This window comes from Capricornis sumatraensis, chromosome 9 (assembly GCF_032405125.1).
Source record: "Capricornis sumatraensis isolate serow.1 chromosome 9, serow.2, whole genome shotgun sequence".
NCBI classification, from domain to species: domain Eukaryota; kingdom Metazoa; phylum Chordata; class Mammalia; order Artiodactyla; family Bovidae; genus Capricornis; species Capricornis sumatraensis.
Genome location: NC_091077.1, coordinates 88541066 through 88685244, shown reverse-complemented (window position 1 = coordinate 88685244; position 144179 = coordinate 88541066).

Here is a 144179-nt window from a genome sequence, read left to right as displayed (position 1 = left end):
CATGGGATTCTCCAGGCAAGAATACTGGAGTGGGTTGCCATGTCCTTCTCCAGGGGATCTTCCCAACCCAGGATTTTTCTTAGATATTCAGGATTGAACCTTCATCACCTGCATTGGCAGCTGGATTCTTTCCCACTGAGCCACCAGGGAAGCCCAAAAATAAAAAAATAACACTTATAATAAACAAATGGAGAGAGATAGGATGAAGAATACCAAAAACTAAAATAGGAAATTTTAAAAAAAGGGAAAAGTCAGGGTCAGATTCAATAGCATGTGATCTCAAATTATTTAATGAAAGGTTCAAATTACGATTATGTGGTCACCTATGTCTTTGAATTGCATCAGACAAACAGTTAACATACTCTCTCTTATGAAGACAACTGAATTTGTGTATGAGAATTTATTCTATGTAATAGGTTACAAAATAACACAAAACAAAAAGCAAAATTGTAGGATAGTGAAGAGGACAGTAGAAGGAAGGGCTTATGCAGTTTGTAAGGAAAATGAACATTTCAGGGAGAGCTGTGTTTGCGATGGGGTTTAAGTAGGAGAGGGATCTCTGGTTGTGGGGGAAGCAGGAAATAAGGATGAAACTCATCAAACTGGAGAAAAAGGCACATATTGGTAGGCCATGGAAAATAAAAGAATATAGGTAGGACCAGTTTATTGAGGATTATAGATTTTAATATAATAAGTACCAGATTTTAATATAATAGGTACTAGAAGTTATTATAAGTTCTGGAAATGCATGAATGAAAAGATTTTCAAGAAGACTAGTTTGGTAAATAGGGATAAGAAAAATCAGAGGGGGAGGAGTTTGGTGGTAATAAGATCAGTTATAGATAGATCGTATGTATGAATTGATTAAAGTCTATTAAAATGAAGCTGGAAAGATGGTGTAATGAAATGTTTGAGAATTTGTGATATTATTTCTATTTTATATTTATTAAATAATGTTAGAGAGAAAATGTGATGTCATTAACTAAAATGGTGAATGTAATTTGAGATGGAGATTTTGGTGCAAAGAGTTTAAAGAGAAATTTTAACTCTTAAAGGCAGTTAATATCAACATATTTGCAGGGTTACTTCTTATACCTCCTCCCTCCCCCGACTCTCCCACACACTCCTCTGGATTGCTAAAGATACCTGATCAATCACTTTATTTGATTGATAAAACTGTTTCTGCATGTTTAGTGGAAACAACTCTATAGATAGATTATGGGATATTACATAAGTTTTTCAGTGTAAAGAGCTACAAAAGGCAAAGTTAAGAAAATTATCATAATTATCCAGAAAATTCATACCCATTTCCAAGCAAGTGGTTGTTAAAATATTCACACAGTTATAGCGCTTTTCAAAAAATGCTAGTTGCCCAGATAATGATTTTATTACGTTGGTACAAAAGTAATTGTGGTTTTAGACCATGAATTTTAAATCATTATAACTAGGCTCAAACACATTTTTATTAATCAAAATAAGAAACATTACAATCAACACATTTTTGCTGAGAAATAAGGTGATATGTTCCTGTAGCGTAAAAATCTGTGCTTTGGAATTTGACAAACTCTTGGAAAGCATTTTCTGCATCCTACTGGTTATGGAAGTGTTTTCCCTGCAAAAAGTTGTTGAGATGCTTGAAGTAGTTGGTTATTGAGAGATCAGATGACTACGGCAGATGAGGTAAAACTTTGCAATTTGTTCAACTTTTTGAAGCAGGGGTTGTATAAAGTGTGCTCAGGTATTCTTGTGGGGATGAATTGGGCCCTTTCTGTTGACTAATGCCGGCTGCAGGCGCTGCCGTTTTCAATGCATCTCATTGACTTGCTGAGCTTACCTCTCACAATGTAAAGGTTTTCCTGGGATTCAGAAACCTCTAGTGGATCAGACGGGGAAGGCAATGGCACCCCACCCCAGTACTCTTGCCTGGAAAATCCAATGGACGGAGGAGCCTGGTGGGCTGCAGTCCATGGGGTCGCTAAGACTCGGACACAACTGAGCGACTTCACTTTCACTTTTCACTTTCATGCATTGGAGAAGGAAATGGCAACCCACTCCAGTGTTCTTGCCTGGAGAATTCCAGGGATGGGGGAGCCTGGTGGGCTGCCGTCTATGGGGTCGCACAGAGTCGGACACGATTGAAGCGACTTAGCAGCAGCAGCAGCAGCAGTGGATCAGACTGGCAGCAGACCACCAAACAGTGACCTTGACCTTTTATGTTGCAAGTTTGGCTTTGGGAAGTGCTTTGGAGTTTCTTCTCAGTCCAGCAACTGAGCTGATCATCACCAGCTGTCACATTAAATCTACTTTTTATTGCACATCATAGTCTGATCGAGAAATAGTTTGTTGTTTTTTTTCATAGAATAAGGCAACACTTCAAAATGATTTTTTTTTAATTTGTGGTTGCTCATGAGGCAACCACTTATTGAGCTTTTTCATCTTTCTAATTTGCTTCAAATGCCAAAAAACCATAGAATATTTGACATTGCGTTCTTCAGCAACTTCTCATGTATTTGTAAGAGGATCAGCTTCAATGATTGCTCTCAGTTGGCCATTGTCAACTTCCAATGGCCAATCACTATACTCCTTATCTTCAAGGTTCTAGTCTTCTGTGCAAAACTTCTTGAAACACCACTGCCCTGTATGTTTATTTGCAGTTCCTGAGCCAAATGCATCATTGATGTTGCAAGTTATCTCTGCTACTTTATGACCCATTTTGAAGCAAGTAATGTCATCAGCAAAAACAGTCAAGAAATGTGCATTAAAATGACATATAACATAACTATAGTTATTAAGAATGTATTCTAATATCAAATGGCAAATTTTAACAATGCAAAAACCACCATTATGTTTGCACCAACCTAATAGTTTTGTGAAACTCCATACTTTACCTGATGTGGAGAGCTGATTCATTCGAAAAGACTGTGATGCTGGGAAAGATTGAGGGCAGGAGGAGAAGGGAAAAACAGAGGATGAGATGGTTGGATGGCATCACCGACACAATGGACATGGGTTTGGGTGGACTCTGGGAATTGGAGATGGATGGGGAGGCCTGATGTGCTGCGGTTCACAGGGTCGCAAAGAGTCGGACACGACTGAGCGACTGACCTGAACTGAACTGAACTGAATAGTTTTCATGTCTGTTTATCTGTTAAGGGCATGGTCAATTTTTCAGTTGGTTGATGTTTGTGAATAGATGACTTTTTTTTCAGTCTTATTTAATATCTATGACTTTACTGGTGTAATGAAACCTATACAAAGAAAAGCATTAAAATAATTTTGATGCCTATCATTAAGCTGATTCCCCCCACTTTTCTGCTGTTGTTCAAAAATATTTAAACCATGAGGTCTTTATCTAAAAACCATGGTCTTTAAATGATAAGGAGCCAGGTCTAGAGGTTAATTAAGCAGCCAGTAACTTAAATCATGTTACTGTAAGTGAGGTTAGTGGCAAACCTGTAACTAAAATTATGCTTAAGATTTTAAATATTTATATTGTGACCAATAAACATAAATACTGTTCGCATTGTGTTACCCGTGCAGGATGAAGGGAGAGGCAGAGTGAAGGTGATATGGGATGAAGGAGAGCCAGGGAGGGAAAGCCACCCCTCTACCCAGCATCTGGGTATTTTATACACTACCAGGATAGGGAGGTTTGTGTGTGTGTGTGTGTGTGTGTGTGTGTGTGTGTGTGTGTGTGTGTTTTAATATTTGGCTGGGAGGTATGAAAATTTAACTTACAACATTGTGTTTTCCTTTATTTGGACAGTTTGACTAAATTTGGTTTATTCACTATCACCCTAGATTATTTCTTCTCTTTTAACTAGATGAAATAATTATAGCTTTTTCCCCCCTTGAACAATAACAAATCAAGCAGACCTGAAAGACATGGTTTTCTATTTATTTCTTTTGTGCATTTCTGAAAAGTATGAAACCAACGGCTGCTCTCCTCTGGTGGGAGCAAATATTCATAATTTTATCAAAAGAGTTACTGAAGTTTGACTTGTTTTCCATTTCACGGTAGTTTGAAGAAGGAATATGCCTGAAGTTTGCTGTGTGTGGCTGTTGCGGAAATTTGTAATCCTACTCATTGTGGCAAATGATGGGATGAGCTTATTTCTCATGTGTATGTATGCACATGTCCTACGAAAGCAGCACTTCTCTCTGGATATATACTGAGGTCATTTCCAACTTAACTTACCTAAATCTGACTCACCATGGCCTGTCAACCCATTTTATTTCTGTTGATTTTGCCTCTGCCCTCCTAGATACTGAAACTTAAAACTTGTGTCTTACTGAAATCCTTAACCTTTTGTGAAATGGCAACCCAGTCCAGTGTTCTTGCCTGGAAAAATCCCATGGACCAGAAAAGCCTGGTGGGCTATAGTCCACAGGGTCTCAAAGAGTCAGACACAACTAAATAACAACTCCTAGATTCTGAAACTTAAAACTTGTGTTTTACTGAAATCTTCAACCTTTTGTGCTTTTTGTGGACTTAATAGCCTTCCAATATGACACACTATCCTCCATTTAGAGCATCCACCCCTCTACTAAATTAATAAAAAGCCTTACCTTGGCATTAAATCCCTTATCCTACATTCCTAACCTTTCTTCTCCAATTCTCTAGAATATTTTTTTCCTTTGGGAGCATAGTCAAAACCTTCTCTATGCATAGTTAGAATTTCATATTAATGTGACTGCTCAATTCATCTGTATCTCCTTGAGGAAGCTCTAACTAATCAATTAAAATCTTACATTTTTCTAGTGGAAACACCACTTCTCTATGAAACCCTCTGTGATCAGCAACAAATGACTTCAATCCTTTGAGCTTATACATCTAAATTAGCTACATTCATGTATCCTTGTACTGTTCATACTCATGAGTTAGTAGATATCCTCTAAACACAATAGTGGAGCATATAATCGACCCTCAATGCTGATTTCCTTCTACCTGAAGATTCTAATGCTGTTAATATCTAATATCTCCCATGTTCTCTATAGTGCTCATGCTAAGAGCTCAGTAAATTTGTGCAGATGAACAGATGAAATCACTATTTGCAACCTATTTAATTTGGTGTAAAAAGTGGGCCTGTTCTATAAGATAAAATCTTCCCATGAAATGTGTACTGTATTTCTACATTAACCTCTGAAACCCCCAAAGTCACAGCATGTGAACATAACCCTTTGCCTAAAGATAGTATTTTGGGGTAAGAATGCTGGTGATTTCATGAGATCTAAGAGGGCTTTCTGAAGAGCATTCCATGAAGCCCCTGCAAAAGTTATCCTAGCAAAATTTCCCACATCAATTAAATAAGCCAAAGATGGCTGACATGGAGATTAACCTCTGGGTTTAAGAGTAAATTGACTTCCTTCTTTTATTTAAAATAAATTACTTCTCACTGGACTGGAAAGCCAAATAGAGGTTAAAAAAAAAAAAAGAATGAATTCACTAGAGAGTGTGTATAAAGTAAGGTATGTGGGAGCAGCATCTATTCTCTAAAGGCTTAAATTTGACCCAATGATAGAGCCTCTTTTAAAAAAAAGATGGAATGAGTGTTTGGAAGAGAAATAAAGGGCAGGAGTAAATTCTCAGCATGGAGAATAATTAATGATGATTCTTATGACAGATGTTTATCTTATTTAATATTTATATTTCATTACTGATTGTATTTAAATATTCTGTTTTTAAAATACTTTTTATCCAGAAAGTATTCAGTGCTGAAGGAAAGAAGGTGTTTTCTAGCAATTACTTTGTTAGTTATCAATCAGTTGGAAGCTTTTTATGATTTTCTGTACTTGGTGAAAATGATTTCTCTGGAGAAGGCTGATTCTGTAGACACAGTTCAGGGAAGTGATGTTTTGGGGGAATATCTCTGAGGCTGGAGTTCTGTGTAGAATTCCTTAGAACCCATTCTACTCTACTGTTGCTTCAACAGCCCCACCAGGGTAGAAATTCAGGGAGAGATGTTAACAAATGATCCAAGTTTAAAGTCTTCCTGCTTTAAGGGGCCTGTAGACAATAATCTTATCTATAATGCGATAGAATTTGGCAGTTTTAATAACATTTCTTCTTTTGAAAAATCTTATCTACCCTGGATTTCTGATAATTCCATATCTCTAGATCTTCAACCTGAGAGACTCTCTCTCCTTAGTGCTCGTTTCTCTTCATTCCCAGGAAACCTTTACTGTCTTCTCCTGTCTTTTGGAAAATCTCACACTCTCTCATGATTCCTCACAGTGTACATTTAACTTTGATCCCATTCCTAGGAAGCCGCACTTCTGGTAACTGGTGAAACTGGGATGTGAACCCATGCTTGCAGATACTAAAGCTTAAGCTCTTAATCATGTCTTTATACAACACTAACTTTGCAACTTCAGTATGATTATCATTGCTGATGTTTATTTAATGCCTGATATGTGACAGGCACTGAGGTTGGGGTCTTTATATCTGTTATGCTACATTTCAAGCTAGCTATTCCATTTCACTGATGAAATTTTAAGCCTTGGGAATGGCCCAAAGAGGAACATTAGGATTGGTTGTTTGCATTTTTGCATAGAGGGTGTTACCTTTACTCTGACTTTAGTTCAGTAAGATCTCAAAGATAGGCATAATTCTGGAGTGGGTTTGTATACTGCTGTCTTCCTTTTAAACTTTCTTTAAAATAGAATTCACCAACTCAAATTCTACATTGCTAGAGCTGATAACCTAAATGAGTAAATCAGACTTCAAGATGAAAAGGACTAATGAGATTTGTGGAACATCAATACTTTATACTTCATATGAAGTTATTCAGGTTTATTTTGAAATGATGGACTTCCCAGTAGTACCCATGGTAAAGAATCTGTCTGTAATGCTGGAGACCTGGCTTCGATCCCTGAAATTTCCGGGGAGAAAGGAATGGCAACCCACTCCAGTATTCTTGTCTGGAGAATCCTATGAACAAGGGAGCCTGGTGGGCTACAGTCATGGGGTCCCAAAGAGTTGGACATGACTGAATGACTACGACTATTACTAATTTGAAATGACATTGTACAGGTAAGTGTGCATGCACACACACATGCAGACACACACACTCAGGTTAACATTTTGCAGCCTTTTGAATGATCCCTTTTCTCTTAAGCGAAAGTTATATAGACTAGATAGATACAGAAATGTATAATTCCATTTTGGGGGTGAATGGGAAGTCATTAATTGCATGCATTCATATTTATACCTTTAAGAATAATCTGGTGAATGCCTGGCAATCACTTTAAAGGAGTTACTACTTTGAATTGTTTCACTTAGGTGTTAATGATACATATATGCCTTAGTACTTTTTTTCGAGAAGACACATCATGACTTCCTTTCTTCTTTTATCAGCTGATTATAATTTATAGCCTGAGAACACAAGGGTTGCCTCTCTATGGGAGGACCACCCAAGCATGCAGCCTGGTGCTCCCTCCTGTGTGGACAGTCAGTAGGCCGGGCTCTGGCCCTCACTGGGGAAAGCCTGGGCAACTCCTTCACCACCTGGGTTTTCAAAGCCGGCAGATGGGACTGCATTGTTTCAAAGTTTCAATCTGGAGAATTCAGACATTAAGGGTTAATCTACATTTTAAAATAGCTGTCTTTGGAGGAAATTATGCTATAAATGAGAAACCTGTGTGGAGTTCTGGGTTCTCTCTTTATGTTAGCTTTGGCAGGGCCAGGAGTCTGTTTTGATGATAAAGCCAGCATTTGAAACCTGGATTTTATATCACAGGAAAACTAAGCAAATTTAAAACACTCCACATTTGCCTTTTGACACCCCATAACCAATAGATGAACTTTAATTTCTGGGAGGCCTCCCAGTGATTAATGCCTTTCCATTTATGACGTGAGAAGAATGAGCCGTATGTTACAGTTGGTCTTCTGTCCGTTTCTGAAGAGCACCCGTGCCAGGATTTTGATGTGCACTCGCATTCTGGCACCAGGTTTCACACTTCTCACCCAGCACAGAGCCAGCTCACAGATCCTGTTCGGTACAGCGACTCCAGACACACAGCCTGAATTTGAAGGCGGCCTCCTAAAATGTGGCAGGCACCGTCTCTCTCTTCCTATTTGGAGCCCGTCGCGTGGGGCTAGGACCTCTCTCAGCCTGCCTGCAGAGCAGCCTTGGGAAAGTGGTGTTTGTTAGCTGCTCAGGGAATCAGTCTCTGTGAAGGTGAGGGCTTGGTGCTACATGGCTGCTTCATAAAACTTTTCTGTGGCCTATACTTATTCTTAAGAGGAAATTGGTATACATTCACATTTCCATTAGAAATCACGTACTCTACTCTCTTGGAAGGGGAGCTATAGAGTAAATCCACTAGGGACTTCCTTCATTCCAACATCCTCCATAGGAGAGAAATGACACGCACTAAGCCATGGCAATAAGCTGTTAATTGTGAGCATTGTTCAGCCTCTAGGTCATGTCGACTCTTTGTGACCCCACGGACTGCAGCTCACCAGGCTGCTCTATCCTTCACTATCTAGTTGAGTTTGCTTAAATTCATGCCCATTGAGTCGGTGATGTTATCTAATCACTTCATTCTCTGCCTCTCCCTTCTCCTTTTGCCTTCAATCTTTCCTAGCATCCAGGCTCTCCAAGTATTTTTGGTTCTCCTCCCTTTAAGAGACATGGTAGAATAGTATTTCCTTCTTCTGCAGCCATGTATTTTGCTTTGCTCCATAAAATTTGAGCAGAAGAGACATGTGTTACTCTGCACTGTGGATGTTTAAAGCCAGCGTGTGATTCCCCACTTGCTTCTCTTGCTGCTGCAATGACTGAAGAAGCCCAGGTTGAGAGGAGGTCTCAATCAGCCCAATTCCCTAGTCACTGGGATGAAGAGAGAGCCCCCAGCTCACTAGTGTTAGCCTTGTAGCATAAGCAGGAACATGCTGGTGTGTTAACTACTGATTTGGGGATTTCTTACTACTGCAGAGTGACTCATACTCACCTAGAGGCCTTGTTAATGGGACAGTAGAACCACAGCCTTGAAGCTTGAACAGTGCAGTGCCATTTCCATTGCTTTCTCATCTCACTTTCTCTTTTAGGCCTCAGTAAAACAAGTGAGTTTCCTTCATTTGGCAAAGAGACAGAGTCTGTTTCCACAGGTCCACTCTCTTTTAACTTTTCTCCCTGCAACAGGTTAGAGATACCAAAGTCTAAATTCAGAAAGGAGACAGGAGAACCTACATTCTCCAACTAGCTTCACCATTAATAATTGTACGATATTTTGATCTCATTTAGTTCTTACATTTCTTCTCATATGAGTTTGGAAACAAACATGATAAGAAGTGATGATGGCTATTGTCCCAATTGCCGATACCTACAAAACCTTAGTTGTTTGTATAGAATATCACTTTGCCACATCTGTAGATGAAAGATGTAGACATAATATTTTTGTTGTTGATTAAAAGTTCTGAAATGGTGGCAGCCTAGTGGTTTATAGATATGGTAGGCAGGAGTCTATCATGGACCCTAAACGTCTAAGTCCCTGATGTATATGCCTTGGATCCCGTTCCCTTTGGAGTTTAAATGCAAATGCCATTTATGTGTAAATGAAATACCCCTCCCATGGCTGTTAGGTTACATTTTATGGCAAAGGTTGGAAAGAATTTGCCAATGCAATTAAGATTCCTAATCGGTTGAGTTTTAAGTGAATAAAAAGGGGATTATTCTAGTTAAGCCTAACTTAATTAGGTGAGATTTTTAAAGAGAGTTTATAGTTTACAGATAAAAGGACTCAAGAGTCATTTTCCTCCAGCACTGAAGGAGCAAATAGCCATGTTGTGAACAGCCCATGGAGGAGGCCACATGTTAAGGACCTGACGTCAGCTGCTGGTTGCTCAGGGTAGTTCCTGCTGACATCTAACAAGAAAATAGGGACCTCAATCAGAGACAAATTCTGCCAACAACCTGAGGGAACTTGGAAGCCGATCTTTCCCTAATTGATTCTCCAGATGAGGACAAAGGCAGCCAGCACCTTGATTGGAGCCTTGTGAGACTATGAGTAAAGGGTTTAGGGGAAAATGTGCTAGACTCCTCATCTACAGAAACCGTCAGGTAATCCATTTATTGTTAGTTTAATCTAACAATAAACTTGAATTTACTGTTAGATTGTTTTATTCATTTATTAACGAATGTGTGACAATTCATTCTGCAACATCAGAAAACTAGTACAGAGGGAACCTGACCTGACAGTTTTTTTTCTTGAAATATCTGCAGTGTTGTTTTAACAGCACATCTTCTAGGCTTGTCCTGCTATCTCCTTTTTAACTCCCACGTGGAATGATGAGATCGGAAGAGGCCCTCACTGTGGTTGAATGGGGCCCTTGATGGCTTCACTAGGCCTCCAGTCAGACCCCTGCAAGCAGCCTTGAGAGAGCTTTCTGGTCTCCAGTACTTCTGGATGCATAGTGTCTACCTTCGCCACATTGAAAGTGCTCTTGTCTTTACACTGGCATCATCCAGTAAGAGTCATGAGAAGCTGGGGAAGCACCTCGATGATTGTGGGATACCAGAGAGTATGCAGCATGTCTCAAAAACCAAATGACAGGCCCCTTTTGATTCTGGAAGGAAACTATAATGATAAAGAAACATCCATTTGACTCATTGGAAAGTACTTGTTCTTTTAAGGTAGGTTTCAACGTTAGAATGTGTACTTTCATAATATGCAGCACAACCAGATGGAAATGAGCCTCAGTGCAAAGAGGAGAAAGACTTTTGTTTGTTTTGCTCATTTTGGCAGTGTATTTTTGAAGTTGATAATCCGAGAGGAAAGAACCAGTTTCATAAAGCACTGTTTGAAGTAAGTAACTTCTTTATAAATGTCAGTGGTTTGGCTTGATACATTTTGTGTAAAGCTATTTTAATGAAAAGAGATAGAAGCAAACAGAAAGGCAATATATGATTAATAAGGATTTTTATGTCGATTATATAGAAGAATGGAAAGGCACCAAGAGATTTGGTTTTCAGGAAAAACTACAGATATGCCAAAGCTGGGAGAGACAGTTTTGAGGAAAAAGAGAGAAAAGAAGGAAACCCAGATGTGGGGAATGGGTTACATCCTTTTAACTGGGAACAAAGAGCCGCATGACCACGTAGCCTTGAATGTTCGGTTAGAGCTGTAAAGAGCTCTCCTCCAGGTGAATTTATCAACAGGATCCCACTTTAAGGTAATAATATTTATGAGGAGAAAATTCAGAGTAAAGGAATTCAAAGGCCTTTAAAGCAGTGGTTTCCTCCACAGAGTTTGTGAAGGCTTTTGCTCAGAACACTGATGACATACAGTGGACAAATAGGACTTACATGTAACATTGTTTGAATTTATGGCGTGAGGGTTTCCAGGAATGCTGAGTTGTCACTTCCCCATGGATTGATTAGATAAATGTAAACTAAGAAATATTACATGATTGCTTATCCACATTGTTTCCCCAGTGTTACAGCTGGTCGCTTCTCAGATGAAGCCCCAGGTAGTGCTAGGAAATGGCCATTACTGGCTTTCTTCATGCCAGATAGTCATCCTAAGATTTATAGGCAGCCTGTTTTTTGTATCATTTATTCTGCCTTTATCATTGGCTTCCCTGGTGGCTCAGATGATAAAGAATCTACCTGCAATGCAGGAGAGAGAGCTGGGTTTGATCCCTGGTTCAGGAAGATCCCCTGGAGAAGGAAATGGCAACCCACTCAAGTATGCTTGCCTGGAGAATTCCCTGGACAGAGAAACCTAGCAGGCTACAGTCCATGGGGTTGCAAACAGTCAGACATGACTAAGTGACTAACACACAATCATATCATTGGCCAGGGAAGGGGCATCAGCCCGGCAGGGAAACTGACTTGATACTCCAAAAACAGTGGTCTTTAATGCATCTTACTCTGGGTGGTGACTGTTGGTTCCCACCAGCTTATATAAGTTTACTTATTGATTTTCTTTGGTTATTGGCCATCTTTTTAAAAAATTTTACTTATAAACTGTTATTAAGGATGGCATCTAGTGATAACTAAAAATTTCAAAGAGATGATTATCTGTAATGAAAAAAACCTTTTTTTAAAAAATCTCTCTCTCTCTATTTTATCTGTATTGATAGTAGAAAATCTCTGAAGATGATTTTTAGGGATATGGGAGAGGTGAGCTGAAAGCTAAGATCATTAGGACAATATGAAAAGATATAAGGCTGATGGTCTTGTTTTGATCCCCTTTTGTTCCCCCATCCTATGAAGATTCATTCCCTGATTTATAGTAACATTATGCTGGCCATTTACTGTTTTAAAAAGTGTTGCTTTTGGTACTTAAATTTGCCAACCCAGTAAGTTTTAATTAGATGGATACAAATCCAATTATTTAACTAAAGTATGAAAGCAGGATCATGTCGTGAAGGATCCATGCACTTATTCCTTCAAGGTATAATTAAAGTTTAAAGACAGTGTTCATTAAACAAATCTCTGCTTGAGCAGTACAGCTGGACTTTTGAGCCTGAGATCTATGTATACTTCTTTTCTTGTCACATTTGCCATTTTTGTATCTTTTCCCCATTAAGAACAGGGGTCTGTAATGGAAAACTCTACCCCTGAAAGGCTGCCAACCATCTGCAGTAAATAAAAAATACTTTCTCACAAAGACATATAGTTCCCATTGGGGTTTATACCACTTTGTCCTCTATCTGAGCTCTAAACCAAATGAGAGGTACACGAAAGAGTCAGACAACTGGAAATAAAATGACCAGTTTTAATACTAATAATACTGTTAGAAATCAAGATTCAGATGACTAATATATGCCTCAGAATTTGGCATATCCATTCACCTAGTCAGAGACATCCGGGAAAACCACAGCTTTGCCCACGAGAACAATTTATTTACTGTTAAGGTTCCTACAAGTGGAGAATTGGCCCAACCATATGCTCTCCCAACACAGGTTGATCCCAAAGAGAGGAGGAGAGGGAAAGAGTTGAACTACTTACATATGGTTCTTTCTAACAAACTGACCAGTTTTTACAGCTTCACTTCCACAACTGGCTATATAATTTGTTGGGCCCAGCACAAAATGAAAATGCAGGATCCCTTCTTTAAAATGTTTTAACAATTTCAAAATGACAATAGAGCATTGACGGAAACATGAATCTTTCTAAATGTGAAGCCCTGCGTAAATCTACAGATCACCCATCCTTGAAGCCAGTCTTGTTCACATCTTATCAGGAAGGACTGAGTAAGGAAATAGATGGAAAAAAAAAAAAGTATTATGAATTCGTATCTAACTGCACACAAAATTCAAGTATAAAGGAGGTTCCCTCAAGCAGTGACATTTCCAAGCCTCTGTTCACTTATCCCTTAGGCTTAACTGCCATGCCTATGGTGCACTAGAATGTTTCTATCAGGCTAGGAGAATAGCAATGTCCTCAGGGAGTTCTTGCTGTTATAGACATGGGTGTGCTATTCTAGGACCAACCACTATTGTTTTATTGATCCTTTTGATATACAATGAAACAATTACTTAAGGAAGCTTTGAAATGAGTCAGAATCATACAACATAAAATAAGGCTACTTTGTACTCAGGCCTAAAATTTTTCCCCTTTGTATGTATCCCAAATTTTATGAAGCCACGTTCTTCAACAAAATTATAACAAATTAGATGGTAAAATCAAACTTCCTCTTAAAAATATTTCAATAATAAAATCCTCATACTACAATAACCTGTATTATCTATAAACCCCTCCTGTTACTGGTTCCCAGGGAAAAATTAATGTTCAAACAGTTGAATCCCAGATAAATTAAATTCTAAGACTAATGTAAAAATAATCAAAGTCTGAAATAAAAAACTATGATTCTTGTTAATTAATTAAGACCAAAGAAATTAAAACCCATATGAATCTTTACCAATACCTTATTTTTTTTTCAGTCTTGACTAGAGCGGTTCTCCAAGGAAAATAAAATGAACTTACCAGTTTTGTAATTCAGAGAAAAAAATTTATTTCACATTTTAGGAAAGAAAACATAGCTTGAGAACAGCATTCCAGAGGTAATTTTAAATTTAGTTCAGTCACTCAGTTGTGTCCAACTCTTTGCGACCCCATAGAGTGCAGCATGCCAGGCTTCCCTGTCCATCACCAACTCCCAGAGCTTGCTCAAACTCATGTCCGTCAAGTTGGTGATGCCATCCAACCATCTCATCCTCTGTTGTCCCCTCCTCCTCCTGTCTTTAATCTTTCCTAATATTAGGGTCTTTCCAATGAGTCAGTTCTTCACATCAGGTGGCCAAAATATTGGAGTTTCAGCTTAAGTATCAGTCCTTCCAATGAATATTCCAGCCTGATTTCCTTTAGGATTGACTGGTTTGGTCTCTTGCAGTCCAAGAGACTCTCAAGTCTTCTCCAACACCATAGTTCAAAAGCATGAGTCCTTCAGTGCTCAGCTTTCTTTATAGTCCAACTCTCCCAACTATACATGACTACTGGAAAATCCGTAGCTTTGACTAGACGGACCTTTGTTGTCAAAGTAATGTCTCTGCTTTTTAATATGCTGTTTATATTGGCCATAGCTTTTCTTCCAAGGAACAAATGTCTTTTAATTTCATGGCTGCAGTCACCAACTGCAGTGATTTTGGAGCTCCCCAAAATAAATTCTGTCACTGTTTCCATTGTTTCTCCATCTATTTGCAATGAAGTGATGGGACTGGATGACATGATCTTAGTTTTCTGAATGTTGAGTTTTAAGCCAAGTTTTTACTCTCCTCTTTCACTTTTATCAAGAGGCTCTTCAGTTCGTTTTTGCTTTCTGCCAGAAGGGTGGTGTCATCTGTGTATCTGAGGTTATTGATATTTCTCCTGGAAATCCTGATTCCAGCTTCATGCAGTCCAGCATTTCACATGATATACTCTGTATATAAGTTAAATAACCAGGGTGACAATATGCAACCTTGACGTAGTCCTTTCCCTAAGTGGAACCTGTCTGTTGTTCCATGTCTGGTTCTAACTGTTGCTTCTTGACCTGCATACAAATTTCTCAGGAGGCAGGTAAGGTGATCTGGTGTTCCCATCTCATTAAGAATTTTCCACAGTTTGTTGTGATACACACAGTCAAATGTTTTGGCATAGTCAGTAAAGCAGCTGCTGCTCCTCCTAAGTCACTTCAGTTGTGTCTGACTCTGTGCAACCCCATAGACAGCAGCCCACTAGGCTCCCCCATCCCTGGGATTCTGCAGGCAAGAATACTGGAGTGGGTTGCCATTTCCTTCTACAAAGCGTGAAAGTGAAGTCTCTCAGTCATGTCCGACTCTTTGCGACCCCATGGACTGCAGCCTACCAGGCTCCTCTGTCCACGGGATTTTCCAGGCAAGAGTACTGGAGTGGGTTGCCATTGCCTTCTCCCCATAAAGCAGAAGTAGACTTTTTTCTGGAACTCTCTTGCCTTTTCAACGATCCAACAGATGTTGGCAATTTGATCTCTGGTTTCTCTGCCTTTTCTAAATCCATCTTGAACATCTAGAAGTTCACAGTTCACGTACTACTGAAGCCTGGCTTGGAGAATTTTGAGCATTACTTTCCTAGTGTGTGAGATGAGTGCAATTGTACAGTAGTTTGAGCATTCTTTGGCATTGCCTTTCTTTGAGATTGGAATGAAAACTGACCTTTTCCAGTCCTGTTGAATTTTAAGTAAAATATGCTGTAAGTATTTCACAGAGAAAACTGAATAACATTGGACTTTGAAAAGTGTCAAAATCACATTTTCTTACGTGTCACGTAGGATTGCCATTTTGACCACGTGACAGAAGACTGTGAGTACTCCCTCACCCTGCCATCATCAGGGAGTAAACAGAAGGAAACCTGATTCAAGGAAGGAGAGTCTTCTCATTAGGAACGAGTCAGAGGGGCCCTGGGGAGGCCATGAGTCCCTCTGAAGCAGAGGGCAATCTCTTCTTAGTGAGCTAGTGGTGACACCGGGCTTCCGTGTCCCTCCCTCCCTGAGCAGTGTGGAGCAGGGATGAGACACAGTGTCGCCTCTGTGACAGCGGAAGAGTGGCAGGACCAGATGCTCCTTTTGAGATATGACAGTCTTGTCCTTCAGCTCCAGTGCTGGCTGTGGGAGAAAATGGAGTTCTCACCAACGATGGTTGAATTTCAGTGATGGTCAAAGGTGGCAGAAACACGTGTCTCCAACATATCAGTTGGAAAATCTTCCTTCTTGAAGGTGGAGAAATCTGAATTCTACCGTTGGTAGTATGGCAGGAACAATTACAGTGGATTACGTAGACCAAAGTAAGAGCTGTTTGTTATTTTTAAAAAATTCTTGCTGAGAGATCTCTGGGAGTGAATGTTATTCTTCTGATAGAAAAAATGTGAACTAAATTTTATTTTTAAACAATTATTAAATAATATGTCTATTAGTTACAATTAAAATGCATTTGTATTGTCTAATAATGAAAGCATTTTCCATCGGTTCATGCTTATTCACTTCAGAGTTTTCTTCATTCTGACAGCGTGTTGTCAGTTGCGTCTCAGGCATTTCTGTCCTTGCCCCTTATCTGCATTTTTGCTGTGGGGAAGAGAATGATGTTTGTTTCCTCTCACCTTCTATTGCATCCTCCTGCATTTTTCTTGTGGCAGGCCTGAATCCCAAAGAACATGGGTCATAAAGGGATAGTCACGGCTGCAATGATTCCTTGTGTCTGGGGCTCTGTCCTAGAGGCAGGAGAAGTGTGTTCAGCTGGGAGAGTGAATCAATTCATGATGAATTCAGCAGCCTCTGCCCTTTGACCCTTTTCAGCATTATCAGGGGCAGTCTTAGAATGCCTAATGGTGATAGTGGTGAAGGGGTGAATGAGAATAACGCCTGTCCTCTGAGTCTTCAAAAGGACATACAATGTAGCTGATAATGACCTTTATTATTCTCAAAAATAATTTTTGCTCTAAGATAGAAGAATATCAATATGAGGGAAATGCTACTACTCATGAACTGTTAAGGTCTTTCTGCTCTTGTATATTCAAATCACTTGATATCTGCTGCTTTATTGATAAATCCTTACAGGTTTTATAGCACTAGAGATAATCATATACAGTTGACCTTTGAACACAATGGACTTGAACTGCATGGGTTCCCTTAAATATGACTTTTTGCATAATTTGTAGTTGGTTGAATTCATGATGTTGAACCACAGATATGGAGGTTCTGACTATAAAGTTACATACAGATTTTCAACTGTGCAGAGGGGCGATATCCCAATCTCCATGTTTTCATATCAGCTGTACATTCTGAATCAAATCCATGTGGTTTGAAGCAGATTTAATGTGTGGCCATTCAACAAATACAGTCCTTGCAAATTTTCAGATATCAAGTTCCCCATAAAAGATTGTAGAATTCAAAACTTTCCTTCTTTGCACTCTCTTCTTCATGTTTTCTCATTTTATGTAGAAAGATATAACCAAAAAAATGCCGGAAAATGGAAATGTCAGAACAGCTAGATAAGCTCAAAAAATTGGCTGTGTATTTATGTCATTGCAGTATCCAAACAAGCAAAATCATCACCAAACCACGTTTAAGTACAAAGTTCCTAATGCAAGAATTTGAAAATGTTCACCTTTCATTGCTCCCCTTTCTTGGCATCTGCCTTTCATGTATAGATGGTCGTTAAGCCCAACAATTCCTCTGGCATCTCTTGTCTCTTTTTCATTTCCCTCCTACAATTCAAGGCTAAGGCCTTATAACCTTATATGCACCCTCATATTAGTCTCCTAACAATGCTTGCAACTTACAAGTGTCTTGGCCCAGGACTCCAGTTTAGACTGGTGACACACAATCCTTTGCATTGTAGTGGACTCTGGGGTCCCTGGTCCAGGCATTCCATCATATTTCCTTTTCCCTGGCAGTCATCAATATATAATATGTCATACGATTTCTTCTCCTCCAAACCTTGCTGTTCAGTAGCTCCTTTTTGGAAGCCCCTGTACCATAAGCATATTGGACATTTTGATGTTGGCTGTGTGGTCATGGATAGGCACAAAGATAGGAAGTATGAACATAAAAACAAGAAAATTATAAGAAATAAGAAAATTATAAAGAATTGATATGAATGCCATATCTGTTTCTGAATGCCATCTGAAATGTTAACTGCAAATACATATTTGACTCTATTCCTTGGCATTTATTTCAGAAGCTCAGGTTCACCCATTCTACCTAGGTTTTCAGATTTCACCTTAGTAAAGCCTCGTTTAGAGTTGAAAGAAAGTGAAGTCGCTCAATTGTGTCTAACTCTGCAACCCCGTGGACTGTAGCCTACCAGACTCCTCCATCCATGGGATTTTCCAGGCGGGAGTATTGGAGTGGGTTGCCATTAGCCCCATATTTAGGAAGAATCATGGGGCTTTACTGAGTCATTATGTCTCTTGGAACATGCAAGCAAAGTGAGACTCAAATCCCTTTGTAATTGTCCCAGATAATTCCACTCAGGATTTTCTCACCTCTTGCTTTATATTTTAGTCTGATCTCCTACTCTTCCTCTAAATCAACGGATTTCAAGCCATGCTCCTTACAGCACTGTGGGATGTCTTACTCCATGTGGATACAGCAGTGAAGGAGAAAGTAAAGTGGTTCCAAACCAGGCATAAATGTTATGTAGTTGTCTCACTGACCCTTAAACCAAAGTAACTGTGTTTTTGTTCCATTGAATTTTCTTCCATTTTTGTATATTTGATTTGAACAAAGAAATCTGGATCCTGCCATTCCCTCAATAATCATTCCAAACTTTCTTTAGACATCAACATTTCTTGGGAAAAGGTGTATATACTCTGAATAAACTTGTCTCTTTGAAGGTCAGAAATGCCATTTGCTTTTCCAGTTAGCTTTTGTTTTTATCTTTTACAACCACCTTTGACACCACTCGCCATTCTCTTCTCAGTCATGACTCTCCCTCTCACCATTTCCAGGATATAGGATGTAGCCCTATGTCTATGAGAATCTGTGCTCCAATTGTTTACATGCCCCTCCCACCACATACACCCCAAACTCCTGCCCCCTGCTCACCACCACCATATCATCAGTCTTGGGCCATATCTTCTAGAAACAGAGTCTGAGATGGGAACTATTAGTCAAGAGATTTACTCTAATTACTCTCTGGACTTAAGGAAATAGAATAGGGCCGAGAGAAAATGCTAAGCAAAAACATGGCTTCAGCTGGAGACCAACTTCAGTTTGATCCTATGAAATGCTCTGTGGCACAAACTGAACCATTCTGGTTTCTCTTTGAGGCAAATGACTCCACTTTTATACCCAAGCTTTTTGCCAACAACTACAGTCATAGGTAGGTAGGTTTAGTTTTCAATCGTTTCTGGCTCTTGTGACCCCATGGACTATAGCCTACCAGGCTCTTCTGTCCATAGGATTCTCCAGACAAGAACACTAGGGTGGGTTGCCCTTTCCTTCTCCAAATCACAGTCATAGGGAGATGGATACTCCAGTCAGTAAAGGGGATCTGCACAGGACTTCATCAGCCTCTGCTGTATCACCTTTAGCTGTGTTCTCTTTCCTCTTGATTTATCTCCCTTAAGGTGATATACTGAACATTCTATGAACACATGTAATATCTGCTATGTGTATGTCACTAACATCTCCTCCCAACTGTAAGTCTTCATTTCTTAATTCATTGCACATTAGATGTCCTACAAAGTTCACATTTTCAGAACCCAAATTAGTTATCATTATTTTATCTTCCTGAACTGAATTTGCTATATTTTTAAATGATATTGCTACTCTTTATGGTGGAGATCAAAATATTTTAAACTATCTGTTAAGTTTTCTTCCTAGAACATCAAATTCCATTATAGGAATTTGACAGAAATTTGTCATAGGAACTTCTTTCTTCTTGTTTACTTCCCACTTTTAATTCCTTGCAAACTACCAGTAATTCCACTACCTTGACACTTTTAGCATTTGTTCATTTTCTTCAAAGCTTTAAAGGCTTTTCTACACATTTGCACTTGGAAGAATTAATGAAGAAATGAGGGAATGAATAATGCTGAGCTTCTTTTCTCTATTCCTCTCACTTTTACCTCCCTTTCCTTAATCTTTGAACATACTTTTGCTGAGTTAACTTTTCCAAGTGAAGCTTCTTTAACCTCTTTCCTCAGATCACTTCTTTGTACTTTTCCAAATATGGGCTGCCCTGGTAGCTCAGCTAGTAAAGTAAACGCAGCTAGTCTGCGTTCAATGCAGGAGACCCTGGTTCAATTCTTGGGTTGGGAAGATCTCCTGGAAAAGGGATAGGTTACCCATTCCAGTTTTCTTTGGCTTCACTGGTGCTTAGCCAGTAAAGAATCTGCCTGCAATGCAGGAGACCCAGGGTTTGATCCCTGGGTTGGAGAGAATCCCTGGAGGAGGGCATGGCAACCTACTCCAGTATTCTCACCTGGAGAATCCTAATGGACAGAGGAGCCTGGCGGGCTACAGTCCATGAGGTTGCAAAGAGTCGGACATGACTGAGTGACTAAGCATGTACTAGGCATAGCATGTACAACTCTTTGCAACCCCATGGACTGCAGAATGCCAGGCTTCTCTTCCCTCCACTGTCTCCTGGAGTTTCTCAATTTATGTCCATTGATTAGGTGATGCTATTCAAATATCTCATCCTCTGCTGCCCCCTTCTCCTTTTGCCTGCAGTCTTTCCCAGCATCAAGGTCTTTTCCAGTGCGTTGACTCCTTGTATCAAGTGGCCAAAATATTGGAGCTTCAGCTTCAGCATCAGTCCTTCCAGTGTTATTCAGGGTTAATTTCCTTTAGAGTTGACTGATTTGATCTCCTTGTAGTTCAAGGGAGTCTCAACAGTATTCTCCAGCACCATAATTAAAAAAACATCAGTTCTTCAGCTCTCAGCCTTCTTTATGGTTCAACACTCACTTAAGTACACAACTATGGAAAGAAAACATAGTTTGACTCTCTGTACCTTTGTCAGCAAAGAGATGGCTTTGCTTTTTAGTATGCTCTCTAGGTTTGCCATAGCTTTCCTTGCAAGAAGCAAGCCTTCTTTAATTTCATGGCTGCAGTTTGGAGCCCAGGAAAATAAAATCTGTTACTGTTCCCACTGTTTCCTCATCTGTTTGCCATGAAGTGATGGGACCAGTGCCATGATCTTAGTTTTTTTGAATATTGAGTTTCAGACCAGCTTTTTTCACTTTCCTCTTTCACTTTCATCAAGAGGTTCTTTATTTCCTCTTCATTTTCTGCCATTAGAGTGGTATCTTCTGCTTCTGTCAGGTTGTTGATATTTCTCCCAGCAATCTTGATTCCAGCTTGTGATTCATCCAGCCCAGCATTTCACATGATGTACTCTGCATATTAATTAAATAAACAGGGTGACAATATACAGCCTTGATGTACTCCTTTGCCAATTTTGAACTAGTCAGTTGTTCTATGTTCAGTTCTAACTGTTGCTTCTTGACCCACCTACAGGTTTCCTCTTAAAATGAAGACAACTCTGTATTCTTTAATGATTCTAACATTATATATTTACTTAAAATCAAAGAGTATATTGTGGTTTGATGCTCAGGATATTCTGTCAGGTTTCTTTTCCCTAAAGCCCCTCCCACTGATCAGCTCTGCCCTATATAGGGAAATTTGATTAATTCAGTATAATACTAATACATCTCCCAGCTGAAATAGAGGATTAGGATTTAGAAATGAATGTTTGGTTACTTCTAAAATTGACAAAGCACAACTTCTGAATGAAATGACAGTGGACAAGTTTAGGAATTACTCTCAAATGGCCAACAGGTAGATGACAAATACTCAACATCACTAATCATTGGGAAACAAAACCAAAACCACACTGGCTGCTGCTGCTGCTAAGTCACTTCAGTTGTGTCTGACTCTGTGTGACCCGATAGACGGCAGCCCACCAGCCTCCCCCGTCCCAGGGATTCTCCAGGCAAGAACACTGGAGTGGGTTGCCATTGCCTTCTCCGAAAAACACAATGAGGTATCACCTAATACCTATTATAAGGCTAACCTAAAAAAGACAAGAGATAACAGGTGTTAGCCAGGATGTATAGAAAAGGTAACACTTACGCACTGTTGGTAGAAATATAAATGGTTCAGTGACTGTAGAAACAATATGGAGGTTCTCAAAAAATTAAATTAAAACTATGTTCCAGCAATCCCACTTCTGAGTATATATTCCAAAGGCAAAAATCAACAATGCAAAAACTGCAATTACTTTTGCACCAACCTACTAACATGGAGAATTTCACTTCCAAAAATTACAAACTAGTTGACCCAAGCCAGTCTTTTATCTGTCAGAAAAAAAAAAAGAAGAAGAAGAAGAATCTGGACAGAGCGTTTAAGACATCTTTTTGAAAGTATTAAAGAGCTCATAAAATAATGAGGAAAAGTCAGGTCAAGATTTTAGAGAACTCAGAATAGTGACTGAAAATTGTCTTTGGTTTGGGGATATTTTCCCAACCTGAGAGAGGCAGCTGCAAGCTAAGTGGTGATCTTTTGGTGATCTCCTGGATCTTGGAGGACAGCAATCAAAGCTGGAATCCTGCTAAGGATGGAGACTCTGGCCTCAATTAAAATGAGATTGATAAAGAGCTATGACCTCAAAGAAGTGTGAATGAGAAGTAAATCTGATAATAATAAGGGCTTTCTGCCAGAATTTTATCATTTAGGGTGAAGGAGACCCTCTAACAGTTCCAAGAAGCTATCACAGATAATCCCTGGAAGAAATTATCATTATCTTAGATATCAAAGCCTTCTACCAAACAATTTATTACATACAACTTTTATCATACAACTGAAGATAGTAAAGCAAGTTCTAAACATCAGAAATAACGTATAGTAGTACCAAACCCACAAAGACATGGGAATTTGGAATTATTGGACATGGATAACAAAACACATCTTACTGTGGTTTTTAAAAAAATGTAAGATGGAATAATTTGCGAGAAAACTAGAAACTAAAAAATGACATAGGAGATATTAGTACACATCTAAAATGGCCAAAATCCAAAGCACTGGCAACACCAAATGGTGACGAAGATATGGAGCAACAGGAGTGTCATTCTCTGCTGGTGGGAATGTAAAATGGTATACAGCCACTTTGGAAGACAGTTTGCCAATTTCTCACAAAACTAACCATACTCCTAATATAAAATCTAGCAATCTCACTCCTTGGCATTTACACAAAGGAGTTGAAAACTCATGTCCACACAAAAATCTGCATGCAAATGTTTATGGCAGCTTTATTCACAACTGTCAAAACTTGGAAGCAACCAATGCCCTTCAGTTAGTGAATGGATGATATACTGTGGTATGTCCAGACATAGAAGAACTATACAAAAAATATCTTAATGACCCAGATAACAATGAAGGTGTGATCACTCACCTAGAGCCAGACATCTTAGAGTGTGAAGTCAAATGGGCCTTAGGAAGCATCACTATGAACAAAGCTAGTGGAGGTGATGGAATTCCACCTGAGCTATTTCAAATTCTAAAAGATGATGCTGTGAAAGTCCTGTGCTTAATATGCCAGCAAATTTGAAAAACTCAGCAGTGGCCACAGGACTGGAAAAGGTCAATTTTCATTCCAATCTCAAAGAAAGGCAATGCCAAAAAATGTTGACTCCTGCACAATTGCACTCATTTCACATGCTCAAAAAGTAATGCTCAAAATTCTCCAAGCTAGGCTCCAACAACACATGAACCAAGAGCTTCCAGACATTCAAGGTGGATTTAGAAAAGGCAGAGGAACAAGAAATCAAATTGCCAACATCTGGTGGATCATAGAAAAAGCAAGAAAATTTCCAGAAAAGCAGCTACCTCTGCCTCATTCTCTACTCTAAAGCCTTTAAGTATGTGGATCAGAACAGATTGTGGAAAATTCATCAAGAGACGGGAATACCAGACCACCTTACATGCCTCCTGAGAAAGCAACAGTTAGAACCAGACATGGAACAACTGACTGGTTCCAAATTGGAAAAGGAGTATGTCAAGGCTGTATATTGCCACCCTGCTTATGTAACTTATATGCAGAGTACATCATGCAAAAATGCTGGGCTGGATGACGCACAAGCTGGAATCAAGACTGTGGGGAGAAATATTAATAACCTCAGATATGCTGATGACACCACCCTTATGGCAGAAAGTGAAGACGAAGTAAAGGAACTATACACCCTTTCACCTCTTGATGAAGGTAAAACAGGAGAGCAAAATAGCTGGTTTAAAACTCAACATTTAAGAAACTAAGATCATGGCATCTGGTCCCACCACTTCAGGGCAAATAGATGGGGAAACAGTAGAAACAGTGACAGACTTTATTTTCTTGGGCTCCAAAATCACAGCAGATGGTGACTGCAGCCATGAAATTAAAAGATGCTTGCCCTTGGAAGAAAAGCTGTGACCAACCTAGACAGCATATTAAAAAGTGGAGGCATTGCTTTGCCGATAAAGTCAAAGCAATGGTTTCCGGTAGTCATATATGGATGTGAGCATTGGACCATAAAGAAAGCTGAGTGCCAAAAATTGATGCTTCTGAACTGTGGTGTTGGAGAAGGCTCTTGAGAGTCCCTTGGATGGCAAGGGTATCAAACCAATCAATCCTAAAGGAAATCAGTCCTGAATATTCATTGGAAGGACTAATGCTAAAGCTGAAGCTCCAATAATTTGGCCACCTGATACATAGAGCCAATTCATTAGAAAAGATCCTGATGCTGGGAAAGATTGAAGGCAGGAAGAGAAGGGCATGATGAGGACAAAATGGTTGGATAGCATCACCAACTCAATGGATCTGAGTTTGAGCCAACTCTGGGCTATGGTGAAGGACAGGAAATCCTGTCGTGCTGGAGTCCATGGGGGTGGGGGGCATTGCAAAGAGTCAGACATAACTGAGAAGCTGAACAACAACAAAAAGAAACAAGTTATTAAGCCATTAAATGACATTGAGAGCCTTAATTATGTAATACTAAATGAAAGAAGCCAATCTAAAAAGGCTACATACTGTAGGATTCCAAGTATGCAACATTCTGGTCAATGCAAAGCTATGGAGAGAATACAAAGACCAGTGGGGACTGTGGACTGAACGGTAGGGGAGTGTGGAATAGGCAGAGCACAGAGGACTTTTAGAACAGAGAAGATGCTATGTATGATGCTATGGTGAGGGATATAAGTCATTATACATTTGTCCAAACTCATAGAATGTACTGCAACAAGAGTGAACCCTAATGTAATCTATGGACTTTTGATAACTATGTTTCAGTTTAGGTTAATCAGTTGTAACAAATATACCACACCAGTGGAGGATGTTGATAATGAAGAAGGCTATGCATGTATAAGGGTAGAGGGTATATTGGAATCTCTGTACCTTCCCCTCAATTTTGCTGTGAACCTAAAACTTCTCTAAAAAATGAAATCTTAAAAAAAAGATGACATAAAACAAATAAACATTATATAATAAAAACTATGATAAAATAATAATTTGGTTTATAGATTTAAGAGAAATTAAATACATATGAAGAGGTGTTAGTTAACTGGAAATAGATCAGAAGAAACTATTCAAAAAGTAGTATAGAATAATATGAAGATGGAAAATACAGATGAGGAAAAAACAACTTAGAAGATTCACAGAGACAATCTAATATCCATTTCATTTGTGTCTCAGAAAGGAGAAAAGGAAGTAGAAATAGTTGGTGAAAAAATAGTTGAAAATGCTATGGAACATATTAAAGCCACCTAGTCTCATATTTTAGAAACCCAGTGAACCACAAGTGGGAAAATTTGGTTTGCTTTCTCTTAGACACATAGTGACATCCCAGAAAACCAGAGACAAATTTAAAACAGTTACAGGACATTATCAGTAAAGAAAAATATGGTTACATTGAGAACTCACTTCTTGAGTCCAACAATAGAAACCAAAAGATAAAGGAATGATGTTTATAATGTACTTGAAAAAATGACAATTTCAAAACTACAATTTTATACCAAATAGTATAAGCATCCCTCAAAAATGAATGCACAATGACATTTTTAAGAGAGCAAAACCACTACAAAAGAATTAGTCACTATCGAGTTGCACTAAGGAAAATTATAAATGGTATATTTTAGGCAGAAGGAAGATAGTCTCAAATGAGAGGCCAGAGTTGTGGGAAAATGCTAATTATAAGGATAAGACTAATGAGTACTGGCTAGTTAAAAGGAGGCAAAGGAGGTGACAGAGGATGAGCTGTTGGTTGGTGTCGCTGATTTAGTGGCATACATGCGTCTGAGCGATCTCTGGGAGATAGTGAAGGACAGGGAAGCCTGGGGTGCTTCAGTTGATGGGGTCGCAAAGAATCGGACATAGCTTAGCAACTGAACAACCAAACAACAATAATGGGTGCCTGTGCTCAATCCCTGCGTTGGGAAGATCTCCTGGAGAAGGAAATGGCACCCCACTCCAGTATTCTTGCCTGGAAAATCCCACAGATGGAGGAGCCTATTAGGCTACAGTCCATGGGGTTGCAAAGAGTCGGACATGACTGAGCGACTTCACTTTCACTATATGGGTTTAATACATTTAATATTAAAATACTTGACAGGAATAGCCTATAAATTAAGAGTTGGATAAATGGTTTTAGAATGTTCCAAAGTCCTGGAGAAGAGTTACTGCTGCTGCTGCTAAGTTGCTTCAGTCGTGTCCAACCCTGTGCGACCCCAGAGACGGCAGCCCACCAGGCTCCCCCGTCCCTGGGATTCTCCAGGCAAGAACACTGGAGTGGGTTGCCATTTCCTTCTCCAAGGCATGAAAGAGAAAAATGAAAGTGAAGTCACTCAGTCGTGTACGACTCTTAGCGACCCCATGGACTGCAGCCTACCAGGCTTCTCCATCCATCCAGGCAAGAGTACTGGAACGGGGTGCCGTTGCCTTCTCCAGGAGAAGAGTTAAGGTATTGAAAAATATATACTTTGGTAATGTAAGACTGCTGTCCAGAATGCTTGCTGACAACTTAATATCACAAATGCCTGTATCTCTCTTCCTCTCCTCCTGAAGGAATTCTGCGGCTCTCTGAAGCTGATTCTACTGCAACAGATACAATATATTTTATGCAGAAAAGCCAGCCACTCCAGGGATACAATCTGGTGAAAAATGCCGCAGCTACTCAGTCTTTCTGTAGGATGATCCTGTGTTTGTTTCACAGGTTTTCAGAGAATTTACCAGAGGATCAACCTCCAGTTGTCCATACCAGTGTCTCACTCATTTATACACCCTTTATTGACTTTTCTCTCTTCTGCATCTCATATCCCCCACCGTCCCAGTTCTCCCTGGGATTTCTCCCAAGTAAACTTCTGGCACGTAAGTTCTTATCTGGGGCTCTGATTTTAGGGAAGCCCTATCTAAGACAGGTCACCCAACTTGGCTCTAGAAAGCATCCTTTTGGGACATCATTCTAGTGTTGGCCTACTTGTGTGTTAAGTTGTGTCTGAGTGGCTCCTCTGTCCATGGAATTCTCCAGGCAAGAATGCTGGAGTGGGTTGCCAATTCTTCTTCAGGGAATCTTCCTGACCCAGGAATCGAACCTTCATTTCTTAGGTCTTTTGCATTGACGGGTAGGTGTTTTTCTGTTTGTTCGTTTTTTTTACTACCAGCACCATCTGGGAAACCTGCTATCAGATGACAGTATCAACGCTGATGAAAGCAAATTGTGAAGAATATTTTGCATGATGTATTATCACAATTCACTGCACTGTGGTGAATCACTAGAGTGGAGGACTGGGATGATGTATAAGTTGGCAGAGGGAGGGTGCTGACTTTTGATATAACTCTAGCACCTGACAATAAAGGGACAATAACTATAATAAAAAAAATGTAGAGATAGCTGTTTTTTCTACTGACCCAGGGGTTTCGAAGAGGGATACTGTTAGACTTAGATCAGCTGTGATATCCAGAAGGCTTCACAGAGTATTTAAAGAAATCCTTATGTCCTGCATTCTGAGAACTGAATATACTATAAATCAGGCCCTCAAATTGTGATAAGGATGTTACAAGGCATGAAAAGCTAAATACACTCCTAGCAGGGATCTTATACTAAAGTCTGGATCTTCACAGGGAAGGGACACAGCTTATAATCTGACAGGGAGGAAGTGAGGTATATACTCGAAAACCTTAAACCCCACAATGTCCCTGAATCCTCCAGGCCAACAGAAGCTGTTCTTCCCTTTGCTAAAGGACAGCACTCTCACCTTGTACCTATCAGAGACAAGATGGATGTAATTACTATCTGAGCAACAAGGCTGAAACAACTTTAATCCACACATATCAGTAGAATTCCCAGACGCTAAACGTATAGGCAGCCCACAAAAGTGTTTCCTAATTCAAATCATCATGAGCAGTTGAGTGGAAGGCTAATGTTAGCTACCACAGTGGAAGCCTTTTAACCAGCCCATTGAAACTGCAACCTCTTCTTCCTATGAAAATAGACCATCTTGCCACTCCATTCCCCGTACCTGGTTCTGTGATCTACCTTCACACTTAGCACTTTCTGACATTCCTGTTTTGTCTACTTACGTGCTTCATTTTAATTATTTACTTTTCCCATCAGAATATAAATGTCACAAGGATATCTTTGGGGGTTTATTTTGTGCACTGATGTATCCTGAGCATCGGAACAACAGCTGCCACATAGCAAGGACTCAACGATCTTCACTTGATGAATAAACGGGCTTTCTTTACTACCACAGAGATACTTTTTTTCAGAGTTGTACCATAGGTGCAGTTCAATTGGTTAGTATCAAGGGGTGATTTATTAAAAAAAAACAAAAACAAAAAAAAAGAACTTGTGGCACCATAAAGATGTTTTCCATTCCTTTGTATGAAGTGAAAGTATTCTCAAGAGGCATACCTCATAGATTCAGTGTACGAAGATAAATACTTTAGGTAATTGGTTTATACTTGTCCTGTGGACTGGCACTTGAATTTTGTTATTTTGAAGCATTTTTTAAGTCTTTATTGTCATCCTCTGGGATATGACTCATTCTATTCCATTTTATTTGTCATTGCAATATCCAAAAATCCTTTAAGGAAAAAAAATGGCATATATTTATAGTGAAGTGAAGTCACTCAGTCGTGTCCGACTCTTTGCAACCCCATGGACTGTAGCCTACTACGCCCCTCTGTCTATGAGATTTTCCAGGCAAGAGTACTGGAGTGGGGTGCCATTTCCTTCTCCAGAGGATCTTCCTGACTCAGGGATCGAACCCAGGTCTCCCGCACTGTAGGCAGACGCTTTACCATCTGAGCCACCAATTGTCATGGCATGTGTTTATAAATAGTATTAATTGTCTTTTGAAAAGAACAGTTCAATGGACCTAGAGTTTGGAAGGGGTTAATGCACTATCCAGCATGCTTAGCCTCCTCTGAGAGAGGGATATGTGTACTCCAAAGACCTGAGTAATGATGCCATTAACCTTTCCTAGCCTAGCTCTATAAGGCACTTCACCATTGGTTCAAGTGACTCTTTTTCTTTTCATTGCAACTAGGTGGAATTTTTATTAAGTGTCATTAATCAAAGGTGAAAAATTCTCTGAGCAGGAAAATTGTCAGTGAAACTGGCTGCTGTATGTGGAAAAAAATAAATAAAAGGGTTGGATAATTATATATTAACTCAAGCAGTAATAGGCTTTTCAAATCATCACAGGTTGCAGCTCCTCTTTGATTTTAGGGGTCTAATTTGGGGGAAGACCTATTAATCTTTTTTCCATTTCTTTGCCTTTCTTATTCAGTAATTGAACTGTTCAGGTGTTATTGATTAATGTAGCTTTCTTAAATGACAGGTTGGTATGGCAGCCAAAGTTATTCTCTGTGCTTTTCTTCTGAAATGACTCATGAGATATTCTGGAATGTGGGGAAAGAATAAAGATTTTAAGTTTTCTTCTAAAGATGGATAGACTTCAGCACCACTAAACTGGGGGCAAGGGGACCAGTTTTTCTTTGGATCACTGGTGTTGAGGCTAATTGGAATGAAATTTAATTTGCATCCAGAGAAAGAGTTACCTTTTCATAAATATATAATATTTGGGGGAATGAGGAGGGGGTGGGACTTAGAAATATCTAAGCTTTTCACTGAAGTAACTGCGGGAAGAAATTCTATTCCAGATGTAGCAGATTGAAGTTTATGCTGCAACAAGTGGTGAGTGAGGCTTGTCATGTTTTTAATAGGCTCACATCACAGAGGAAAAACAGAACACAATCATGAGAACCAGGGAAAAACAAGATCAGTAGAAAGTAGGTATTTAGAAATGTAGACCCTATGGAATTATATCATAGCCCAAAACTGCCAATATCATTTATTCTGTGGAACAAACATCTGTGCTTTGCAATATAATTGGGGGATACAAGTTCTGTTTAGTTTGCAACTCTGGCTGTTTCTTCCCCCACACTGTTTGTGTTAATTGCCCCTTGTGGATGGGCTGCATAATCTCTAATCCTCATAGTGTGCAAGTGAATTTGTGCTGTGCTTCTCTCAAACACACCTGCAAGAAATTTTAATAGCTTTAAAAGCTGAAGATTTTCCCCTAACTCCCTATTGCATAACAGTCCTGACTACCTGAGGTATCATCACAAAAGATAATTTAATAATAGCAGCAATGATGTAGGCACCTGAAATTCCATCTGGTAGTATACACTTTAGCATGTATATATTAGAGAGAGAGAGGTTTCTATAAACTTGGCTAATGTAAGTCCGACAGAATACATATAGGCTGCATATTCTTTTGCTTGGATGTGCAAAGGAAGATTTCAACAATAGTTATAGCAGTGACTCCATTACAAGGTGATGAATGCTTTGACAAATTATGTCTTGTTTCATACCACCCCATGAAGTTTTCCCTTAATGTTGAATTTAGGTTAGAATAAATTTGTATAAATATAGAATGGGAAAAATAATCTGCTTCACTAACTATAGTTTCGTTGGAGTTACAGATTTAAGAAAGCAAAAATAAATGATATTTTTTCTAAACTGTGCAACAGAGTTTAAAGATTTTCCAAACTTTCAAAAAAGTTTTCAAGTTTATTGACATAATGTCATTTATATTACCCTCTCAATATGTTTGATATACTGTTTAATTCTTAAAAAAAATAAAATTAAAAAAAAATTATTCATTTACTATACCTTAAAAAATGGATGGTCATTTTGTAGGGAAATGGATTATACTAAACAGGACTAATTTTGTTGTTGTTGTTGTTGCATGGATAAGTGAATGATTGAATGAATGGATAAATGCATGAACTAGTCAAATTTGTGAATTCATTAAGGCTAAAATTTTAATTTATTCATTTATCATTTTATTTAGTCACTGAGTCATGTCCAACTCTTTGTGACCTCATGGACAGTAGTCCACCAGGCTTTTCTGTCCATGGAATTCTCCAGGCAAGAATATTGGAGTGGGTTGCCATTTCCTTCCCCACTATTCATTTATATGTATTTGCAATTTGATTTATTCTGGGCATAAATCAAATTTTCTAAGTGGGCAATATTTCTTGCTTTTTGGACTTTACTATAGAACTGTACATCTTACTTGTCATTAACCAAGTATTTTGAAATTGGACATATGAAAGTTAGAAGAACAATGTGTATACTGTGGCTCTGAACCATCTGCTTTCTCATTATCATGTTGCTCTTTCACTGCCACAGAATATGTAATAGAGGATACCTTGGAATTTCCTATTATTAGATATTCTCAACTTAGCTGGATCTCCTTATAGCTCATAGGATCTCTGGTGTTTGTGAAGGAAAGAAAAAGGGAGGAGGAGCAGAGGTTGTCTTGACTAGTAGAGAACTATCTATAATTTGTTCTTCATTTCCTGTTTTTAATGCTCTCATCTTGCTACTAACTGACTAGTTTTATTTCATGTTTGATATGTATTAAACTATTTTAACTCTTACTACTGCAAAATATTGCTTAATACAGAATATTAACCTTTACCAAAGGCAAAAAACAAAAGCTATTTTCAATTAAGAGAGTTTGAGACTTTGGATGCCATTGAAGCCTCACCTGAATGCTTGTCTGGTCTCTAGTGTTTCTTCAGAGCACATGTAACATTTTAAAAATTGGGACTGAAACTTTGATCCAGTTTAGCTCGGCATCAAAAAGAACATGCTGCCAGTCTGTTTCTTAAAAGAAATAATCCAAGAGAGGCAACAGAACTCAAAAGCTATCTTGAAATGTTACAAATTACCTTTGCAGTTAGTTTAAAACGCCAAATGAATACAATATTCATCCACAACCGGAACTGATTTTTTTAAGTTCAAAAATATTTGATGGTGTTTCTTGATTTGCTCAGTTCTTTCTGTTTTTTTTTTTTTTAAACTGAGGTTTTACCCATTTTATTGCAACACTAGCTTTTTATCAAATAGAGAATCAAGGAAATACAGTTCACAGCATATCTTTCTCACATGTATAAGTGTTAGTCACTAAATCATCTCTGACTGTTTGCAACCCTATGGACTGTAGCCCACCAGGCTCCTCTGTCCATGGGATTCTCCAGGCAAGAATACTGGAGTGGGTTGCCGTTCCCTTCTCCAGGGGATCTTCCTGACCGAGATATTGAACTTGGGTCCCTTGCATTGCAGGCAGACTCTTTGCAGTCTGAGCCACCAGGGAAGCCCTCTCACACGTATAATCTCTCAGTAAGCAAAATAATCTCTAAAAATAGAGTAGGTTAGAATAGGTTCTATTTTGTTAATATAAAAATAACACAGCACATTCTTTAGAGAATAAAAATTCTATGTCAGATAAGAATGCATTCACCTGTGACTAATGGAAAATATTGCAAACAGTTGCCTAAGCAATAATGACATTTATGTATTGTAAACAAGAGGAGGTGTGTTAGTAGGAATGAAGAGGCTTGTATATCATTCCCAGCCATGCCAAAAAAACACTTGTGCTAGAAGAGTGAAAACGCTCATGTTTGTTGCTCCATTGCAAGGTAATCACTGAAACTTCAATTGCAGTTACACTGGTGAAGGGATTTTGCTAGTAGCGTCTGTCACTTTTCTTTTTTCAGGAGAGCAAAGTTTTCCCAGATCTATGGCAGCAGGCTTCTGATTAAATCTCATTGGCCAGAACTGTATCCCATAGCCATCTCTAGCTTCAAGGGAAGCTGGAATTTTAAGCATTTAGCTTTTGTAAGACCATGGAAAGCAAGTATTTGGCATTTTCAGCTTCTATGATAGAAGTCAGCAAGAAAATAAAGGGTAGAGAATTATGTCAACATTGTCTACCATGATTTCCAAGCTGTATCTTATATCCAATAAATTTTAGCAATTTCACTGCAAAACACATTATGGACAACAAAGGAATTGGAACTCCTTTTAGACATTTAGTGTAAAGGGTCTTTCTGAAATATGAAAACCGTTAGCTAATAGGGCTAAGAGATATTGTAATTTTACCCAAAATGTCACTCACTGTTTTAAACAAAGGAACTTCAGTCGGCTTTTAAAAAATTAGGATAAAAGTTAGGTTTTGGTTTTTTTTTTTTTTTTTCTTTCCACAACCCTTTATTGTCAGTCATGTCAGCAGACTAGTGTGGTCAGATAAGGACTTTTGTGTGTGTATAAGGGTTTAGTTAAATGAGCACTAGTATCACTACTCAAATGAGTATTCATAACCACTACTTGTTTTATTCTAGAGCAGCAACAAAATGGCAGAGACGACAGCTGCCACGTCATATACATACACACACTCCTTCCTACACAAACCATGCTTTGTACATCAGATGCAGCATAAATACCATGGCATGTGGCAGTTGCTATGGTGACAAGTTTTTTTTTTCTTTTAAATGAAGAGCAGATGGAATAGGCATGTAAAACTTGCATAAGTTGTTAGTAATCTGTGAGTTACTGCAGACTAGTTGATGAAGGAAATTTTAAAATTCTAGCTTTTCTAATTTTTCCATATAACATGTTCGACTACCACTTTTCCCCTTTGCTTCAGTCCATTTTGTATCCAAATGGCAGTGAAAAATTGTTTTCCCTGTACCGTATATATATTTCTGTCCTTGCTTTGCCAAATACATTTCTATTGTGGAGCTTTTAACTCTTTCACTGAATATACATGTACTTCTAATGGCCCTATATTGAAGTCCATTTCATTTTGATACAGTTCACATAAAATAGGTGATAAATTTGACAATGGTTCCATGTACGAAATGGTTACAGCTAGCGAGAAATAGGTTTATTATACAATACCAAGTGCTCTGTAATGTATAAGTGCTGTTGGACATATAATTAGTACTTTGGATCAGTTCTGTTTGTCTAATCATCTAATTTAGGAAGAGCTTGTTCTTAAGTGTCCTAATCATCTATACTTCCTAGCTGCTATATGGAAATGGGCAAAGGAAAAAAAAAAAATCTTCAAGGAGTGATTTGTGGTTATTCTATCATAAGCAGTGATTTTCCTGTATTAAGGAACTTTCTATATTCATCTGTAAAAGCAAATTGCAAAGGAAATTTCAACATAGTTTAGCAACTACTTAATGTGCACCCAGCATAGGGAAACACAGGGAGGGCAGTAAGACCTTTAGGGCAAGGCACGGAAACTACTTCTAGGGCCAAGAGAACCATGGAGGAAACAAGACAAACCTATGTCTCTGGTATGAAACAGATCCAAAGTATCTTTAAGGAGAGAGCTGTTGAGAATCCAGGCAGCCAAGGACCCCCGTTGGTAAAGGCTCTCTTTAATAGCTGCTGATCATTTGGCACTGTTGGTTTTATGTAAATCTTTCTTAGATCTTCCCACCAAATGTCTGTGATTCTTCACTTTGCTATTTCCTTAAAGTTTGGTGGCAACTTCTCTATCACCTAGACCATAGTCTAATTTCCATAGAAACAATCTGAGGAAGTTGGTCATATGAATAGAAAGTAAAATTACATTGGATTCACATTAATTATTCCTTGAATTGTTTCTTGAGACTTTCTTCAAGATGAGTCAGGTTTATTAATCCTTAAATTTTCTATTTTTTCTGAGGATAGAATGGAGTCGAGAGATTCATGCATGATCAGCAGTTCTTTCGTATTCTTAGTGTGTAAAGACATCCCCTTGGATTGTACCCCCGGTTGCCCTTTTAGATGATATGATGACTTGTGCTTCTGCTTCAGATGATAACGAGCTTCATAATGTGGTGGTGTGGTTTTTTCCAGCCAAACTCTGATGTGCGTGTAATAAGTGGTGCCCCCCCACCCTTATGGCCCAGGAGCTCCCAGACATGTCTCATGGCAGAAGCTGATCAGTAGAATTCCACACAGGACTGATTCCTTCACGAAGTGTTTATTAGGGGCCCAGTTGTTGTTACACTGTAGACTGATGGTGGATTGCTTAAGCTGGGGACACACACCCTTGTTGATTAATTCTTCAATTTATCCATCTAACATCTACTTATTAAAATGTGCTATACACCCAGCTCCTAAGGAGCACTGGAAATGGAGGTGAACATGACAGAATTCTATTCTAAGGAGGACGTCAATAATAAACCTGGACATTCTATTTTATTTAAGTGATGACTGCAGCTTTTATCTGTTATAAGGTGATGTGACGTATTTGCTATATGAGTTGTGTGATAGAGCACAAGCACGGAGGATAATTTAGGCAAGCCGGACAAAGACAGCTTCTGTAGAAAGAAACATTTGAGGTGAGAGCCTATAAACTCCTAAATTGAACTTCAGATTAAAATAGTAACAGTTTTCATTTTGTGTGTTCTGTAGTACCTTCTAAATTGTCAGTGTGAAAAATCCAAGATTTGAAAACATCTTTGTGTGTATGTGTGTGTTTATGTGTTATTAAGATACTGTTTTATCAAGCTTGGGACTGATTACGTACTCCATGCATTGAAATAAGCACAGTAATCATAGCATTTTTTAAAATGATGATTTAATTTTACATAACTACAGTAAGCCTAAAATAATTATATGATTACAAAGAAGAAAAAATGAGGGAAGTACTTCCTTAGGATTAATATTCTAAATCCAAAATGCATTTATTGTTTCTTAGTGTGCTTAATTCTGTAAAGTCCACTTGTTAAAGGTATGTATATCCACAGTATGTTGGCACATGAGAAATAAAAATGTGCCTTCTAGAGTTCTAAGAGAATCACATAGAGGTACTGCCCATTTGGGATTAAACATTAAAACAAGTCTCACTTATTGAGAACCAATACACAGCAATTAGTGTAATTATACTGCATTTCTTAATATATTAACCCTTCACTCCATGGGAGGCTAAGGAGAACTAAGTATACTTGGACTTCCAGAGAGTTACATGTATTTTTATATTTCCAATTCATTACAAAAATAATTATGAACTCTAATTTAGTTTAACTAGTGTTCTGCTTATAATTGCAAAATAGCTATTAAACAATTGTGGCAAAGCCTCGACTATGTAAGATATTAATGACTCTTCAACCTCTAGTAAGACACTTAATGTAGTAGGACGTGAGAGATTTATAATTGCAACAATCTTCTCTGTGAACTGTTTGCTGAGAAACAACTTGCCTTTACCTTGGCACTAGTAATTGACAGTTAATTGACAACATTATTGACAGTACATTTAACTAAGCTTCACCACTTGTTAGAAATAAGATTTAGTTCTATAATGTCATCACGGTACTTGTGATATTATTAACCATATCTCACTACCAAAATATGTGATTGAACGCTCCATTCTTATCAATGCCATAGAGAGTTAATAAGCGCAGTGGAGAAGGCTGCATTGTTTCTAGTTGTGATTATTCTCTCTTTGTACCTACAAACGATGTCAGATAAACAGATGTGGAAATATGGAGTCCTCATAAAAAAATATTTAACCATTAAAATCAGAACATAGCATGGGGGCGTTTTTCTGAGACAATTCTTATGCAATGAAAGATTCATCATCCCAAATAAAAGTGATCTAATGTGTTTATTTTTTATATGCAAATATTGTGGATTTCAAAGCCCCAGACCATGTAGCCTTTTCCCTTCATAGACACAACAGAAATTTTATGTTTTCTCTTTGGGCACGTAAGTGTGCTAGTCTTATAAACTAGCCATGATGCTTTGAGGCTGAAGAAGTTGGTGGGTAGGGTAACTGCAGTCCCTTCTAGCCCCATGTCTTCATCCTTCTTCCTCATTACTCCCTCCTCCCCTCCCCCACACCCCATATACTTGTCCCATTTAGGGTGAAAAGCTCTATATTTGAAGATATGAGATTGAGACCTAATACTGTCACTCAGTCCCATGGCCTGTGGGAATTTAGGTGTAACTCTCTGAACTTCTGTTCTTTTATCTGTAAAAAAAGCTAAATTAATAATACTTGCCCAGAGTACTTCACAGTCTCCTAAAATCAGTGAGAACTCTTTCATGAAGATGCTATACATATATTAGTTGTTGATGCCTCCAAAATAGTTTTTTGTTTGTGTTAGTGTAAATAATATCATCATTTCCCATTAGTATTATATTTTCTCTTTGATTGAAGGTTTAAAACAGTTATTATGGGCAAGGTAGTACAGTAGAAAGGTCAGTGATTTGGAGTCTGATAGGTTGGTTTTGATTCTTGTCTATTTTTAACAAACTGTATGACTTCAAGTAAGTTACTAAACCCCCTAAACTTCTGTTTTCTAATGTGCGAAATAGGATGTTAAAAAATACCTACATTGCAGAGATACAGGAATACTAAGTAAAATGATCTGTGTAAGATAATCAGCATACTATAGGTATCAGTAAATGCTAGTGATTACTAATGACAACATTTAAGGACTTCGGTGTATTTTTTTCTGAAATTACACTTAGTAGGCTATTAATGTCTTCACCTCTTACTATACTGTTGATGAAAAAAAATTTTTGTTTTCTTGTATAAAATCCTAAACTTTTATAGTATATGCTTGTATTTCATGGTTTCTTTGTACACTGTTGCCCTCATTTACTATATAAGCAATGAAAGCATATATATATATATATATATATAAGTTATACTATGTAATGTCTGGCACATGTGACCCCATGGATCATAACTCGCCAGGCTCCTCTGTCCCTGGGATTTTCCAGGGAAGAATGCTGGAATGGGTTGCCGTTTCCTTCTCCAGGAGGTCTTCTTGAACCACCTGGGAAGCCTGCTTAGCTACTGTACTAGTTTTCTATTGCTGCCAGAATCCTACAAAATTAGCAGCTTAGACAGGACAAGATAAGCAGCTTATCTCACAGTTCTGAAGGCCAGAGTCGGCACATGGTGTAGACGCATTCTCTGTCCACCAGGCTGAAACTGAGGGATTGGTGAGAGCTGCAAATGCCTCTGACACAGCCTTTGGCCAAGCTCACCGGTTGTTGGCAGAATTTAGTTCCTCATGGCGATAGAACCAGGCCCCTCTTCTCTTGCTGGCTGTAAGCTGGGGGCAGTGGCAGCATCTGGAGGCTGCCTGCCATTCTCTGCGTGTGGCTCTCTTCTCAACCTGGCAGTCTATTGCTTCAGTGCCTACAGGAGAACGTCTCTTCAGTTCTCACTCGGCTCACAGGCCAGAGTGAGGCAGCCGTGTGGACAATGGTGAATTGGGGGAGGCCACTACATGGAATTCTGTTTCACGCAGTAATTCAAGGACTCAGCCTCTTCTGTCTGTGTCTCCAGGGCAGGGCTCCCAGCATGCTGCTAACTCAACCAACAGCTGAGCAATGTGCCCGTCTAGTTCTGCATGGTCATACATGGGGCTGGTTTTACATTTAGGCAAAGTCGGTAGACCACTTTTTTCTTCTTCTAGCAAGTTATTCTTACCACTTTTTTGTCATGAAATCTGGAAAAGCTTTATTAAAAATGTCCATAATATCCTTGAGGAAAGGCCATACATTCATATTATTGTGCTGATTCACTAGTTTATCAGATTAGCTAGCTTACCTTAGGGGCCCTGAGTGAAAAGAAGAAAGAAAGAATGTATTCCCATGAATGGAAGGCAAAGATAGGTAGAAATATTTAGATAATGGGGTGTGTTTGCCAGGCAGTATAAACAATGTAGTTAGCAGCCCTGGTGGTTATGAGAAACCAGGGTGATCTGTGAACAGCCCTAATAACTAGAAGTGGCAGAGCCTTTCCATTGCTCTTTGACTTTGGTTTAGAAAAGACTTGTCCAAGAACAGAAAGATGAAATTTAATACTATCAATAGTTACAATAAAGCGCCTGCCTGTAATGTGGGAGACCCAGGTTCAATCCCTGGGTCAGGAAGATCCCCTGGAGAAGGCAATGGCAACCCACTCCAGTACTCTTGCCTGGAAAACCCCATGGACAGAGGAGCCTGGTTACAGTCCATGGGGTCACAAAGAGTCAGACATGACGGAGTGACTTCACTTTCTACTTTCTAATGATAATAATATTTAAAATATTTTTGCAGCATTTTCATATGTTTTAAAGCTTTTTTCCATCTAGCGATGTCACCAGATAGGCAGAAGAGACCACATAGAAACACAATCAGTTTATCATTTATTCTGCAAACAGAGTCATCAGATAATAAAATACATCTGCCACGCCTTGAGCACATAGGCCTACTTTTAGTCTCTTATGCCTAACACTTAATATAATATATAACACAAATTCTTCTCTTCATGTTCTTATCCCTTATTGCATAAAGCTGTCCCAGTTTCCTTTGCACAAGGTGGAGCTACAAATGTATCTGTGGATCACTCATTACTTCATTCCTAATGCAATGACTTTTTTTCCCCCGTAAAATATTTCTGTAGAAGGGAAGTTACGTGCCATGGTGAAGTTCAAGTGTCATTAAAGCCATCTACTTTGCCAAACTCCAACTGTGTTCTCTGTGCATCTCACTCTTAAGGTGACAAAAAGCTACCATTTGAGGTTTCTTCCTTCATATTTAGTTTTTCCACCCAGTCCTAATGCTTAATATCCATCCCTATGACTAATTATAACTGAATGTGATACACATGCAGTGGGCTCCTCGTATGAGATACACTATCAAATAAGCACTTAAAATTTCTTTGATTTAATCCTCTTAATAAGCCTTTGAAGTAGTTTCTATTATCCTGATTTTGAGACAAGGAAACTAAAAGCTAAAGAAAGCAAGTAATGTACCCAAAGCCACAGAGCTGTAAACAGTTGAAAAGATTTTAATATGTCCATGTTCTGGTTACAAATCCAGTGTTTTAAAAAAATATACAATACTTTTCTCTAACCAGCTCTATCTTGTCCAGGATAAATCTTGGCTCAACAATTTTGAATTTCCTGTTATAATCCCAATTTTAAGATAAAAATGGAAATTTTCCAATATGTCTTATTATGCAATTTTAAGATGAGAAGTTAAGGCTAAGCACAAAGTAACATTTAATTTTTAAAATTTTAATATTAATCATTCCTTATATAAACCAGGACCAGATGAAACATAAATCTATGTTCATTTCATATTACAGTTCCATGTTAGTTTCATCTTCCTGGCAGACATTTAGTGAATTATTCTAATATAGTCAGTTCAACATAATTCAGGCAATGCTGTTTGGCCTAAAGTAGAGTGGCTTTTGTCAGTGAATATGTACTTTATTTTCTTTGTGCTAATGGAATAAATATTAATTATAGAAAATTTGGAGTGTGGAGAATAAATTGATTTCTATATTATTTTGTTACAGAAGCTCCTGATTCTTGTTGATGTTCTCAGTAATATGTATTAGGCACTCAGGAAGACTTCTTTAATAGTGACATTCATTGGATGTAAGACAGTGACTACCCTTTATCATAGTGAACATGTCTCATATGAACACTATATAAAACCATTTTTATTTGACCTAGTAAACTTATTCCTCTAGAGAAAATAAGTTGGAATGATTATTGTATTCGTAATAATTAAGTGACAGTTGACTTCCATGACTAGCAAGGAGAGAAAAAATTTACGTTCCAGTCGTCTCTGACCCTTAAGTGGAAGCACACTGTCCTCCTCTCCTTCCCTCTCCTTAATTAGGTGGGGAGCAATTGATCATTCATTCAAAAAGCAGTTATCAAGTGAATCCTAACCAGTAGGCATTGTGATAGGCACAGCTTTTAGACTTCATTTCCTCGTTTAGAGATCGAAAGTTGAGGAGTGAACCTGATGCCATCTCTGAAGCAGAACTTGGGATATTCTAGTAGAAAGAAATATGTCTGCACTATCCATATTCATTTATTCCTCCTCTGAGAAAGCCCCCTTTTTTTATGATGGAGCAGTATCGTCTACACAAGTTCTTTGTAGTTAGGTTGATGGTCCTTACTGATCTGGGTAGCCATACTGACCCTCTCTGCCCTGTCCTGTGAGAATAATTTAGTTCTGAAAAGCACATTACACAGAAAATTTTCAAAAGAAACCTTTTATTTCAGTAGGAAAGTTTCATGCATTCCTGACTCCAAGGGGGTACTAACTTATGCTATAGTAACACTATATTCCAATGAGATGGACAAAATTATTTTAATAGGCGACATTAGCTATCATAAGACAACTTAATAAATCATATTACCTTCAATTATAGCTTTATAATGTAATTGCTTTTATACTATCATTAAATTCTTTTATAGCTGTTACCACCATATGTTTAAGATGACACTGGCAAATATAATATACATATGATAATATTTATGTATTTCAACCTTTAACTCATAAGCAACAGCAAAAACACCAAAACAAGAAGAGTGAAAACTAAAAATGAATTGAAAACAATGAAAATGTCATCACTGAGTCTTCTACCTTTGAAGACTTAATGGATTCAACTAGGCAATTAGATTGTTCTTCATAGTTTTGGTATTTTTTTTTTAATTTTGCATTTTTAAAACTTTTTATTTTGTATTGCTGGTCTTAAAAATACTATCATAAATACCTTGTAATTTAATCAAATTTTGTACTTTGCAAATCTGTCCATAAGACAGATTTCTAGATGTTTCCCTCATAGATCATTTGAACATTTTAAAGTTTTTAGATACATATTCCAATTTGCCTCACAGAAATATCTTCTTAGTTCATACTCTGTGGCAGAACATGACCCTGTCCATCATACCAGGTCTTCAACACAACTGAACATTATTTTTAAAAATATTTACCAATTTGCCAAATAAAAGAGTGCATAAAACTTTTATGTCTTATTTAACAAAAGGTTAAACATTTGCTCACATGCACAGTAGTTGTGTGCACGTGTATATATATGTGTGGGCGTGCATGTGTGTGTCTTAAGGAGGTAGAGTGCTTGTGTTGTTTGCCTGTTTTGTAGACTTTACCTTATTTTCATTGTTTGCTTTGGTTGTTTGCTTTTTGTGTTTCCCTATCTTTTTGTCTATAATGTTTTCAGATCTCAAAAGTCTTTTGCTGACAAGTCAAATATCTTTCATAACATGATTTTCAGGAGGGTTTCTCTGGCACTATGATGTGATACAAGACAATTCTAGCTGAGTCACTCTAGAGCAATAGATATGATCTGAAAGGATGTCCGAGGCTCTTTCCTTGAGATCCCAGTTGTATGTATTATGAGCATGCCTTGCGGGGTATCCAAGAACCAGGGGAACTTGAGCAGCAAACTGTCAGTTTTGTGCAGAGTCAGGGCAGAGTCAGTCTCGAAAAGCAACACTGTGTCAGCAACCACAGCGGAAGTAGTGAACTGATGTATGTATGGTTTCTTCTATTTGGAATACACAGGATTGCACTGTATTCCAAATGATGCATTGAAATGTATGGTAGTCCTACATAGGAAGGTATTAGGTTTGCTTCTAATAGCATATTCGAGTACTTATGTGTTGAAGTAAAAAGGAAATGAAATAAAAATGATAATCAGTACATTGAATTTGCTGGGGGAGGTTATATCTTTCTAAAATATGTAATAAGTTATGGACTTCAGTCATTTAAAACTATTTTATGCACCCCAATTAACATCATTTTTATTCCACTTTAAGCTCTGTGATTGAGTTTCCAACTTGCCTTAGATAAATAGTCATTCTGCTCTATCCTTCACTATTGTACACGTGTTTTATGTTAATAATTATTCTTTTTCCTTTAATATATTTTTTCTGTTTTTATCTTCTTCACTTCTCCAGAAAGTAAAATTCTAACCCAAATTTTAATAAGTTCAAAACTTTAATGTTGATCTTCGTGGTTGCCGCAGATGATCTTACAGCTGACTTTTCTTTTTTGCTTTCTGTTTTTAATATTTGCCTGCTGTTTACTTTTCTCTTAAATAGTACTCTTCTTTTTTACACTTTGTAGTGATTTGGGGTAAAAGGCATAATTTGATCTGTATTTTAAAAATTCTCACATTCAAGGAATAACTGAGTCTTCAGAAAATTTTCTCTTCGAAAGTAAGATTTTCTTCTCCCAGTTTTCCACTCCCCCTTCTAGACTTTGCTCCCATACTTTGTTAATATTTACTTGGATGTTCAACCTGTAGTTTTGTTTTTTAATTGTTAAATTGTTCACTTTTTCATACCACATTTTTTTCTTTTTTTTATATTTACATTTTTACTTTTACATAATTTCTTCTATAGGAAATCTAAGTTTTTACTGTTAAGATCCTCAACTGATTGAATGAGGCCTACCCACATTATCAAGGATAATTTCCTCACTTGAAGTCAATAGATTATAGATTTTAATTGCATCTACAAAATACCTTCACAGCAATGTCAAGATTAGTATTTAATTAAATTAAATTAAATTTAATTTAATTTAATTACTGGGTACTACAGCCTAACCACAGTGACTCATAGAACTAACCATCACATGTATATACTATCAATATGATTTTTCACTATTCATGTTGACCTTGAACTGAGGCAATATTTGTCAGATTTATAAAATGTTTGTAACTGCTTATGTTTTTTTGTTATGTATAGCCTATACTTAAGCATATATTCTTTCCCCTTATGAGCAGACTATCTGCATAATTTATTTAGAATTTTGCAAGGTTGGTATATCTAATCCCTTCCCCAGTTGTTATTCAGTTATTTATTTATATCAGTATAAATTTATGGATATTTACTTCTTACTTTAGGTTATAATCCACTGCTTCTTTACTTTGTCACTCAAAATGTTCATCTTAGGCCACTGGGAGCTCTTTCAGTTGGCTCTTATGTCCCTTTCACATACTTCAAAAATGTAGTAATGATTTAGTTTTCTTTTTCCAAAGTGCCTCACTTAAAGGAACCACAGTGTGCTTCAAATTCATCTGAAATATTTCCAAGTTGTCCTTTAATCAGCCATTTCTCTAAGGAACACTGGTTGCTTTTATTCAAAAGTGTTATTAAGAAGCAAGATCCAAGTCTTCTAGGCCATTTCAACTAACTGAGTAGGGGGACATATGTGCATGTACAAACCTGTGTTCAGTACAGCTTAGTCGCTTAGTCGTGTCCAACTCTTTGTACCCCATGGACTGCAGTATACCAGCTTCCCCGTCCATCACTATCTCCCAGAGTTTGTTCAAACTCATGTCCCATTGAGTCGGTGATGCCATCAAACCATCTCATCCTCTGTCATCCCCTTTTCCTCCTGCATTCAATCTTTCCCAGCATCAGGGTCTTTTCCAGTGAGTTAGTTCTTCACATCAGGTGGCCAAAGTATTGGAGCTTCAGCTTTAGCATCAGTCTTCCCAATGAATATTCAGGACTGATTTCCTTTAGGATTGACTGGTCTGATTTCCTTGCAGTCCAAGGGATTCCCGAGAGTCTTCTCCAACACCACAGTTCAAAAGCATCAATTCTTTGGCACTCAGCTTTCTTTATAGTCCAACTCTCACATCCATACATGATTACTGGAAAAACCATACCTTTGATTATACGGAACTAGAATGGAATGTATACATAATCACATTATCTTTTATTGTCAGTATTATAGATTGCACTCATTTTCAAAATAATTTAGGTCAAGATTTTTTATGCCCACCCTCTTTAGTTAGTTAGTTAGTTCAGTCTCTCAATCATGTCTGACTCTTTGCGACCCCATGAATTGGAGCACGCCAGGCCTCCCTGTCCATCACCAACTCTCGGAGATTACCCAAACTCATGTCCATCGAGTAGGTGATGCCATCCAGCCATCTCATCCTTTGTCATTCCCTTCTACTCCTGCCCCCAACCCCTCCCAGCATCAGGGTCTTTTCCAATGAGTCAACTCTTCGCAAGAGGTGGCCAAAGTATTGGAGTTTCGGCTTCAGCATCAGTCCTTCCAAAGAACACCCAGAACTCATCTCCTTTAGAATGGACTGGTTGGATCTCCTTTCAGTCCAAGGGACTCTCAAGAGTCTTCTCCAACACCACAGTTCAAAAGCATCGATTCTTTGGTGTTCAGCTTTCTTCACAGTCCAACTCTCACATCCATACATGTTAAGTTCAGTTCAGTTGCTCAGTCGTCTCCGACTCTTTGCGACCCCATGAATCGCAGCACGCCAGGCCTCCCTGTCCATCACCAACTCCCGGAGTTCACTCAGATTCACGTCTATCGAGTCAGTGATGCCATCCAGCCATCTCATCCTCTGTCATCCCCTTCTCCTCCTGCCCCCAATCCCTCCCAGCATCAGAGTCTTTTCCAGTGAGTCAACTCTTCCCATGAGGTGGCCAAAGTACTGGAGCTTCAGCTTTAGCATCATTCCTTCTGAAGAAATCCCAGGGTTGATCTCCTTCAGAATGGACTGATTGGATCTCCTTGCAGTCCAAGGGACTCTCAAGAGTCTTCTCCAACACCACAGTTCAAAAGCATCCATTCTTCGGCACTCAGCCTTCTTCACAGTCCAACTCTCACATCCATACATGACCACAGGAAAAACCATAGCCTTGACTAGATAGACCTTTGTTAACAAAGTAATGTCTCTGCTTTTTAATATGCTGTCTTAAGTTAGTTAGTTGACAAAGTAATGTCTCTGCTTTTTAATATGCTGTCTTAAGTTAGTTAGTTGACAAAGTAATGTCTCTGCTTTTTAATATGCTGTCTTAAGTTAGTTAGTTGACAAAGTAATGTCTCTGCTTTTTAATATGCTTTCTAGGTTGATCATAACACTCCTTCCAAGGAGTAAGTGTGTTTTAATTTCATGGCTGCAGTCACCATCTGCAGTGATTTTGGAGCCCCCCCAAAAAAAGTCTGACACTGTTTCCACTGTTTCCCCATATATTTCCCATGAAGTGATGGGACCAGATGCCATGATCTTCATTTTCTGAATGTTGAGCTTTAAGCCAACTTTTTCGCTCTCCTCTCTCACTTTCATCAAGAGGCTTTTTAGTTCCTCTTTACTTTCTGCCATAAGGGTGGTGTCATCTGCATATCTGAGATTATTAGATTTCTCCCAGCAATCTTGATTCCAGCTTGCACTTCTTCCAGTCCAGCATTTCTCATGATGTACTCTGCATAGAAGTTAAATAAGCAGGGTGACAATATACAGCCTTGACGTACTCCTTTTCCTATTTGGAACCAGTCTATCGTTCCATGTCCAGTTCTAACTGTTGCTTCCTGACCCGCATGTAGGTTTCCTAAAAGGCAGGTCAGGTGGCCTGGTATTCCATCTCTTTCAGAATTTTAGTGAGATTATTTCATACATTTGTAGAGCAGTCTGTTCTCTTGTCAGTCTACATTTCTTTCTGGGATACCTCAATCTCCAAACTGATTTTATTTTCATCATTTGTTCTTTAACCTTGTGTTGGTTTTAAAAAATGCATAATGTCATATATCCATAACTAAAGCATTATACCTGTAGAGGGAAATGGCAACTCACTTCAGTATTCTTGCCTGAAGAATCCCATGGACAGAGGAGTGTGGTGGGCTACAGTCCTTGGGGTCACAAAACTCGGACACAACTGAGTGACTGAGCACATAGCATTATACAGAATAGTTAAAATGACCTAAAAAATACCCTATACTTTACCTATTCAATCGTGTCTGCCTTACTCCCCTAGGAACCACTGATCTTTTTACTTTCACTATTCTTTTCCAGCTGCTCATGTAATTGGAATCAGGCAGTATGCAGCTGTATCAGACTGACATCTTTCAGTTAGCAATATATATTTCAGGTTTGCCATGTATTTTCATGTGAATTCATGTGAATTCTTCTTTTAATTCTAGTAATATTCTATCATATGGCTGTATCACAGTTTATTATATAATTTTTAAGAAATCTGTTTCATAAAAAAGCAGTTTGTAGTAGGTACATGTTTGAGTGTTTGTTATTCTGAATATATTTTTTGGATATTTTTAAAAAATGCAAAATATTAATGGCTATAAGATTTGACAAACATAAACTTTTACTCTCCCATGATCTATAATAATAGAAATTATTAATATTTACTAAGGGTATTTTATCAATTCTAAAATATACTTTTAATATTTTAATATTTCTGAAATTATGATGATACTTGTAGTAATTAATAAGCTCATAAAATCACTTTGGAGTGGTACTTTGGATGGCAATGACAGTTTGGTTACACGTGCACAAATTTGGTCGCAATTCTTTATTTTTCATCATTTCAGTAAAGTGCTTTCACTGATGTTTCTGCACATATTAAATGTAAATGCCATGTCAAGTGTCTTCAAAAGAATTACACACAAATTCACAGTTAAAAGTTATTGAATATAAAGGAAGTCACAGATCAGAGAAGAAAGGCATCAATTTGATGTTAATGTAGAAATATTAATTGTTGGAAGAATGATTATGATTCCATTTTTTTTGCAAAGACTAAACAAAATGTTTTAAGTGATCAAAGAAAGGACTAAACTCTAAAGCAGAGGACTGAACACTATTAATTATTTATTTTAGATTTTTGTGCACAAATATTGTCTATCATACTCAAAGGAATGCAAATGAAAGCATGAGAAACTGCCAAAAACCTTGGTGTAGATGAAATTAATTTCAAAGCAAACGAGAAGCTGGTGTGATGGATTGTCACTTAGGATTATCATTAAGACATTATGTCACAGTTTAATTGACAGTCTTTTACTCCCTTACCTAATAGTAGATAAAATAATGGTGTATTTTACAATCCTTGAAATCTTATATTTAATAACATATAGTATTTATGATGTGCTGTGCTGTGTTGTTTATGTACTCAGTATCATTTAAGCTCTGCTGTCTCTGTGAGGCTGGTATTACTGTCCTAATTTATGGATGATGCTCCTTAGAAAGAATATGTGCCTCTTCTGGAGTCATAAAACTAGTAATTGGTAGAGCCTGGACTTGAAAGCAGAGTTTGTGTTGCTATCCTCCACTGCCGTGCTTTAGCCCTTTCTCACAATCAGTGTTACTGAGAAGTTCGAAGTCAGCTGATGCCTTATTTGCCTTTTTAAATTCAGATATATTAACCAACTTTAATTATTACTTAATCCTACCTGCACCCTGTTCCACTCCTTTTTTCATATAGATTAGGTATCCATTAAAAATATTTGTGAGGTTAATGTTATCATGTACAGAATCTCCACACAATAATGTGTAATGAGGTTGGTATATGGATAAAATGCATTGCACGATTTACATAATTTTTGGCACAAAAGAATAGCAACACTATTACATCAGTATATTGTGACAAAGTGAAAATTTTTGATGTAATAGATAAGAATTTGATTAAATAAGCTTTGATAGAAAACTAGGTAGTCATTTAATTGTGTTTACTAATATAGTTGCTAAACAAAGTGGGGTCAGAAGGAGGCTACAGATAACAAAGATAAACAGAATGACCTCAATTTTCTCAGAAACAGAGTTCACCCACAAATATGTTTCCAGTAAATGAGCCAAAAAATCAACACTATTAACAAACCATGGTGGTGCTGTGATTATAAGTGATTACCCTACACCTCAGAATGCAGATGACACCACCCTATGGCAGAATGCAAAGAACTAAAGAGCCTCTTGATGAAAATGAAAGAGGAGAGTAGAAAAGTTGGCTTAAAACTCAACATTCAGAAAAGTAAGATCATGGCATCCAGTCCCATCACTTCATGGCAAATAGATGGGGAAACAATGGAAACAGTGAGAGACTTTATTTTTGGGGGCTCCAAAATCACTGCAGATGGTGACTGCAGCCATGAAATTAGCTGTTTACTCCTTGCAAGAAAAGTTATGACCAACCTAGATAGCATATTAAAAAGCAGAGACATTGCTTTGCTGGCAAATGTCCATTTAGTCAAAGCTATGGTTTTTCCAGTGGTCATGTATGGATATGAGAGTTGGACTAGAAAGAAAGCTGAGTGCTGAAGGATTGATGCTTTTGAACTGTGGTGTTGGAGAAGACTTTTGAAAGTCCCTTGAACTGCAAAGAGATCCAACCAGTCCATCCTAAAGGAAATCAATCCTGAATATTCATTGGAAGGACTGATGCTGAAGCTGAAACTCCAATACTTTGGCCACCTGATGAGAACTGACTCATTTGAAAAGACCCTGATGCTGGGAAAGATTGAAGATGGGAGGAGAAGGGGATGACAGAGGATGAAATGGTTGGATGGATCACCAACTCAATGGACCTGAGTTTGGGTAAACTCTGGGAGTTGGTGATGGACAGCCTGGCATGCTGCAGTCCATGGGGCCGCAAAGAGTTGGACACGACTTAGCAACTGAACTGAACTGAACTGACTCTTTATAACTCCATGGAGTCTAGCCCACCAGGCTTCTCTGTCCATGGGATTCTCCAGGCAAGAATGCTGGAGTGGGTTGCCATGCCCTCTTCCAGGGCACCTTCCCATCACAGGGATAGAACTCACGTCTCTTACATCTCCAGCGTTGGCAGGCAGGTTCTTTACCACTAGCACTATCTGAGAAGTCCATCTATCTATTTGAGTTTAAAAAGATCTTTTCAGGTCTCATGCCTGTGAATAAATTTCATTGTCCTAAATTTTACATGCCATCTACTTGGGGACTGACTCCATGCCCTCTTCAGTTCTGAAGTTATAAGGGAGCTGGGCAGGTATAGTCAGGGGTTAGTGAGTGCTCTTCTGGTACGGATCTGTTGGACTGAATAGAGAATCTTCCACTTCATTGCCTGGCTCTTGTACATTCTTAATCAACTCAATATAAGATAGATTAAAATTTCTACAAAAATTTCTGTTGGGGCTTTCAATAAGTTCATATTTCTCAGGTGCCAAACTCCCTTTTCATTGTTCATCTTCTTTATGCCCAGTTATGTTGTCAGAGTCTAACCACTAAATGGAAGTGTATGAGGATACTTGGAGAGTATATCTTAACTATCTCAGGAGAAACATCTTTTTTATTGAAGTATAGTTGATGTACAATATCATATATAACTTGTACAGCATAGTGACTCACACATTTTTAAAGAATATACTCCATTTTTAGTTATTATAAAATATTAGCTGTATTCCCTATGTCTTACAATATATCCTTGAAGCTTATTTTGTATGTACGTTTGTATCTGTTAATCTCCTACTCCTCTATTGCCCGTCTGATAACTTCTCGTTTGTTCTCTGTATCTGAATCTGCTTCTCCCCACTGATAACTTCTAATTTGTTCTCTATACCTTTGAGTCTGCTCTATTTTTATTATATTCACTAGTTTGTTGTATTTTTTGGGGGATTATACATATAAGGGATATCATATAGTACATGCATTTCTCTGTCTGACTTATTTAACTTAGCATAATAATCCTCCAAGTCAATCCATGCTGTTGCAAATGGAATTGTTTTATTTTTTCATGGCTGTGCAGTATTCCAGTGTGTGTGTGTGTAGTATGTGTATGTATGAGTGTGTGTGTGTGTGTATGCATATATCTATGTGTGAGTATGTGTGTTTTCATATACCTCTACAAAAGAGTGGAATGAAGACAACATTTCATGAAAATTAGGAGACTTTATAGGTGTGTTGGGTATAATTATTGAATGTAATACCTGCGAAGTGTTAGTGAAAGAACATAATTAATTTTCATGTGGCTAAAATAAAAACTGCTGGGCACAGGTATTAGTTTCTGAAAAAATCCCTTGGTCAATAATGAGTTAATAGTTGTCATATATTTAGGTGCTCTTTTGTTGGATGCAGAAGAATTTACAATTGTTACATCTTCTTGGATTGATACCTTGATCATTATATAGTGTCCTTCTTTGCCTCTTTTAGCAGTCTTTATTTTAAAGTCACTTTGTCTGATGTAAGTATTGAGACTCTGGCTTTTTAAAATTTTCATTTGCATGAAATACCTTTTTCCATCCCCTCAATTTCAGGATAAGCATCTTTTATGAGATAAATTGATGCCTAATTCTTAGGCCATAATTATCTTGAACTTCAGAGTTAAGTAGAATCTGTGGAGTGATGGAGAGAAAGGTTTTCTAACCTTATTTCATTTGGGCAGTTTTCCTTTCTTTTTGGCAGCTAAACACACACAGATCATTGTGCTTGTTTATAAACATTCTCCATCCATCCAATTTAAAAATCCCTTCAAAAACTGCTAAGGGATTGACCACAGAGCTTCATGTTGTGATTGATTTTATATGTGTGTGTGTGTGTGTGTGTGTGTGTGTGTGTATCAAAGTTTGAAATCCATCTTATAGGTATTTTTTAATGCCTTTGAGAATTTGGAGAAGCTGCATCATGAGTATCAAACCCTTTTAAACAGAAATTCTAAGGTCATGAATTTAAATGATGATGTTTTCATTTTTAAAACATTGCCAAAATGAGGAAACCTGAGGGAGAATTTTGGAACTAGTGAACTTGTCGTATTTCCTTCCTTTTTGCCAAATATGACATGACTTTCAAGTTAAAATTATATCCCTTTTCCTTGAATTTTTAAAATTTGATATTTCTGTATTCATAAAATGGTAAGTCCCCTCCCCTTTTAACTCATCTGATGGGCCTTCCAGAATTTCCAGTGAGACCTTTCTTGCTACTTTTTAACACAAATACTGCTAATACTCAGTGAGCTCAGTAACAGTAAGTATCACGTACCTCAACAACTGTAGGTCTAGGTTCAGCTTGTTTCTCCTCACTTGGCCTCACCTTCAATCTCATTCCTTTCCCCCATTGTCTTCCCTCATCACTCTCTTCCTGTCTGTGTACTGGCCTCTTGGGTTATCCTTGTGTTTCCAAACATCCCATTTCAGAATCAAAGAGTATCTTTCTATTTCTGTTTAAATAGACCTTTGTTAGCCACAGCATCCTTAGTTTGAAAAGGGCTAGACATTTTTCAGTTGCAGGTTGGCTCAAAAATAAGTGAAATTAAAGCATTTCAAATATCCAGTAATCCCTTGTTCCCTTCACATACATACATGAAAGCATTCTATTTGTAATGAGTTGAGAGAAAAGAGCCTGGAATGAGTGCTGGCTTGGCCAATTCTCTATAGGGCTAAACTTAAACTTTAGTTGTGGAAGAAAATTCACTCAAAGAAGTATGTCAGCATTATTGTGCTGCCTGTTTTCCACAATCATTCTGCCTATTTTCTGCTCTCATATCCTACTGGCCCTAATTGTCTCAAGGAATTCTTGCCCAGCTGACAGCATATACCAAGAGGACCATGTGCCACGTTCAATGATCCTGTGGGAGGTGGAATAAGCACAAGTCTGAGAGGTCATGTAGATGACAGCCTAGCAATTTCTTATTGTTTCTTAAGTCAATAGGCAAGTGGATCAATGAAGCATGATCAACATTTGCTTCTCTTAATATCTACCCTGTCATCCTTAGTAACCTGGGGAAAGAGTTAATCTATATAAGCATCAATACAGAATTTACTTACTAGATGACCATAAATCTTAGAAAATGTCAAAAATATGAAGCTCCTTGAGAATTATAGCTTTTCAGATTAAGGCTATCTCCATTTTTAACAACTCAGCAGACAACGTAGTAAAAGAGAAAGATAATGTAGCAAAAGATGATAATGTATTTAATTCTTAAGATTTATTTTAAATTCTGAAAAGAACTTCAATTTTAAGTTTTGCCCTGTAGAGAATTGACTTAATACCTATTAAATATCTGCAGATATTTTACCAGTCCAGGGAAAGTGTACCACATTCCTCCAGGTGTATTTTTGGATCACCAAGATATTTTAACTTATACTGTTCAAGTTATAAAATTCTTAGATCCATTAAGAATAGCAAAGGTAGAAAAATAAGTATTAAACAGATTTAAATAATGCTGATACACTTCTTTGACTACATTTTCTTCTGAATTTCCACAAATCAATGTGTTGATAATGAGAGAGTCAATTCCTAGGCAGGTTGATAGGAAGTCTGGGGATCCCCAAGGAGAGAGGTCTGGGGTTCTTGAGGGGGAGAGAGGGGTCTGGAATTCTCAAGGAGGAGGAAAGGACAAACTTCTTTTTTTCCCTCTACATTCCTTAGGATTGTATAGTCCGTCTAGTCAAGGCTTTGGTTTTTCCTGTGGTCATGTATGGATGTGAGAGTTGGACTGTGAAGAAGGCTGAGGGCCGAAGAATGGATGCTTTTGAACTGTGGTGTTGGAGAAGACTCTTGAGAGTCCCTTGGACTGCAAGGAGATCCAATCAGTCCATTCTGAAGGAGATCAACCCTGGGATTTCTTTGGAAGGACTGATGCTAAAGCTGAAACTCCAATTCTTTGGCCACCTCATGCGAAGAGTTGACTTATTGGAAAAGACTCTGATGCTGGGAGGGATTGGGGGCAGGAGGAGAAGGGGACGACAGAGGATGAGATGACTGGATGGCATCAGTGACTCGATGGATGTGAGTCTGAGTGAACTCCGGGAGTTGGTGATGGACAGGGAGGCCTGGCGTGCTGTGATTCATGGGGTCGCAAAGAGTCGGACATGACTGAGTGACTGAACTGAACTGAATGTATCCTGCTTGAGGACAGTTTCTGGAAAAAACCTTCTGGCTAATCCTGTTATATTAAAATGTAAATTATAGGAGTGGGTCTAGTAAGGACTTTACAACCTCCAGACAGTCTTTTGATTCACTGTAATAACTAATTAAAAGTATATAACTCCATTGCTAACACTAGTGAGGGGACACTCTTTCTACCCCCTTCTGATGTCTATGTCAGAAGCTTTCTCTATATCTTTTATACTTTAATAAAACTTTATTAAACAAAAGCTCTGAGCAGTCAAGCCTCATCTCTGGCCCCAGATTGAATTCTTCTCCTCTGGAGGCCAATAATCCCAGCATCTTTCGTGGTTCCCCAACAACCTTTCAATATCAATCAGCATTGATTCAATTCGTATGTTGTTATATGAAACCACATAACAAAATGCCTTGCACAATTGTATATTAAATGCAATTGTGGTCTAGAAATCATATTATATATCAAGACAAGAATACTAGAATGAGTTGTCATTTCCTTCTCCAGGGGATCTTCACAATGCAGGGATCAGACTAGGGTCTCCTGAATTGCAGGCTGATTCCTTACTGTCTGAACCACCAGGGAAGCCAATATATACACATAAACACTACAAAAGACTTACTCTTCTTGAAATAATAAGGATAGAAAAAATTAATTCACTGTTTTAATAGGTACTAGCAATCATATTTAAGTAATGCTCCTTGTAGTTTACCTCAATCCTAGATATATTTCTTCTTGATTGATTTTTAAGGAGGAAATGAAAAGGACTGATCTCTTAGGTTGGTTTCTGTAGAAGCAGAGCCCAGGAAAAGGATTTAAGTTATAACTGATTTTAGATGTGCCATGTGCCAAGCATGAGGTGTAGGAGAGCACCTCTCTGGTGAGATGGCTTTCACATGATGAGGTTGTTGCTCCAAAGAAGAAGGAACACTAATTGCAGCTGGGGGTAGGTGTGTTGTTCAAATGCTAAGTAATGTCTGACACTTTGCAACCCCATGGACTGCAACACACCAGGCTTCGCTGTCCTTCACTGTTTCCCGAAGTTTGCTCAAACTCATGTCCATTGAGTCAGTGATGCAATCCAACCATCTCATCCTCTGTTGCCCCCTTCTCCTCCTGCCCTCAATCTTTCCCATCATCAAAGTCTTTTCCAATGAGTCAACTCTTCATGTCAGATGGCCAAAGGATTGGAACTTCAGCTTCAGCATCAGTCCTTCCAATAAATATTCAGGGTTGATTTCCTTTGGGGTTAACCGATTTGATCTCCTTGCAGTCCAAGGGACTCTCAAGAGTCTTCTCTAGCACCACAGTTCGAAAGCATCAATTCTTCAGTGCTCAGCCTTCTTTATGGTTCAACTCTCACATCCATACATGACTACTGGAAAAACCATAGCTTTAACTATATGGACCTTTGTTCACAAAACGATGTCTTTGCTTTTTAATATGCTGTCTAGGTTGGTCATAGCTTTTCTTCCAAGGAGCAGGCATCTTCTAATTTCATGACTACAGGCACCATCTAAATGATTTTGGAACCCAAACAGGAAACTCTGCCACTCTTTCCATTTTTCCCCATCTATTTGCCATGAAGTGATGGGACCAGATGCCATGACCGTTTTTTGAATGTTGAGTTTTAAGCCAGCTTTTTCACTCTCCTCTTTCAGCTTCATCAAGAGGCTCTTTAGTTCCTCTTCACTTTATGCAATTAGGGTGGTGTCATCTGCATATCTGAGGTTACTGATATTTCTCCTGGCAATCTTGACTCCAGCTTGAGTTTTATCCAGCCTGGCATTTTGCATGATGTACTCTGCATATTATTAATTAATAAGCAAGTTGGCAATATACAGCCTTGACATACTCCTTTCCCAATTTTGAATCAGTCTGTTGTTCCATGTCTGGTTCTAACTGTTGCTTCTTGACCTGCATACAGGTTTCTCAGGAGGCAGTTAAGATGGTATGCTATTCCCATCTCTTGATGAATTTTCCAAACCCATTCTGATCCACACAAAGGCTTTAGCGTAGTCAACAAAGCAGATGTTTTCTGGGGAATTCCTTGCTTTTTCTATGATCCAGCAGATGTTGGCAATTTGATCTGTTTCTTCTGCCTTTTCTAACTCCAGCTTGTATTTACCACTGATTGAATTTTGGTAGAATACTAACATTGTCCACTGAAATTCTATACAATCTTCATTGAAGAAGTCAGGCACATTTTGTTATGAATAATACCTTCCTTTACTCAGTCATTCTTATTTTGCTTTATGTCCTAATTTTATTGTTATTTAAATATTCCTAAAAGTATTAGCCTTTCCTAAGCTTTGTTTTCACAGATTACTGGAGAGTAATACTGGAATTAGTGTATAGAGATGACGACCAGGAAGTTCCAACTATTTCATGAATGCTCTAGGCTTCCAGGGTTATTCTTCGCTCTTTACTAAAGTCTTTTATGGGTACCTCATAATCTGGCCAGATAGTTATTATATGGCTAATATATGTTAACATTTACTATTATGTCACCTGAAATTCATTTGCTATCAGCTCACTTGGAATTCATTAAAAGTTAACATTTTAGTGCAGGGTATTTATATTAATGTTTAAGATTGAAAAAATTTGTTATTTTAGAAATTTTCAAAAGAACTTCTGATGAAAGATCTTATATGTTTATGGACTCTTCTATGATTTACTTAAGTTGCTTTAATTTTGAATATTATAAAAACCCTTATGCTGTTATTTCAATGAATTTTTAATGTGGATTCATGCATTTTGAGTACTATAGTGGAATAAATCACTATTTCTTGGTATAACTCCTTTGTAAATTTTATGTTGTGATACAGCTTCATGAAGCTGTGTCCCAATTCAACCATCATGGGTAGGATGGAAATGAAAGTGAACGTCAGTCAGTCGTATCTGACTCTTTGTGACCCTAGGAACTGTAGCCCACCAGGTTCCTCTGTCTGTGGAATTCTCCAGGCAAGAATACTGGAGTGGATTGCCATAGTATAAAAATTTATATTAAGCATATAACAAACATGTTCTGAACCATTTCAATACACAAACATATTTAAAACTCATAACAACCCTGGTGAAGCATGCTTGCTTAACATCCCCAATTTGCACAGAAGAAAATGGACACAGAGTGATTAACTGACTTGCCAGAGGTTACATAGCAAGTAGAGCCACAATTCAAACACACAGTCTGACTTCAGAATTGAGTGCTTGACTACCTCTCTAATAAAAGTGTTCTCATTAGTAGTCTTTATCTTCCTTCCCAAGTGGCAGTCTGCACACACACCAGAAGTAGCTGGTACTGATCTTGTTCATGTGCACTGAAAATTGCCAGCAACAGTCTAACTAAACCAGGACCATTAGCCTTGAAACAGCTAGGATACTATGATGCTATCACATGGTTGCACCTATTCTCTCCCTTTTCCCTCCTTCCTCTGTCATTCTCTCTCAACCCTTTCTTTTTCCTCCTCTTTTTTCTTACAGGTATAATACACTACTTGGAAAGAAAGTTTTAACTAGTTCAGGGGCTGAAAAAAGGCTGAAAATTCTGCAAACAAGAAAGTGAGGCAAGAAATGTGATAATATGCTTATGAAAAAAGTATGGCTATAACTATTTTATAATATCAACTTAACTATTATAAACTTGAAGTATAAATACCATATATATATATATATATATATATATATATATATATATCTTTTCACTTTGCCTTCTAGAATCTGAGTGATGCTGAATGTTAATTGAGGAATTATAATGAAGTCCTTATTTTACTGATGGCCAGTCTAGAATTTTGCAACTTATTAATATTATTGTTTTTAGATGTTGAGACCATTATAGATTCTAAAGTAGTACTCATAGTTGATATGTTGGGAAAAATATGCTAACATTACTTTATTGACTGAATTTTATTTTGAAATCTTTAGACAATTCTCCTAGAATGAGGGGGAAAATAATGTGTCTGTAATTTTCAGCATCAAAAGTTTTGTTTTTTTGGTTGCGATTATTTCTCTACTTATATATTTTTTTCTATCCTGAGGTCTTTGCTTCTTTTATAAAGTGAAGGGATTTCGTTTTAGAAATTTAAAAACCTTTTGGTATTTAACTCTCTCTTTGGAAAGGGAAATTAGCAGCTGTAGAGTTTTATTCAGACTTGGTCTGATTGTATATCTAGAAATGAAGTCCTACCTTAACTGTTTAATTAAAGATTGGAAAAAAGTATTTAAGCAGGTGTTAATCAAGTCTTAAAAAAAAAATATTGCATACCCCAGCCTTTCCAGGTGCAGTTCAAGATTTTTCCACCTACAAAATAAAGCAGAAACTAGTTAGGGAGATGAAATCTATTTTGAGGCCAGGAAGTTTATTTCTTAAAGTTGAAGAATCATATCATTATCACCTCACACATAGTACTGGTTCCTTTTAAATAAATAATACATCTTAAAAGTTTTTTATAATTGACATTGCATAATTTATAGTTGATATACATTAAATTACATATGTATCAAACATATAACATGGTATTTTGCCATATATACATTTATTCATGAAATAATTACTGTAATCTAAATAATAAAGATAGCATTTTTCATTGTAAGGTACATAAGCACAAAGAAAGTAATGAAACAAAGTTGTATAATTCTACATATATATATAGATATAGATATAGAAACATAGATAGATAGGTAGATAAAATACCTTGGTGGCTCAGTGGTAAAGAATCTGCATAGCAAATGCAGGAGATGTGGGTTTGGTCCCTGGGTTGGGAAGAGCCTTTAGAGAAGGAAATGGCAGCCAACTCCAGTATTCTTGCCTGGGAGATCCCATGGACAGAGGAGCCTGGCAGGCTACAGTCCACAGGGTCAGTAAAGCATTGGACACAGCTTAGTGATGAAACAACATACACACACACACACACACACACACACACACACACACATATATATATACACACTGCTGGTGCTGCTAAGTCGCTTCAGTCGTATTCGACTCTGTGCGACCCCATAGACGGCAGCCCACCAAGCTCCCCCGTCCCTGGGATTCTCCAGGCAAGAACACTGGAGTGGGTTGCCATTTCCGTCTCGAATATATACACGCACCCTTACATATATACCTATTATATGTATGTTACTATATTCCATTTGTAAATCTAAGGTTTTGTTTAGAATTTTTGTGTGAATAACCATAGTATTGGATTTGGACTGTTGGATTTAGAAATAAGAAATTGAAAAATACAAGTTAATGACAAAATATGGAAGGCTTACAGGCCCAAGGTTTTCAAGCACAAAGTCTGAGTAGTGATTGGCTGACCACTAAGATGTGGTGACCTAGGGATGATATCTATGATGTCAATAATTTAAATAAAAAATAATTGAAAAAATCCCAAAGAGTCCTCAGTGGCACCACATCATGTGAGAGAGGAACTCTACATAATTGCTCCAAGCAAGTTACTAAACAACAAAAAACATGAACCAAACTATTCCCTGGAATGGGGATTGGAATCTCAGACTATGGATTGGCAGCTCCCACTTCATGCTTATTCCAAGTTAAATGCTCTTGAAGGGAGTGGCTGGTCAGTTATCTCAACCTGCGAAACTAATTTTTCCCCATCCTCCTTCCCTCCCTTCCTTCTCCTTGTTTTTATTGCTTCTTTACTTCCTTGTTTCACTTGTCGTTCCTTTCTGATACCCTTTTCCTTTCTTTTTTTCTTTTTTTGCTAAGTAGTAATATTCCTGTAAGTTACAGTGTGACTGGACAATATTTGTACATGTATATTTAGCTGGAACACATATATCACACATATACATCTGGAAATCACACATACTTGATGTAAAAACCAGAACATTTACAGAATTACAAGATAACCTTGCTTACCTCTACCTAGATGTTGAGTATTGCTGTCATTTTCTTTCTTTGAACACTTCTGTTTTCCTAACATTTCTTAAATGTTTGAAGGTTTCAAGTTTTCTGCATCAAATATGTGGTCATTCTTATAAACCTCTTGCTGCTGCTGCTGCTAAGTCACTTCAATTGTGTCCGACTCTGTGTGACCCTATAGACGGCAGCCCACCAGGCTCCGCTGTCCCTGGTATTCTCCGGGCAAGAACACTGGAGTGGGTTGCCATTTCCTTCTCCAATGCATGAAAGTGAAAAGTGAAAGTGAAGTCGCTCAGTCGTGTCCGACTCTTAGCAACCCCGATAGACTGCAGCCCACCAGGCTCCTCCGTCCATGGGATTTTCCAGGCAAGAGTACTGGAGTGGGGTGCCATTGCCTTCTCCATAAACCTCTTGGGGTAAAATGAATAAACGCTATTTATTAGTTGAATAATTAAAGTTAGTAATTAACTTATATAAGTAAAAATATAGTTAATTGAAAAAATGGAGCAATTCAAAGATGCAAGAGAAATACTGAATATATAATACAGTGTTTGTAAAATTTAAATTTTGAGATTGTTCTTGAGACGTAAAAGAATTTAAAAAGAAAATTTTATTTGTTCACACTTTGGGACACACCCAGATGTATTTTAATATGAAAAATACAGAATCAGTAGTTTTCAAACATTTTTTATAAGCTCAAACAGAACTATATTATGCCAAGAACATTTTGCCTTAATTTTTAATATCATGTGTCATTCAATGAAAGCTAATCCATATGTTTGTGAGTCATTTAAATTAAATTATCAAAATATTGATTTAAAGAACCACTTGATATCTAAAGAGAGATTCTAGAATTTTAAGAAGAGATTATTTTAAGTTTTAAAAATTAGATTATTTTATCATACTAATGGTGAGAGCACAAGAATCTTATGGAAGATTCAGAATTATTTTTAACATTGACCAGTACATTTTTTAGGTGTTATCAGAAAATATTTACCCCTACTGAAAAGGGGATAAATATGTTTCTCTGGGTGAATAAAGTCTGAACCTATAAATCCCATTCTGCTTTTAAGCAGTTGTATGCAAATGTATATAGTATTTTTGTGAAGAAGACTCCTTTCAGTATATTTACTGAATATTTTCTAATTTTGCACACATTGCATGACAAAACTTACAGCTGTTTAATTAATTCCCCAATAAAATTTGGGAGGGGGGTTCATGTTTGGGAACGCATGTAAGAATTAAAGATTTTAAAATTTAAAAAATAAATAAATAAATAAATAGTCACACAAAAAAATAAAAAAAATAAAATAAAATTTGAAAATAAATCTTAATATCTGAATTCAAGCTTTGTTTTGTTTTTAATGCTCCTGGTGATTTTAATCTTCCCAGCTCTCTCTCTCTCTTTCTTTTAACCTACTGTAGCAATAAAGCTATACTAACAAGAATCCTTTTCCCTGCCCCCAGATAAGTTGATACTGAATATTAGAGTTGTCCCATTTCTAACGCTTATGTAAACATGGGTTCACAAGCACACTCACGTGTTTCATGAGTTTGGAAACATGCAAAGCACATGGGAAAACATTTGTCACAACACTTTCAATCAAAAAATACCTATTCATATCTGGAAGAGCTGCAGTCTGTATGGCCTGATTCTCTTCCTATGGGACGAGGAGGTGGTAACTTCATCAAAACTCTGCTGGCAAATCTATGTAAGAATACGTTTATTTGGGGAATGCTAACCAACCATCTTAATTATGTTTTGTACCAACCCTTATCATGTCATAACACTAACAAATATGTCAATATATATTTAGTGTTTAATAAGATTAATAGAGTAAACTTTAGGATTATTTAAACATTATTTAAATTACAATATATACAATGTGCTAAGAGTTTTAAATATTTTTTAAAGAGATTTAAATTTTTTAGTTAACTTCACAGCAGTAAAGAAATGCTTAATTTTTTCCTCTCCTTTATTTCTAAGTACCAAAAATGTCACTTTCCCACTAACTACTGTCTTTCCTGAAGATTTTTTCCTGCAAGTCTTGCATTTTTCTAATCATTAAATGAATGCCAAAGTTTACATAGCATACTTATCATATATACCTCATGTATACATATTGGTTTTTTATAGCTACCTTAGATTTTCTTTGTGTAATTTGAGGGTCATAAGATATGGAGTTCAGAGGTCCTGTGTTCCTTCCCTACCTTTGTTTTGTAGTATTGGTATCACTTTTGTGCAAGTTGGGAAACTTCCTTGAATATAAGTTTCTTCATGAAAATAATAACATATAAGTGAAAGAGTTGCTCAGAAGATTAAATAAGATAACTGCATAGTATAGTTCCAGGCCTAGAGGAAACATTCAGTAAATGATGGTAAATGGAAGAAAAGTTATGACCAACCTAGACAGCATATTAGAAAGCAGAGACATTACTTTGCTGGCAAAAGTTCGTCTAGTCAAGCTATGGTTTTCCAGTAGTCATGTATAGATGTGAGAGTTGGACTATAAAGAAAGCTGAGAGCCAAATAATTGATGGTTTTAAACAGTGAGTGGTGTTGGGGAAGACTCTTGAGAGTCCCTTGGACAGCAAGGAGATCCAACCAGTCAATCCTAAAGGAAAATCAGTCCTGAATATTCCTTGGAAGGACTAATGCTGAAGCTGAAGCTCCAATACTTTGGCCACCTGATGCAAAGAACTGACTCATTTGAAAAGACCCTCATGCTGGGAAAGATTGAAGGCGGGAGGAGAAGGGGACGACAGAGGATGAGGTAGTTGGATGGCATCACCGACTCAATGGACGTGAGTTTGAGCAACTCTGGGAGTTGGTGATGGACAGGGAGGCCTGGCTTGCTGCAGTCTATGCGGTTGCAAAGAGTCGGACACAGCTGAGTGACTGAACTGAACTGAACTGACTGAAATGGTGGTATTGATGTCTTAGTTTGCATGAGTTTATGTTATATTCTCTCTGTATCTTTAATTTAGAGGCTTTTAAAGCAGTGACTCTTGCTTTCCGAGAGGGTCTTATCACAGTCATCCTAGGGGCTATTGTAAATACCCCTTCTTCCTGTCCTTCTCCTTATTTGGTTCTAGACTTATCCCTGAAAAGACAGTTTTCTCAGGGTCAGTTTGATATTAAAAAAAGTGTGTGTGTGTGTGTGTGTGTGTGTGTGTGTATGTGTGTGTGTTTCTTTCAACTATTTGAGCACAGTTACAGTAAGTTTTATTATGTGGAGTAGTTTTCCTAACCATTGGCATTTCCAGAACAGTTTTATTTGACAGTTTTCATTTTGCTTTCCTCACAGTGATTTCAGTCATTTTAATTTGCCTCTCCTTGACTACTTCTAGAACTGAAAGGAACTGAAATAAAAAGTAGAGGCTGATTATTGATAGCTAGGCCTACCATCAAGCAACACATGTCTGCAGAGGACAGTGATAGAGCGCTCAAGAGAGGAACCACATAAGACCCCGTTCAAACTAGAAGTCATTTGAGAGGGAAAGGGGACACTGAAATATTTAACAGATACTATTTTATCTACCACAAGTGAAGAAATAGGAATGTTCTAGTCCAGTTTGTCTGGTCATCCTACCTAGGGGCTAAACTGGTAATGGATTTAGGGCTGATGAGTGAAGAGGGAGATTGATGTACAGTGAAAGAGGAGAATGAAATAATAAGATGTAATAAAGGAGCTAGATCAGAGAGAGGGAAAAATCTGAGGGTCATAAGAATATATTCCTAAGACTGCATTCAAAATATGTTGATGCACAATAATATATTCAAATGCCTATTCAAAACTACATTTTCGTGAACATGTAAATGTTCTTTTAATGACAATGTTTTTCATGCAAATATTTTCCTGATAGATTTATTTTTATGGATATATATTTTTATTAGAGGAGAGAGGAATTGAACATTCCATATGATGCTATTATGAAGACAAATTGAAAAATGGTGAACTATATAGAAATCTTGAAGAGATGGTAAAACTATCCTTTCTAATATGGATTGTTGTAATTTATAAAGTTTAGCTGGTAAAAGTACTAAGCTTTCAGCAAAGTAACTTTTCATGAGTTTGCTTGTGGGGAATAGACTTTCAGGAGTTGACCTGATAAATTTTGTATCCTGAGAAAAGTATTGAATGTAATTAATATTAGGAATCAAAACTCAAAAGAATTAAAATTGGACTTGCTTCAATTTGGGGCCAATATACATAATTGTAAAGGGTTTATATTTCTATAGGAAATGCTGGGGTTGCTTTATCTCTGTTTTTATTGGCTGCTCCAATGAAAATCCTATTGGTCAGGGGATTAGCCAAAATGTAGGTGGAGGAAAGAGTAGCAAGAGAATGTGGGGAAAAATTTTGGTAGGAAGAAGCTAAAATTGGATTGGAATTCTCTACAAAAGTAGAATAATCAGGCCCTTAACAGAGAGTTACAGTTGTCTTCTGTGTTTTGAATTTAAGCAGTTTAAATATTCTTGGGGACGGAAATATTTTCTTAGCATGAAACACAGGTGCAGGTACTGTGCAGCCAAGGAAAGCACTGGTAAACATTTGAACGTCCTTCCAATGGCGTGGTCCAGAGCCAAACTCTCAACCTGCCTCAGTGGCTTAATTTTCTCATCACACTCAAATAGAGATAGCCTGTTCTCAGTGTAATGAAAGGACCATCTCAGAGTAACATGAGGAATCTTTGTGCAAAGGCAATGGGGGCTAAAATAATCTTCAAGGCAGTTAGCTGTGTTTGTTCAGCAGCAAGACACTTTTAAATGGAAAGTGTTCTCTGGATGTTTGTACTGGACAGTGATGTTTTTACATTCCAGCCATCTCACTTAGTCTCATTGGACTGGATTCTCCCTTTTAAGTTAAGAGGTAGTTGGCAGAATGTCTCCCCTGGCATAGAAGAGAGAAGAAACTTTCTTTCTGTTTTCAGATTTTTCAAAGCTTTTGTATATATGCCAGGTAATGACAATAATAGCTAGAAACAACAAATTATTCTAGACTTTGGTAGATAAGAGAAGCCCACTTTTGTTAAGAGATCCAGATCTGGGTGTTTATTGCCTTGATAATGCATTTTGTCATTTTTCACCTTCTTACATTCTCTCCCTGGACAGAACTCCATGTTCTCAGAACATGGGCAACCTTTCCTTCTTTCTCTGAGTCTGTAGTGGCTATGACAGTCTCCGTGTGTGCCCTTTTGTTTTTTTTTTTTTTTCCAAAAAAAGAGAAACACTTATTTCCTATTCTGGCTCATTTTACTTTTCCTTTCTAATTCCTAATTATCTACCTTTCTCCATTATCATGCATATCTCCAAGGACTGTAGGGTAAATAGAATCATCACTAATATTCCTTCCTTTGTGAGAATACATTCTGGCATTTAGAATATCTGTAAAGGGAGTTAAATCACTGACTTAAAATTCTGGCACTTTTGTTGTTGATAAAAATTTTGAAGATTCTTTTTAAAATTACCTTGCCTTATTTTTCCCCTTGGGTTCTCTCTCATTTTGAACACTTTCTCCTTTCAGGATATAGTCCTATTTTTATCAAGACTGTAGCTTCTCCAATATTTGGATAGTTAAGTGGGAAGGAGAAGAAGGCAACAAGTACTGTGGAAATGAAGTGAAAGAGAGAGACTTACCTTCTAAATTCTTTCAGAAAGCATGCACTTCTGATTCCGCAAAATAGACATGATAGTAGTAAAAACACTTGTATTTAAACAGTGATGATTTGACAATGAAAATGACAAATTTCAATTAAATATGGCTGCTTTCTGGGTGGGACTGATTCACCTTTAACAGCATGGAGTTGCAATTCACAATTGTGATGGACTCAGCGGCATCCCATGTGTCTAATAGTGACCATTTATTAATCCAAACTGAAGTTTCAAAATCCTTATAAAACTTAAAGAATAGATACATTAAGTTGTTCTCAAGAGAAAAAATAGTTTCTTAAAACACCTTTTTATGAATGCATGCATGCATGCTAAGTTGCTTCAGACATGTCCAATTCTGTCTGACCCCATACACTGTAGCCCACCAGGCTCCTCTCTCTATTAGATTCTCCAGGCAAGAGTACTGGAGTGGGTCGCCATGCCCTCCTCCAGGGCATCTTCCCAACCCAGGGATCAAACCCACATCTCTTGGGTCTCCTGCGCTGGCACTCAGGTTCTTTATCACTAGCGCCATCTGGGAAGCCCTTTTCCTAATGGCATGTTAGTAAAAGATAGAAATATTAATCCAGTTAGTTTTCCATGTAGTGGTATTATTCCAACAGAGCAAGTAGAGCAGTCAGCGTATGGAATAAAAGGCAAAAAGATAACACTGGTCTGGATTGGGCTGGATCTCTTCAACAAATTAAGGGTTGCAAGATGCAACTGAAAAAAATAACTAGCCTTCCTTGTCAGGACTTAAACTCCATGAGCTGTAGTGGAGGTCCACAGGAAACCTTTTTCAGGGGAAACAAACAATTATTCTGGACATGTGGCATGGCAAAGGAATTGGAATTTGGCAGGCTCAACTGCATTAATTTCTTCTGGGTGTAAAATATGCTAATTTGCCACTGTCTGGAAGAAACCATGATGAGTCATTCTCAGAAATACATAGAGTCTACTTCTAACATTCCAGTGTTTATTGCTTTATTACTTTTTCTCTTTATAAGTCTACTTTTCATTAACTTGTAAAAGTAAGTATGAAAAATCCTTTTATTCCACATGAAACACATTTCTAACAGATAGTCTTAAGTAAACAGTTGATCATATTTTGTTCCCATTCTGAAATTGATTGTATTTTCTGTTGAATCATGAAATGTTTCATGAAGAGAGGCTGGAATATTTCTTCTGATAATAATTTTTCCCAATTTGTTATGAAATCAGGTCAATGTTGTATCCATAAAATGGCTCTCCCAATACCAAAAGATTTTACCTGCACTTTCCAAGCCTTCAGAATCATCTTGGGTGATCAGCTCTGTGTTGAAGCAGAAGAGGATTGTATGGAGAGCAAAACATATTAATTCAGTGGGTTAAAATAAGAGTTTTGTTTTATGATCTCAAAATATCTATAATTTGAAACATAACACCCCTACTACACAAATAACCCAACTTCGGCAGATGTCTCAAACCTTGTAACAAGAAGTTCTGCTCAGTCTTCAAAATTACAGCATCCAAACTCCTCTTTCTCCAACACTTCATATAATTAACACTAATCCTAAATTAAGTAATTTGAAGATAAAACATAAAAGTCTACCTGGGTTTATAATCAGTCATTAAATAATTGACAGTAAGCCATTGAATAAGACAGTGCTTTTCACTCTTATGAAAGAGGTGAAAAAATAATAACAGAATAGAACCTGTATTTGAAAGAAGTGTTTAGCTTTCTCTGTTTTGGAGAGAAAACACAGGTTCTTAAAATGCTGCCACCTTCCTACCTGTTTTCAACTAGCAATGAACATGGAATTATAAAAATTTGCACACATACCGTTTCTCTTAAAATAGCACTAAATGTATGTGAAATCTCCAAATTAAAGCTCTCCCCACCTCCAAATACCTCCCTCCCAGCTACAGGACTTTGTAACCATAAATGCCTTGAGATATTGGCTGAATCATCCCCATTCCAAAACTGTCCATCTGTCTTTGAGAGTAGTTGTGATCTGGAGGTTCAAGTTGACTTACTCACTGAGCTGCCTGCCAGCTTAGATGCACTTTGTAGGTGGAAAATTGTTGGTCTTTGTCCCTCCCAGCTTGCAAGTAAAATGAAGCTGCCAAGAGATAAACACATTCTAAGTTTATCATGCTATTCTTGGCCTCAAACTACAAGCCATAAGGCAACTATTGCTCAAGGTACCGTGTTTACAAGTGTTCAGTCCTCCGCTGTTTCAGAGACCCAACAAGATGGAATTTCTTCCTGCCAGCCTATATTTTGTTTTTTTCTAAGCGTTCACATTTCTCAATTCCTTTTTAAAAAGTAAGGAAAGGGAGCAGCTTCTCTGACAGTATTTTGAAGGTTTGAAGTCTCATTAAAATTTTGATTGTGATGTCTTGGGGTTTTCTTCCCCAAAGGCACTATAAGTTCCTAAAAAGACTAGAAGCTTCTTGCTGTTATTATCATTGTCAGTATTATCATATTTGTCATCATCATTATTTTACTTATAAGTGAAAAGATATATACTAACCTATCTTTACATAGATCTGTTCAATTCTTGCTGCTTACTCTTTCCCTCACTTGTTTACTGGATTGACCTTTAATTTAACATATTTATTATCATAAAATACTGTACATGTTTATCTTTTAACTGATAATGATTTTTCATCTAGAGCTATATTGAAAATAATTAATATGTTTGGTAATGTTCTCAAAACCCAAGAAAGAATTTTTCTTTCTTTTGAAGGAAAGAGTACCGAGTTAACTTTCTTCACAAATGTCTTCCTGGCTGCATTGGATAACAGGATGTATTGAGTTCATACATCTTAAATATAAAAGAGGCGTATAGCTATATCACATCCTATATTGGCACGGTATATTGACATGTATTATGTATGATGTTACACTGTTTAAATTATTAGAAATCACATTAAAAGAAATTATAATGAGATAGGGCTTTTTACCAAATCTAAAGTATTTGGCAAAGACATGATAATCAAGTTCAATCCTTGATTTACAAATAAGACTTTGAGCTTTCAGAATTTTATAACTATATTCTATATCATGATTTCTATGCATTTCATTAAAAGTAACATCGTTTTCAGAGTTCAGTATAGTACATGTATAATTTACCTATAGAAACAGGCTTTATTTCTTGGATATTAATCTACACCCTGGAAACAAGCTTTGGACATACCCTCACCCATGTTTGCTCTTTCAATGGTTTGATGTTGCTGCATAGCCAATTCACTCACTACGTGACAGATGAAAGGAGCATAATAAAATAAATTGAACTTTGCTTCTCATTTAAGTTCTAAGGTTAGAGAAGAAAGATTTACAATAGTCTACTCTCAGATTCTGCAAGGAAAAGTGTATTGTTAATTTGAAGCATTGCTTAGGACATTGAAAGGAATAAAATCATTATGTCCTCACTAAAACAAGCAGAGGGCTTTCAAGACAGTCATGCCTGAAGTGTTAGAATAGGCTACACAATACCGGGTGGGCTCTGAAGATGTACAGATCTGATAATTAAGGACAACAGATGAGTGTTCTATTTGAAAATTGTCTACTTGTTACTTTGTTAGCATTTATCTGCACTACTCCACTGACAACAGCAACAGTTTATGTTCTGATCCATGCCTGTAGAAATATTAGCTGCCTTTCCCCATACTTATAACTCAGGGTAGGCGACACGTCCTGTATAGTCTGAGGACTGTCTGGGCAGAGGCATGTGATGTCTGTGCTTTATAGATCTCTTGCTCTTGAGTCATTATTCGCACAGTATTTTAAAATGTTCTTTCTAACACAGAAAAGCTAGATCCCAAAATTAGCTATAATACTTCAAAACTTGTATTATTAAAACATATAAAAGGCTTCAACTTTGAAAGTCTAAGAAATGACCTAGATTTTAAGTGGCTAAGGAAATGATTGGTCATTAGTGTCACGCAGTATGAGCACTATCATTTTGATTGAACTAATGTACACTTTCTACTTCTGGTGGAGGAGACTCAGACCTGTGATTTTGGCATTGTCAAAGGTACCATGTGGGTAAATCCACCCATCTATACAAATAACTAATGAGTTAGTAGTTATTGTGGAGAGACACTTCCTGAGTTCTATTTTACAATCTTTTGCACTGTGCAGATTTACTTAGGTTATTTACTTGTCTTTAAGCCTGATTATTGGTTTCCTGGAATAGGGAATGGCTACCCACTCCAATATTCTTTGCCTGGGGAGTTCTATGAACTGAAGAGCTTGGTGGGCTACAGCCCATGGGGTTGCAAAGAGTTGGACATGACTGAGAGACTAACACTTTCTTTTTTTCTTCACTTTGGCTTAAGATAAATGTAAATAATCTCAGAATTAAAGTTATGAGGTATGTAGGTTCCAGCATTCATTGTCACTGGTAAGAAGTAAAAACATTGAAATACTCACAAATAATGAAATAAAATTTCTTGAAACCTATAAGCTTTTTCTGAAAGATTAAGAATTGTTTTAAAATGTAGATAGTTTTCCCATTTCTCAAATAATATTCTTGCTCTACCTGTTAAGCCAGGAGTTTCTTTTGGTTTTCAATTTACTCTTATATTGGAATCTTTGTTTTTGATACAATTTCTTTCCCTTTAGTTGGGTGAATGTTCTTGAGGGTATGTGTGAGGCTGTGTGGTGTGACTCAGTAGTCTTGGAGGTAAAGCTGTGATAACAATAGCCCCTAGATCTCAAAATTTCAGTGGCTTAAATAAAATAAAACTTTATTTATCACTCATATTACATTTTCAATAGAAGCTAAAGTCGTCAGGTTAATTGGAGATGCTTTATCACAATTTCTCTAAGACTCAGTTAATGAAGGCTTTTTTGCCCATACATACTTGGATGACTCATTGCATCAGGAAAAGGAAACAAAGTGAATTACCCAGTGACTTTTACAGCTTCCTTGTGTGATGTGCACCACTTCCTTTCACATTTCTTTAGCCAAACCTCAAACATGGGAGAGAATTGTCCTTACCTTGTATCTTAAAGGGGGGAGTAATGTAAAAATCCTGAACAAACCTTATGTCTTGATGATGTTTATAGCTATAAACAGAAATCACTTTTTCTTAAGCCAAGAGAAGTAAAAAACATTTGATACAGAGCTTGACTTTCCTGCCTAGCATTAATTTAATACTTGAGTACCATCCTGAAATTTAGACCTTGCTTCTACCTATGTCTTAATTTACTATGAATGCTATGATTATGCCATGACAATTGCTTTTGGGAAACTTCAAAGTTTCCACAATCTCATATAGGAAATCACCATGGAAATGTCTGTTTTTGTCTGTAAACAGTAGTGAATAATCAACAGCTACTTAAGCCTAGTTGGGGACAAGCTGTGTACATGCATAACTGAAATAGGTAAAACAAGATCTAGCATATAATAATATGATATTTTATAAAGTCACCCAAAGATATGCAGCAAACATGAACCTTATTATTGAAGCATGTGGTTTCCCTGCTTTTAGATCACCTCAAAATGGACAGTATGTCCACTCATACGGAATATGTAACAGTACAGAGTTTCATTTTATAATCTTAACTTTTGTAGCTGAGACAGTAATATCAATAATTTAATTTAAAGGGACCAATACATTTTACACAGACATATAAAACTGTATTAAGTAAAGCATCCCTTTAAGCACTTCCTGGACATTTCGATCCATCCTAATATTTTGATGTTTTATTTTGGTCTACCACTTCACTAGCAATAGTGACATGACAATTATACCAAATCTTGAATTTTACATTTTTTCCTAACTAATATAGATGCCAGATACCTAAGAAAGGGTGTAGAAATATCTTCTGAAGGACAATGTAAATTTACTTGCACTGTATTGTCACCTATTTTTGTACACTATCTTCTAATAATTTCCCCCTGCAACTTTTGTCTCACTAACTTGAAGGATACTCTTGAGGAAGCAGAGCTAGGTCATTTAAAAAGTCTTGAGAACATGTTTAAATAAAATAAAGAACAAAGGTCTGGAGGCTCTAAGTAAGCAGAGAGGACAATGTAGAATCTCTGGAAAGAGAATCTAAGAAACCATGAGAGAGAGAATGGCAAGTGAGAGACAGATGACAGACAGGTATGGCAAATAGAAGCAGGTCTCTAGAACTGCCTCGGTCCTTGATGGCTTCCTGGTTCCCCTTTCCTTTTCCTCAGTCTGAGTAGGTTTATTTTCCTCACAATCAAAATATTTGTCTAGAATAGTGCACGTCTCAATTCTATATAGCAGAATTTAGTATCTTGCTTTAAGAAAAATGAATTGCAGTTATTCTGATTTTTTCAGTATAATGTTTAGTGGGCTCAGAGGTATTCTATTTCTGAGTTTCTAGCTAGTTGTCTAAATCCTCATGCAAAATATGAGGATTAACTTTGATCTAAGTAAATGGTTTAGCTATTTTAGAAATTATGTAGAACTTAAGCTTTTTATATTAATGGTGAAAATATGAATGTTGCTGTTGACCATTTATCTCTGACATGTTGAGAGGTTAAAAGATCCCTGAAAGTTCCCCAGAGTAAAAATTATAATTGTGTGGTCACACAATTTGAAGTGTAATTTTCAAATTATAACCATAGCCTGCTCTTCCTATAGTATATACTGTGCCACAGTGCGACAGCTAACCTGTAGTCTTACTTTATATTAACCAGTATCATATGCAATGTCTATACCTTTGTAGCTAAAGGGAAACTTAAAAGAGAGGGAAAAAAATGCTTTACAGCACATGGATACGATCTGTTGAGTGTTTCTATGTTTGGGGATTAAAGACAACATATAATTATGCTTGAAAAGTCAGCCCCCTGTGATACCAATTAAGAAGGCTGGTGTTGCTATTACATTCCAGTTGCCATTAGCTGTTCTATGTCACCTGAAAAGATCATTCTCTCTTTTTTTTAGATCTAGATACTTCGATGTGATTTTTTTTTTTACTTAAGCAAAAGAAAATCATGTTTATCTTCAAAATAGTTCCTAAATTGAGACAACACATAATTTTGACTGAATTTTATGAACTGGACATCACAAGAGGCATAATGAAATGTCCTATTGGCAAAGTGAGTCAGGTCAAGATGAGTAACATTAACAAGTTGGTAATTTATATTGTCAATTAACAAATGGTGCCACGATTTAGGCTGAAGATGTTGACAATCATTATACATTTATTTGCTAATATAGGACCTTAAATAGCTAAAATGACTTTGGTTTTTCCAACTTTGAAAAAAAATGGAGTACAAACTCTAGTTGATACGAAATATTTAGTATACGTCTCCAGTAATCAAAATAGTGTAGTAATGGCTATCAGCGGAACACAGTAGAGAATCCAGAATAGATTTGTGGGTAGTTAATTGACTTTTGATAAAGATACCAAAGCAATCAAATGGGTAAATGATCATTTTTTCAACAAATGATGTTGGAAAAATTGAACAGCCATGATCAAAACACACACACACACACACACACGCCTGCAAACACACAAAACACCAAAAAAGAGAGGAAGAGAAAAAGAACAGATGTTTACTTTTCTTCTTTTATTTAGATATAAAAATTTAATGGAAATATATTGTAAACCTAAATAAAATACTTAAAACTGTAAGTGCTAAAAGAAACAGGAGAAAAACATTGTGACTTAAGTAAATATTTTTAGATGGCAAAAGCACAATCCATAAAATAAAAGAGTTGCAAATTAGATATAATCACAATTAAAATCTTCAATTTTTCAAACAAAAACTTACAAAAATGAAAAGATAAACCAAGGGCTTGGAAAAACACTTGCAAACTCATATTTCAGAAAGGGTTTGTGTTCGGAATATGTGATGAAACACATATGTAGTATATTCATAAATAGCATACCACTCAGTAATAAAAAGGAGCACAACAAAACAGATAAATCTCAAATAGTCATGCTAAATGAAAGAAGGCAGAACAAAAAAGTACTTACTCTATTGGTGCCAGTTGTATAAAATTCTAGAAAAGGAAAGCTAATTTATGATAACAGAAAACAGGTAAATTGGTTACTGAAAATTTCCCTCAGGGAGAGGGAATGCAGCATAAATGGATTACAATGGGACATAAAAATTTGGGAGGAATAATGTATATTTTTATTACCTCTATTGCAGTGGTGAGTTCATGAGTGAATACATGTTAAAACTAATAAAATTATACATCAATATGTGTACTTTATTGTACATCAGTCATATCTCAATAAAATCGAGTAATATATACTAAAGCAACAAAAACTACAAGCATCTTCATTTCCATGTGATCAATAGTAGCAGCTTTTACATAGATCAAGTGTGACCATTTGCAAATGTGTTTCTTTTAAATTAAACGTACATGGGCTTTGACCGTCAGACCTTTTAACGCATCTCCTACTGAGACATAAAATTAAAGAATCATGCATTTGAAATCGTGCTTAAATGCCTTATTATTCATATAAATGAAATAATCAATTTGACTTTGATAATCAATTTTTGCACTAAAGACAGCTGACATGCACAAATCAGTGATGTGCATGGGTTAGCCCTCTATGGTCCATTGTGGTCTTAATAACATTATTATAAGAAAAAAATGTCATTATCCAATGTGATATCATAAGCTACCACAATTTATAGTCACTTCTGCTTATTTTCTATTCTAAAGAACAACTTTGAGGCTTCTGTTAAAGAAAGTGAAGTCTTTTGTTTCTCCCTGAGGTTGTCATACCAACAACAATTATTTAGCTTTAATTGGTCTGTAGGAGGTCAGGATCAGCAGCCTAAAAATGCACTTTAAGGATTTCAGATTTCAACTCAGTGGTTAAATTATAGCAATCTCTCTCTTTATGATAATATTCTGAAAATGCCTATTTTAGACCTCTTGTTTGCCAGCCCCCTCTTTCTTCTCTATAGGAAGTTTCAGTCCATTAATAAGGAATAAACTTAGGGTGCTTGTGGCTTTAAAATGTAATTGTTTTGCCTCTTTTAAAATTATCCTGCTCTGCTTTTTTGGACCTGAATGTGAAACAATGCTTCTATAATTTCAAAGTATGCCATGTGGTTTGCAGTATATTTTACTGTGTCCCCAAAATATGAAAGCACTAAAAAAGTAGAAGCCAACCTAAGTCTGATTATTTTATAGCCACCTAAACTCACATATCCCTCTCTTCTTTCTCTCATAATACAGAAGTTTTATTTCATTTAATCTGTATCTGCCTCATTATGCTTACGTATGTCTGTCATAGCTAAGGGCCATAGCCATGTGTTTAGCAAGGATAAGAATACTCAGGTTATCCATACTTGTCATTTGTTGTTCTAGACTTGGGACTTCTTTGCAGTCTTTAATGCCATTTGATTTTCAGAATTATAATACAATTTACTGAATCAGGCATTTAATAGAAAAGACTAAGCCAGCATTTTCACATTTTGATACATGTAGCAATGCATAGAGTCTTCTAAAAGCTATTCAATATTTCCCTTGCAAAAGAAATATAAACAGATTATTAATTTATGACCATGCTAATAGTTCTTCACTCTAGAAGACTAGAGTATTTGTTTATCTTTAAAGTATAACCATCCATCCATCCATCCATATCTATATGTATTATGGATATCCTTGTCCTCCAGCTTTGACTTCATCTACTTTCTGTCACTCAACTACAACAACATTGCAGGCAACTTTTAGCCCCTCATTATAATTGAAATAGTATCATCTATTTCTTCTAGAGTATGTAACCCCTATAGCAGCAGTCTACATATCCCCATTCTCTGAAATATAGCCCTTAACTGTCCCAAAATCTTGGTAGGAAACATTGAATGATAAGTCAAATAAAATGAGAAACTTTCACCCAGCTTTGGAAACTCTTGAATCAACTGTAACTCATTCTACAAAAGAATTTAATTTTATTCAGAAGTTCTGGGGAAGGTAGCTTTACAAAGGTATAACAAGCAATTTTGAAGAATTCTTTCGGTAAAAAATATTAATGGGATTTGGTCTGATACAGTTTATCATCACTAATAACTGTATAATGTGATTAATCCTAGGACGTAACAGATGTTGCTTCTCAGCTATGCGATTTAAACAAGCCAACTAAATTTTTAAACCTAAGACTCCTCACCTATAAAAACGAAATGATCATTTCTAGTTCAACATGGAAATTCGAACAGTTACCCCTCATCCAAGGTAGGAGCAGCAGCTGTGCTTTGCTGGAGCAGCCGTGAAGAGATACCCCACGCCCAAAGTAAGAGAAACCTAAGTAAGATTGTAGGTGTTGCAAGAGGGCATCAGAGGGCAGACACACTGAAACCATACTCACAGAAAACTAGTCAATCTAATCACACTAGGACCACAGCCTTGTCTAACTCAATGAAAGTAAGTCATGCCTGCGGGGCAACCCAAGAGGGGCAGGTCATGGTGGAGAGGTCTGACAGAATGTGGTCCACTGGAGAAGGGAATGGCAAACCACTTCAGTATTCGTGCCTTGAGAACCCCATAAATAGTATGAAAAGGCAAAATGATAGGATACTGAAAGAGGTACTCCCCAGGTCAGTAGGTGCCCAATATGCTACTGGAGGTCAGTGGAGAAATAACTCCAGAAAGAATGAAGGGATGGAGCCAAAGCAAAAACAATACCCAACAGAAGACTCTTGAGAGTCCCTTGGACTGCAAGGAGATCCAACCAGTCCATTCTGAAGGAGATCAGCCCTGGGAGTTCTTTGGAAGGAATGATGCTAAAGCTGAAACTCCAGTACTTTGGCCGCCTCATGCGAAGAGATGACTCATTAGAAAAGACTGATGCTGGGAGGGATTGGGGGCAGGAGGAGAAGGGGACGACCCAGGATGAGATGGCTGGATGGCATCACTGACTCGATGGACGCGAGTCTGAGTGAACTCCGGGAGTTGGTGATGGACAGGGAGGCCTGGCGTGCTGAGATTCATGGGGTCACAAAGAGTTGGACACGACTGAGTGACTGAACTGAACTGAACTGAATAGTATGTGCATTAGGTACTAAACACAAGTGAGCATTCATCAAATGGGTATTAGCCATAGGATGAAGAGAGAATAAATCAAATAGACTGATTTTAAGGAAAGAATCAAATAATATAGCTATGGGAATGATTGGACAAAAAAAATGACTAAAATGTAAGCTTAAGACTGGATCAGATTTGTTTAGAAGCAGAGTATCTTTTGGAGCAGTTTTAGGTTCACAGCAAAATTTGGGGAAAGAACACAGATTTCCCTTATGATCCCTGCCTCCACATCCACACATGCAGAGTCTCCCCATAATCAACATCCCTACAATTGATGAATCTAAATTGACAGAGTACAGTCACTCAGAGACCACAGTTTACTTTAGGATTCACTCTTGGGGTTGTAAATTCTATGGATTTGGACAAATATATGATGACATATATCCACCACTTTAGTACAAAGTAGTTTCACTGCCTAAACAATCCAGGTAGGGCTGGCTGGAGTTATTTCCCTACCTTTAGGTTCAGTTAGTTTCTTGATAGAACCTCAGCAAGTTAGATTATGCTTAAACAGTTTCTCCTTAGGGCAGACTTTGTTAGGAAGAACAATGTACGGGTGTGTTTCAGTCCTTTTTCCTCCTGCTGCTGGAAGCATGAGGGGTGTTTTGTTAGATATTCACAGAGAGATCCAGGTTGAACTTCTGGAGGTAAAACTTACAGAAGTGTGGAGCCACCCCCGTTACTAGATTCCCCTGGACTTTTAAACTCTGAGTAGTCCACACTGAGCCTTGAATAATTTGTCAATTACAATTCAGGTTCCCCTTCCCTCTGCATACGCCCCACTGGTTCCTATAGGTATTTTGCTCACAAGTTTCTGCTCCAGTGGCTTGTGAGTCACTGTTTTTGTGTGTCTCTCTAATATGTAGGGCAGTGGTCCCTGTGATCTGAATTTTATTGATCTAAGAAGAATTGTTGATTTTTCAGTTTGTTCAGTTTTTTCATTTTTGTTAGAATGAACTGGTGACTTCCAAGGTTCTTACAAGCCATTGTGGAAACTGGAAGGCTATAATCAAATTTTGATATTACTTGTGTATTTTTATTGTTGATGCTTAAAATTCAAACATATGATCTTCAGATATAATCTTCAAGACATTTTATCTTTGAAATTTACATGCTAAACAAATCAATGTGTCCATGATTTGCTTAGCTTTCGTTAGATTAAGGAGTCTTGAAAGTGTTGATAAGATGATTAATTATATATTTACAGTATATAAATATATTCTTATTTTCCTATGCAAAAAAATTTAAGATAAATAATTCAATGTGCTGCCAGATATTGTGTTATGTGGTACGCGCGTGTGTGTGTGATCCTTTACCTAGTCTCCTCTATTTTGCTTTTATTTGAACCTGTCTTGAATTTGGTTCAATTACATGAAAATATTTAAGTTGATTAAATGCTGGATAATGTGAGAAAATGAAATCAGGACCTTGGGTGAAAAAAAAAACAAAAACAAAACAATGTAAGACTGATGTTACTGTAGCTCAAGAGCAGAACAAAATTTTTCCTGAGAAATCTCATAAACACCTAATATGGTCTGTGTTGCTATCACTAAAATGTATGTTAAAGGAAAAATATTAATGTGAATTACATAACCTAGAAATCATTTCAGATATGAAATGTAGAAAGTATTCGTGGTTAAAGCTCCCATACTGAAAAATGGAAGGAAGCCAAAACACTGGCACTAACACTCTGCTCTTGTTAAGAAAATGCCAAGGGATCTTTTCACAAGAGTAACTCGCAGATTGCAACACAGTTACCTTAGCTGGCTCCTGATGTGCAGTATCACACCACATTTAAATTTCCATCTGTGGTGTCTGGAACTATTGTTCTCACTGTGAACTTTTTATTCCCCTAAGTATATCTACAGGATTTGAAAGACCACAAGACAGTCTTCCTATAATGGGACAACCAAATATACTTAAAGAAGTTATACATGAAATTTGCAGTCTGTCCAGCAAGATTCAAGTCATGTCATGTTTTAAAATAAGAAAATCAGTATTAAAGTTACACATCCTGCTGCATGGTGCTTAGTCACTTAGTGCTCAGTGTGTCTGACTCTTTGGTCGCACGAACTGTATCCCACCAGGCTCCTCTACCCATGGAGTTTTCCAGGCAAGAATACTGGAATGGGTTGCTATTTCCTCAGAGGATCTTCCCAACCCAGCCACTGAACCTGTGTCTCTTGAGTCCCCTGTGTTGGCAGGCAGATTCTTTACCACTAGTGCCTAGAAGATGCTAAATTTTGAAATATCTGTATTCATTCATTTTTCTTGGAATGTCTTTAGTGCTCTGTGGTTACATTGTGCTTCTTTGAGTAGGAAAATTGAGGCTGTGTTCCTTGACCTTTCCCTGTGAAACTTAGTCATCAGAACCCTTAGAGTGAGCCCCAGGTAATTGATGGTTATTAAGTAGCTGGATTGGTGAAGTAACTATTACTTAGCAGTTTAATTTTGATACAAATTGTCTCTACAGTGTTAACATGTGTACTAGTTGAATTATGATGCTGAAATTTCACATGCAGGCTCATACACATAACATCTGGTTTGAAAGTATGACAAATTGAAAGGATATTAAACTGAAACTTATGAGCTAGTTACATGACTAATTTTTTTGCTTTAAGAAGAGGCAATGACTTTTGATCTTTCAGCTTTCTGTTTTTACTTTTTCTAAAAGTATATAGTTGATTTACAGTGTTTCAGGTATACAGCAAAGTGATTCATGTAGGTATGCATATATACCCATATACGTGTGATTCAGTTATACGTATATGTTTTCTCAGATTCTTTTCTGCTGTAGGTTGTTATAAGATATTGAATATAGTTCCTTGTGCAATATAGTAGGCGCTAGTTTATTTAATGTGCTAAGTCATTTCAATTATTTCCAACTCTTTGCAATCCCATGGACTGTAGCCCACCAGTTTCCTCTGTCCATGGGATTCTCCAGGCAAGAATGCTGGAGTGGGTAGCCATTCCCTTCTCCAGGGGATCTTCTCGACCCAATTGAACCTAGAACTCGAGTTGCAGGTAGATTCTTAACCATTTGAGACACCAGAGAGTCCTTGTATATAGTAGTGTGTTTCTATTAATCCGAAATCTCTAATTTATCTCACTCCTCACTTTCCTCCTTGGTAATCATGAATTTGTTTTCTGTCTATGAATCTATTTCTGTTTTATAAATTATTTTTAAAGATTTTATATCATTATTTTTAGATTCTATATGGTTTTATCTAATATTTTTGTTTTCTGTCTGACTTCACTTAATATGATAATCTCTAGATCCATCCATGTTGCTGCAAATGGCATTATTTCGTTCTTTTTTATGGCTAAGTAATATCCCATTTTGTGTGTGTGTGTGTGTGTGTGTGTGTGTGTGTGTGTGTGTGTGTGTAGGCTTCCAGGTGGTGCTAGTGGTATAGAACCTGCCTGCCAGTGCAGGAGACATAAGGGACTCGGGGTTGATTCTTGAGTTGGGAAGATCCCCTGAGGAGGGCATGGCAACTCACTCCAGTATTCTTGCCTACAGAATTCCATGGACAGAGGAGCCTGGCAGGCTACAGTTCATGGGGTCACCAAGAGTTGGACATGACTGAAGTGACAGCATGCATGGACATCTTTTTTATCCATTCATCTGTCAATGGACATTTAGGTTGTCTCCATATTTTGACTATTGTAAATAGTGCTGCTCTGAACATTGGCGTGCATTCATGTTTTTGAGTTGGAGTTTTTGTCTTTTCCGGATATATGCCCAGGAGTGAGAATGCTGGGCATATGGTCAATCTAATTTTAGTTTTTTAAGGAAGCTCCATAGTGTTCTCCATAGCAGCTGTACCAATTTACATTCCCACCAACAGTGAAGGAGGGTTTCCTTTTCTCCACACCCTCTCCAGTATTCATTATCAACATTTTTGGAGATGATCATTCTGACCAGAGTGGAAAGATAGTTTATTGTGGTTTTGGTTTGCATTTCTCTAATAATTAGCAATGTTGAGGGTCTTTTCATGTGCCTGTTGGCCATCTGTATGTCTTCTTTATATAAATGTCTATTCAGTTCTTTTGTCCATTTTTAATTGGGTTGCTTGTTTTTTTTCTTTCATATTGAGTTATATGAGTTATTTGTATATTTTGGAAATTAATCCCTTGTCACTCACATCTTTGGAAATATTTTCCCCCATTCTGTAGGTTGCCTTTTCATTTCATTATAGTTTCCTTTGCTATTTCAAAAGCTTTCAAGTTTAATTAGTTCCCCAAATTAGTTTAATTTCCTTTCATTTAGGTCCAGATCTGAAGAATCATTGGGGCAATTTATGTTAAAGAGGGCTCTGCATGTTTTTTTAAAGGAGTTTTATAGTATCCATTCTTATAATCTTTAATCAATTTTCAGTTTATTTTTGTATAAAGTATCGAAATGTTCTAATTTTTCTTTTACACATAGCTGTCCAGTTTTCCCAGTACCACTTAGTGAATAAAGTCTTGTCTCCATTGTATATTCTTGTCTCCTTTCTTTTAGATTAATTGACCATAAGTAAGTGGATTTATTTCTGGGCTTTATATCCTGATCCATTGATTCATGTGTCTTGTTTTTATGCAAATACCATCCTGTTTCAATTACTGTAGCTTCATAATATAGTCTGAAGTCAAGCCATATGATTCTTCCATCTCCATTCTTCTTTGTCAAGATAATTTTAGCTATTCAGTGTCTTGTGTTTCCATACAAATTAAAAAAAAAATTGCTTCATGTTCTGTGAAAAATATAATTGGTAATTTGCTAGAGATTGCATTGATTCCATAGATTGCCTTGGGTAATATGGTCATTTTAACAATATTTATTCTTTAAATCCAAGAACATGATGTATTTTTCCATCTTTTTTTATTGTCTTCAATTTTTTTCATCAGCATATTATAGTTTTTTGAGTACAGGTGTTTTACCTCCTTAGGTATATTGATTTCTAGGTATTTTATTCTTTTAGATGTTATGGTAAATGGCATTGTTTCCTTAATTTCTCTTTATAATATTTCAGGGTTAGTGTGCAGAAATGTAACAGGTTCCTGTGTATTAATTTTGTATTCTCCATCTTTACCAACTTCATTGATGAGTTATAATAGTTTTCTGGTGACCTGTTTAGGATGTTCTTTACACAGTATTGTGACATCTGCAAATGGTGACCGTTTTACTTCTTCCCTTCTAGTTTGGATTCCTTTCATTTCTTTTTCTTCTCTGATTGCTGTGGCTAGGATTTCCCTGTGTTTAAAAGTGGTTAAGAATGGGCATCCTTGTCTTCTTCCAAATATTGGAATGCTTTCAGCTTTTCACTGTTGAATATGATGTTAGCTTATGAGTTTGTCATATATGGCCTTTATTATGTTGGGTTGTGTTCCCTCTAAGCCCACCTTTTGGAGAGGTTTTTTTTTTTTAATTATAAGTGGATGTTTTTATTTTTTTATATAAGGAAAAACATACTTGTATTCATTCAGTCTTCAAAAAACTTGGAAGAGAATGTGAAATTAAGTGTTTTAAGATCATTGACAGGAAAGCTTATATAGATATACATATATATATTTTTAATGAAGATGTATGCACATTTGCTGATGTCTTATTTCCCTCATGCATTAACCCAATAATCATTTTTTTTGTTTTTTAATGTATATTTCTTCATGTATTTTTTCTGTCTCTTCTTAAATACTCAATATATTTTCAATGTACAATTTTCACCTCTTCTCCATGTTTTGCAAGTTAAGATATAAAACACACTTAAAACTGTTTCTAACATACTCATACATCAATATTTGTTAAGTAATAATTACTAGGGTTATTATAATATTTCTATTGAAATGGCTTTATATTTAATATTTGAATAGCAACATTATTTTGATCTAAGTTAGTATTTGTGGAGAGTTGCTGGTTTTAGGGGTTGCAAGATCTGCAAGGCCCTTGAAATGATAGGCTCAAGAAGCAAGAATAAAGCAAATTTTCTCTGCAGTCTTGATGCCAAACAACCAAATTAGTTTATCTTCAGCTCTTTGGGTCAGGACTGGGGGTAATGAACTGACGTTTCATGTCAGAGAAAGGAGTTAGTGGCTGACCATGAACTTTAAAATTCTTGGCTTTGCATTGTTTTTCCACTTACTGACTTCCTTGGTAACTTTGAGCACATTATTCCATTTCTTTAGGGTTGTTTCTTTTAGATAATTAAATTAAGAATTATATATAGGAGCCTTTAGCAAAGTGTCTACCTCTTGATATGAAGGTAGCCTGAATAATAGGACATAGCAATTGGACTTCAAGACAAATATTTCAAAAATTTTAAATAAAAATAACATAGAAATGTCTCCTTTTGCCAAAGTGAAACTTTTTTATTTTTGCTGATTTGTTATCTATCTCTTTCAAGAAACTAATGGCACAAGTGATTGACAAGGCACTATATACATTCCCAAAGCCAGTTTTTATGACATAATATAGTGCTACAAATAAAAATGTCTATAAAGATGCATAAGTTATTTCTGTAGGAATAGAAGGGATGAGTTACATGCCATTCCATTTTGATGAACTTGAATCCAGTTTCTAATCAACAAGATTGCCCTATACAATAAACTACTGATTGTGACTGCTGGCGTTAACAGTAATAGGACAAGAAGATGTGTGGTACAATTTGCTCCATTCAGCTATTCATTTTCCTACTGCTTTGCAGGAGTCTTTATATCCTTACGATCTTTCTCAAAGTTAGCCTGATCAATTGTGCTAAATGTGCCCAGTAGAGCCAACGAATACGGGGACAACTCTTGATTACAAAGCAGTGTCGGTTTGGCCTCAGTCCCCAATTTTTTTGTGAGAGTTCTCAAAATATTAACTTAGTTTCAGTGGGTTTTGTACCCTTTTAAGATCATGTTCTTTCCTCAAATCCCACTTAGTTTTATGCACAATACTAAATATAAGAAAGAGATGTGTCGAAGCTGATATCCTCATGCCATATCATCTCTATTTAGTCTTTCTGAGCTCTGTAAATTCATTTTTTCTCTGCCAGTACTAACTAGAGACCATATGATGTGCTGTATTCAGTTGGAATAAAACCTTTATAAGAACAGTAATAGGAGAGAAAGCATCAACAAAACCTCTACTTTTGTCAGTCTTCATAGTCTCTAGCTCTGACATTTGGACTTGAAGTTTGGAGAGAATCTATAAAGTTGCACTGAGAATTATTTATCAACTCCAAAAGGCTTTCATTTGAGAAATCCAAGTTTCCATTTTCAAAGAAAGTTTATAACTCAACATAAATGTCAAGGTTTAAAGAATATTCAAACACAGCATGGATATTTATTTGAAAAAAATCACTTGATAAATTTCAGAATGCACTGTTTTGCTTATTTTTAAAGAACCTGTCAAACTACATTGTTGGATTAACTAAATAATATAGTTTTCCTGGGGTAGATTGCTATGTTCACCACAGTCGGAATGTTCCTTTCTTCCCACTTTCCTTTGGTATGTGTGGTTGCAGATATTTGTGTGGCTGCTGCTTGTTCAAGTTACTCTTATGGATGTGCTGTTGAGGATACAGTGAGAAAGGGTGCCTTTATAACGAATGCCCTCGTACCTAATTTATTATCCATTATCCATTCTTGACAGCTTAACTATGTCTCAATGAAACTTCCCCCATGAATTCACACATGCTGTCTTTCATAGTGCAAACTAGAATTGTTGGCCAGTTGCTGCTACCTTTATTTCTAATCACTGATGTTCATTGTAGAGATACAATTAAAAATTATTAACAATTTGACGTGGTTAAAAAGTTTTCTTCAAAAATTCTATTGAAATCATTAAGTATATTTTCCTTTCTCATTGTTTCATTTATTCTTTGTTAGAGTAGGAGTAATAATTTAAAAATTGTTGGATTCTCAATATTTGTAAACTCTGTGCTAACAGCCTTACATGTTTAATTTCATCTGCTTCTCCAAATGACCCTATAAAATAGAAGAGGTGCTATGCTATGCCCACATTACTGGTAAGAGATCTAAGGCACAAAGAAGTTAAATATCACAGTGATATTTAAAGATAGTAGAGCTGGGGTTTCAATGTAGGCAACTTCATTTCATGTCTTGTTCTACTAACTGCAATGCTACACAGCATTAGACCAACAGAAGGAAGCATGGACTTTAGGTAGAATTATTTACTTGAAGGTTTTTCTTTTAGATGTTATATGTAAAATTCTGAATGGTGACTCAGAGTGTAAAGAGTCTACCTACAATGTGGGAGACTCAGGTTCGATCCCCTGGAGAAGGAAATGGCAACCCACTCGAGTATTCTTACCTAAAGAATATCAAGGATGGGGCCTGGCAGGCTGCAGTCGATAGGGGTCAGACACAACTGAGTGGCTTCACTTTGTTGTTGTTGTTGTTGTTGTTGTTGTTTTGTAGCCAGTGTTAACTTAAAATTTTCCAAAGTAGTTTTAATATTAAAGAGTCAAACTACAAAAAAAAGTCATAAACTATTAAAGTACTTGTAAGTCATAGGCTATTACAACTTGAAAGAGTTTTTGTACTCATTTAGTCCTTTCCACACATTGTTAGAACTGGGAATCTGAGGGCCCGTAAAGTTATTTTTCTCAACTCACATAGGTGGTTGGAATCAGAACCAGGATGAAGATATAGGTTTTGCGGCATCCAGTGTGCTGATTGTGTTTATTTCCCAATTTCAAAAGAACAATTTCTAGGACAAAGTCACTATCTTTTTCTTTGGGGGGAATGTTTTTCTGAGCACATTACATTCCACTAATGTTCATTGTGCTCACACGTGGAAACTTGGGTAAAGTGTGCACATGCTCACACGTACAGGTCTTTAAGTCACTTCCAAATATTTTTTGAGGCAATTAGGTCACAGTTGTGGGTATGTGAGGGAAGATCTGTGAGTAGCAAAAAATCTAAATAGCTTGGTGATAGCTGAAAGATGGTATTGGTGAGCAATGATATTTTTGTTAATTGGAGATACTAGGTCTTCTCTGATTCCACTAGAAAATACCAGTGAAAGAGTTTTAATAAGGTATTATGGGAATGGGAAATATATATGGGAAAATGTATGAATTTGACTTATTCCATGTCTTGTGGGCACAGTTTTTAACATTCTCAAATGCTCAACATCTTTATCTACCAGACTAGATCTACTTTCAACAGTTTAAGCCAGATAAGATTAAGAAAAAATGTTTCTTGAGATGTTCACAAGTATAGAAAGGAGCTATGGATATTTTCAATAAAAGAAGTCAGTCTCTTTGAGTTCTATAAGAGAGAAGAGTAATGCCAAATATCTTCACAGGATTTTCCAATAACCTTCCATGCCAGAGAGTTGTAAAATACTTTAAATTGTTTCATCTACTTCTCTTTTTTTCATGGAATCGGGCTATATAACATCAAAAAGTGAAACTGAAAGACGCTCAGTCGTGTCTGACTGTTTGAGACACCAGAAACTATACAGTCCCTGGAATTCTCCAGGCCAGAATACTGGAGTGGGTAGCCTATCCCTTCTGCAGTGAATCTTCCTGACCCAGGAACTGAACTGGGGTCTCCTGCATTGCAGGTGGATTCTTTACCAACTGAGCTATCAAAAAAGCTTCTAATCTAGACTTTAATAAGTTTATTTTACTCCTTGTGAACTTGGATGATTAATATTTTATTATTTTGAGGGTTTCTGAGAAACAATTTTATGTTTCTGCTAGTTACATTTTCATTTTCTTCAGGTAATTGAATGCTACCCCGATCACGGCAAGTTACCTTATTTCCCCAAAGAGTAGGCATTTCTCAGAGGATGTTTTCTCAGAGGATGTTCACCTCTTGGAATACTTTTCTGCTAGTTCATAGCTATAGCAATTATCATCCTTGTGTGTCATTGAACATACACCATACACATCTGGTCCCATACCAAATTCTCACTAAGTACTTGTGAAATTGATGAGCTTTGCTGGACTCTTTTTTTCTGTCCAACGGTTCACTTCATTTTGACTGCAAATCAACAGTTACTGTGACAGCACCAGTAAGTTACATATCACCTAGCATTCAGTTCATCCTGTGTGTATTGCCCTAAGGATTAATTAATAGGAAATGACCTTCACTGTAATGCTTACTTTAGTGTTCTTGACTATCATTATCATCAGAGGAGGCTCAGAAGCATAATTTAGAGATGTACACTAGAGGGTGGTGTTTTACCTGGACACTAGACTCATCAATGCCTCGGCTTTGAGGAAGAATGAAAAATGTCTCCAGGAAATGTTCCCCATGTTTAATGTTACATAATTCTCAGCACATATGCCCCATTAACAAAGTTGATAAACTCCAGGGAATGGAAGCAGAGACTGAGTCACTTGGCGGCCTTGCTATCCCATTTCTTCAACACATTCCTGTAGGTGTTTGGTTTTCCTGAGCTCCACATGCAGAGTGTCACTTGAAAACCAACACTGATCACTGGGTGAGAATAGATTTGACTCTAGCTACAGGGAATTGGAAAGCAAGTGAAGCAAATAGTAACTGTGGGTAAAGCTATTAAACACACCGCTTCAATGTTGAAATCCCCTGAATCGTTTATGCATACCTCCCTGGCTGACCTGAGAACAGAAACCATCAGTAGCGGAAGGAAAAATTGTCTTTGGAGTGCTCATGTTCCTGTACGTAGCCCCCTCTGGATTTCACTAGGTTAGGAAAAAGAAAAAAACAAAAACGACTCCAATCTAGTGCAGCACATCTTTCATAACATCTCACGTGAAATGATCAAAATGTTGCTGAAAGTCTCTCCACTCTCCAGTAAACACGTTAATGTTAGTGATAGGTTAATTCCTTTTGCTTCTGCTTGCTTGCTTTTGCCTTTGTGTTTTTCTCAGTTGACTCTTTTAATACTGGTAAAATATTTGCTCAAATCATGTACTCTATTGTGTTTTTTCATGACAAATGTCCATTTTCATTGACTTTTAAATGGACATCTCAATACATGCATGAAGGGGCATGGGGGAGACCTCAAATGTATTGCTTTGAAGTTTCCCTTCAAGAAACTTCTTCCTGCTCTGATCAGTGAAAATGTCCTTCTAGCACATGTAAGTACTCATCTGGTGGTATAGATTTTCACACTTATATTCTTTATTATTCTTTACCACTATCTGATTCAGAAAGACTGCTAGAATCAAGATCTCCTGGAATAAATTTTAAAAGCATAGTTTCATGTGATCTAATTAAAGTTGAATTGACTGGTTCCTATTAAAGCTAAACCTTGTCCTCTACTGCCAAACTCTCTATTGAAGCTAGGTGCACACTTTCCTTCAAATGTTCCTAAGCATTTGGCTCTGCTGTTTTCATGCTCCCCTTTCTTCAGTGATACGATAACATTGCAATAATACTTAAATGCTGACATGACAGAAAACCGTGCCAGTTTGGCTCTCAACCTTGGCAGGCTTTTTGTTATAGTTGCAACCGGCTTACTCCTTGAGCTGCACAAAACTTCCAGAGCTCCTCCACAGCATGTCTTATAAAGGGGACTAAAAGGAAAAGTAAGAGAGATGCTAATTTTAGACAGAGAATAGTAAATAGGACAATAAATAAAAACTCTGTTTTGGCACATCAGAACTTTATTTTTTCCCCCTTTGAAATGTGTGATTCCTTTTCCCAAATGTTGCACTAGATTTATTTTTAAAGGTGTCATCTATTTCCATTCCAGTGCTATGTCATCTATAATTTAAATTTATGAGATAAATCTTGAGGTTCACCAGCGGAGCAGCTGGAGAATTCTAGCCACTTTGCCATTGAAAATGCAGATTTGCTGAAGGTTTTTGTGTCTGACAAGCCCCATTGAGAGCACCTCTTTCCCTTTCCTGACAAGTATCCATCAACATGTAATATTTATTCTTCTGTTATAGTTTCACTACAAATAATTGGCGGCCCCTCAGCAAGAAGACGGTTTCCTGCTGAGACAGCACTACCGGTGTAGCTTCACCAAGCCGAGAACAAATGCTCAGAAAATAAAGTTTTCCTAGAACTGATGGATAAAATGAATGAGGGATATTTACTGAAAGGAGGGAAAACTAAATCTGCTCCTTTTGTTGCATCATAATTTTTAGTTCTGGAGTCTTCCTTCTATGACTGTCAGAATAGCAATAGAATGTTCATATATGCGTGTTATGGCTGATAAAAATATTCCTGTTGACTTGGCCACCACTCCCCTTTCTCTTGCTCTCTTTCCATGTATATATACAGACATACACATACATACGTATCTGAGCCTTTAGCTTCGCAATTATCTTTTTGTCATGAAAATTTTACACCCAGCTGTAGTTATTGTGTTAGGTGGACCATGGCCTTCATATGCTTGTCATGATCGCCAGTTTTCTTGCAACCCCCAGACCTAGCTCCCCGTTGCTGGGAAAGAAGAGCTTCTTAAAGAATTATGTTTCTACGAAATATGTGTGATTTGCACTCAAAGAGAAAAACGTGACAAGTAAATGAATAAACAAGTTGGTATACTCTTTAAAAAAAATAAGAATGGAGTGACAATTCAGATTTACCTTAATTTCTACTGCAGGAGTTTTCAAATGTTGAGTGTCAAAATTTGGTCTTCATTCTCAAAGTTAAATAGTGGTTATTATCTCCCAATTTCCAGGAAGATAATCAAACTGTTCTCTAGTATATGTTCTCTAGTATTTTAGTGTTAACCTCATGATTATTTTTCAGTGTTTACTATCTAGAATAGCTCATATTCTAGTGAGTAAAATGAATTAATATGTAAGGGAGATATATTAAAGTACAAACACACCAATGCCAGCATAAATACCAGCTTTAATGAATAGACACCAGTAGTCTTGGCTGTTACTTTGCATTCTATGCATTTCATGTAAACTTAACATTAATAAGCAATTTAAAACCCCCAGAGCTACACCCCAACATTTATTCTGAGTTACTCTGAATGAGATGGAACTGATTAATAGTTTGTAGACTTTCACAAAGTTAGCCCATAACTGCTGAGGTTTCTGCTGTCAGAGGAAGTTTACCAACTACCATCCAATGTGCTTCACTTATATTTTTAATAATATTTCAACCTAAAGAAAATAACCTGATTAAGTGGAATAGATTTAGTGAAAACTCAGGAGACTAAGTATATAATTCATCATTTGATTGGCAGTTACTTAAAAAAAATCCAGTTAATATGTTTGCAATAAATATTTCCTGATTATCTTTGTAGTCACATGGCCAATTAGTAGTCAAAGTAAGATTAGAGACCCAAGTTTTAAAAATATGTACTGAACCTTCAAAGGGTATACTGAGTGTTATAACAACTGGTTAGGGGTGAGTTGAAAATACCTGGTGTAACATCTTCCCTCATGAAAGTTATAATCTACATAGAAGACATATAACCTGTAAATAATTTAGAGACTAGTTCAGATATTGTTAAACTCACATGACTCAGAAAGAAAAAAAAAATAAAAAGATTGGTTTAAGGATTGTATTAAGGAGGGATGATGGATTAGCACCTTTGCCATCATTGATAAATTCTTTCCCTGGGCTTGCCTTCGGAGAAGGCAATGGCACCCCACTCCAGTACTCTTGCCTGGAAAATCCCATGGACGGAGGAGCCTGGTGGGCTGCAGTCCATGGGGTCGCTAGGAGTCGGACACGACTCAGCCACTTCACTTTCAATTTTCACTTTCATGCATTGGAGAAGGAAATGGCAACCCACTCCAGTGTCCTTGCCTGGAGAATCCCAGGGACAGCAGAGCCTGGTGGGCTGCTGTCTATGGGGTCACCCAGAGTCAGACATGACTGAAACGACTTAGCAGTAGCAGGGCTTGCCTTCAACTCAGGAGCCCTGAATTTCCTGTTTATTAACATTCTAGCTAAGTTTCCTTGTTTAATTTGCTAACCTTTTCCTTTCTCTATCAGAGATGGCTACTACTACTTACCTCTAATTATTTTCTAAGGACTAAATTGTTGACCAACTGCTTGGTAAATTGTAAGTTGTTATAACAATATAAGATATCTTTATGCTCATTTTTCTGTGCCAGGAAAAAAAGTCTAGTTGAAGATCAAGATATTAATGATAAAATAATTATACTAGGTGATATTTATTGTGGGTTTTTTTTTTTTTTTCGTCTTTGTGGCCCATCGTAGTTCTCAGTTTAATACGTTTTTGCTCATTTAATTTATGTATCACAATTTACTCATAGATACACATAACCTAAAAAAGATAAAAATGCCAAGGTGTGTGATAGGTTAAAAAATAGTTACCTATACCATTCTTTAATGTCAAACTGAATTGTGATTCGTTAATGCAAAATTCTGCATGCCAGACTTAGAATTTAGAAGATAGAACTTTTGGATTCTGAGTAAAAGAGGTCATCGAGAACTGTGAAGGTCAAGATCAACTTTGTAGGAGGCTCGGATATAATCTGAACTTTTAAAGATGGGAAGGATCTTGATATCTGAGAAGAAGGGAGAGAGTATTCTAATCCAAGGGAAAAGAAGAGCATAATCAGCAGGGAATGAAATATCTTTCATGGCACAAGAAATACATCTTGTGCCCCAGATGTGGTGTTTGCTAAAAATGACTTTGGCCAATTTGTGTATCCACAGTTAGGGTGTACAGTCGCTAATTTGCCTCTAGTCAGCATCACTAGCTGTCTTTATTAATGCATGTTTAACAATCCCACATCTTAATGCTTTCAAGACATTTGAATTTGAAGCCCCTTGCATAAAACAAGAGCAGGTTTAAAATGGACAAGAGGAAAATATTAACTCACGTTTGGGAATGCATGTACACCTGTGGTGGATTCATATCAATGTATGGCAAAACCAATACAGTATTGTAAAGTAAAATAAAGTAAAAGTTAAAATTTAAAAAAAAAAAAAAAACAAAGGGGATGAACTCCCGAGGTTTATAAGGGTTGTTCCTGCAGATGCAAAGTAGGCTGTAATAAATATAATAGACAACACAAGAGTGCTTTAAAATATGAAATCGTGAGGTCGTGAAGACTTCTGGACCCTATTGAGAGAACTCAAAATAGTTTTAGGGTCTTTAAGATTTTTGTACTTGGTGTGATTAGCCATATTTAGTAGGTGAGCAAAATGAATCATGAAGGTTGTAACTTGCCTAGGGTCATGCTCCTAATAAGCAGTAGTTTAAGGATTAAACTATTGCTTGTTTATCTATCATGTGTCAGGTACTGAGAGACACTTTCCATATATTTTCTCCTTAAATCCTTACGATAAGTTTGTATGTGCGGCATTAATACTGCCACTTTTGCCAAGGTTTTTACTACACATTTCAAATTAAGACTGGGGCCTCTTGATATCATGATATATTTCAATAATCCCAAATTTTTGGGAGAGAGACTTTTGCTCTTTCACATCAGCAGCATCAGAACCTCAAATCTTAAGAAATTCAGTGTCACAAGAACCTCACAAGCCGTTCATGTGGGTTATTAATACCTACTCAAACCCACTGGCACATTCAACCTGCTTGTGGTGGAAAAACCTCAGATACAGCAGTCACTAAGAGAAAACATCAGAGTTCTCTGACCCTGTATTTTGTTCAGTAATAATGTAAAGAATATCTTTGAAAAATATGGGTAGTCAAATTGCCTGCTTTAAAGAAGAAGAGTAGGCGGAGACTCTGTAATTCCACACCTGTTTCTAGCCAGCCATGGCCTCTAGAGCTTTGGAAAAATGACTCAACTTTTCTCAGGCCTATTTTGGGTCCCTGCTGCAGAAACCTTCTGAATGAAATATGTCTTGCAGTTGATATCCTGCTTCAAATCTACTTGGGGCCTCAAACAGCAGGGTGTCTAGAAATACTAGTCTCTGCTACGAGAGCAGAAATCTTAAAGAGCCATGCAAATTGGATCCACCCGGTCTTTAACTTGGGCCAATTCTTCCACAGTATGTGCAGACGCATTCTTAGTTGACTTGACTGCATAATAGAGATAATTATAAGTACTTACTTATCTCACAGGGGTCTACTGAAGATTAATTAGTTAATGTTGGCAGACCAAAGGTGCAATATATGTGCTAAGTATTATTATTATTACTGTGCCACTTATCTTGAAAGAATGTTGTTTCTGAAGTCATAGTGCCTATGTGCCATCTGCTCACAGCAGCCTTTACCATCTCTCTACTCAGAGACTGAATCCGGTATCTGAATAAATAGATGTGCTCAAAAAAAAATCTATCACACCTCCATCTGTGCTTATGGAATATGAATTCAGACATAGGCAGAAATGCAAATCAATCACAAGTGGAGAGGCTTCTCCAGTGCCCAGAGTCACATTTTGAGATGTTGCTCTAATATTCTTGCTTTTCATTTTAGAATCCGCTAACTCACGATGCGAGGCTTCTGTGAAATTCTCTCTTCTGCATCTGAAATAGGATGTCATGTTAGAGGCCTGAACTGCCTTCTCTTTTGTTCACAGAAAGTTGAAAGAGAAAACTTCCCCAGAACACGTTCACTGCCAATCTTTTGCAGAAATTAGCTCTATGCTTTTAATGCTTTATATATTAGGATAATTATTAGAAGCTAATGAGTTTTTAAAGGTCCTTATATGAAATCATGATTTTGAAACTTCCCTCCTGCTGGAGTTATAACTATGTTACAGACAACATGGCATGATCTATGATCCATTTTCACTAATGACAAAAGAATGAAGATACAGCTTTTTATGAATAAGAACTGCTTCCAGAACATAACAGGGCACTGCAACTGTGAAAGCTCTGAAAATCAGAAAGATTCAAACCTTAAACTAAAATTATCCAAATGTTTCACGGATGCCACTACTGTAATATAAATACCATTTTTTGCCTTTGAAAAAGTTATTGGTATCACAATTATCATAGATATTCAATATTCTTCCACAGTGGGTGGCTCAATGGAATTATTTCCTCCCTCATCATCCTGCTAGCTCTTCCCTGAGTCTGCTGCCAAAAGTAAATTTATCTTCTCTCTGAAACATGCCTCCCTTGATCCATAAATCCAGAATAATTCCAATAATGGTTTTGTATAGTTTTATTTTTTGTATCCAGTTTATTTACAAATTTCTCATCTAGTCCAAGGGCATGCTAAAACATCTTTTATGGTGATAGTGGAATTATTAATCAAGTAGGAAATAAACTCTGCTTCACTGAAGTTCCTATGGCCTTTTATATGCATAACCTGATCTCATGGAGGATGCAAGCAACATTTGAATTCAATTCATCTAATCTAAATTATGCATCTACCTTATGAATTGGTTAGCTTTTAGGAATATAAAGAAGACTGAAATACCTTACCTAGTTTCTCCCCAAGAAGATAAATCTGTATCTAACTATATTAAAATGATAAGTACCAAAGTAGGCAATTTGAGCAAGTCTTGAGAGAGCTCAGAAGAGGGAATGATGCATTTGCCTGAGAGTCAGGAAGGAGAGTTCCAGAAGGCTTGGATGATGTTTGAAGGGTATCTGTGAAGATGGATGATGTTTGAAGGATATCTGTGAAGGATGGAAACAGCATGGGTAGAACAGAGGGTCAGAGAACTCTGACGTTTTCTCTTAGTGACGGCTGTATCTGAGGTTTTTCCACCACAAGCAGGTTGAATGCGCCAGTGGCTTTGACATGGATGGAAGGCATACTTGGTTGTCCTGATTCTCTACTTGCAAGAAGACTGCTACCCCCTTTCAACTCTGCTGTGTCCTGTTTTGTTAAAAATGAGCCTTGGACACCCTTCACATTCCAAGTTTTCTTCTTAGACTCTTGGATTTTCCTACCCTCTCAAACCTCAGATCCCTCGACCTAGTTTTCCATTGCTTGCCCCTATACGTGAAAATAGATGCCTTTCCCTATTTTGAACTGCCCCTTGAACATGACTTCAGCTCTGATTACAAAAGTACAGCAACTCCAGATACCACCCCGCCTGGTGTCCCTGCAGAGTTCACATTGAACACCTTGAGGGGACTTGGGAATACTTTCAGGCAGAGGAAACTATAAAGGGTAAAAAGAAAACATAGACAGCAAAGATTAGGACTTGTGTAAGAAAAAGCAAGCTGTCCGAGGGGGCCAAAGCGCTCTGTCCTCATGCATGAGGACATTTGACAGAATGAGGTAACCAGCCCCACAATAGCAGTGATACTGTGAAAGAGCCAGGTAATCCTACCCCAGCAATGCCTCAGCCCATCCCTCAGAAAATGCTAATCATAGACAGGGTATGCACACAAATAGACTTAACTCCCTGAACAGCCATGACATCGTTTCTTCTTAGAGAAGATGATCTAATCCATCATTCCTTGAACCTCGATTCTTCCCATTTAGGGGTCCAAGTCTCTCAGGGAATAGCTCTTAAGAACATCTAGAAAAGTTAAATATTTCATGAACTTCCTGATTTACTAATTTGTGATAGAGTAAGTGCAAAGGTATTCAGTGGCTTGAGTCTTGGGTATTTTAGAGCTTGGTTGCCTTTGCCAACCCATCTTGTTAGTGATACAATAATGGGTAGCAGTTGGGGAGTCAAGGTTGCCCCGGATTTGCTGATCTTTAATGGTACTCACGTTACTGAATAGACTAAGAGTCTGAAACGCTTGTCCCCTCAGGGATAATGTTGTGATGGAATGGGGCTAGCTCAGAAGACTTGCAGCAAGACCACTTATGCAGTGCCTTCTCTGTAGACTAAAAAAGGGAGTCTGGACTCAGGGCTGTAAATTTGGCACTGTCCACGAGTTCTAAATTGACTTTAAAATGAATGAGGTAATGGAATACTCAGACAGAAGGCTCATCCATTATAGAAATACACCTCAAATTGGTCCTTCTTTTGGTAGAGGCTAAGGAGTACTTGGAGTTAAAACTTGGCAAGTTATTTGCTTACCAGGTCTCGCTGGGATTTGAATTAACTGTCACAGTGATAAAATTTTCCTAGAAGCTTAAATGAAAAAGCCAACATAAATGCTACAGAAAGCCTTCAAAATTTTCAGAATTAACTGTTTGATCTAGTTAGCATCTCTAGTTCTGTTGGTCCAGTCCATTTAAAACAGCTTTCTGTGAGGGGATAAAGAGTGAAATTGAAGAAAATCACACATATGGCATGGGCCTATCTATTTATGTAATAGAAGAAGAGGCAGAAAACAGAGAGAGAAGGAAATGAGAAGAAAAGAGATGGTGCGAAGAAACAAGTAAAATGCTCCTTTAGCAGACCCTGAAAATTCTCAATCAGGCCATTAAAAAGAACAACAAATTAAAGAGTATTTAAAAAGCATTCAAAACGCAGCCAGCTGAATAGAACCCACATGCCTCTGTGAGCGTTTCACATTGCTCAGGAGTTTCTTAGTGTACTGAGACTCTACTAAGTTGCATGTGGTTTTCATTCTCTTGTTTTTATAGCTTTTTGGTATTTACTTTGGATCTGTTGAGACCCCTAACCATTTTCTGGTCTGAAGATGCTGTTGTAGACAATACCACAAAGATAATCTCTTTTTATAACTATCCCATCACACTAAAATCTGGGCACCTTTACTCTTTATTTAGGTATGTCATAATTTAATCCTCTCAGCTACATTATGAAGTTGTTACCCATATCTCTATTTTGTTGCTTAGCTGAGAATTTTCAAGATGGAATAACTTGCTCAAATAAGTGGTACAGCAGCTTCAAAATAAGATCGTCTTCAAAATAAGATTTAATTCCTCTACTGTTTTCTCTAAATTACATGCATGCTATTAAATTCTTGCAACTTCATTTATCTGTAGGAATCGTTCTGCAGTTGCATGATTAGAATTTAAAAAGATTACATTGACCACTGAATATCTCTTTACCTTCCCTTGACCCTCAGAATTTTTTTGCCTTGAGGGGACAAATAGTAAGATGACAATTGTGACATGAAATATCATTATCAGACTTTTAAAACTTTTGTAAAATTTATCCGTCACTAGTCAAATCATGAAAATATGAAGTTTATAAAGAATCTAAGTAATACTTACTTTAACTTCTGGGTTTAATTTTTTTAATATTTTAAATTTAAAAAGTAACACACACATATAAATATATATATATGCAAAAATTCCAAACAGTAAAAAAGTTATAATATGAAAATAAACTCGTCCTTCCATCCTTGTTCTGCAGTCCCAATTTTCAGATTACAGTCTTTTGTATTTTAAACAATTTTCAAATATATGCAGACATAAAATATTTATCTTTTTGAAAACATATTTTGGTGATATTTTCATTATCAGCTCTATAGCTTTCCTTGCTTTTCATAGCTGCAGAGTTATTTTATTTATGAGTAAACTGAAATTGATTTAGCCCATTTATGACTACTTGGCATTTAGAGATTTTTACAGATTTTTGTTCTTTCTAAGTATGCTGCAATGAACATCATTGTTTTTCTTTGTTTATAAATGTATATATAAATGCTGGATAAATGCTTTGAAGCTGCATTACTGAGTCACAGCTTAGATAAATTTATAATTAAATGTCTGACTAAATTTTCCTTCTATGTGTGCCTATTTCCTACATCAGTTAGAATGTGTAAAATATATATGTTTATTATAAGTAAAAAATTATCTTCTTTAAAAAGCTTTATAAAATATTTTTCTTTAATTCTTCATATTATGGGGCTTGAGACATAGAATCTATAAATTATTATGTAGTCAAATTTATTAATATTTTCTAATGTTGCTTTAGATGGTTATTCTTATTTAGAAAGAGTATTTCCATGTCAAAACTATTTTTAATGTAATTTTTTAGTACTTTTAAAGTTTTATTTTTACATTTAAATCTTCGATACATCTGGAATTTACTGGGGTCTACTCTTAAGGCCATAACAATTTCTTTATGGTTAGCTAGCTGTCGCAACATGTTTATTCAGAAAGTTATTTGTTTTTCATTTGATTTGAAATGCCAACTTTATCATACAGTAAATTCTCATTCGTAGTTCTGTTTCTTTCTTGACTGTTTCTTCCATTTAATTGCTCAGTCTTTCTAATTAGACACCAGCACCAAATACTTAGTTGTATTAAAATATATTTTACTATCTTATGAAGGTATTCTTCTTCACTGCATCAAATTTTTTCAGAAACTGGCTGCCAATTTTTTCATGTTTATTTTTACATAAGAAATTTAGAATCAGCTAGCTCAATTTCCAAAAATAAGGCTGTTGGTATTTTATTTGGATCTTGTGAAATCTGTAGATTAATTTAGTTTGAACTTACAATTTTACAGTATTGAATCTGTGCAGGAATAATTTTTGTCATTTTTCCTTTTGAAGCCTTTTAGAAATACATATCCTTTAGTAGAATTAAAACATTTTTTCCAAAAAGATTTTTCACATTATGTAATTAACTTCATACCTAGATATTTATTTTTATTTTAAACATGAGATTCTTATTTTCCTTTTTTAAAAATAGCTGAATACGTTTGTTTCTAGGAAAACAATTCATTTTCATGTATTTATTTATTTGGATTTGGCTCCCTGAGTTAATATTTCTATTGCTTTTAATTTTAATTGTTTTACATTTTCTAGTTGTATAATCATCTGAAAAGAACATTGCTTTATCCTTTCCAGTATTTACATCTTTTATATTTAAAATAAGTTTAAGTTTCTAAAAAGTTTTTAAGGTATATATCATCTGATACTCCTAGGGTAATAATTAAGTATTTAAATAGTAGTGATATTAGTAGTTATCCTATTTTATTGTTACTGAATTTAATGAGGATGCTTTTAATATTTCACTATGCTTATGGATTTTGCTTTCAGACATATATATCAAACAGATTAACTTATACAAAATACCAGTTATTTTATACAATTTTATTAAAAACCAAAATTCTGTTTATCAAATGACTTTTTCCTGTGTACAAAGATAATCATTTGCTTTTATTTTCTTACTTTTTATAGTTTAATATATATTGATAGATTTTATATAAGGATGTTTTATAACATATCCTTGTATATGTTTTATATAAGGATATTTACATTCCTTTAATAAACCTTATTAATCTTGTTCTATCCCTTTAAGAGTCTGAGAATTTTTGTTTTGTTTTATATACAAAAGTAGTATCGGTTGTAATTTTTTCCACCTTTTTAAATCTGGAAAGATGTTTTTCTAGATTTAGAACATTAGTTTTATGTTGGCTTCATAAAAGATAAACTTGGAAGCTATGTTTTTATGCTTTCTAGAATATTTAAAATAACTTTATATTTTTTCTGTTTTTCAAGGGATGTTTAGAATTCATCACTGAAACTCTTTAGTAAAGGACTGGCTTGTTTACAGTTAGGGATGAATAAAAATTTGTCTTAATTTTTCTCCTAAGAAAATTGGAAAATCTGCCTTTACCTAATTTGACTTTTGCTGTCTTTAGGAACAATTTTGTTTCTACTATTATCATAAAAAGCATCATCCTTTTCACACATTTAAGTTTATCTTTAGTGTGTGACAAGTATTTTCTCATAATTATTTTCATTTTCTCTTCATCTTTATTTATTAACAAATTCTAATTTTCTTATTTTATTTATCGTATGTGCTTTCTCCTTATCTTATTTTTCCAAGATGAGTTTATACATACACACATACATATACATGCAGGGACACACATACATATTCTTAAATTTATACATGTATATAGTCATATATAATGTATGTATATAATACACAGTATGCTACTGCTAAGTCATTTCAGTCGTGTCCGACTCTGTGTGACCCCATAGACTGCAGCCCACCAGGCTCCACTGTCCCTGGGATTCTCCAGGCAAGAACACTGGGATGGGTTGCCATTTCCTTCTCCAAAATACATAGTATAGATATATAATATATAGTTGCTAACACATTGAATTTTTATTTTTTATTACATGTGCTTGTCTGTGAATATTGTCATTCAATATTACATATATATGCATATTTATTAATATTTGCATGTATGCCTAATATATATTCAGTAGAATCCCAGGGACAGGGGAGCCTGATGGGCTGCCATCTATGGGGTCACACAGAGTCGGACACGACTGAAGCAACTTAGCAGCAGCAGTAGCAGCATTTATATGAATACCTCAATTAATGAATTTGCTTTTTTACACTTTCTCTATTTTCTAATTTATTAATTTTGCATTTATCACTAGTAATTCCTTCCTTTTACTTTTTTTAGTTTCTTGTTTTGCTACTTTTAAAATTTCCTCAATAGAATATTTTATTAAATTATTTTATCCTTGGTATTTAAGAAAGGTAATTATTAAAACCTGTTAATTTCTTTTTGATTACAGTCTTAGTTTTCATAAGTTCTGATATATAATGACTTGAATGTTATTTTCTTGGTATTCTATACTTTTTTAACTCATGAATTGCTAAATACAGAACTTCTGAATCTTTAAAGATTTGGTATATTGTTTTTTCCTTTTTTATCATAATTACAGTGTATTATAAGCAGAGAATTTCTCTAATCTCTTTGGTTAAAGAATCACTTGAAGTTTTCTTTATAACCTAAACCATATGCTGTTTTACTCATAAAAATATATTTTATTAGGAATATCTATACACATTCTTTTGGTCTCTTTGCCCAAATGAGCTCAAAAATGTGTTTAAAATGCTGTGCTGCTCTTATGCATCTTCTGTTTTCATTAAACCACCTATTTGTACTCCTTTGGGGTTCTTTTTCCTCCTGTTCAACTCTACTATTAATAATAACATATTTTGCCTTCTTTTTTCTTAGCATTTTCCCAATATGCCTTTTCCTATTTGTTTCTTATATTACTTTGAAAATGAAAGTTTTAGTCGCTCAGTTGTGTTCAGTTGTTTGCAACCCTATGGACTGTACCCTGCCTGGCTCATCTGTCCATGGACTTCTCCAGCCAAGAATACTGGAGTGGGTAGCCTTTTCTTTCTCCAAGGGATCTTTCCAACCCAGGGATCAAACCTGCGTCTCCTGCATTGTAAGCCAGATTCTTTATTGTCTGAGCCACCAGAGCCCTTACTACCTACGGACACTTTATTTTAAAAGTTTAATTTGCTATGGGACTGAGCTTTTTTGTTGATCCAATTAGATTATCTTTTATTCTTAATAAATTATTATATTCTGTTTGGCTTCATTGATGTGAGAAATATGATTGATCTTAATATCATATCTAATGAATATTTCATATTTCCTTATTTCCAGTCTTTTGCTGAAGTCTGTATTTTATCATGCTTCTGTTTATGTATTTTTTTTCTTCTGACTTGCAATGTTTATTAACTTTCAAGTTTTTCTTGTATGTTTAACTATATACGCTTCTTAATTTGGGCTTCCCTGGTGGCTCAGAGGTTAAAGCATCTGCCTGCAATACAGGAGACCTGAGTTACATCCCTGGGGCAGGAAGATCCCCCTGGAGAAGGAAATGGCAACCCACTCCAGTATTCTTGTCCGGAGAATCCCATGGACAGAGGAGCCTGGTGGGCTACAGTCCATGGGGTTGCAAAGAGTTGGACATGACTGAGTGACTTCACTTTCACTTCTTAATTTATTAACTTTAGAAAATTAATTGAATCCCTACATCAATATATTAAAAAAATTAACTCATTTATACTTTTGTTACTGTCACTTCCCAGTGCATAATATATTAGTTTTGGTTGATATTATGATTATTATTAACTTTTATTAGTAAAATATACTTCAGAAAATTAGAAAGTATATATTGAGTTCTCCCTGAGGAAATAATTATGCACTCACTTCATCAAACTTCCTCTTCTCTCATCCTCTTTCTGTTTTGTCCTTTATATCATTATATAATTGACAAGTAATCATAATAATACCCATATTTCTTTATCATTATTTATTTTATGTGCATGGAATCAATGGTCACCATTTTTATATTCTTTTTCTTTAATTTTATTGGGGTTAATAGTTCATTTACAATCTCATGTTTAATTTCTTCTTTCCAACCAAATGACTCAGTTATACATTATATTATTTTTCATATTCTTTTCCATTATAGTTTATTACAGGATATTGAATATAGTTCCCTGGACCTCATGGTTTATCTGTCCTATATGTAATAGTTTGCATCTGCTAATCCCAAAGTTCCAAATCTTTCCTCCCCACCACCCCTTCCCTTTGGAAATCATCATTCCTATATTTTTAAAAGTTTCATTCCTGGTCTTTATTTTGACTAATCTTGGTCAGGTTCGATTTTGTGATTAAGTAGTTCTTGAATATGCTTGAATGGGGATTGTATAGCCTGGGCTCTGTATAATTTCTCTCTGTTGCCTTAATTATTAAGAGACTATTTATTAATTATTTGTTGTTGAGAACCAAATAATTTAGACCCTCAGCAATTTATTCTTTTGTCTAATTTGTTATATATTTTATTTTTATTGTCTGCCTAGAATTAGTTTTTTATACTTTAAAGTCCAGCAACTCTTCCAGAATATGTTGTAATGTTGGTTGATCCATATCACTTACTTTCCATATGATATAATTTATAATTTTAATATACAAATTCAGATATTTATTATTTCATTGTTTTAAGGGCCTTATTAAGAAACTGTGTTCTTTTCCTTAGAAATATAAACTCTCTATATATGTGTATGCATGATGTATTTTCATGTATAGAATTTATCCCCCTTTTATGACTGCACATTTATTTTCCTTTTTTAATGTTTTCTGTTTATTCAAGTTGATCCATGTCCCCAGTGTCTTTTCCATATTATCCCCACTATATTTTGTTTCTTTTAATGTGTCTTTATGTACAAAATTGATTTAACTCCAAATTCCACTTACACTTTCGCATTTTAATTTTTTTCTGGTGTCTTCCTTTTCTGGACTCCTTGATTGCATGTGTTTCTTCCTCGAACTCTCTAAAAACAAGTATTTTTTCTTTAAGCTATGATGGAGAAAGATTTTTTGAAGGCTCACTCTTCTCTTCCATCATACATGTAATCGTCTGATGCCCAATCCCATGCCTGTCTCCTGAATCTTATTACTGTTGATTGAGGCTGCAATATGGTTCAACTTGTAGTCATGAAGTATGAATAAAGAAGAAGGAGGCTTAGTGAACGAGGGCATTTACCACTTCAATTTGAACATTTTTTCTCTGCTGACACGTCTGCCATGACCCTGGTACATGCCAAGAGTATTTGTGCAGTAATGAGCCCTGCACATACAAGAACTGAAATGATCTCAGATGGAGGCAGCATGGTGCAGTGGTTATAGGCACAGGTTTTAGAACCAGATAGCCTTCTTGGCTTACAACTTAACTTCACTTACTAGCTATGTACTGTTGAAGAAGTAACCTCTCTGAGCTGCTCGCCTGTACCTACATCACAGACTTACTGTGAATATCAGTGACATTAGCACATTTAGAGCACTCAGTACATAATAAGCACCCAAATAGCTTTCACAGCAATACTTAGAACCTTATGTGGAACAATGGACTGGTTAAGAATTAGGAAAGGAGTATGGCAAGCCTGTATATTGTCACCTTGTTTATTTAACTTATATGCAGAACATATACACATCATGTGAAATCCTGGGCTGGATAAATCACAACCTGGAATCAAGGTTGCCAGGAGAAATATGAATAACCTCAGATATGCAGATGCCACTCTAATAGCAGAAAGTGAAGAGGAACTAAAAAATGCCTCTTGATGAGGGTAAAAGAGGAAGGTGAAAAAGCTAGTTTAAAACTCAACATTCAAAAAACTAGGATCATAATATCCCAGTCCCGTTACTTCATGGCAAATAGAAGGGGGAAAGTGGAAACAGTGACAGATTTCCTTTGGCTCTAAAATCACTGCAGATGGTGACTGCAGTCATGAAATTAAAAGACACTTGTTCCTTGGAGAAAAGCTATGACAAACCTAGACAGCATATTAAAAAGCAGAGACATCACTTTGCTGATAAAGCTTTAGTCAAAGCTATGTTTTTTCCAGTAGCCATGTATCGATGCGGAAGTTGGACCATAAAGCAGACTGAGCGTGAAGAATTGATGCCTTCAAATGTGGTGATGGAGAAGACTCTTGAGAGTCCCTTGGCCTGCAAGAGAGTCAATCCAGTCAAACCTAAAGGAAATCAACCCTGAATATTAACTGGAAGCACTGATGCTGAAGCTCCAATACTCGGTCACCTGATGTGAAGAGCCGACTCACTGGAAAAGACCCTTATGCTGGGAACCAGTGAAGGCGCAAGGAGAAGAGGGTAGCAGAGAATAAGATGGACTCAATGGGCATAAATCTGAGCAAACTCTGCAAGACAGTGAAGGACAGGGAAGCTTGGTGAGCTGCAGTTATGGGGGTGCAAAGAGTCAGACACGACTTAGCAACTGAACAGCAACAACTTTCACTAACACTTAAACACTTGTTGTAATACAGCATACTTAATGGTGAGGATTGCATGGTTTCAAACACCAGCTCTGCCACTTTTTAGCGGTGTGACATTGTAGAATTTGTTTAAACTTCCTGATTCCTCACATGCAAAAAGATTATATTAGTACTGATTTCATAGAGTGTAAGGGAGGTTTAATACAACATATGATATATGGTAGGGACTCAATAGTTTTATTGATAATCATAGCTCACAGGAAAACCTAATGGGATAGAATCACAGAATGATTAAATTTTGATTCATTCGTGAGCATTAAATAATGCCTGAACATGGGTATTTCAAGGTGTTATGACATGTGAGCATTTACCACAGTATTTAGTACAATAATAACTTAGTAAGTGGTTGTAAAATGAATAAATATTAATAGAAAGAATGATATCAATTTGATACCACTTTTCCCCCAACACTTTTGCCTCCTGTTTTTAGTTGTGGAAAAGATACTGAGTTCAGTTTGGAAGGTTTCCTACTTCGTGATCTTATTTATCCTTTCTTGTCTTCTTTGTTTTCAGTGACTTCTTTTCTTTCTATTCCTATTTTAATAGGACCAATTATCTACAGGAATATAGTAGAGATTGATGGGAATTTGAAGTCCTTTAAATTCCAATATAAATATTATTTTTTATCTCCTAGGATCAAGCCTCTAATTCAGCTTGAATACTATTATGGATTCCCTTAATTACAGCCCATCTATGTGGGGTAGATAGTTCACAATATTTATTTAAAATATTATCCTGATACAGAGAACTTTCAGTTACATATTTTCCACTTAATTTATTTGACTCATCATTATTTGTTTGCAGTCGCTTGTGTATCCTAAGTTTAATAGGAAAGTGGCTTGCCTTCTCCAAACAGTAACCAAGCTTCATTTCCCCAGCTGTGATAGAATTGCCAGTCTTTGTGCCTGATTCTTATTTAACCAGCTTACTGCAGTTATTATCTTTATTATTGTTATCATTACTGTTCACTGAGTGCTGAAAACCTATTCAACACTTTTAAATATTTAAGTTAAACATAAATCAAATATAGCTTCTGCCCTGGCAGCTCCTATCCTGAATTGTACAACTGATATCGCAGAAAAAGAAAGAAATAGATGAGAACACAATGAATTTAGTTCATCTAGGGTTAACACCATTTCATACTCAATTCTTTCACTAGTGTTATTTCTGAGGAGATGTCTTGAACTACATTAAGTTCTTTGAGGAATATGAAAAGGTAAAAGGCATATAAAAATTTGCAATGTAGTTTGGAAGACCAAAAATATGCATACAGTATGACTAGACAAAAATTACTAGGTACCCTGTGCTAATCAATAAATATTCATTGAGCCTCTACTGAATGCCAGGTATGAAGAGAGAGGCTTAGCATACAAAAAAGTTAAGACATAGTCTCTTTGATTTCAAAGAACTAAGAATTTGAATTGAATATGGAGAGAAAATATTACTTGATAATGCTAATACTGCGACCACTACAAGCCAATGTTTATTGCAAAGTCATTGTATGTGCAGTTACTCTTTTACAGGCATTTCACATTCTGAGTTCCTCATTATCATTTTAAAGATGAGGAATTGAAGGCACAGAATATTGAGGTCACTTGCTCCAGATCATCTAATTAGTAAGACAATTGTGTATATAGGCCTAAATGAAGGTGAGATAAAGTGGGCTCAGAATTAGGAAAATCCTTTCGAAAGAGCTAAATTTTTAGTGCAGTCTCAATAAGATAAGGACTGTCAGGAGGAAGGAAGGGCAGCAACCAGTGTTCAGTGAAGAAGAGGTGTGGAGAAGAGTAAAAAATGTTGGTTATAGAACAAAGGGAGGCAAGCTTTGGTTCTGCTCAAGACTTTAGGGAAATCATGAATAAAATGCTTCTGAAATGCCAGAAAACTGAGTAAGATAATCGAAGATAACAGCTTCTCCCCACAAAAGTTTTCCCTGCCTGTTTTGGAAAAACTTGGACTGAACGTCCAGGTAATATTTGAGAATTGACCTGACAGATGAAAAGCTCTGTTGTTTTCCTAATGCCTTATAGTGCCTCAGAGTCACTCTTCAGAGCCAGGGCATTCTTTTCAGACTATCACTCTCAATATTGCAGATAACGCTAGACAGAACACAGAACCAAGCCGTTATCTCTATTAACACTTAGTGCCCATTAGCTCATTTGTGAGTTTATTGGCTCACTTAAGTTATTAGGTCTCAGTGACAGAATGCTAAGCAGACAAGTGATTTTAATGGAGGTGAGAGTGTATTATAGGATTGCTAAATCATAGCTAAGCAATGGACACTGCAAAGTGATGAAAAGACAGGGAAATTGAAAGGTGAAGCAAAACTGAGTCCTAACTTTGTGAGTTTGCCTAGTGCTGGCCCTGAGAAAGTCAGGCAGGAAGTGTAGGGTAGAATAATGAGTAGGGTAGAAAGGGAAATGGGGTATTACTCCTCAGTTTTTTTATATAACACTCTTGGCAGTGGTGTGCAGGGACTCGCTCCTAACAGTTTCTGAGAGCTGATTGTTAAATTGACAAAAATCCAGCAGCCGGTTCATAAATTGATGTCATATTCAAGTTGACCATGGTGGGTATATTTACACCACAGAAAGTGGCAAGTGTTAAAAATAAAACTTCCGGTTGACACCTTCCCATCTTCCCCAACTCCCATCCCCTCCCCTACCCACAAGGCACATACTTCCTTTGTGGTAGGTTGCAAGCTAAGACAGGAAAGGGAAGGCCTGAGGGTTAATTAGCCCGCCATGGGCTCTGAGGGGACAAATGCCTTACACTGTGCTGATAGGAATTAGAACTTCTTGGAGAAAGTGAGGACAGAATGCCCTCCAACCCCGTCATTTCTTGGACTCATATGAGCAAACACACTTGATGATATTTTTAGTTTCTTGTTTTTCTAAGACTGTAAGATACCATGATGTCCGTGATTCACAGGAGTGAAGAATGGGGGAAAGATTTAGAAAGTGAAAACGTTGAGGCTGTTATTGATTAAACAGTTTAGGGAACCACAGTGGCTGAGGCAATGTAGTCTGTATTTCCTTAAAATGGGGTTGCTTCTTCAGTTCAGTTCAGCTCAGTAGCTCAGTCGTATCCGACTGTTTCAGACCCCATGGACTGCAGCACGGCAGGCCTCCCTGGCCATCACCAACTCCTGGAGTTTACTCAAACTCAATGCTTCTTCATCCTCCACTTAAATTCTCATTCTTCGAGCTCTTGTTCTTCCATTGGGACTTCATACAGTTTTTGGAACTGTTTTAGACTGGAGAATATCAAGGGAAAAGGGAAGGTTTATAATAGGCGTGTAAGAAGAACAAAAGCAGACTATTACGGGGAAAAAAAAGGTGGCAGGGAAAACAAAAAGTGCAGCAATACTTTCTAACATCCTATTAGTAAAGAGCCTTGAAATTCTCAAGTTGCGAGAATAAAGCCACTTAAGCAGATGGGGGAAGATAAAAGTTAGATGAAACTATAAAATATTCCAGTTACTAAACTGAAGAAACCATTAGTGGAGCTCCTCCTTTCATTTAAACAGCGTGAATAAGACTCATTCAATAATAAATTCTTATCCTGCAAGCTGTTTGTAGAGTCAAGGAACTTATCTCATGCAGGTGTTCCATGTGTGAAATGCCAAAACAGATAATAGAAGCCCCAAACATACCATATTGTGGTTAGAGGGAACGCTAAACCCAAAGACACAGTAAGAGGAATAAGGCGTTCTCAGAACAAAAGTATGTTTGTGCTTCAGTGCTGTTTTAAAGTGATTCCATTCGTTTTAATCAGTTATACTTTTTGTGCCATAAATTCCGTATGTATACTAATTATACTAGTAAAATTTGAGTTTAACGTTGCGAAGAGAGAGCTTGTGAGTTCCGTGAGAAGGTAGAGCTTTTCCTAAAGGATACAAACTCAACTTCAGGTCATTACAAATGAAATTTACTGTAGAGATTATTTGCAGGATAGCTTAAGGGCTTGATTTGGCATGCTCATGCACGCAGAGCTCCTGGAGAACTTATGGAAACTTATAGCTCTATAAATGCCAGCTGTTGAAGGCAGACTGCACGTGATCTGAGAAGAGGAGAAAAGAATATGAAGATGCGAAAGGGAAAAAAATGGGAGCAAAGAGAAACATCAGGCTGTGTATTTGATTTACACAAAAGACTATGACAAAAACAGATTGGATATTGCTTAGGAGAGATGGGAAAAAAGAAATAACAGTGATTAAAAGTATCAGTGCTGCCAGAGTGGGCTTGGAGGCTCAGGGATTTCTTGTGTATATTCATTAAGTTAACCTTGCTCATTGATATTTTTGCAGCCACTGTTAAATATACAGGGTAAATATATATTTACACATATGTTCATACATTTATACACAAATATATGCATAATTGACTGCACATCCATGCACATATACGTAAGTATGTACATATACACACACATAGATATATATACATATAAAATGGGGTGCAAATAGGATAGAAAAGTAGTGTAAACACTGCATTCTAGAAACTTGTAGTTTAATTCAGGATACAGGATGTGATATACAGAATAATTGATCTATAGTGCAATACTTTGATGTCCCATTTGTTTTCAACTCACTTTAATTTGGGTCTTGCCCCACAAGTCATTGAAAGAGCTCTATAGGCAATTGTCGGAGAAGGCAATGGCGCCCTACTCCAGTATTCTTGCCTGGAAAATCCCATGGATGGAGGTGCCTGGTGGGCTGCAGCCCGTGGGGTCGCTAAGAGGTGGGCACGACTAAGCGACTTCACTTTCACTCTTCACTTTCATGCATTGGAGAAGAAAATGGCAACCCACTCCAGTGTTCTTGCCTGGAGAATCCCAGGGACAGGGGAGCCTGGTGGGCTGCTGTCTATGGGGTCACACAGAGTCGGACATGACTGAAGTGACTTAGCAGCAACAGCAGCAGCATAGGCAATTGTGGTCAATCAAATGTAACATACTTTGTAAAGTTGTTTTTTATTTTTTTTTTAACTTTTAGCTTTATAACATTAAACTGATCTGTAACATTTGACCTCTGCCCACATTCTGAAACTTTCTTTTAATTCACTCTTCTCTCTTGATTTCCTTCTCTGGATATATACTCTGTCTCCATGCATGGCCTTTCTGTCCTTTGCTGTTCTGTTTAAAGGTGAAGCTCCGTAGAAGCCTTCTCTTATAATTTCATCCTCTGGGTGTTTTCTCTTGTACCCATTTATCATCATATAGACATTGATAATTCTAAATCCAGCCTAAACCTCTATCGTGTGTTTATATATAATCACCACTCTAAGCGTCCACTAGGCTATCTTATACCACTTCAAGATCATCACATTCACACTGAACTTTTAGTTTTCTTAGAATCTTCAATAAACCTACCCTTCCTCCTATCTTCCCCCTCTTAGGTGGTGACATTCCCATTATCTCAGAAACCATAAGCCTGAATCATACTTCACTTTCCCTACTCTCCCATCAGCTCCCAAGAAGAATCCCCATGAAATAGCATCAATAATAATTCTCAAATAATTTTTCAATGGAGTCTTTTTTTCTTGCCCAGGGCTACCTATTTTCTAGAAAAGTATAACGATTTTTCTAGCAGTTTTCTAAGTGATCTTGCTCTTTTCAAAGTTTTCAACAAATAATTCCTAGATGAATGCATCCAAAATATGTCTGATTTTATTCCTCCTTATGAAAATCCTTCAGTGTCTTCTAAACATGTGCAGATAAAGCCCTAAATTCCTGAGCATGGCATCAAAAGCATTTTATGACTTGCCTTCTGGCCACTTGTCCAGCCCCACTATCACTACCCTCCCTTTCACTTCACTGGTAATTCTGGATGCATTTGGGGCTTGGCTCAGGTGTCTTTTCCTTGGGGGCATTTTCTCTCACATGCTTACCTAAAGTTCACATAGCACCTGGGAGTTGCCTCAACCACAGTGCTTCTGTCCATTGCATTTATTAATTATTTTTTTTTCTTGTTTAACTTTCCTACTGCACTTGGGGAGATCTTGGAAGGCAAAAATCATTTCTCATTTGTCTTTGTGTCATCCGTATGAAGCAAAATATCTGGTATATAAGAAATGCCCAATGCACAACAAGTGTGTTGTTAGTGACTGATTTTGAGGCTAAATAGTGCCAAATCTGGTAGGATTGTATTTGGGTAAGGGAAATGAAATATTCTTTTCCCCCACCCAAACAAAACCTTAGTAGATTAAAGAGTGTTTTATATCTCTTTCATGTTAAAGAAAGCCAAAGGTATTTATTAACAGTTGGTATGGCCACCCCACCATGATCAAAACTGGAGTCTTCAGTCTTTCTCCTCAAAGATTATTAGTGCAGGGTTTTCATATTCAAAGCAATTTCCTGGTCCAGGATGACTATTAGATTTCCAGCCTTCATATCTCTGTTGTAGGCAAGAAGAAGGAGGAAGAAAGGCAAGCAGAACAGAGCAATGAACACCTGAGTCAAGCCCCTGCAAAAGAACTTCCTTGGAATCCTCTGTCCAGTCCTTATTCTCACTTCTCTTTGGTCACCACCATCTGCAAAGGAGGGGAGGAAACAATTCCTTAGCTGGGCGCATTTCTTCTTGGAGTAAAATTAGCATCTGTTCATGTAGAAGAAGGAAAAGTGGATTTTCAGTAGACAAATTTTAAAAGTTCATTGTACCAATGACCAATTCTGTGTAGGAGTTTTGAAAATAACCCTAATCACTGAAGCATCCTTGCAAAAAGGAGACTGGGAATATCTGTAAATGAGCTCTGAAAGATGAATAAGATTGGAGTAAGCTTGGGCACGGATGTCAATCCAGAGCAGGAAAACACTGTGAGTCAAATTTAGAATGAAAGATCAAGGCTGGTAGGTTTGGGATATTTGTTGTTTGCTATCGATCATTACCAGATTATGAACTCTTGGAGTAGAGACTATATCCTAATTATTGTAGTTTTCCTGTATATAACACAGCCCCTGACACCGAGTAGGTGCTCAGTCAATTATGTGCTAGAATTGATGTTGTAGTTGAATTAGAGAAAATATTTGGAGAAATTTTTTGAACACATAAAATAAGTTGGGCTTAATTCTAACATCACTTCATGGGAAATAGATGGGGAAACAGTGGAAACAGTGGCTGACTTTAGTTTTTTGGGCTCCAAAATCACTGCAGATGGTGACTGCAGCCATGAAATTAAAATACACTTACTCCTTGGAAAGAAAGCTATGACCAACCTAGATAGCATATTCAAAAGCAGAGATATTAATTTGCCGACTAAGGTCTGTCTAGTCAAGGGTATAGTTTTTCCAGTGGTCATGTATGGATGTAAGAGTTGGACTGTGAAGAAAGCTGAGCTCCGAAGAATTGATGCATTTGAACTGTGGTGTTGGAGAAGACTCTTCAGAGTCCCTTGGACTGCAAGGAGATCCAACCAGTACATGCTGAAGGAGATCAGCCCTGGGATTTCTTTGGAAGGAATGATGCTAAAGCTGAAACTCCAGTACTTTGGCCACCTCATGCGAAGAGTTGACTTACTGGAAAAGACTCTGATGCTGGGAGGGATTGAGGGCAGGAGGAGAAGGGGATGACTGAGGATGAGATGGCTGGATGGCATCACTGACTTGATGGATTTGAGTCTGGGTGAACTCCGGGAGTTGGTGATGAACAGGGAGGCCTGGAGTGCTGCGATTCATGGGGTTGCAAAGAGTTGGACACGACTGAGCGACTGAACTGAACTGAACTGAACTGAATTCTAACATAGGTGTAGGCATTTAAAAATTTTGAGAGGAATTAATATATTTCCACAGGACAATGAAAATATTTCCAAAGGACCAGTTTTATGATCAACGTGCTGGAGAAGGCCATAGCTACTCTTTAAAAAATGCAGTTTGAAGAAGTAAAAAATTTAAGTAGAAGGGAAGCAGGAGATAAGCAGAAACAAGAAATGGTTAAAGATACTCTTTGATAGCAATTATTACCCTTGTTCCCTGATACCACCTTTTTCCTTTCCCTGCTTGATATTTTTCGGTATCAATTATCACCTCATATACAATGTAATTTATTCAGTTTTTAAAATAGTGTATCTTTGGGGGCAATAGGAAGTATAGTGAATTGTTTTGTTGGATTTACAATGTTGGCAGAACATCCAAATCAGAAAGATAGACCTGAGATTGAGAAATATATTCTGAGCTGGAGATACAGATTTGAGGATTATTAGTATGGTGCTGTTTATTAAGCTGTGGAGTGTTAATAAGAGCAGCTCTACAGAGAAGATAAGGTTCAGTGAACAAAGAAGAAAGCAAAAGAATAGGTAAGAAAGATAAAATTTCAGATGGTATTTACAACCATGGAAGAGTCTTCTTCAGAAAATAATGAAGACTTTTGCGTCTTGAGGCACAAGTGAATGTGTAAATCTTCTCTTCTCTTTTCTTCTTTAGCCAGGAAATGCTAAGACAGACTAGGTGAGGGATGGGAATGGAATGAGACTTTTATTTCTATGGTATGGATCCAAGTTGCCTTTTACATTGCGTATGTTTTTACTTTTAGTAAAATGAATTAAATTAAAAAACAGATAGAAGGTGGTGCTGGTTAGAGCCGTGGGTACTGCCGTAAGAAGTTCTTGAAGAGTACAAAGCTGGGGAGTTTCGAGCTGTTGCCAGAAGTAACCAGACTTCTGAGAATGATCTGGTCTGAATGAGAGATTGTGCTCTACACAAATAGTTTCTCTTTACTTTCTCATTCCTGTTTGCTTCTGGAAATTTTTTCCCTAACTCTTCCTGTAAGTATAGTAAACCTTTGAACTTTACAAGTCCTCTTATATGTGGATTTTTTTTTTCAGTTAAGACATATACATACTATAAATGTATTTTCTCTTCCTTATGATTTTCTTAATAATATTTTCTTTATGGTAAGAATATAATATATGATATATAAATAACATAAAAATATGTGTTAACTGTTATGTTATTAATATGGCTTCTGATCAACAGTCAAAGTGAAAGTCACTTAGCTGTGTCCAACTCTTTGTGACTCCATGGACTGTGGCCTGCCAGGCTCCTCTGTCCATGGAATTCTCCAGGCCAGAATATTGAAGTGGGTAGCTGTTCCCTTCTCTAGGGTATCTTCCCAACCCAGGTCTCCCATATTGTAGCCATATTCTTTCCTATCTGAGCCACCAGGGAAGCCCAAGAATACTGGAGGGATCCTATCCCTTCTCCAGCAAATCTTCTTGACCCAGGAATCAAACTGGGTCTCCTGCATTGCAGGCAGATTCTTTACCAGCTGAGCTACCAGGGAAGCCCTCTGATCAACAGTGGTCTATTAGTAAACTTTGTGGAGAGTCAAAAGTTCTATGAGGGTTATCAGTTGTGCAAGGTTGCAACTATAATCCCTTCACTGTTCAAGGATCAACCATATATCCTTGGTGAACTTGGTGGTAATGAAGAGCAGTTTCCTGGGCTTTTCTCACTGTGGTGGAAGCATTTCATCAATTTCACTTTGGATTGGTTTGTTCTGACATCTGATAGGCCACAATGTAACAAAATGGCACAGTGTTTAGTTTTCAGCTGATAAAAACTCCTCCATACAGTAGGTAAGTAGGTATGTATTGAGTTGGCCAAAATGTTTGTTTGAGTTTTTCTGTATGATGCTATGGAAAACCCCCAATGAACTTTTTGACGAACCTTGTATATAACTGTCTATTGATCATATTTTCACTGGTTAAAACTTTATAATTTCCAAGTTGATTGAATTCTTTCTAGAAAGTCTATTTCAGTCTTGTAAAAATTAAATGTCTTATGTGATTCTGGTCTGCATGAAGAAATTATAAAAGACAATGCTGTGGATAAGACAGATTCAGAGGAAATGAGATGGCCAGATGACCACCATCCTAGTGATGACTTAAGTGATGCTTCTGTGACAAAGATGTTTTATGTCTTTTTTAAAGCTGATAAAAAGATCCCAGAGAAAATGGATCTTTTAGAAATGTCTGATTAAAAACTGCACTTCTGCACTTTCTAATTAGCTTTGGAGTTGAGGAGCAAGTACAACCCTAGTAAAGTGAAGTCGCTCAATTGTGTCCGACTCTTTGTGACTCTTTGTGACTGTAGCCCACCAGGCTTCTCCATCCGTCGGGTTTTCCAGGCAAGAATATTGGAGTAGGTTGCCATTTCCTTCTCCAGGGGATCTTCCCCACCCAGAGATCGAACCCAGGTCTCCTGCATTGGAGGCAGACGCTTTACCCTCTGAGCCACCAGGGAACCCTAGGAAAAAAAAAAAGGCCCAAAGCATTTGAATATACAGCAAATTCAAGTCAATAAATATTTAGTGAGAATTTAGTTTGTTGCCACCTTGGTGAGCAAGACTGACATGGTTTTAGGAGAAACTCACACAATAGCAGCTTAGATGCAAAGTCTTTAAGACTATATTGTTAAGAATTTCTGGTCTCTTCCAAAGTAGTTTGTCCTGGAAAGAGAAACAACATGCAACCTGTGGTACCTCCATAGTATAGTTTTGTTTTGTTTTCGTAACTAATGTTTTGCTAGTCTTACTGAATATAGGCAAAACTCTTGGTATAGTAATATTATTCTTGGCGAATGATAACCCTTTTAGTCATGTTCCAAAGAGAGAAGGATTTTGTGCTATCATTTGCTTCTCAATAAGAATAAAAATGTAAACTAAAAATTAAGCTAATAGTAGATGTCTCTGTGGCAATATTCCTATAAATTTTATTGGTTTTGCTCAGTCGATCATGTACTCAGCATCTGTAAATTTTTCACACCTGGTCAAACTTGTGAATCTTTGGAATTAGAATTGAGTTATGTCAAAAATTACATTAAACACAATACCTCAGGTTGAGCTCAGAAAACTTAATTTTTCCATATGATTTATAATAAAGGCATCAGCAGTCCTGTAATTCTAATTCCTATTTGTAATGTTTCATAGAGTAGAAATATTCTGAAAGTTAGAAATTATAATTACTTCTGGACCTCTCTCTGTATTTCCCTTCTAGACCTTGTACATTTTACAATTTCTATTTAATAAAGCGTCATTCTATTATCTGGTAAAGTAGTCTGGCACAGAGATTCTAGAAACGAGTTCCAAGCAGAGTTTTATTTGCTGTCTACCTTTGTTTACATCCTGACCCCAGTTTTATTTGCAGAATTTATTTATGAAGCTCTTTTTCCCCTTCTTGCTTGTGAAGCAGCTCTTGGGTCTGTAAGGCGCAGAGTAGTGTTCTCATCATGCATATATTTAGCACCCTAATCTCTGCAACCAGTTTTAGCTGCTTGGTATACTTTGCTTGACATTTTCTTGTATGCTTTTTGACATCTGCTTGCAAACTCCTGCAGCCTTTTCAGTCCTGATATTCACTTGTTTCATCTGATGTTGTTATCATTCTCCTTAGATATGCAGATGTGTTGCTTCCCTTCCAGTCCTGTCCCTTCAGTCTTGCTAGAGAAGAGAGACTCACACCCATTGCCTGCTGATTGGTTTCTTTGCCTGTTTATTGTTATACTGTTTTTCTGCCTCATACCTCTAGCTTCATACTCTTCCTTTGAGAACTGAATGCCTTGAGTTGACTTTTTAATGCAATCCATTTTTTGGCATGCACACATGCAAACTGCGCAATGGATTGTATTTCAAAGAAGGTAGTACTTAACATCATCCTTTTCAATGACTCCAACCAAATTATTTGCAAAACTCTTTCACAAGAGCTTGAAAAGCCTCATGAAATGAACACTTGTCAGAAATGATTTTTATAAACTTGAGTCATTAGCAACCTAAGGTGCTGTCTCATCACATGGCATCACTTTGTGTCAACAATCATCCTTTCTGATCATCACAGCTGAATTAATCGTTTATTTGCCTTTAGTATCATGTAGATCTGTGACATTATCTGAGTGTCTGGTAATGAAATTGAGTATAGCACAGTGCTTTCTTCAGATCTCTGAATATTTCAAAAGACAGAATCTTTTGTCTCTCTGGAAATGTGCCACACTTGTAATGCAATTTATATCTGTGGAAGAGATGCCTGCGGGAATGCAGGCACAAAGCAGCCATGATTTCAGGTAAGCCAAAACAGGTCTTGAGACCCTGACATCATCCTATGTAATGGCTGAGAGTCATGAAAGTTTACACCTAATGCTATATTTCTAATTTCTGAAACAAAGGCTCTCTTAAATCTATGTTCCAATTATCAGAAGACATTTGGGTAGTAGTTAATTGGTAAAAATCTGTCAGTGCTGAAGGTGAAGCAGTAAGGAGCTCAGCTTTCATCGATGATGAACGTGTGATGTCTCACACATAATATTTAAGTCAGTAGCTTAACCTTCCTTGTATATTTACTGCATGATAAGCTACTAACACAGCATTTTGAAGTATTTAGGTAACTCTATATTTGAATTAAGTTTGAATGAGCAGCAAAATATTTTTTCTAGTAACATTAATAGGAAAAGATAACTGTACATGATTTTGTCCCTATTCACTAATAATAATCGACATACAACATTTGAATTTTATTTCAAATGGCAGACATTGGATTATATGGATGGGGTAAATTATTGGAAGATTCAAACAAATTGTAAGCAATGCAGTATTAAAAATATGCTATCCTATAACCATGATAAAATCTTTTTAAGGCAAGTTAAATAGTCTAATATTTATCAGACTTTGGACATTTTTTTTTTTTAAACTATCTTAGAGGGAGAAAAAGACAATAGCATAGTTTTCTGGAAGAACTGATTTCCTCCCCAGCTCTTTAAACATTCAGCTAAGTACATGAGTTATTGAAGTGAAATAAGTTGCTTTCAACAGTTGTTAATATATCATTAATAATCATACATGCAATAAATAACAACACATGAGTTATTTCCTAAGAGATATATGACTGCAAATTGCAGTAACAAATCACAGCGTGTGTAAAGAATGCTCATTACTCTAGTGTGTACAGAAGCTGTTTTAACAACTGTATTCTTTATGGTGAAGCTCACCCTAATTAGCCTTGCAGATTCCTTCGGGAATGTGTGCAGAATGTTTGACATTGTGATGCTGGAGCGAAAGTGGGGGAGGAGGATATCATTTCTGCACCAAGAAAGCACCAGGCCACAAGCCTGGCTTTCTGTTCAGTCACTTGTTTTAATGTATGCATTGTGGTGAAAGTAAATAGCCTTTTCAAACAAGTGGATAATAAGGGTGTTTGGAATTAAATGACTAATTAAATTAATATTAAACATGAAAGCTAGACGGCAATGTGGACTAACATTCCCCCCCCCCCCCGTGGTGCGCCCTCCAATACAAAGGTGCATAAACCAACTAGATGTCTGAAGTGCTTGAACACCAAGATTTGTAGCCACAAATGTAAGAGGAAATCACTTCCTACTCTTCTTTGTAGTTGAAAGCCAAGTGGACTATATATATATTTATAAGAAAAGAGAAAAACAAGGTTGAAGCACACAAAAAAGCAGCATGTTTTTTTTCTCCTTTCTATGAAACATTATATGTGGATTCTGCTGCTCTGTTAGCTTATAGCTTGTTACTAAATCAGACCTTTCCTGCAGTGAAAAAAATTGCATCTTTTCGTTGTAATCCTTGACAGCTTAAAGTTTAATGGAGGCAGGTTGTTTTTTTTTTTTTAAGGTATATAATGGGTCGACACCATGGAAGGCTGCTGGGAGCGTGCACAAACTCAGAAATAGCATGAAACGCAATAAGAACAAGCTCTTGCTGATTTTTTTTTTAAATCATAATTTTCTATTCTTGTTAGTGAAAGCAAGTGAAGGAAACAGCTTTTTGTTTTCTTCAAGTAAGTGGTTTGTCTCATCCCGATCGAATGATTCTCTTCCACCCAGGAAAAATTTCAAAGTGGGGATTTGTTCAGAAGGTAAGAGTAAGGTTATAGAGACATTAATAGGGAGAAAACAGATTTCTGCCTAAAAGTTAGAGTAAGTAAAATATGAATTGCCAAACTGAGAACTCAGCAACAGGGACAGATTTTATATCTTTGGAAAGAATAGACTTGTTAGACAAGGGTAAACCATCACTGGCTGACAGTATTGGTCTCCTTGACATCCAGAGGTCACGCCTGGTTACATTTCAATTTACAGATTCCAGAATATTATCTCTAGATAGCATGTGTTCAGGGATGTTCCTGAGGAGGCTGCAGAGATGACACCTGTGGTGGACTTTAAAACACTCTTGACAGTTGGCACCAAGATTCCTTGCAAAGAGATAATACTTTGATTTATCTTGGCTTGGTTCCTCTTGGTTTAGGATAACTCTTTGATAAAGGCTCAGAATGTTAGGTTAGCCTCAGGTGATAGGTCAAACTTTAAGGGAATTTGTTGGCCTCCAGATAAGCAAAATAAAAAGACTGGTAACTACTTTACATAATAAATAGGAACATGAAGGACTGAGTAAAGGTGATGGAGGAAGGTGAGGAGAAAGGATAATTCAAAAATATAGCATCGCACAATTTTTTCTTTTTTTACGAGTACAATTCTTCTTTTTCTTCTTTTACTGTGTTTAGTTTAATTTTAATTTATTTGAAAGACTACAATATAAAACCTGTTTCGCCACAGCATTCAGGACAATTGGACACAGACACATAAAACAATAAGGAAGGGAGAAATGAATAGCTTCCTTGAGTGAACCAATATGAAACAAAGAGAAGAAACAATCCATAGACCTCATCGATAAAAACAGAGAGTACAAGTGAGAACCAGAGAGAGTAATAGTTCTGGAAAGGAAGACTTGAGAAGGTAGATAAATATCTGGAGGTGAGCTGGAAGAAATTTGTTTTCAACAGGCTTACGTTATGCTTCCTTTGGAGAAAAGTGTTTACTTTTACCTGCGAGTCTTATTTTAATAATTTCATTATACTTTCCAAGACCTTTCTCAGGACTACATTAAGTTCAGTACAAGTGTGACACCCTATCGAGTCGCAAAATCTATAATCATGGAAATGCTAATAATGTTGACTAATTTCTTATATTAGTTTCGAGAATAAAATGAAATGCTTATTCTCAGGTGAATGATTGGTCTCTAAACAACAGTTCGGTTTGTGCTCAAGCATTGACATAAGCATATTTAAAACACTGTTTATCTTAAGATTTTAAAAAATAAATTGAAAAAAGCAAATAGGGAAACCAAGGCTTATAATAAGAGGTAATCTGAACATATTGTAACTTTCTAATGCTATACGGACAGTATTTTCAAACACTTTTAACTAATTTCTTTTATCTAACGTAATTGAGAACTTACTATGAACCAAAGAATATTCTAAATACATAGTGAGTACTCATGGTTCTAGATACTGATGATCTAAAACTTGATTTTTCAAATTTAAACAATGTTTCTGTTATCTCCTTTTAAAGTACATATGAACACCGAGGAAACCAGAATTGAAAGAGACACATGTACCCCAATGTTCATCGCAGCACTGTTTATAATAGCCAGGACATGGAAACAACCTAGATGTCCATCAGCAGATGAATGGATAAGAAAGCTTTGGTACATGTACACAATGGAGTATTACTCAGCCATTAAAAAGAATACATTTGAATCAGTTCTGATGAGATGGATGAAACTGGAGCCAATTATACAGAGTGAAGTAAGCCAGAAAGAAAAACACTGATACAGTATACTAACACATATATATGGAATTTAGAAAGATGGCAATGACGACCCTGTATGCAAGACAGCAAAAAAGACACAGATGTGTATAACGGACTTTTGGACTCAGAGGGAGAGGGAGAGGGTGTGATGATTTGGGAGAATGGCATTGTAACAGGTATACTATCATGTAAGAATTGAATCGCCAGTCTACGTCCGATGCAGGATACAGCATGCTTGGGGCTGGTGCACAGGGATGACCCAGAGAGATGTTATGGGGAGGGAGGTGGGAGGGGGGTTCATGTTTGGGAACGCATGTACACCCGTGGTGGATTCATGTCAATGTATGGCAAAACCAAAACAGTATTGTAAAGTAAAATAAAGTAAAAATAAAAATTAAAAAATAAATAAATAAAGTACATATGATAAAATCTGGATGTGTTAAAGTTTGAGTATAACTTTCCACATATTTTTAAAAATCAGGTAAATCAAGTAGATGTAAAACAAATCCTAAACTATACTGTGATTAGAATTTAAGCTTTCCAGTGCTTACCTGTATCAATGAATGCTGAAATCTTCATTAAGAAATATAGTTCAGTATCTTTTAAAATGATCATAATACCAAAAGAAATTTTGAGGGACTCCTAGGCCTTTAATATATGATATGCAAATGTAAATTGGTAAAGGACAATAATGTTTGGAACATTACCCCTGAACATGAACTGAACACCTATAGTTTCTAAGGATTCTGCTAGCACCAGATATGATCGAATGTTGAAACAGACAGGTACCTCTATCTTAAATAATTTACAATCCAGTCAAAGAAATCACTCACTCAAGTGGATTACACTGTAAAGCAGGAAGGAAGAAGTACTTCAAGAGAACAAAGAGAGGAGTATATCAGGGAAGGAAGATTCTTTCCTGTTCCCACAAAGGCTTCCTGAAACAGTGCTGGACCTTGAGAGATGCTGTGTAGATACAGAGAGATGTGACAAATTGGGATTTAAAGGTGTGCAGAGCGCATGTAGAGTAAGGCGGCAGGTGAGAGTCATCTACAGGAGAAGCAGGCTCCTTCATGAGGGTGTTGAACTCAGTTAATTTAGCAGTGGTATGTAGAAACCTGAGATGAAGTGGCTTATTTCTTTATTCATGAAGAATTTTTAGTGACAGAATGGCATAGATTTTTTCCACTGTTGGTGTAACCCATTTTGATGTGATTCTACGCAGAGTCAAGAAGCAATCAAATATTAATATTCAACCAAATGTTTACTACTTTTCAGAAGTATCTTTGGGGTGAGGGTAGGGGCTGTCTTCCACTAGCAAGGAGAACAACTGATCAGAGAGCAAGCCCTTCCTTAAAAACATTTTATTACTGTTAAGAAATATGTAGTAAGAGATAACTAGGCATGCTCTTTCATGGATCACAGCCTTTTCATGTCCAAGGAGCTTGCTTAACTCAGTGAAGCTATGAGCCATGCGGTACAAGGGCACTCAAGAGAGATGGATCATAGTGAAGAGTTCTGACAAAATGTGGTCCACTAAAGGAGGGAATATGTGGAGCAATGGGCAAGTTTGGCCTTAGAGTACAAAATGAAGCAGGGCAAAGGCTAACAGGGTTTCACCAAGGGAACGCACTGGTCATAGCAAACACCCTCTTCCAACAACATGAGACAACGCTACACATGGACATCACCAGATGGTCAATACCTAAATTAAATTAATTATATTCTTTGCAGCCAAAGATGGAGAAGCTCTATACAGTCAGAAAAAACAAGACTAGGAGGTGACTGTGGCTCAGATCACGAAATCCTTATTGCAAATTTCAGACTTAAAATGAAGAAAGTAGGGAAAACCACTAGACCATTCAGGTATGACTTAAATCAAATCCCTTATGATTATACAGCAGAAGTGACAAATAGATTCAAGGGATTAGATCTGATAGACAGAAAGACTATGGACAGAGGTTCATGGCATTGTACAGGAGGTGGTGATCAAAACCATCACCAAGAAAAAGGCAAAATGGCTGTCTGAGAAGGCCTCACAAATAGCTGAGAAAAGAGAAGCTAAAGGCAAACGAGAAATGGAAAGATATATCCATCTGAATGCAGAGTTCCAAAGAATAGCAAAGAGAGATAAGAAAGCCTTCCTCAGTGATCAATGCAAAGAAATAGAGGAAAACAGTAGAATGGGAAAGACTAGAGATTTTTTCAAGAAAATTGCAGCTACCAAGGGAATATTTCAGGCCAAGATGGGCACAATAAAGTACAAAAATTGTATGGCCCTAACAGAAGCAGAAGATATTAGAAGAGGTGGCAAGAACTGTACAAAAAAGGTCTTGATGACCCTGATAACCAGTAGTGTGATCACTCACCTAGAGCCAGACATCCTGGAGTGTGAAGTCAAGTGGGCCTTAGGGAAGCATCACTACAAACAAAGCTAGTGGATGTGATGGAATTCCAACTGAGCTATTTCAAATCCTACAAGATGATGCTATGAAAGTGCTGCACTCAGTATGTCAACAAATTTGGAAAACTCAACAGTGGCTACAGGACTGGAAAAGGTCAGTTTTCATTCCAATCCCAAAGAAGGGCAGTGCCAAAGAAGGTTCAAGCTGTTTTAAAATTGCACTTATTCCCCATGCTTGGAAGATAATACCAAAAATCCTTCAAGCTGGACTTCACCAATACTTGACCTGAGAACTTCCAGGTGTACAAGCTGGAAAGGCCAGTGGAACCAGAGTTCAAATTACTAACATTGTTGAAACATAGAGAGAGCAAGGGAATTCCAGGAAAGCATCTACTTTTGCTTTATTGACTATGCTAAAGCCTTTGACTGTGTATATCACAATAAACTGTGGAATATTCTTAAGGAGATGGGAGTACCAGATCACCATCTTACCTGTCTCCTGAGAAGTCTCCTGTATGCAAGTCAAGAAGCAATAGTTAGAATCAGACATGGAACAACAGAATGGCCCAAAAGTCGAAAAGAATTTCAATAAGGCTGTATATTGTCACCCTGCTTATTTAACTTTATGCAGAGTACATCATGTTAAATGATGGGCTGAATATATCACAATCTGGAATCAAGATTGCCAGGAGAAATATCAACAACCTCAGATATACAGATGATACCACTTTAATGGCAGAGAATGAAGAGGAAATAAAGAGCCTCTTAATGAGGGTGAAAGAGGAGAGTGAAAAAGCTGGCGTAAAACAACATTTCAAAAACTAAGATCATGACATCTGTTTCTATCACTTCATGGCAAATAAAAGGGTAAAAATTGGAAGAAGTGACAGATTTCTTTTCTTGGTCTCCAAAATCACTGTGGACAGTGACTACAGCCATGAAATTAACAGATGCTTTCTCCTCGGAAGGAAAGCTCTGATAAACCTAGATAGCATAATAAAAGCAAAGACATTACTTTTCTAACAAAGGTCTATGGAGACAAAGCTATGATTTTTCCATTAGTCATATATGGATGTGAATTTTGGACCATAAAGAAGATTGAGTGCCAAAGAACTGATGCTTTCAAACTGTGGTGCTTAAGACTCTTGAGAATCCTTGGATTGCAAGGAGGTCAAACCAGTCAATCCAAAAGGAGTTCAACCCATGAATATTCATTGGAAGGACTGATGCTGAAGATGAAGTTCCAAATGCTTTGGTCACCCGATGTGAAGAGGCGACTCATTGGAAAAGACCCTGATGCTGGGAACGATTGAAGACAAAAGGAGAAGGGGGCAGCAGAGGATAAGTCAGTTACATAGCATCACTGACTTAATGGATATGAATTTGAGCAAATTCCGGGAGATAGTGAAAGACAGGGAAGCCTGGCATGCTGCAGTCGATGGGGCTGCAAAGAGTCAGACGTGTCTTAGCGACTGAACAACAACAAAATCACGTAACTATTATAGAGAATGTCTAGGTGCCAATGACTGTGCTAAGCATATTGGGTGAAATATCATATTTAATCTTCTAAACCACCCCTGGAGGCAAAGATATTATTATTCTTATTTTATGGATTTCAAACTCTAAGCTTTGATAAGGAAGTTGAAAGAGACCAGTTTATACCTATAACATATACCTCAACTGATGCATTGGTATAAATCCACATGTGTGCATTGAATAGGGTCTATTAATTAAATAATTTTTCCAGAAAAAAGGATACAGTTCAAGATAGTGATAATACTACCAGTGATGTATTGAGCACTGGCTCTACCTGGTGAGCTAGGTAGGTTACAGATATGATCTCTGGACTGCTAAATTAGACTTGAGTACTGTTATCTGTCCTTGGATGCAATCTCAAAAACAACAGAATGATCTCTGTCTCCAAGGCAAACCATTCAATATCACAGTTATCCAAATCTATGCCCCAACCAGTAATGCTGAAGAAGCTGAAGTTGAATGGTTTTGTGAAGACCTACAAGACCTTTTAGAACTAACACACAAAAAAGATGTCCTTTTCATTATAGGGGACTGGAATGCAAAAGTGGGAAGTCAAGAAACACTTGGAGTAACCGGCAAATTTGACCTTGGAGTATGGAATGAAGCAGGGCAAAGACTAATAGAGTTTTGCCAAGAAAATGCACTGGTCATAGCAAATACCGTCTTCCAACAACACAGGAGAAGACTCTACACATGGACATCACCAGATGGTCAACACCAAAATCAGATTGATTATATACTTTGCAGCCAAAGATGGAGAAGCTCTATACAGTCAACAAAAACAAGACCAGGAGCTGACTGTGGCTCAGATCATGAACTCCTTATTGCCAAATTCAGACTCAAATTGAAGAAAGTAGGGAAAACCACTAGACCAATCAGGTATGACCTAAATCAAATCCCTTATGATTATACAGTGGAAGTGAGAAATAGATTTAAGGGCCTAGATCTGATAAATAGAGTGCCTGATGAACTATGGACTGAGGTTCCTGACATTGTACAGGAGACAGGGATCAAGACCATACCCACAGAAAAGAAATGCAAAAAAGCAAAATGGCTGTCTGGGGAGGCCTTACAAATAGCTGTGAAAAAGAAGAGAGGCAAAAAGCAAAGGAGAAAAGGAAAGATATAAGCATCTGAATGCAGAGTTCCAAAGAATAGCAAGAAGAGATAAGAAAGCCTTCTTCAGCAATCAATGCAAAGAAATAGAGGAAAAGAACAGAATGGGAAAGACTAGAGATCTCTTCAAGAAAATTAGAGATACCAAGGGAACATCTCATGCAAAGATGGGCTCGATAAAGGACAGAAATCGTATGGACCTAACAGAAGCAGAAGATATTAAGAAGAGGTGGCAAGAATACACGGAAGAACTGTACAAAAAGATCTTCATGACCCAGATAATCATGATGATGTGATCACTCATCTAGGGCCAGACATCTTGGAACGTGAAGTCCAGTGGGCCTTAGAAAGCATCACTGCGAACAAAGCTAGTGGAGGTGATGGAATTCCAATTGAGCTGTTTCAAATCCTGAAAGATGATGCTGTGAAAGTCCTGCACTCAATATGCCAGCAAATTTGGAAAACTCAGCAGTGGCCACAGGACTGGAAAAGGTCAGTTTTCATTCCAATTCCAAAGAAAGGCAATCCCAAAGAATGTTCAAACTACCACACAATTGCACTCATCTCACATGCTAGTAAAGTAATGCTCAAAATTCTCCAAGCCAGGCTTCAGCAATACGTGAACCATGAAATTCCAGATGTTCAAGCTGATTTTACAAAAGGCAGAGGAACCAGAGATCAAGTTGCCAATATCCGCTGGATCATGGAAAAAGCAAGAGAGTTCCAGAAAAACATCTATTTCTACTTTATTGACTGTGCCAAAGCCTTTGACTGTGTGGATCACAATCAACTGTGGAAAATTCTTCAAGAGATGGGAATGCCAGACCACCTAACCTGCCTCTTGAGAAATCTGTATGCAGGCCAGAAAGCAATAGTTAGAACTGGACATGGAACAACAGACTGGTTCCAAATAGGAAAAGGAGTACGTCAAGACTAAATATTGTCACCCTGCTTATTTAACTTCTATGCAGAGTATCATGAGAAACGCTTGACTGGAAGAAACACAAGCTGGAATCAAGACTGCCAGGAGAAATATCAATAACCTCATATATGCAGATGACACCCCCTTTATGGCAGAAAGTGAAGAGGAACTGAAAAGCCTGTTGATGAAAGTGAAAGAGGAGAGTGAAAAAGTTGGCTTAAAGCTCAACATTCAGAAAACGAAGATCATGGCATCCGGTCCCATCACTTCATGGGAAATAGATGGGGAAACAGTGGAAACAGTGTCAGACTTTATTTTTGGGGGCTCCAAAATCACTGCAGATGGTGATTGCAGCCATGAAATTAAAAGATGCTTACTCCTTGGAAGAAAATTTATGACCAATCTAGACAGCATGTTTAAAAGCAAAGACATTACTTTGCCGACTAAGGCCCATCTAGTCAAGGCTATGGTTTTTCCAGTGGTCATGTATGGATGTGAGAGTTGGACTGTGAAGAAGGCTGACCACCGAAGAATTGAAGCATTTGAACTGTGGTGTTGGAGAAGACTCTTGAGGGTCCCTTGGACTGCAAGGAGATCCAAGCAGTCCATTCTGAAGGAGATCAGCCCTGGGATTTCTTTGGACCGAATGATGTTAAAGCTGAAGCTCCAGTACTTTGGCCACCTCATGCGAAGAGTTGACTCATTGGAAAAGACTCTGATGCTGGGAGGAATTGGTGGCAGGAGGAGAAGGGGACGACCAAGGATGAGATGGCTGGATGGCATCACGGACTCGATGGACATGAGTCTAAGTGAACTCCGGGAGTTGGTGATGAACAGGGAGGCCTGGCGTGCTGCAATTCATGGGGTCGCAAAGAGTCAGACACGACTGAGTGACTGACCTGAACTGAACTGACTGTAATCTGATCTGCATTATAACCATAAAGCAGTAATATAGGGCTGTTTTTCAAGGGGAATGAACAAATAGGACATGGACTATTATGATGTGTGAATTCTAAATAGCCTTCTTCTTGGTACTATTTTAATCAAGTCTTCAGTATGTCCATTTTGAGGGCAAGAACATAAAAATAATCAGAATGGATATAGAGAAACCAGAAATAGTTTTAAGAGGAAGAACAAAGTGATTAAGATGGCAGAAAGGATTTCCTATGAGAAAAAGCTGGACTATAAGTCAGAAATAACATGTCTTAGTGCTGTTTTTATGATTTGTTGACTGTGTGACTTCGGGGCACATTAACTATCTTTTGGATCTCAGTTTCACATTTATAAAATAAGGGTACTGTTAGAAGTTTCGTAGAGTAAATGTAAAAATTAATGAAAGAAGGGTATTACCTTAAGCATTAGTGGGGTGGGAAAGGAATGTTTTTTGCTAAGGGAGTGATGTGTAGAAAGAGATAGGAGGAAAGGGAAGTCATGGAACATTAGGGAACTTAAAGTACATAATTTGTTATGTCAGCAGTGAGTGGTGAAAGCTGAGCAGTTGTAAGACGTGAAGATGAAGAGTTAGCCCTTACAAAATTAAGAGAAGCTATTTGTATTAGTGGTTAAGAGCATAGATTCAGCAACAGGACTATCTGGACTCAAATCCCCCTCTACTCTCTCTTTATTGAATGATGTTGGGTATATTATGTCTCTCAATTCATTTTGATAGAGCAGCACCTCTGCATAATGAGTTATATATTTCTATTTATTAGTTGACTGGATTCATTTTTGCATAATCATAAAGAGGATTGTTGTTGCTTTTTTCCTCTGAAAGCAATGGAGATTATCTACTAAAGGGTTTTTAGCAGTAGAATGACATGATAATTTTGTCTTTAAAAAACATCTCTAGCAGTATGGAAGTCAATGAGAAAAATATATGGATAAAACTATTTTATTTTTCTGGGTTTGTGTGTGTCAGGATTACACTTTCTATTGAGTCATAGTGGAGAAAAATGAGAAAATGCAAAAAAAATAAAAGTTACTTTATATAGTCTTGTGGCAGAAACACCTCCCTCACTAATTTTTACCAATAAAAATAACTCACTTTGGTAGTTCCAAGGGATTTCCACATTCAGGGGGTAAAAGGGAAATCAGCTAATGCTGTAGTCTAAATTAAATGAAAATTCATTATACAAATTATCCGTGAATTTGAAACAGGTGTTCCTTTCCTACTTCGGGAGGTAAGAAATGAGAAAACTGCCACAAATTTGTTATTTATTTCAAGTGTTCTTAAAGTAAAGGAAAAGTTCATTCAGAGTGCTTTATTTCTAAGTTTCCTTCTGAGGAAGTCTTCTTCAACAAAGAGAATTTACGGAATGTCAGAAAGAAAAGAAATAACCAAGAAAGAGATGTGTCATTTATAATATTTTGGTCTGCCAATATGGTTGGCTAAGTAATCAGGGAATTGCGATGCTAGTGGCTCCAAAAGAAAATTGTGATTTATTAGTTGGTGCCACTCAAATGAAGGTGTCTCTACTCTCTTTGTGACTTTGGAAATGCCCGATTCCATCCCTAAAAGGAATACAGAGATTAAAAATCCAGGACAGCTGCAGGAAGCCTTCTCTGAGGGCCCTCATTCTACTGCCTAAAAAAGAGAGCACAGAAAAAAAAAAATATTTTACACGGATCTGTTGGCAAGACTCTGCCTTCATAAAACTCAGCTGTTTTTGCATTAACTGTAAGAACGCCCATGAGGTTTGAATAAGAGCAGACATTTCTCTTTTATACTGACCTCTCTTAGAAGACATTCAAGGGATCAATGTGTTCTTAAAAATCTCAAACTGACCACTTATAATAACACAGTTAGAGATATGATTCTCTAAAAACAGATCACTAGCTTATAGCTTTCTTTTTTTTTTTTTGCAGCATTTTACTTCTGTGAGCATGAAGTTGCATGGTATTCCTGATGTTCTCATGATAGGGTGAAGAAAGGCTAATCTGAGTAAAAGCATTGCATGAAAGTGAAACATACCAAAAGTATAAGTCTGACTGAAATAAATAATCCTGGACCCAGTAAATCACATTTGCAAAATCAAATTCAAGTAGATGCTGCATAATTCGTACTTCCTACCCACACATCATGCTTGTTTAAATTTATATGCCTTCTAAGCCCATCCTATGTATTTTCCAGCAGAAGGCAACCATGTCTTAGCTGTCTGCCAGGGAAAGTAAAACTTAAAAGGAATTAAAAAGTATCGGTGATTTGGTGTAGTGTCATATTGAAGCATGACACTGTTTGGATAACACTTTGCCTTTAAATCAGCAACTTACTCTAATAATCTCCATGAGTAGGAACAAACAATACTGAAAAATAAGAAAGAATGGGTGCTTTGTTTTGAATCCACCATGACCAATACCTTTGGATGGGCTCTATGATAGATTCATCATATCCAAAATTCCAATTGATCATCACCTATCTGCTGAATGCACTGTCCATATATAGTGAATGTCACAGGACAAATGTCACAGGAGAGTGGCCGCAGAGTAGGCGAGTAGTTAAGACAAAGCATAAAGTTCAGAGTCCTTCATGTGCTTTGAGAATTGTCTGCTTAATTACTTAACTGTCTAGCATGCTGCTTTACTATCTAGTATCATGGACCTCTTAACCATTCACATTCCAGCATTCTGAGACAGCATCTTTTGAGGATATTCCCATTTTTCTTCCCTGCATTTCTTTCTCTTTATTCTCTTTTTAGTTACCTGGCGTATTCATCCAGGGCATACTCCCATACTTCCAAACCCTAGGTTACATGACTCTACTGTAGATTATGACTATTTTGTCATTTCCTTATTATAATGTTTATTCCACAGTTAGAAATTTTCAAATTGCGTAACTATTTCCCTCATGAGGCTATAACCCTGTGAACAACAGGAACATTAACTTTCTTGTTCACATTGTGTCAAAGGCTTTGGTCCTATGCCTGGCACATAGTGAGTACCCTCACTATGTGTAATTAATAAAAATATTTATTAATTGAAAAAAGGCTTGTATTTAAAGTGTAGGTAAGTTGATCAAGTGCTTTACAAATAAGAGATCCCTAATTAAACATTGCCTCATTCGCTATGTCTGTAAATCATTTGAGTTTTGGCCTTGTTCCTAATATAATTGTTCAAAAAGACCGAGAGTAAAGAGACTCCATTTCTAAGTGAGTATCTCACTTGGACTATTTCAAAGAACCCTGAAGCAGCCACTGAGTCCATGATATATATTAACTTTGTTGTAAGATACATTACAATATGATTTATCATTACAAGTTACAACTGTTTCTCTGGTCAAATTCTGTTTACTGTAAACTGTCATCACAAGCAAATAATGAGATGGTATTAAAATATAGGCCTTGTTTTTGAAGGCAATGGCAACCCACTCCAGTACTCTTGCCTGGAAAATCCCATGGACGGAGGAGCCTGGTAGGCTGCAGTCCATGGGATTGCTTAGAGTCGGACACAACTGAGCGACTTCACTTTCACGCATTGGAGAAGGAAATGGCAACCCACTCCAGTGTTCTTGCCTGGAGAATCCCTGGGATAGGGGACCCCGGTGGGCTGCCGTCTATGAGGTCGCACAGAATCGGACACGACTGAAGTGACTTAGCAACAGCAGCAGCAGCAGCAGCGAGTATTAGAGATATTTCTACCATGTACCTATTATAGAGATCTCATTTAATGATGTTTCAAAATGTCCCTCAGAGAAACTAGTAAAGCAAGTTTGGTTTTCTAATGATGTACAGTCAGTTAAATCTGTTGACTCACATTATGAATCCTGTGTCATTCAATAATCTCTCTGTATCTGGATGAAGTTGGGAAGCCATAACTTTAGTCAAAAGCTTCCACTTTATTTTAATTTGAGGAATATGACCTTGTCTAGAAATACATAATTTTCAAAAGTACAAATATGGAAATGCTTTATTCTGATTTTCTGGAAGGAATAATGATTTTTTTTAAAGCATGTGTGTATGTGTGTTTTAAGTAGATGATAATGAATGTAAATCATTCTACAAAACAATGTGAGCTTATTTTCACATTTGTTTGGGATTAAACTGCATCCATAAACTGCTTCCACATGTATGCTAATTAACTCTGCAGCAGTACCAACTACTCTACTTTGAGGATTATAGACAAAAGCTTTATGAAATCCTACCTTTTTAGTTTAACATTTATCACCGTATTTCTGGTCACCAGGGCTCAGTTTTAAATCTATTTGAGGGTCTCTTTTGGCTCAGGGCATTGGTAACAGGATATAGAATCTTTCTCTTGTAGATAAAAAGATTGAACGCAAACCAGCCTGATCTAAACTCATAGTTATTATTATTTGATAGCTGTTAGTGAAAATAGAATGAATTAGTGATTTTCTAGAAAATGAATCTTAAGACTAAAAAAAAAAAAAAAAAGCGAGTCATCTTTACACTGGGATTAATGGCTAGAAGCTTCAAGAGACCAGATATTAAGTAGGCATTTAATAACATCCATACCTCTTGGACTAGAAACTCTAGGTCACACATTAGCTGTGCTATTAGCTATGTTATTTTGATGGTTTCAGGAAGTTATTATATACCTAAGCCCTGTTTGGAAGAGCTTGTTTGTATTTAACACTTGTAATTCTAAGTTACAAGTAAGTAAAATGAAAGAAGAGCAAAACGTAAATGAACAATAGTGTTTTGTTTTGTTTTTTTTAATGAATGTGTGTTTGTTGTGTGTGTGTGGGAGAGGAGAGGAAGAAAGACCATATTTTAAATATAGGCACTATTTGTCATTACTAATTGGCAGAGAAATTGACTCTAATTTTACTAGAAGAGTCATCTTCATTGCTCATTGTGTTAGTTCTTTATTTTATTTTGTTTGGGAGTAAGTATGTAAATAAAAATCTTAAGAATCGTAGGAGTATCTAGTCCTACTTTGATTGCAATACAGGTCAGATGGCTCAAGATGGCAGTTCTTTCATAGTTTACATCATTATGGTATAGTTTTTGTAGTGATTTAGGTAATAATTGTAAGCCAGTAATGCAAATGATACTAACTGATAGCTTTCAAGTTTCTTAGACTAAAGCAATACCACAGAATTTCCACCATTGTTTCACACTTTCATCCATACATTCATTCAGGAAGAAATTACTAAACATCAACTCCATACTAGATATATTGCTAGGCCCTAATTCTACACAGACATACATGTACCTTTATTTTACAGAGCTTTCAGCATAGTATATGTGTGCATGTGAGTGTATATATTTAATTTAAAATTGTGAAAATGTTTTTGAAGGAGACTAAAAGGATCTATTAGAGGATTAAGAGAAATTTGCTTAATTTAGATTGAAGGCCAGGACAAGGCCTCTGAGCATTTGCACTATTGAACTTGAATGTCTCACTATGTTAATGTTGTTTACTTGGCTTAACTGATACTTAAGCAGTAATAGAGAAGAATGTTTTAGCTCAAATATGCACATTTAGAATAGCTTTGGGGTGTTTCTTGCTGTAGTATATTGTTGACTGGTTCCCGAAACAACTGATTCAGAATACTATGAGAGTGGAAAAAAGTGAGATAGACAAGTTATCTAGAGTGACCAGGGCTTTGTGTTACCCTCCCTTCCTCAAACATCCCCTATACAAACACTCTGATTAGCCTTCTCATATTTACTGGAAACGTGGAGATATTGTTAAATATATAATTCCAAATTTAACCTTACTTGGAACAGGGTATAATTTAAAAATAGAATTTAACCTCCAAATATATACTTCAAACTTGTTTTTTTTTTAAATTGATGTTAATGAGAATATCAGGTTAAAACTGGCCCAATTAATACTCTGTTACAATTCACAATTCCTTACATTATTATTTTTTTGGTCTACAGAAATATTATTACACATGAAAATATTACATTGGGTCAATTACACATTTTGATGACAAAAGGAAATTGGAATACTGAACATTTGTAGACTTTAATAACCTAGGAAAAAAATGAATCTTTCTTCTTTTATCTCAGCTACTTTTACATTTTAAACAAATTTCCTCTTCTGGTGTGAAAAGAATCTTCCAAAATTACTGTTCCATCTCTATGTTGTACATGATCATAAAGTGAGTAAGTATCACATTGTTGTGTTTAATAACTATTTTGGATTGAATAAATGGAGGGCTATTGAGCCAAATTTCAGTCCTTGTGAATCTCTCCACTTTATAAAATAATATACACCTATAGAACTAATATGATGAAGGAAGAAACAGGGTCACAATAGTTATCTTCTACATGAGAAAGAAAAGATATCTTAGCTCATAAAGATCCACTGAAATAGGCTGGAAAGGATCTGAAGCTGCTGACAAAACCACAACACTGGGCCCAATTAACAATACCCATTTTTAATTAACAGTTGCTGACTCTTTGCCATTGAAATATTCACGCTCTAGGTGCGAAATGGCAACCCCCATTTGTCATATCTGTCAAAATTAATTTTGAAATTCTATGTTCTTCCTTCCACAGGATAAAAGTGAATAACTAGAATATGCTTCCTATCTGCCAAAGTTCAGTTCCAGGAAAAGACTAGGTAAACAGCACCCAGAAAACAGGTTGGGTCAGCATTAGTAATATAATTCATATAAATTATTTTCATAGCATTTATGATGCTAACTATACCAGTATTTATCCCATACTTTGAGATAGGGTATAAATGTCATTTTAAAGTTCTCATCTATAATTCTTTCTACTTTATCATTCAAAAAATATATTAAGCATATAACATGTTAGATACTAACCTAGATATGTCTTTCAATCCTGAGGCCACGAATATACATAAGACAAGCATTTTAGAGATTATCCCAATCTAATAAAGATGAAAAAGTTGCCAAATTTCTATATATGTGAATATTAGGAATAAAATTATAATCTCTTTACAAAGATGTAAAAGTGTACCACCATCAAGGATAGCAGGGTTGGGAAGGAAGTTAAAATAAGACTAAAGAGCAAGCAAGCTTCCTAAACCTGGGTAAGACTTCTTTTTGCAAATGACCATAAAATGTTCATTTGGATTCTATAATAGAGTTAGAATTCACATCATTTGTAAGTATTTACTGAGCATTTACATTTTTTTTGGAAACAGCAATTGATATATCATATTCTACTTATCTCATTTGATCCTTCCTTTTATCTTATGAAGTCAATAGTATTATTTTTATTATATAAAGGAGAAAACAATCTCAAAGACCTAATTGACCATCCTAAAGTTGCAGAGTTGGTAGTATTAGAATGACTAACTAACACATCATTTTATGAATTCATTTATTGAGGGATCACTATATACCCTGAGATATTGGTGATTGAAAGTATAGAGATGTAGTAAAACAAATAAGGTCCGTCTAGTCAAGGCTATGGTTTTTCCAGTGGTCATGTATGGATGTGAGAGTTGGACTGTGAAGAAAGCTGAGCGCCGAAGAATTGATGCGTTTGAACTGTGGTGTTGGAGAAGACTCTTGAGAGTCCCTTGGACTGCAAGAAGATCCAACCAGTCCATTCTGAAGGAGATCAGCCCTGGGATTTCTTTGGAGGGAATGATGCTGAAGTTGAAACTCCAGTACTTTGGCCACCTCATGCAAAGAGTTGACTCACTGGACAAGATCCTGATGCTGGGAGGGATTGGGGGCAGGAGGAGAAGGGGACAACAGAGGATGAGATGGCTGGATGGCATCACGGACTCGATGGACGTGAGTCTGAGTGAACTCCGGGAGTTGGTGATGGACAGGGAGGCCTGGCCTGCTGCGATTCATGGGGACACGACTGAGCTACTGAACTGCACTGAACTGAAAACAAATTCCCTGACCACAAAGAATGTGTTGCAGGCAGAGGTGGAAGGTATGTCTATAAGCAATTATAAACAAGAGAAAATACCATATACACATATACTATGTGCCAGGGGAGCATAGATAAGAGGGAATGCTAAACTCCTGCTATAGAGGTAGAGAAGTATTCAAGAGAAAACGACATTTTCTGATATATTTCATGACTTTTTTTTCCCAATTGTCTGCTTTCTTTGTCCGTTCTGTGTAAAACACAGTTATCATTAGAAAAGAAAAAAGATCTAAAAACATTGAATTGTTCCAGGGCTCAAGAAGCTTATATTCTAATTAAAGAACAAAATACCACCCTTGAAGCAACAGAAGAGCAATAGCTTTCCAAGGTTATAATCATTGCCTAGATCTCCAGTTAAACAAAAGCAAGAGTCAGCAGTGGAATGTGGAGGGGTTGTCTCAGTCCTCTACCACTGCAGAATTTACTGTGGCTAAAAGGAGAACTAAGCTGAGTGTATCAGGGGTAAAAGTAAAATGGAGGAGGTAAAATGCAACTAAAGTTGCCTGGAAATTGCTGCTCTGTTTAAAGCTGTGTACTGTTTCATGTGCGCAGAAAGATAAACAAGATAAACTCCCTGTAAGATTCAGTTCAGTTCAGTTCAGTTGCTCAGTCGTGTCCAACTCTTTGTGATCCCATGATCGCAGCACGCCAGGCCTCCCTGTTCATCATCAACTCCCAGAGTTCACTCAAACTCATGTTCATCAAGTAGGTGATGCCATCCAACCATCTCATCCTCTGTCATCCCCTTCTCCTTCTGCCTCCAACCCCTCCCAGCATCAGGGTCTTTTCCAATGAGTCAACTCTTCTCATGAGGTGGCCAAAGTACTGGAGTTTCAGCTTTAGCATCAGTCCTTCCAATGAACACCCAGGACTGATCTCATTTAACTGAGATTAAACCCATTGTTATCCAGACTTGACACAGAAGCCCAGATATACTACTTATTCAGAAATTTGAGTTAAATGAAGGAGACTTACATTCAGTCAGTTCAGTTCAGTCACTCAGTTGTGTCTGACTCTTTGCGACCTCGTGGACTGCATGCAGTACACCAGGCTTCCCTGTCCATCACCAACTCCCAGAGCTTGCTCAAACTCATGTCCATTGAATTGGTGATGCCGTACAACCATCTCATCCTCTGTCGTCCCCTTCTCCTCCTGCCTTCAATCTTTCCCAGCATGAGGGTCTTTTCTAATGAGTCAGTTCTTCACATCAAGTGGCCAAAGGTTTGGAGTTTCAGCTTTAGCATCAGTCTTCCCAATGAATATTCAGGACTGATTTCCTATAGGATTGACTGGTTTGATCTCCTTGCAGTCCAAGGGACTCTCAAGAGTCTTCTCTAACACCACAGTTAAAAAACATTAATTCTTTTGTGCTCAGCTTTCTTCATGGTCCAACTCTCACATCCATACATGACTACTGGGAAAACAATAGTTTTAAGTAGATGGATCTTTTTTGGTAAAGTAATGTCTCTGCTTTTTAATATGCTATCTAGCTTTTCTTCCAAGGAGCAAGTGTCTTTTAATATCATGGCTACAGGCACCATCTGCAGTGATTTTGGAGCCCAAGACTGTATAAATCTTCTCCATCTTTGGCTGCAAAGAATATAAGCAATCTGATTTTGGTATTGACCATCTGCTGATGTCCATGTGTTGAGTCGTCTCTTGTGTTGTTGGAAAAGGGTGGTTGTTATGACCAGCACTTTCTCTTGGGAAAACTCTGTTAGCCTTTGCCCTGCTTCATTTCGTATTCCAAGGCCAAACTTGCATGTTATTCCAGGTATCTCTTGACTTACTACTTTTGCATTCCAGTCCTCTGTGATGAAAATTACATCATTTTTGGTGTTCTAGAAGGTATTGTAAGTCATCATAGCTCCGTTCAACTTCAGCTTCTTTGGCATTAGTGTTTGGGGCATAGACTTGGGTTACTGTGATATTGAATGGTTTGCCTTGCAAACGAACAGAAATCATTCTGTTGTTTTTGAGATTGCACCCAAGTGCTGCATTTTGGACTCTTGTTGACTGTGAGGGCTACTGCATTTCTTCTAAGGGATTCTTGACCACAGTAGTAGATATAATGGTCATCTGAATTAAATTCATTCATACCAGTCTATTTTAGTTCACTGATTCCTAAAATGTGGATAGTCACTCTTAACATCTCCTGTCTGACCACTTCTAATTTACCTTGATTCATGAACCTAACATTCCAGGTTCCTATGCAATGTTGTTCTTTATAGCATCAGACTTTACTTCCATCACCAGTCACATCCACAACTAGGTGTCATTTTCTCTTTGGCTCAGCCTCTTCATTCTTTCTGGGGCTATTTCTCCACTCTTCTCCAATAGCATATTGGACACCTACCTATCAATGATTAGCAATAACTCTTTTTTCTTCATTTTATGTGATGTTAAAATGTTAGTAAATATAGGTAGACAAAAAGAAAAATACTACATTTTCATTGTAAATGGAATACACACACACAAACACACATTTGTGGGATTATATTGCATAAGATTTAAATGTTTTCACTTTATAGGCCATTAGTATCATCTAGGATTTTATTTTTAGTGGCTACTTATTATTCACTATGCTTCCCTGGTGGCTCAGCAGTAAAGAATCTATCTGCCAATGCAGGAGACCCAGTTTTGATCCTGGTTGGGAAGATCCCTTGGAGAAGGAAATGGCTACCCACTCCAGTATTCTTGCCTGGGAAATCCCATGGTCAGAGGTGTCTGTCAGGCTACGGTCCATGGGATATCAGTGGACTGGGCATAACTTAGCAACTAAACAACAATAATAACAATTATTCACAATATCTTTGTACCACACATTTAATCAGTCAGTCATTTTGAGAACTTCCAGTTTTTCCCTATTGTAAACAGTACTTATTCTCATAGATAAATCTATCATAGTTTTATGAATGTTTCCTTTTCTCAGATTTCTGAAAATGCAACTATTAGGTAAATGAACAGTAAATATTTTAACACTTTTAACATGTGATCAGTTTTCATATTAGAAATATACTGATTTACACCCCCTTTGGTATTGAGAAGTCTTATTTTCTCAAAATTGAGTTTTAATAATGTTATTTCCAGCTATATGTATATGTGTGTTGTCTTCCATTCTTTTAGTTTACATTTATCAGTTATTGATGATGTGGAATGTTTTCCCTTATATTTACTCTTCCATTAATATTTGGTGTTCTTCCTTAGTCTGTGTACTTACTGGTGACTTTTTTGTGATTTGTGAGAAATATTTACATAGTAATTCTGTTGATTCATTGCCATCAGATATGCTACAATTAGGAGAGGGCCTTTTGCTCTGTATTTTTATATAGCTGGATCCAATAATCTTCTCTTTCATACTTTCTATTTAGGTGGTGTCATATATAAAATGTTTCCATTCACATTACATAATTAACATCTCTGTTTATTCTTGTGTCTTTATTTAGATCTTTAGTTCAGCTAGAATTTTGATGTGTGGTGTGAAATAAAAATCGAATTTTATTTTTTACTACTGGTTAACAATTTTCCCAATGCTACTGAATTCTTTCTCCACTGATTTGACATACAATATTTATTATATCCTCAATTATTAAATATATTTTTGTCTGTTTCTGATCTTTCTCATCTTTACCATTGATCTATTTCTGCTTTATTCTTTTATTTATTAAGTCTTTAAAGTAATTTTTACATATGCCATAATGTTACTTCTCAAGTATTTCACAGCTGGTCTCTCACATATATCGTCTAGAAAATCTTTGAACAATGTTGTCATATATGAAAAAAACAAACTTTCTGATATTTTATGATTGTGTAAAATTCATAGATTCATCTGGAAAGAATTAACATCTTCACTATTTTGCCTTTTTACGTAGGTACATATTTTCACTTGCCATTCATCCATATTTCTGTATTTCTTGGGTAATTAACAACTTTTTGTCCCAGAAGAACTTGTATTAGAGAAATCCTAGTGTATAATTATACAGGACTGCTAAAATATCCTGGAATGAATTACACAAAGGCTAATTCAGTCTTGGAAATGTTTACATCTTTTTTTTTGAAGAGGAAAAAATTGACTGTTAAGATATTGCCAAGTTAAACACTATCCAGAGACATAGCATTGATGGTAATTAAATGATTTTTACAACTTTTATTTTTTTATCAGTCTCCTTTTGTCTCTGAGTAGATGCAATTTGATGAAATATACGCTGTGAAATTTTCTTGTTAAACCATGAAATCAATTGGAAAAGCAAAAGTGCTGGAAATGAAAGTTATATCTTATATATAGAAAAATATTGCACAATATCAAAATCATGAAGTTTGATGTCAGAATTAGATGTGCACATGGGCGAACCGTAAAACCCTAGTCAACATCAAGGCCAGCACTAAGTGTCAAAGAAGGTAACCAAATTAGGTGTTCATCATGTAGTTTAAAACAGGTCAAAAATGAGTGTTTAGAATAGTTCACAAATGTTAGGAAAGGGCCCAGAAAACCTGAAATGAAGAATAGGCTGTGAACATTAGTGCATGAAGAAGTTTCTATATGCAGCCCATACTGCATTGGAAGTACTGATTTTGGAAAAGTTGTCCAATTTGGCCAGATTATACAGAGAAATCTCATGGAGGTTAAAAAAATTATAATTTGGCAGGTTTTTGTTTTTTTTTTTATGTAGAAGTTCCAAGCAGGGATAATTATTTCATGGTTTTTTTGGTAGTGACATACGAAAATATGACTATACAGTTTTGAGTTTTTTTTACTTTTAAAGTATGCATTTTGCTGAGCTATATCAAACTCACACCATATACTTTATGGCCAAAGTCATGCATAAGCAATGTAAAAAATGAATTAAAAATTATGCCCAAGACATACAAAGAAGTAGGGAAGTATGACCCATCCAAAGATAAAGCAGAGCAGGTAATAGAAACTGCCTTTGAGAAGGCTTCGATGTTGGACTTAGCAGACTATAAGACAATGTCATAACTAGGTTCAAAGAATGAAGAAAATTATGCTTAAAGAATTAAAGATGTGATGACAATTTGTTATGAAGTAGAGAATATCCATTAAAAGACAGAAATTATTTTTAAATGGTAAGGCTGTAATTAAAACATACAATAACTGGAATGAAAAAATAATGAGTAAAGGGATTCAGTAGTAGATTTTAGCTGACAACAGAAAGAATCAATGAACTTAAATATAGAACTGTACAGATTATGTAACAAGAAGACAGAGGGGAATAACAGAATAAAGAACGATAAACAGTCTTGGAGAAATGTGGGACACTATTGGGACTATTGGGACTTGGAGAAATGTGGGACTGATGTTGAAGTGAAACTCCAATACTTTGGCCACCTGATGCAAAAAGCTGACTCATTTGAAAAGACCCTGATTCTTGGAAAGATCAAGCGCAGGAGGAGAAGGGGACAACAGAGGAGAAGATGGTTGGATTGCATCACCGACTCAATGGACATGTGTTTAGGTGGACTCTGGGAGTTGATGATGGACAGGGAGGCCTGGCGTGCTGCGATTCATGGGGTCGCAAAGAGTCAGACACGACTGAGTGACTGAACTGAACTAAACAACATATTTAAAATAATTTTAGAATCTATAACCTGCTAACTCCAATAACTAATTCATTTGTGAAGCTACTTCTATGTATTAATTTTTCTCTTCCTGTCATGTATTTTCATTTTTGTAGGGTTGTATCATTAAATGAACCAAAGAATTTGAAGCAAAAAATAATTTTCCGCAGAGAAAACACATCCCTTTCTCTGTCAAGTAGGTCGGTAGGGTGTGGAGTTGATTATTCTGATCCAAATAGTAATTTAGATGGAGTGTGTTTGGGTTGCAGCTGGAGTTTCAGTTTACCTTTGATTTCGCTGTCTTCAATTATTTCTATGCTGAGTGATTACATGCACCCTCTAGGGGAAGTTTAGAACTGAAGCACTACAGGGTATGGAGATTTCTCTCTGATTTAAAGCCCAGCCCAAAGCATCCTATGCTGCCCTACTAGCAGCAAAATTCTTTTGGGGGTAGCACTGCCTGGTCAGAGGTTTCAGCTCTGAGTTTGGGGATACAATAGTTTTCAATTCATCATGCCAGCCCATGTAGCTATTAAAAACTGCCATATTTCTTGCTATCCCAGCAAAGTTCTGCTCATAGCTGGCCCATTTCTTGCCCATTTTTCCCAGACATGGCTAATATTCACAGATAGAGAAGTAGCACTGGTATTTGCTCAAAAAAAGCCTTCATTATTCTCTAGAAAAGACACTAGTTATTTTAGACTTATTTTTCCATAAAACTCTGTGAAATCTTAAATAAGCATGTACATTATACATATATGATTGTATATGCTGTATATTTTTAAAAATTTGTTCTACTTGCTATGATGAGAATTATGATCACTTGTACTTCCTAAATGGATGTGGAACACCCAGTTCCTTAGCAGCGATTATTTTTCATGACTCAAAAAGTAATTGATATATTGTTGTTTTTATTTATTACTAAAAGTATGTATTTTACAAGTTATGTTAGCCTCCACTGTACTCAACAGAATGTCTTTGCCACAACAACAGCTATTGTTTGTAGAGCTCTCACCATAAAGTGGGCAATGTTCTAAGCACTTTACATAGATTACCTAACTTAATCCCCACAACAATCCTGTGAGTTAGGTACTATTGTTAGCCCTATTATACACACAGGAAAACTGAGTCATGGAGAGTTTAGGTAACCTCAGGAGGCCAGGCAGTTCATAAATATTGGAGTCAGAATTCAAACTCAAGCTGTCTTCCTCAGAGCCCAAGGTTTTCAGTTCAGTTCAGTTCAATCGCTCAGTCATGTCCAACTCTTTGCAACCCCATGAATCGCAGCACGCCAGGCCTCCCTGTCCATCACCAACTCCTGGAGTTCACCCAGATTCACCTCCATCGAGTCAGTGATGCCATCCAGCCATCTCATCCTCGGTCATCCCCTTTTCTCCTGCCCCCAATCCCTCCCAGCATCAAAGTCTTCTCCAATGAGTCAACTCTTTGCATGAGGTGGCCAAAGTACTGGAGATTCAGCTTCAGCATCATTCCTTCCAATGAACACCCAGGGCTGATCTCCTTCAGAACGGACTGGTTGGATCTCCTTGCAGTCCAAGGGACTCTCAAGAGTCTTCTCCAACACCACAGTTCAAAAGCATCAATTCTTCAGTGCTCAGCCTTCTTCACAGTCCAGCTCTCACATCCATACATGACCACTGGAAAAACCATAGCCTTGACTAGACGGACCTTCGTCGACAAAGTAATGTCTCTGATTTTGAATATGCTATCTAGGTTGCTCATAACTTTTCTTCCAAGGAGTAAGCATCTTTAGTCATACTCTAAAAACATTTGTTTTTATATAATACAAATAATTCTGTTCATACTTCAGTCTCTTTCCATATATCTTTATTCTGCTAAGAATTACTTCTATTCCTTGTTTTCAAAACAAACATCTTTCTTTTAGAAGCTCAACTTGGCTGCCACCTCCTCTAGAATCTTTAACCCCTAAATTAGAATTTATTCCTCCTCATCTAAGGCTGAAACTCCAGTACTTTGGCCACCTCATGTGAAGAGTTGACTCCTTGGAAAAGACTCTGATGCTGGGAGGGATTGGGGGCAGGAGGAGAAGGGGACGACAGAGGATGAGATGGCTGGATGGCATCACGGACTCGATGGACGTGAGTCTGAGTGAACTCTGAGAGATGGTGACGGACAGGGAGGACTGGAGTGCTGCGATTCATGGGGTCGCAGAGTCCGACACGACTGAGCTATTGAACTAACTGAATTCTCTCTTTGCACTCTGCACATACACCTCCCTTAGCATTTAACTTATTGTATGTAATGTATTTATATGACGTGTCCCACCCATTAGTACATAAGATCCTTGAGAGCAGGAACTGGTTCTTATCCATAGTTCTTTACCATACCATAAATGCTTGACATGTAATGGTCACTGAATATATGTTTACAAAATTAATTTCAATCTCTATCTGTTCCTAAAATTGATTCTCCATAGGAATTTTAAAGTTTATAAGTCTCTGTGGTGTATTGCACTTATCTTTCTCCAAAAGTTGAAACATAATAGGCCTCAAAATAAATGTTGTCATACATTTTAGATGATCACCTTGGCTAAAGTTAAAATAGCAAGAAATGTGACTGTTTAAAACTATAAAATTATTCACTTTAATTTTGTCTGTTTCTAATAGTTAAAAGCAAAATTCAAGTCTCCTATTTCAAGTTAAACTACAATTCAGTCTTAACTAATAATACCTTTATATGCCTGACACTTCAGGTGGAATGATTAAATTATGCACCTGTGGAAAGATCTCAGAAAGCAATGACAGGTATTACAAACCTACTATGCTCCTGGGTACTTACAAAAGTATTGTATTCAAAATTTAAGACATTGATTTCAATTCATTGTTTCTCTTGTATATGACATTCCTCTTCTCTTTTTTTTAATTCCCATATGGGTGTACATTTTCATTTCCTTAGCTTTGCTTTTTATTGAATTTATACCATGGGATATCGTGCTGTTTTGTTTTGTTAGATAGTTACTTTAAGGAAGAAAGTAGACATATACTACTATATCATTTCTCTTGCTCAAATGGAAGACACCTTAAAGGTACATTTTCTTTAAAAAAAAATTCAACAATGGACTGCATACAAAGAAATTAAGACAGAGCACAAAGTCTTTAAAGCCCCTCTTTCCATTATTTGTATATAAAACATGATTTGCTGCGTTGAATGGGTTAAAGATTTTTAGAGCTAAAGTACTCTAATAGAAATTTGGGATGAACAAGCCCCCAAAACTCCTCATTTAGCTGTTGCAAAATTGTTTATGCCTGCCACCCTCTTGAATTCTTTGGAATGTACATAGCGCCCAACTATAAGAACTGTGGAGACTGCTGCTCCATAGAAGGAAGAAACAGAAGCGTTAATTTTGACCCTTTGAAGTCTATAATTCAATTCAATAAATGACTCTCATGCCATTCTTTCATATTACTTTCTATTATTTCTTTCTAATCTAGATTCTTTATTTTTTAGATGTCTATCAAGAAAGAACATGGCCAAAAAGCATGTGCATACTATCTTCCTAAAACTGCTAGCTGTGCTTTTTTTTTTATGGAACAAAAGAGATGTGGAACAATGATCTGAAAAACATTTCCTTGAATTGAAGGTGTCCAAGGGGCAGCAGGGACACCTGTTCTTGTGGTTTGCTAGGAGTTTGAATCTGAAAATCATCCCCCCTCCCAAATCATGTTTAGAATCAGTGTGTTCTAATCAATACTTCTCTTTTGGTCAGGCTTTATAGATAGAATATGGGGCAAAGTAATTTTGTTTCCTCTTTTGCCACTGGTCATAATTACATGTACTCCATGGTAAGCTTTGGTTCTCAATGACTGTAAAATTTAAAACAACAGGGAGAAGGCAGAGTCCAATTTCTCCTCATATCTGAAAATTATACATAAAGGATAAATTAGAAAAAAATTATTTGAATAAGACAGAGGGGTATGCTCATACCTCTATGTTTATATAATTGTGCATTTATTTATTCATTTAATTAAAGATCACTAATCATTTGTGAGACATAGATTTAAGGGACTAGATCTGATAGATAGAGTGCCTGATGAACTATGGACTGAGGTTCCTGACATTGTACAGGAAACAGAGATCAAGACCATCCCCACGGAAAAGAAATGCAAACAAATGCAAAAAAATGGCAGTTTGGAGAGGCCTTAAAAATAGCTGTGAAAAGAAGAGAAGCAAAAAGCAAAGGAGAAAAGGAAAGATACAAGCATTTGAATGTAGAGTTCCAAAGAATAGCAAGAAGAGATAAGAAAGCCTTCCTCAGTGATCAATGCAAAGAAATAGAGAAAAACAACAGAATAGGAAACACTAGAGATATCTTCAAGAAAATTAGAGACACCAAGGGAACATTTCATGCAAAGATGGGCTTAATAAAGGACAGAAATGGTATGGACCTAACAGAAGCAGAAGATATTAAGAAGAGGTGGCAAGAATACACGGAGAACTGTACAAAAAGATCTTCATGACCAAGATAATCACGATTGTGTAATCACTCACCTAGAGCCAGACATTCTGGAATGTGAAGTCAAGTGGGCCTTAGAAATCATCTCTATGAACAAAGCTAGTGGAGGTGATGGAATTCCAGTTGAGCTATTTCAAATCCTGAAAGATGAT